Source organism: Ruditapes philippinarum, unplaced genomic scaffold (genome assembly GCF_026571515.1).
Source record: "Ruditapes philippinarum isolate M1 unplaced genomic scaffold, ASM2657151v2 ctg2007_1_1_1_1, whole genome shotgun sequence".
NCBI classification, from domain to species: Eukaryota; Metazoa; Mollusca; class Bivalvia; order Venerida; family Veneridae; genus Ruditapes; species Ruditapes philippinarum.
In genome coordinates, this window is record NW_026865173.1 from 7,581 (window position 1) to 151,759 (window position 144,179).

The window sequence follows — 144,179 nt, forward strand, 5'->3', positions numbered from 1 at the left end:
ATTGTAGAGACCGGGCACCATCACATTGATCACATGACACAAGAAATCAAGACTGCGTGCGCATCACTTACGGTTTACGGTTGGGATCTTCCGACCGTGGGTTCAACTGTACCAAACGTTTCGAGTCCGTAAAAATAAAAGTGTGAAAGATGAAATAGATTAGTGTTTGCATTTTTCATCTTAATACAAATATCTCAAATGTACATGTGTTGTGAAAAAAAGTTTGACAAACCAAGCAATTTTGTTTGATATATATTTCTTTTCTATGTACAAAATCAAAATGCTTGATGACTTAGTGACCTTCTCAAGCACTTAAGAAGAATAGTCGATAAAAGTTATCTAATGCAGATGTAAAATTTTGTTGCGTTGTCTTCACATAAAGCACAGGGTTTCCTCATGGTCCAGTACTTAGACTTCATTTCTTTCTTGTTTATATAAATGATATTTCAGAGAACCTATTAAACACTACACATATTAAAGCAGACGACACGTGTAAAATTTATGCACAACCGTCTATATCTGATCTTGAAAGAATTATTATAAATCACGATTTAGTCTCGATTACTTTTAGTAGAAATCTTTAAATGACTTAAAGTTTACTTTTAATATTCAAAACTCAGTGGGTATACATGTATTAGCCAGATTCCAGGAGGGATCATGACCATCCCTCCTCCCCCATTTTCTGGATTAACGCATGTGAGATGAGGTAGCTAAAATCATAAATTCTTTGTAACACATCTCACTTTGGGGTCAAATGCACTTTGGGGTCTAACTTGGACATGTATATATGCATTCTGAACATAACACAAACGACCGCATTTTCGGGTCATAAGAATTAAATATATAAGAATAAATTTTAGTGATATTATAAAGTACTTTATCTTGTTTATACATGTATATACGCTACTGACACAATGAGCGTTCAACATGAGTCCGCGGTACAACTCTACATAACAATCTTTCAGTTGTATACTAATTTACAAATATAAACACATAATTTATAAAAGATAATGGATAACTTTAATATATAAATATGATATGGCATGAAATCATGAATATAGTTTCTAAATGAAATCATTTTTTGGATGATGTCGTTTGGATCTGTGGGCATTCTTCTACTTTCTTGATATCGTCATACCCCTTGAGCATAAACTTCACAAATTCTGGAAAAGTAAAAAATAAAGGTTTTGTTATAATTATGACTTAAGAAAAAAAACTGTTGACTTTTTGTACTGTTGAGATATTGCTACGGTCATGTTGGCGTTGACGTTGCTGATGCCGTTGCCTTCCGACTACTTGAACGTTGATCTTTTTTAATTCTCAATGGATTGCCTTCACACATAAACGCAACAACCCTTTGGACACGACCTTCAAGTTGACCAGAATGAACTTGACCGTAACTCATCAACAAGGTCAATTGTTTATATTTTGTTTGGTTTCTGATTTCTTAATGGACTGTCTTCAAACTTTGACACATTGACCTTGACTTAAAAATGACATTGAACTTGTATATTGATTGATTTTTGCTTAAATTATGCTAATTCTGGATTTTTTTTTACAGATTTTATTCATATTGAAACAAAACAACACTTGTAACAAAGCCACCAAACAAAAACTATAGTTCCATATTTGTTCGGATTATCATCGGTATGCAAACCAGATACTTTACATTTTTATTTGTTGCCCCATTACAAACTTTGACACATTTGGAATGTAAGTTTTGTAAGGAGCATGACGCACATCTCAATAAAACATGCATTCTAATTTCTTTTGGTGCATAAAGTTCATTGTTTCTACTGACCCTTAAGGGTTATGTAAAAATACCTTATGTAAAAATACTTTGATCTTTAACCTTACCTTCAACATCAACTTGCTTGTCTCCATCAGCGTCCATCATTTTAAACAACTGGTCGGTCTCCTCGGCCGTTAACGGTTCGCCGAGAGACATCAAAGCTTTCCGGAGTTCTTTAAAATCTAAATCGCCGGTCCTGTCTCTATCAAACTTTCGGAAAGCTTCTCGTAACTCGATATTAAACACACTAGGATCTTTTAAATGTTTCTTTAACATTTCAACATATTCATCATACGTAATTTTGTCGTTATCTGTGGATAAATACAAGTACATACAATACTGAGTAAAGCTATTATTTAAGTATGTATTTCATATAATATATAGATAAACATGTACGGCATCTTGTCCATGCCATTATACTTTACATACAAAATAAGAACACCATTAGTAAACCGATCACGTGCTGTACGTTTATGGGCATCCATTTTGGATGGGAACCATCACATAAATAGGAAGCCAGCATACATCAGGGGTAGGTAACTAAGAAAAAATAAACTTATATCGGGACTTATACCATTTACTTATTGTACATAAAAAGCAGTGATAAGTGCAAACCCTAAATCGCTCGATTCGGCAGATATTGTTATTATCTCCAGGAACAAAGAACTTCCGATTCTGAGGTCAGAGCCTTTAACCAACAGTCCAAGAAACCATAGTTTATTTAAAGTTGCAATCCTATTTCGGCAAAAAGACAATGACTTTGCTGGCCCATATGGTTGATTGCGGTAGCAAGGGTATAAACATATACCGTTGCACATGGAAACATAAAATATAATAAGATTGGTAAATAAAATGATATTTATTTAATTTCTAATACTTACGATCGGAATCAAACTTTTTTAATATGTCTTCCACCTCAGCCCCCGTCGGATTATATCCTATACACCGTAGAACGTTTCCTAACTCATTCTGTGTGATAAAACCGTCGCCATTTTTGTCAAATAAATCGAACACTTCTCTTTCTCGCAACTCTGTAGAAATGGAAATACGAATAATAGACTTATTACATATACTCGTATGTATGTCCTAAAGTATGTGACTGCGCGTGCGTGTTTTCTTTCTATTTTTTCCCTTTTCCCCCCAAAAAAGTAGCAAGCCAAGTGGTGCGAGCATTTTCAAAACAAGGTAAAACATATCTGTAAAATCACATAAAAGCAGTGTATTTTCAATGATGGAAATTTATCTACAAAAAGTTTAGACTTTATGTGAGAACTATTAACTACATTGTATAGGGCGCGCCCGGCCAAGTAGTTAAGCTTGTTGACTTCAAACCTCTTGCCTCTCACCGCGAATTCGGACAGGGACTTTGGATTTTTTCATGGGAGAAAGCTATCCAGCTGACCTGTTCTCTGTCAGGTGCCTGAAATAATGCATGGAAAGTCACTTGAAGTCTTCCTCCATCAGTAACAAAAAAACAAAAACAAAACAAAAAAACAAACAACAAAAAACTGTCGCATACTGCATTCTATTTACCTTTTCAGCAATTCTGAGAAGTATCCCTTGTTATATATAAAGCGAGAAAGAAAAAAAAAACACGACAGAAGCCCATGTGACTACTAGTATCCAATATACATTTATATCATACCACAAGGCTAAACTTAATACTATTTCTCAGCTGTTTATTGATATATAGAAGTTTATAAAGTTTACCAAGAAATTGTTTCGGGTGTAGTGCATCGTCATTCATGTTTTATACTATGGTGAAATCCTGAAAATATCACGTACATACATGTAAATACATGTGTACAATCACTGTCTTTATAATTATGAATAATTATATAATTTACCCTATGGTGTTAAAGATCTCCAACGAACTACATGTATATTCGTTGAAAACTATATGCGGATTCTGCTGATTTTGGTCTGGACTTCTCTTATGGATAGATTAAGTTGTTACCAACAGTAAATCAGTTTATTTTGTTACAATGTGACAAAATAGCTCTTACGAATGCAAATATTGCGATGACAATTGTAAAGTTGGTCATATTTTGCAATAAACCAGCAAAATATAAATGTTTACATGTGTCTTAAATTTCTTATACATGTATTATTTAATTTCTTTATCAAAAATTACTAAAATATTATCATATATATGTAATTTAAGTTATAGAGGCGTGAAATTTTATAAAAAAAATACCTTTCAGTCGACTTAAAAATGCAATCCGTGTAGTAACAAGTCCTCATTAAAAAATAAATATATTCACATTAGTAAAAGCATTTATATGTTTACCGTTTAACTTTTTTTATAAAGTAATTTTGTAAGTACCGGATTAAAAAACCTATTACTACCATTTTTGAGACCGATTTTATATTTATATATATTATCCAGCTAAGTTGATATTCAACTAATCTGTTATTTAGTCATATCCTTTAATAGTTTAAAATGTGAACTAATAATAAAAACTTTCAATACATGGACTTATTGTAACTTAATGGAGCGACGTCTGAAGTGGGATTTATTTTCTTTCCGCGGATTAAAACATGACGCTGTTTTGCAGTCTTGTAATTCATATAAAGTAACGTATACCCAGGCTACAATTTAAGCTACGAGGAACTGCTTTGTTGATATTAATGAACATGATATTGATATTGTGGAATCATTTGATCAAATGAACAATAAAAATGTCAGCGGAAACTATTTAATTTGGTGTCAGAACAGAACAGAAAATACTCTTTATTTGGAAGAGATAGATTACAAAATATTAAATTCTGCAATATAATGTATGCAAATTTATTAACAAAATTATAAGCAGTGGGAAATGGTCAATACATAAAAAGAATATACATACAAACAAAGTAATTATACAATAAATATTGCTTATGGGTACAGTATTGTTATGACTAAATCTAAGCTGAACTTACATTCAAAAATAATGTTTCAATTTCTATTCTTTGTATGAATGGTGTTTTTATTATTATTTTGTTTTACCAATGTGATCCGATTCGATCGAACTGGATGGACATAGAAAATATAGATTGAAAATATAATTAAGACTAGTAGGTTTAGTATTAAAGAAAACGGAAACTAAAATAGAAGGAAAAACGAAAATAAGAGTAATAAAAAAGTACGTGCGTAGTATGAAGTTGACATTTCAATAGTCGTATCAATTATTTTACTTTAGCAATATACTCAAACCTCAGAGGGTATCTATATATTAGCCAAATTCCAGAAGGGGTCATGACCATCCCTCTCCCTCCATTTTCTGGATTAGCGCATGTGAGGTGACGATGCGAAAATCATAAATTCGTTGGTTAAAACGCACTTTGGGATCCAACTTTGACGGGTATATATGTGCATTCTTAACATCACACAAACGACCGCATTTCGGGTCATAAGAATTGAATCAATAAGAACAAACTAAAAATAAGGTACGACGTAGTCGATAACAAAAGCAGACGATTGTCTATTTCAATTTGTTATATCTTAGAATTTCTTAGAATACTAGTATATTGTATGTTTTATATTCCATTATTTGTCTCACATGATAGGGGCAAGATATATAAACTTTGCAGTTTGATCCTAAAGTGGGCTTGACCATAAAATGCTCTGTTTAACTGCAATCTGTATATGTCGGCTTAAATTAAACGTTTATTAATACGCTACTGTCAGCACCAATCCGCTGTACAACTCTCTAGTGCAATATTATTTAACAATTTATCAGTTGTATACTAATTTACAAATTTAAACAAATAATTTATAAATGATAATGGATAATTTTAATATATAAATATGATATGGCATGAAATCATGTAAACAGTTTCTAAATCAAATCACTTTTTGGATGATGACAATTGGACCTGTGAGCATTCTTCCACTTTCTTGATTTCGTCATACCCCTTGAGCATAAACATCACAAATTCTGGAAAAGTAAAAAAATAAAGGTTTTATTATAATTATGATTTAAGAAAACAAACTGTTGACTTGTTGTACTGTTGAGATATTGCTACGGTCATGTTGGCGTTGACGTTGCTGATGCCGTTGCCTTCCGACTACTTGAACGTTGATCTTTTTTTAATTCTCAATGGATTGCCTTCAGACATGAACGCAACAACCCTTTGGACACGACCTTCAAGTTGACCAGACTGATCTTGACAGTAACTCATCAATGACGTTGCGATCCAAGGTCATTTGTTTATATTTTGTTTGATTACTGATTTATTAATGGACTGTCTTCAAACTTGGACACAACAAGGTTTAAGATAATTTTAAGAATACCAAACCGAAGTTGACCTTGACTTATAAATGATCTTGAACTTGTGTTTTGCTTGACTTTTGCTGAAATTATGTTAATTCTGGAATTTATTGACGGAATTTATTCATACTGAAACAAAACAACACTTGTAGCATGAGTTGAACTTTTAAATGACATTGTCCACCAAGCAATAACTCTGGTTCCATATTATCTTAGGATTATTATCAGTATGTAGAAGATGCCAAAGAAAGCACGGCAAGGAGCATGACGCAATAAAACATGCATTCGATCGGTGTAGGGTTATGTAATGTACAAAGATATGGAAACAAAAATACTTTGATCTTTAACTATACCTTCAACATCAACTTGCTTGTCTCCATCAGCGTCCATCATTTTAAACAACTGGTCGGTCTCCTCGGCCGTTAACGGTTCGCCGAGAGACATCAAAGCTTTCCGGAGTTCTTTAAAATCTAAATCACCGGTCCTGTCTCTATCAAACTTTCGGAATGCTTCTCGTAACTCGACATTAAACGTACTAGGGTCTTTTAAATGTTTCTTTAACATTTCAACATATTCATCATACGTAATTTTGTTGTTATCTGTGGATAAAAAAATACAATTACAACTACTTACATAGAATACTGAGTCAGCTTAAAGTGCATTTCATATAAGAAAATCATTTTGTTTCAGCATTACCCTTTATGAATGAGAACATCTGATAAATGGAAGCCAAGTATAACACCAGGGCCACAATTTTGGTTTTGCACTTTTTAATGGAACGAAAATTATCCAAAAATTCACGTCTTAATTGTTGTTTTATAAACTTTAAAAAAGCTTTCGATTCAATCTATCGTAATGCTCTTTGGTATAAACTTTTCAATTTCGGACTAGATGGTAAATTGATCAGGATTTTTAGAGATATGTACTCTTCGGTGTCTTCCTGTGTTAAGCTCTGTAATACTAGTTTTGTCAGACTTTTTGATATATTGATTGGTCTAAGGCAGGGCCAAAATAATTCGCCAATATTGTTTGCTTTATTTCTGGAAGATCTAGAACAATACCTAATACATGATGATAATAATAACGATAAGGGTTTTATTTTTTATGATATTTGTACGATTATTTTACCATTTGCCGACGATGAGGTCATATTTGGAAAGTCAGTTGAAGAATTGTAATCGAATCAAAATAATTTACACTTTTATTGTGATGATGGCCTAGAGGTCAACTGAGATAAACCAATAAACCAAAACAATGATCTTTAGGAAGAGGGGAAGAATCAGAGAAAATGAAAAATGATCATACGATAATACTTTATTAGAGACTGTTGATAACTTCAACCATTTGGGTGTAGCCTTTAATTATATTTAGTCTTTTCAACGTCATATTTAGTATGCTATAGGAAAAGATTTGAAAGCCCAAATTAAATGTTTTATTTTTTAATAGTAACAAATATGATGTGGCCCCTTCCGTTTCACTTCAACTTTTTGATGCATTTTTTGCCTCAACTTAAATTTTTCTTGTGCAATATATAGTTTGACAAAATCTAAAGATACAGAAAGGATTCATTTGAAATTTTGCAAGTGATTGTTAGGCGTAAAACACAGTACATGTACTGCAGCAGTTTATTCGGAGTTAGGCCGATATTCTATTTATATTCAAAGATATGTTCAAATAATAAGATTCTGGTTACATATTCTTCATTCAAATAATAATAATAATAATAATAATAATAATAATAATAATAATAATAATAATAATAATGATAATAATAATAATATCTTTAAGTCCGCTTTTCAATCATCAATAAGTCTTCATGAAAATAGTTATGACTCCTGGGCAGCTAAGGTACATTTTATTTTAAATGAATATGGTTTCACAGATGTATGGTTGAACCCATTGCAATACAATTCAAAATAGTTTGTTGAAACATTCAAACGTAGATTAGTTGATTGTTTTATACAAAAGATAAATGCAGGCATTTAGTCTAGTCCATTATTGTCTAGTCTGTACATTTGATTTACAAATTTGAACCTGCATTTTGTCTTTTGATAACTTATTTATTAGATCCTACAGACAATTTTTTCTCGTTTTAAGTTATCTTCTTATAAATTAAAGATAGAGGCAGAGAGGTATGGTCCTAGGTCCTAATAGACATCCTCGTTCAGAAAGAAAATGCGAGTTATGTTATTTTCAAGAAATAGAGGATGAATTTCATTTCATTATCATTTGTAATTGTTATACTGCATTACGTAGGGAGTTCATTAAGGTATTTTTACAGAAGGTCGAGTATGTTTAAATTTTGCAGCTTTTGAATTCAATATATAAATCCGAATTAATTGGACTTGCTAAATACATCATCTTTGCTACTAATCGTCGATATGAACTAAATATTACCACTTAAAAACTATTTCTACCAGTATGTGCATGATAATTTTGTTCCTTAATAGCGGCAGTATAGTATATATTGTGTATTTTGAATCGTTGATTCACATAATTTTAAGTCATTTTGCAACGTATTAATAAGGTCAATGCAAACTTTGTATTGTTTAAATATGGATTTAAGAACATTCTCCATATATACTTTTTGTTTAAAAATGTTTGTTTTCAATATGATCGTACCATGACTTATGATTTATGTATTATGTGTTTTGTATTTTGACATTGTACAAATATGTATACGTCAATAAATTATATTTATCTTATATCTATTTATAAAGATAATACGGTTGCACATGGAAAGATAAAATATAATAAGATTGTTAAATAAAATGATATGCATTTAATTTCTAATACTTACGATCGGAATCAAACTTTTTTAATATGTCTTCCACCTCAGCCCCCGTCGGATTATATCCTATACACCGGAGAACGTTTCCTAACTCATTCTGAGTGATAAAACCGTCGCCATTTGTGTCAAATAAATCGAACACTTCTTTTTCTCGTAACTCTATTAGAAATATAAATACGAATATTAGATTTATTACATATAATCAAAAGTGAGTATGTGATTGTGAGTGTTGTTGTTGTTGTTTTTTCATGAACAGCAAGCAAAATGGTGCCAGCATTTTTAAAACAAGTCAAAACATATCTGTAAAAATCCCATAAAAACTGTGTATTTTTCAATGATGGAAATATATCTACAAAAAGGTAGGATTTTATTTGCGAAATATTAGCTACATTGTATGGGATTTGGGTTCTTTCGTGGGAGGAAGCTATCAAGCTGACCTGTTCTCTCTCAGGTACCTGAAATAATGCTTGGAAAGTCACCTGAAGTCTTCCTCCATCAGTACATCTGGAAAGTCGCAAATTTGTACGATTTTAGGTAATTATGTTAAAATAACACAAATGCATAGATCACTGACCTGTCTACTTCTAATTATCAGATTAGGGGATACAATAACGATTTCACCTCAACACATTTCTTGACAAAAAGCACTCCACTCAAATAACGCTCAGTGAAACTTTTTCATACACACAAATTTAATTCAATCACATCTGACTGCGTACATTTATATTACTGCTTACATCTCACGAAACTTGGTCTACCAAAGATTGATATATTGTGTGTATAGACTTTATAATCAGTATGCAATTGACAGGTAAATGAAATCAAACAATATAATGCTATTAAACATTATTGAGTAAAATACTATAGCTGACAAACTTCTATAAGACGAGGTGCTAGTGATGGAGTCCTATATGATCTGTATTATATTCACAATTGTAGAATTATTTCTTTATTTCACACCACCAGTTATTCACCTTTTTTTACAGAACATTGTTAACAAGATTAATATTCCGTTAGGATATTTCGACTAGGAAAACGAAAACGAGGCTAGTTGGAGTACAATATGGATTTGATACGGGATTGTTGTACTTACATTTATGATTTCTATTGGAACATACCATAGTGCAAACGCCGGAAGTGTATTGGTTACAACTAATAAACTATCCAATATACATTTATGTACTTACATTTCATACCACAATAGTAATCTTAGTCTTATGTATAAATGTTTAAATAGTTTACCAAGAAATTGTTCCGGGCTTAGTGTGTCGTCACTCATGTTTTAAACTATGGTTATTCCTGAAAATATCACATAAATAAACGTATAATCTCAAGATTATAGGCAAAACACATCAATCAATGCTATTGAAATTTTCCTTATATGTACTGACTAGGTAGTTAAGTTGTGTAACATATAAATCAACATATCTGCTCAATACGAAAGAGTTGAGTAGATAGAATTTTTGTGAACACTTTCGTGAGCTCTCTCCTCACTACGTAGTGAACAGTACAGACCAGGATCAGAGGGCACATATGTCCACACATGGCTCAGTTGCTACTCAGCTGGCTAAGAGTGAAATCAATATTAATTGAAAAAATTCATTTGCAAACAAATATGGCGATGGAATTCCAAAAGTCGGTCATATTTTGCAATAAACCAGCAAAATATAAATGTTTTCATGTGTCTTAAATTTATATGTATCATTATTTTTTTTATCTAAAATTACTAAATATTATGATACATTATATACATGTATAACTTTTATCTGTCTAGAGGCGTGCTTTTTATAAATAAAATAATACCTTTCACTCGACATAAAAAACAATGCAATCCGTCTAGTAACAAGTCTTCATTTAAAAAAAAGAAATTCCGATTGATGAAAACATGTATAATACTATAATTATGTTTACTGTTCACTTTTTTGTAAACTTATTGTGTAAGTAATTAAAGATCCTTTTAATAACATTTTTTCAGACCCATTTTATAAACAATATATTTATATGTATAATGTCCAGCTATGTTAATATACAACAAATCCCTTATTTACTCATATCCTTTAATACTTTAAAATGTTAACTAAAACAGTGATTGAATACATGGTCCTATTGTAGCCTAATGGAGCGAAGTCTGAAGTGGGATCAATTTTCTTTCCGCGGATCAAAACATGACTTGTAATTCATATAAAGTAACGTATACCCGTTTACAAAATACGGAGGTCTGGTTTGTTGATACTAATTAACATGAAATTGATATTGTGGAATTATTTGATCAGATGAACCATACCAAAATGTCAAAAGAAACATTTTAACAGAACAGAACAGAACAAACTCTTTATTTGGAAGAGACAGATTACAAAATATTAAATTCTGCAATAACATGAGCGCAAATTTATAAACAAGATTAAGCAGTGGGAAATGGTCAATACATAACTGGGAAAAGAAATAACACACAAACAAAGAAATTATACAATAATTATTGCTTATGGGTACAGTATTGTTATGAATAATTCTAAACTGATCTTACATTCAATTTCTATATTTGTATGAACTGTGGTTTTTTTAATTATTTTGTTTTACCAATGTGATTCGATTGAAGTAAAAGTTGTCACTGGATGAACATAGAACATTTATAGTGAAAATGTATTCTAACACTCCTCGTAGTAAAAAAAAACCGGTCTTTAACTGCCAATAAACACAAGTTAGGGACTACTTGTATATGCGGTTGTTATGTTTTCTCCCTCGATTATATAGTTTACAAAGCCCTTTAAAGCAACAATAAAAAGCATTTTTATTTATATTTTCAGTTTTTGTAATGTTTTCTTTTCAGACAATATTGAAATAATATCTCACATACACTAACGTCATAGATTTGATCCATATCAGTTAATAGATATTTTTGACAAAACGGTGCCAATCCGTAAGCAGCGTAATGACGTCATCCTAAGTATACAACGCATTCATAAACGCTGACGTCATTTCATACATATAAGAATGATAAATGGGACACTGAAGTAAACACAATACAATCCATCTCAAGACGTAAGTTTTTATTGATGAAAACTTGATAAAATAACGTTTTTTCTTATTACTTCTTTTGTTTAATAATTTCTATATCTTGGCAACAGTAGGGTGCGAAAATCGAAAAGCGTTATACGAAAATCGGCAACGGAAGTTATTTCCGCATGAAAAAAATAACATTTGTGATCTTCCTTATTTAATCGTGTTAGAATAACAATGGTCTAAGCGGCCTCAGGGGTCAATTCCTACGCATCAAAACTCTAAACCGTTCTTAAATAGCCGATAAACACTGCTAAGCGTGTCAGACTGATATTATTTCTTAAATTAAGACTGGTAGGTTTAGTATTCAAGAAAAACAGAAACTAAAACAGAAGGAAAAAGGAAAATAATAATGAAGAACATGCGTAGTATGAAATTGACAAAATAAAACACAATATAATGGCGCTTGAAAAGCATTGAACTGATGAATATACTATTTAAGTAAAATTGCGAATCATTATCAAAATAAATAAATAAATAAATAAATAAGTAAATAAATGATCAGCGTTCAAGTTGTCGGAAGGCAACTGCGTCAGCAAAGTCAACGCCAACATGACCGTAGCAATATCTCAACAGTACCACAAGTCAACAGTTTGTTTTCTTAAGTCATAATGATAACAAAATTTTCTTTTGTACTTTTCCAGAATTTGTGAAAATTATGCATCAATAAGAAACAAAACTGGTAACAATCAGAAATAGAACTGGTACTGGTAACAATAAGAACCCGAACTGGCATCAATTAGAAACAGAACCGGTAATAATCAGAAATAGGGCTGAAATTTTCCTCATAAGTTAATGCTTTCCACATCAAAATTGGTACTCAAAATTTGAAAAAAATATTTCAAGTCCTGTTATATCATAATAACACAGTGGAGGTTTTTAAAAAAAACCCAGTAGATTTAGATATTTTAAAGCTTAAAATTTTGTTTTACAACTTCTGGTTGTGTCGTTATCAGGTGAAATTATATTATAATTTAGACAAAATATTTAACATTTGTTTTACAACTTCGGATAAATTTATAGACAAAAGTTTTACATTCGTTTTACAACTTCTGATAACCGACCTAACCGATATATAGTGGTGTTTGACCTTTGTGAGATAGGACGTCCCAGTATTCCCTGTTTCCTGTTGAATGGACAAGCAATAAACTGCTCAGATTAATATATCTGATTACATCCGTGTGTCAAAGTATCTAAAGAACTTGAACATCTATGTAAGTTTGTTATACCATTTTATCCTGTCACTTGTATCAATTTCGGCCCGATAACAAGGTGCCGTATATTTTTACTGATCTACGGCACTTGATCACGTGGTATGCATGGTTTGCCGGACTACTTTTCAAGAAAAAATATAATTATTATTATAATGTTGGACTTTATGTTTGGTTCGCCTCAGAGTTCCCAATAGAAACGTTCTTTACAGGCCGTTCCAGTGGTATGAAAAAAACTGTCGGTAAATCTTCTGTGTGTAGAATAACGAATTTTGGAAACGTTGATAAAACTTTGTTTGTTTATTTTATTTCACTCAATAATTTTTCAAGCGAAATAAAAATTATTAAAAGTGAATAAATATAAAACTTAACTCGTTTGCGACATTAAAATAGCGTACTTGATTTGATTGTTTTGCACGTGCTGTTTTGCGTCACGTAAACAATACTTTAAACGTCTGTACAGCGTTAACGACTGAATAAAAGATATTGGTGTTCGAATTCATTTTCTTAGTTAGACCATTTTCTTTCATTCTAGAAAGTTTTCACAACAAAATTCGACAAAAAATTGTTTTTATTTATCACATTTTTCAAACAAAATGGCGCCCTCAATGTGAAATACACAGGGAGATAATAAGAACGGCGAGTGCATTGTTGTAGAATAATGCACGCTTCGGGCCTTCTTTGTTTATATAGAAACATTTCCGATAGTGTGATTAAAGGTAGTTTGCCTAATAAAATTCTTTAACAAAACGGTGACAGGATAAATAGAATAATAGATTGGTGCTGTGGATGGAGAAAGTTTATCTGGCTCTGCTCCGGAATTTATTGGGTTCGCCTTCGGCTCACCCAATAAATTCCCCCGCCTCGCCAGATCCACGGCACCAACCTATTATTCTCTATATAGATATACTATATTGGTGGCAGCGGTGATTCAATTCTAGCTGCGGCCTGTATTTTTAAGACGCTACCAGTCTTCGGACCCACTTTAGGTTTTTGTACCATTGTGGTTTTTAATTAGGATATATAATACCGGTATCATATTTTCTTCTTCTATTGTTGTCCTCAAAACCTAGCAATTTTTTAAAAGAAATTGCAGATGAATTTTTAAGAGTGATATTTTTATAATATTGCTTATTTTCAGGCAGAAAGAGGTGTGATATTTTTAAAGAGCGATAGTCTTTTAATATTGCTTATTATAGTTACTGTAAGGCACAATATTATAGTATTGTGTAGGTGTGTGGAATAAAATAAATTTTATTTCGGAAATTGGTTTACAGTAATGGTGGTAAGTGGTATGATTGCCTGATATTTTTAATTATTTGTAATAAAAATATTATAATACGTAAGTAATAAATATGGCAATGGCGATGTATAGGTCAGACACAAAAAGCCCCCACACAATAAATCTAAGGTTGCGATTAATTTTGCTTCTAAGGACGAGTTGGTTAAAGTTCCGGGGGATAGTAAGAGGTTTGCTGCTATTCCCTTATCTATAAGGGGGGGGGGGGGGCTGGCGGGGATATCACGTTAGATATATTGTCTGCAATATGTCGTAAAAAGTTTACGGGTGAGGAATAAGATATGATAGATTTTTCATCAAATGAAGTTTTGGAAAAATCCCCTAGAAAAGAGGAGGCTTTAGAGCATCATACTGAAGCTTCTGAAGAGGAAGGGTCCTTGGATAAGTCATTTAAGTCATTGGATCAGTCATTTACAGACTTTTCGGAACCAAATCCTGGGGCAGTAAAGCCTGATGTGGCTAGAGGGTCAGCTGGGGTGAAAAGCACTTCAGTATTTGGGCCTAGAGAAGGTAGACCTGTGATGGGAGGGGATAGCATGGGTATAATGGGCATATGTTTTACCACACCTAGGGTTCCCCAGGCTATTCCTGCTGATTTTAGGTCGATGCAGTCTCTATGCAAAGAACAGGGGACCTCATTGGGGGATAATGAGTTGGAGCCATTATCTCATTGGGGATGGGAACCAGTTTATCCTGTAACAGCCAGGGCAAGACTATCGTTAGATAAAATGCCCACGAATTTAAAATTTGATGGCAATGGCAGCTTGGAAGCTTTCATTTTTAAGTTTTCCAGGTATGCTGAGAGGTGGATAAACTGGATGCGTTGTGCTGGACGTTAGAGGGCAAAGCTTTTGATTATTATGTAATTTTACATACTAGTGGTGAAGTGCAATCGTATGCTTCTTTATACGATAAAGCCTTTCAGGGGGTGTGTGCCCAATTTATAACAAGTCATGTTATAAGTAGGCTTTGTCATGGTTTATTTGACCAACAAGCTGGGTTCCATGTTTACATGCATGATCCATCCACGGTCGAACAAGCCAAATTAGTGGTCCGTAAATACTAACAGAGCCATGAGGCCATATTTGGTAGGGGCAAACGCAGTGAAAGGTGTGAAGGAAAGAGGGTTTCTTCAGTCAGTACTGATAGTTACGAGGTTCAGTCTTATGAAGATAACTCTTCTGTGACTTGGGAAACGGTTATGGAGGCTGTTTAGGAACTTAAAGATAAGTTTGAGAAGGCTTTCACAGTTGACTAAGCTAAGGTCAAAGGTTAGCCCTAAAAGTTTATAAAATGCTTTTAGGTGTTTTAAGACTACAAGGTTAGGTCGAAATCATGTTTATTCTAGTGTGTGGTTCTTTTAATCCCCAAGGGGGGGGAAGGGAATTGGATAGAATATAATGTAGGATATCGATTTGGGGAAAGTCAGGTTGTAATCATGGTGTTTTGATCCAGGATGTCATGTAGGAAATCGACTTCAGGGGAATGCCTTGTAGTTGGAATAAGTCTTAGGGACTTAGAGCTTGCCTCTTACCAGTTAGTAATGGATGGGTAAGGGTAGCAGCAGGAAAAGCTCAGCCTCTTGCCGGTAAATGATGATGGGAGTGAGGGTAGCTGCAGATAGGCACCGCCATGGGCTAATTAAATTTTTCTGGTGGTTAATCAGAGAAGAACTACCATGGGCTAATTAAATATATCTGGTGGTTAATCAGAGAAGAACTACCATGGGATAATTAAATATATCTGGTGGTTAATCAGAGAAGAACTACCATGGGATAATTAAATTTATCTGGTGGTTAATCAGAGAAGAACTACCATGGGATAATTAAATATATCTGGTGGTTAATCAGAGAAGAACTACCATGGGATAATTAAATTTATCTGGTGGTTAATCAGAGAAGAATTACCATGGGATAATTAAATATATCTGGTGGTTAATCAGAGAAGAATTACCATGGGATAATTAAATTTATCTGGTGGTTAATCAGAGAAGAACTACCATGGGATAATTAAATTTATCTGGTGGTTAATCAGAGAAGAATTACCATGGGATAATTAAATTTATCTGGTGGTTAATCAGAGAAGAACTACCATGGGATAATTAAATATATCTGGTGGTTAATCAGAGAAGAATTACCATGGGATAATTAAATTTATCTGGTGGTTAATCAGAGAAGAACTACCATGGGATAATTAAATTTATCTGGTGGTTAATCAGAGAAGAACTACCATGGGGTAATTAAATTTATCTGGTGGTTTAGCTGATTGCATACCATAGACTGATTACTCATATAAGGTGGTTTATTGGTTTTGGGAGCCGCAAGGTCATTTTTTCGGGATGGTTGAAGGATCTATACCGGTGTAAGTTACTGCAGCACAGATCAAATCGTAATCATGGTAAAATGATGTAATGTCTGGTACCATGTGGGAAATCGATTTAGGCTAAATTGCCTTGTGGTAGGTGTCAATTAGTATATGATAGCCCATGAATTGGGGGATCCTTTATTGACCATGTAGATGTGGTGCTATTGGCAAGTAAAAGACCACTCGGGTCACTAAGGGTCTTGGGAAGCCTGCCAGGGAAGGAACCAAGACCTAGAGTCCATTCCACTGCGAAAAAGACATGGATATACGGAAGTGTACGGAATTCCGTATATCATTGATATACGTGTAAGAATACGGGAAACTTGAAATACGGAGATGTACGGGACCGTATATTATATCAGTCCGTATATGACTAGTATACGAACTCCGTACACTCGTAATATACGGGAACTTTGATGTACGAAGTCCGTATTTTACTAATATACGAAATTTTTATAACAAGTCCGTATATTACTAAAATACGAAATTCCGTATTCGTGCAAATACGGATTCTGTATATAGAAATAGCGAATAAAAGTTTACTTCTAAATAGCCTATTTTCTTGTAAGAGTAAAAAAATAGTCTGATCATATATTTGTCAGACATTTGACAATTAACACAATGCAAAATTTTCTGGAGTTATTAACGCGTCAATTGCGTACAAATAATATCGTCAGTGCACAGAACGTGTAAGACATCCACCTGTAACATGCAGACGCGCTATTCTCGCTCAATGCCGCTTGGTTTGCTTTTTAGCATACAACCGCAGATAAATAGCGAATACTTTACAATTGCGATTGACAATTAGATAGTACTGTTTTGCATTTTGCATCTATGGTGAATCATGTTATTTTGTAATTTCCTTTTCATTTATCATTATAATATTTTATAATGATAAGTCAAACATTTAATTATAATAAAATCGTGAATCTGTGAAGTTAAAATCGTGAAAGTTAAAATAATTGTGAAATCACGAAGATGAAATCGGGATTGTCCACACTGCATTTAAATTTTACGTTGATATATATCCTATAGAAATAGGCTATACATAATATAATACATGTACTTGCATATGTAAAAAAACAATGATATCTCATTCATTCATTCATTCATTGAATCAATCAACCAATCATTCATTCATTCATTTATTCATACATTCATTCATTCATTACTCTTTTATTCATATATTTCTTATTTATTTATTTATTTATTTATTTATTTATTTATTTATTTATTTATTTATTTATTTATTTATTTATTTATTTATTTATTTAATCAACCAATCATTCATTCATTTATTCATACATTCATTACTCATTTATTCATATATTTCTTATTTATTTATTTATTTAATCTTTTTTTTCAGGAAACAAAGATTTGCATTTCTGTACACAAGTTTTGAATAGAAATCTTATGAAGTTCCGAATTCCCCCAATTTTGATTCTTTTCGTGCGGTTCTCATTTTATGACATAAATTCGTGTGTAATAGCCACGTGCTGTATTGCCATTAATCGAAGAACAATACTGATAAGCCGGATATTGATCATAAAACGCAGGCAGGTATATCGAGTGTCGGTTTTCTCCGATTAGGTAAGTTAGCGCAATTGGTTGTTGAATGTCTTAACGGTATTTTTTTTTACTGTCAATTTCTAATATAATTTCATGTGTACGAAATAAAGGAATTAATTGTGATCTATACCGAGTCTCTATGTGATTTTGTTCCAAGATAATTATAAAAGACGCTCTATATCCGTAATAAATATATACAATGAAACGACATATCCTGCTGTATTCTTTCCAAAGTGCCTTTATGCAGCGTCGTTGTGTTGGTGTACTAGTCCTTTAAATCTCTGGGCTTTCACGAATTCGTCAGATTAAAACAAGACACAATTAAGATTTATCTTAAAAGTAAACTTTGAAGTACCCTGCGATATCCTAAATTAACAAAGCTCTGTAGAATTCAGATGGGATTGTCACTGGTGTAACTCTACTTACCTATGAATTGTTGATAGATGATGTCAAAATTTATCCTTCGAAATAGCATTTCTTGAAAAAATATCATCATCATCTCCCGATTCCACTCGTCTTTTGCCGTATACAGCCGTGTATCTGCTAATTCCGGTGACTTGAACATTGTATCAGGACAAGGGGGAACATGAACCGTGCTATGTAAATTAACATTTTGTTTTAACAGGGTTTAAAATAAATTATGATTTGTTAAAAGTAAATTTCTGTTTAAAAAATAAAATTTTTCGTAGGTTGATTTAACAACCTCAAGTTAAGAACACACTACTTAATATCTATTTATTGTAGTAAAATCACTTTTTAAAATTGGACTTTGAATTTTACCGTACTCCCAAATATTCTATACTAATAAAGTTTTATTTTAATTATGAAATCGCAGAAGATAATGTTGAAAGCATCTTTTATACTTTCACTTTATGTGTATTAAGTAGAGTAAGTAAGTAATCTATTTATTTTAAGTGCGGGGATACGGACAAAAGACCCCCCCCCGGACGAAGGACGAAAGCCCCCCCCCCCGCCAGGTCCATCAAACATTTTTATTGGAATCTTCGTCAGTCTTAAATCTGGAAACTTGGATGTATTTTAACAAATAAATGCATTTTTTTTTAAAGATAATTTACATTAAGATTTTAAATTTAAAGGTATTAATAAAACGTTTCTATTTTCATTATTGTATAATTCTACTTATAATTCATTGATGATATGAATGTTTTTATGTTTACTTTAATTATAGAGTGTGCAGTACAAATGTGAAATGATATTTTCAGAGAATCGCTTTCAAGTTTATCACAAGGAAATAAAAGTGAAAGGGCGCATTACTTGTCTAATTTATTTCGTATACAGCTTATAACCAAGTTCCCGCAACACTGTACGTGTAAAAAAGATAGTTAAATCAGTCTGGTCTATGGAACCTTGGGGGGGGGGGGGGGCTGTTGTTTGATGAACTGCGGGTGGTTTTTTGTCCTACCGATTTTTGATGGGGTTTGGCTTTTGTCCTATATGTTAATTTAATGGGGGGCTTTTGTTTTACCCGCTTATTGTAGTTGTAACAAAAATTGTGTTATTTATACATATTTCTTAGTGCTTCTAAAACGTCTTTTTTTATTATCATGAATCATGTTGTTATTATTATTATTATTATTATTATTATTATTATCATCATCATCATCATCATCATCATCATCATCATCATCATCATCATCATCATCATCATCATCATCATTCATCATACATCATCTCATCATAATCACAATCTCATTATAATGTTATAATGTTATTATTATTATTATCATCATCATCATCATCATCATCATCAAGTTTTATTATTATCATTCATTAATTAATATTTATTTATAATAATTTTTATCAAAAAAAAAAAAAAAATAGACCGATTGAGCATTAGAATCAAAAATTTTGCCTATGAAAAAGTATCAATGGTTATTTATTACATGTATTGCAAAGTTATCGTTTATGGATACATCGATATTTCCAATTTAAATATATGATTATTTTGGATCGAATAAAAGGCTCTAATATGCTGGGTTTCTTCCGCAGTCATAAATCTTGTAGGCATTATTTGATGCTAAAATGCTTTATTACAACAAACTAAAGGTATCATAGGATATCACTGCGTCTTAAAACAGGCCAATGAGTTTTAAAGCGTTGGTTTTGTATCACCGTGAATCCTACCAACCAATTCAAAATAGCGGCGGGCAATTTATTCGTTCTTCAAATTATCAATATTGCCAAGAATCAATAGAATAGTTGCATTTTGATTGTGAACAACAGCTTATTTCAGGGTTAAACAGATTTGTTTTTAGAAACCTTTACACGTACTGTTAATCTTGTTTTCCGCTATTCATATGGCCGCCGGAGTTAGAAATAAAAATAAAGGCAGGATGTTCCCGGATGTATCCTGAATTTTAGACGTTGGAGGTTACGAGTTTGATTTTGATTTCTTAACTGTGGTCTTGTTTAATTAATAAGTTGTATGAAAAATGCAAAAGCAAAAAATGAAAGGGATTGTTGTTAAATGCGTTAATCATAAACTTCCCTTTCAGGGTAAAAAGACTACCGACCGTTTAAAATTACGACATTTAAAAAATCAGAAAGGATGTCAAGGTATTACAGCCCCTCTGGACTATGGTAGTTACAAAGGGATTAACTCAGTGTGTGTTGACACGACCTTAATGTATGCTTGTATTGGTCGTCAACTGATTGGGACGTCTGAATAATCTTCGAGACATATCTCTAATTATCACTTAAACATCGGAAGAGTCAAAAAAGAGACACTGACCAAATTCTAATGATTCTTTTAATAGTTAATTTATGAAATGATAACCGAAAAAAATAGGTTATGTTTTATCTATTCAGTCTTAATAACGTAAAATTTATCAGATTCTATCCAGGACTATAACATATTTTAAAAGAAAATTGCTTAGTTTTTTCTGAAAAAGTTTAGGTTTATCAAATTCCTTAGATAAAATTGTTTTCTTCAGTCTTGGATAATTTATAACGAGCAAGATAAATCATCTTATGTATGGAGCTCATGGCAGTTTTCGTACTATTTTTACTCTTCATACACTAATCCCCATTATTTGATGCAAACATTAAGTCAATTTAAGACTTCCGCTAATTTCAATACTGTTTCTACACATTTTTTAAGTTCTGTTACACCATAGTTGTTAATATTTTCTTTAATTATATATAAACCTATTCATCCTTAATAAATACATGAATACAAATTCTTTAAATTCAAATAGTGAAACAAATATTTTTTGCTTTTTATTTTAAGTCATTTATACATGTTAGATCGCAATAAATAAAATGCTATATAATGTTGCTCAGAATTTTTTATTTATTATTTAATACAAAAGAATCTGACCTAGATTATACATTATCTGCTATGATTGCAATCAGTAATATTGGCCGGACAGTGTAAACGTTTAACAGTTAATTGTTAATTTCACTACCCTTTGTGGAGGCGCCGTCACGAAAAAACCAACATAATGGGTTTGTCGGACCAGCATGGATTCCATGCTGTTCCGCTCATTCGGTTTCTTCAACTGTTTAAGAGTTTTGTAAGCGAACAGCATGGATCCTGCATCACATGACTGACCTTCCGGCGTATCATTGTGCAGGCGGCTGGTCGTGGATCCAATGCTCTGTTTGCAAACCTCATCTACCATGTCTGGTTTTCCTTTCTGTGACGCGGCTCATAGGGAATTGTTATATTTTTACATTGATACGAAGCTTAAGATCTTAGGAATGCCTGTATGTCGGTATTAGTAATTTAAAAGACTCCGATGAATTATTAAAGACATCGCCAACGGAACCAGAAGTTTTTAAAACGGTTTTGTATGGTATTGTTTTAGCTTAATAAGTAAATTGCAAGATCGGTTTACTCGCATTTCAGGAAGACAAACTTCTTGGTTTTCCATTCGATATTTTGTATTCTGTCTGTCTCTGATCTTCTACACCTGTATTAATCAAGGATTACCCCCATCGACTTTTAAAACTTGTGTTGTAACATGAACTTATATGGGAGTACAATGAGTTTTCACATTTATACAGTTTGGATTTGTTTACTTGCGACCAAAAGTAAAATTTAAATATTTTTTGATTCTTATTAATAAATGAAATACTTCTTTGTCTTACGTTTTTTAAGATAAACAATATACGCATAAGGTGATATCGCATGGGTGTCAGGTTCACCTAAAACACGGCTGTTTTGATGAACTCCTCTTACCGGGTAACAAGTTATTTTAAATTTTCATTAGTACATAACAATTCAAACGCTTGGAAAAAAACTTATTGGTTGAGGTCTTTGTACATCACACATTTTTCGACATTCCATATACATTGTAGTGACTTATATTTCACATAAAGCAATTGGTTACCACGAAAACACAAAAATACATAACTACACATGCACATAAAAGTGAACACGTTCCTACAGATATTAACACTTTCGCACATCGCACCTGGTGTCACTTTATTGAAATATTTTCAATGTGCTCTTTATTCATTTTATGGCTGAAGTTATATTTATGATTTTTCAGGACAGTGTACAGTCGTGTTTAAATCTTTCTGAAATTCAGCCGTGCCCTCTTTGCAGCAATTATAGACTGAAGCAAAGTATGGTAGCAAAAGTTATATAGATGTAAGTTTCATGTAATATATACATTGTTGTGTTTTGTGAATAAAATAAGACAATTACACGGACGTACTGTCTGTAAAGAAGAGGTTTACCCAGACTCATATATTCCACTTCTGTTAACTGACGTCATGTTGTTTTATTCTTTCTCAAGGCAAAGTTTCAAAATTTCCTTAATTACACGCATTTATTTTGACATGAATAAATGTGGTTTTGTTATAAATACAAATTGGTTCTCTTTTATATCTTTTAGAATCAAATTCTTAGGCGGAATTGATGTCGACACTTTTCATAAAATTTGATGTCAATTAAAGCATATATGATATAAGCATTTTGCGCGCATTTGAAAATGCTAAAACACTTACTTGGCTATTAATATGCAAAAAAATCAAATATATAAAATATAAAGAATTAACTCGAACACACCACAATTGGTTTGATATAGATGCACTGTGCATTGCGGACTTTATTTTATTAAATTAGTTTTTCTTTTTCTTTTAAACATATTACTGTATCAAAAATATGTATTGCTTTACACGTTTAATCACTTTTATTCAACATTCTGTGCTCAATAGGTAACAACAGGGTTTTCAAAGCGGAATATAATGTAAGATTGAAATGTCTTGATTGGCAAAGTTAGTAAAGTTCATTTTTAGAATGTCATACACATTAAATTTTATCACAAGTTCGAGCCTCAACAAGTTGTCTTCTTTAATTTTACATTAGAAAAATGAATTGGGATAGAAAGGGCAGTTTTGTTATGATATTTAAAAATTTAGATATACATGCACGGGATGATAGTGATTTTTATCCTGTATAGTGTGTAGTATGTAGTAGTCATAGTTTACTTTTGCAGTGCAATAGTATTTTTTTCCGCGCAAACTTAACTATAGTTGAAACAGTCTGTGTGTACAGGTATATCATGCATTTCCGTATAAGTTTGCACCAACGTGCTAAATAGGGCTAAATATAGCTACATTTAATAACAAAATGAGAACGTTAATAGAAAATATCACAAGCATTTATAATCTTTACAATAAATGATACAAAACTTTCTTACCTGATTGATAATTATAAAGCATTTTTTTGGGGAAAAGGTGCAATCCGGAGCCTAGCTGTCTTGCATTGATATTTTACCACATCCTTACCTACTGCATTACGCTGAGAGTTGGTTAATTTGTTGATAATTTAATTTATATAGCTAGCCTGTTTGAAGATAATAAACACAATATGATAGCTGTTTTACACCTGGATAGTGGACTTGACCACCTCGTCACTTAATTATCATACTAAACGCACTAGTACTTGTGCGCACGTGAAACATATTGCGTTGATACGTAAATATTTTCACGTGTGCCACGTAAAATAGTCGCATTCGCATGTATTAACTAAAATATTTCCCTATATTATTTTATGCAATTGTCACATATGATAATACGTTATATTTTATTATCTGAATTTGATTTCATACTATCAGATTAATGCTATAGGCAATGGGAGGATATTTTGATTTATATTTTGTGAGAATAATCACTTTATTTTTAGAGATGACACACTGTAAGAGATTCTATATTCAACTTACCTAGTTAAACAGTCTTAACAATAAAAAAATAATTAATCTACACTATAGTATATTGAAAGGTATTCATTTCGTTGCTGAGATAGTTTTTGAAACAATTGAAACAAACAATAATCCAAATTTGTTATGTTCAACGCTTTTTATATAAATGAGAAGTTATAGATGGGTATTCCGCCTTTTACTTAACTGGATATCATTGTGCAAACACGGATCTACATCTGAGTACTTAGCAAATATCTGTACTTTTAAGCCCTTTTTCAAACGAATTGACTCCTACTAACGATGCTAATATACATCGTAAAACGATTCAAAAAGATTATGTCAGCACTTTTTCCCAATACAATGTTATTTTGTATCAATATATTTTTAATCAAATAAAACACTCTTTACATAGAAGTAAGATTACCATTTATCATTTATTATTACAGGTGTTGAAAATAAATATATTTCGTAAAGGTTTTATAATAAAAACATATTTATAACTTATCAATCCGTCATAGATTAATCATTTCATTTAAATCCTGTGTAATTGGTTGCTTAAAATGACATCTTTATCTCAATAATATAAAATATTTTTGAAATTTGCGTTAGAAAAAAAAATGTATATATGTATTACGCTCATAAAATGCTTGTGTATAGTCTTTTTTGAAAGTTGTGATAACTATTTCATGACACTATTTAAACAGGATTTTAAACTCTCTTTTTCAGATACACACATGCCGAAGAAGATTGTAATATCTGGAGATAACATTTCCTACGTCACGAATAGACACCGTCACACTGGTCTACGTAACATTCCTATAGATGATTGATATATTTAAGTGCTTTTAAGAACTGTGTGTTTGTATGACGAATTTCTGTGAATACGGATTTTTAGTTTTTAATGATTATTATTAAAACTTTCTGTAATAATCAATTTGTGCTATGGACTCATTTTCCTAAAATAATATGTGAATGCTAACACAAATGATATGAATATCTTTAAAATGTTTTATGGGTGTAATACAAGTGGCTCATAAAAATCATTGTTAAGATAAATAGAATCGAAATTCAAGTTGGTATAGTTTGTTCTAGATTTAAACAACATGCAATTCATAAAGGTTACGGCTTGAAAATATCGAAAAATGTACATGTTACTGTATAATTCGATCTTTAAAGAAAATGTCGCAGTGCGGATTTTCTCCACTGTGATACGTATTTCATGACTCTTTATCGCAACATACCGGTATATCGCCGTTGGGTTGCAACGCTACATTAATTTGTCCCTCGATCTGGAATAAGGCTTGCAACAAAATATGACTTTTGTAGCGAAAACATGTTTATTTTGTTTAATATATGAATACATATTGAATATATGTTTATGAAATAATAAATATTTAGGAGTGACTCGATTTGGTTTTTACTTTATTATTTGAAATACTCCAATTGTGAAGATAAAGTTCTTAAGCATATGAAGTTACAGTTCCCATTCAAAATGTGTAATAAAACATGTTCTATTGTACAAGTCTGCATTTCGGTCATGTATACGTGTCACTTATATGTAAATGCATGTTTTTGATATTATCTGTATCTTCTTTTATCAAGAAAATACAGTTCTGTATTCCCCGTGGACAACTAAAAAAATGCATTTTCCGTATATCCCCTGTATATATTGAAAATACGATTCCGTATATCCCCTGTATATGTAGAAAATACGATTCCGTATATCTTCTGTATATGTAGAAAATACGATTCCGTATATCATCTGTATATTGTGGGAAAATACGAGTCCGTATATCCTCTGTATATGTAGAATATACGGTTCCGTATATCCTCTGTATACGTAGAAAATACGAGTCCGTATATCCTCTGTATATGTAGAAAAATACGGTCCCGTATATCCTTTGTATATTTATAGTATACTAGGGATAACAACCTTTATATAGTCCGTATACGGGATTTTATTCTCCGTATACTTCAAAAGTACGAACAAATATACGTACATGTATATGGGGCAAATACGGAATTCCGTATATGCCTGATGCATATACGGACTTCCCGTATACCCGGTGTTCCCTATACGGACTCGTATACTTGGTCCGTATATTCGACGAATACATCCTGTACACGCCCGTATATGTCAAAAATACGGGACCGTACATTCCCGTATATCAGTATAATTTTCGCAGTGTTCTGGTGTTATTTACAGAAATCTGAGTCCCAGAGCTGAGATGTTCGGTACAATATAGTCACCATTAAGAGAAGGTTAGCTCCCATATAGACAAGCAAGTTGCATCTGGTCAGTTAAGTTCACTGCCATGTAGGGGTCACCAAGTACGCAGTTCCCCGTCTCTTCTAAGCTGCCTATAATGTCATTTGGTAAGTTGCTTGTAAGGCCGACAAGCAATTTATATGACAGTTTGTATGGGATCTATTTGGATGCAGGCGTCTATTAATAGTGATCATTACAAATGTTAGTACAATATTGGATTGCGTGATTGGGGGTTTCTTATCGCAGAAATAGAATGAGCATCTTGCAGAACTGAAGTAGAAATTGTCATGATGTTATCTGTTAGGTTTAGCTCTTGAAACAATGTCAGAGTTATAACAGTTATGAAAGGAAATGTGTTGTCTTTTTGGGAGGTAAGAAAATAAGACTGGAGATTTATGATTCAGTGAGGTTATTGTAATGTGGTTCACAGATTGTGGGTGAAGATTACTTCTTGTTGGTCATTGAATATAGATCTGAGTCTGGATTGTTTGTTGTCCAGATAAGGTCTTATATTGAGGATTGGGGTATAATCCTCAGGATGCTCATGCTGTTAAGCTAGTAAATGTGATAGGTATTGCGGTAGTCTCTAGACATAGGCTGCACACATATCTTTGCATCTGAGTATGAACCAGTGCATGAGTGGGTTAGAGTGTTTTGACAGTAGTAAGAGATAAGTCTTCAGTGAATCAATTAGAAGGAGGTTTCTATGTTTGTCGGTGATTGTTAGAGACTAATGTTGGTAAATTCTTCTCTGGGTGCTCCTGGTGACAATTCATTCTAATAAATTCTACAATGGGCTGCTCAGGTGATTGAGTGAGTCGTAGAATTCTGCATAGTGGGCTGCTCAGGTGATTGAGTAAGCCTTTGTGGGGCTGCTCAGCTGATCAAATCATAGCTGAGCTGCTCAGGTGATTGGTTAAAGATAATCACCTATTTGGTACATGTACTTGAGCATGGTACAGTACCAGTACTGGTAAGGATCCAGGAAGTCATTCAATAGGCTCGTATTGATTTCTGGATTAGATACTAGAAAGGTCTAATCTGGCAGCCAGCCTTTTCAAATAGGGCGGGGAGGAGTGTGGTGGTCACTGACCTAACCGATATATAGTGGTGTTTGACCTTGGTGAGATGGGACGTCCCAGTATTCCCACAGTCCACATCCTGGTTTCCTGTTGAATGGACAAGCAATAAACTGCTCAGATTAATATATTTGATTACATCCGTGTTTCAAAGTATCCAAAGAACTTGAACATCTGTGTAAGTTTGATATACCATTAAAGATTTACTATAAGTTTTACATTCGTTTTACAACTTCTGATAAATTTATAGACAAATGTTTTACATTCGCTTTACAAGTTCTGCTAAATTTATGGACAAAAGTTACAATTCCTGATAAATTTTATTTAAAGACAAACATTTTACATTTGTTTCCCAATTTTCTGATGTATTTACAGCATAAGGAGATGATAGTACGAGCAGATGGTTGCTATGAATATCACATGAATCACCAGGATACCGTCGATGCTAACATAATTATTGTATGGTTTAATATCCGTTATTTGTGTCCTTAATTAAAGTAAGCTATATAAACTTTGCAGTTGGACCCCAACGTGCGCTTGACCATAACATGCCTTGTTTCACTGCAAACTGTATATGTCGGCAATAAATAAACGTTTATATATACGCTACTCCGCTGTACAACTCTCTACTTCACAACATTTCAGTTGTATACTAATTTACAAATATAAACACATACTTTATAAAAGATAAATTATTATAAATAACTTTAATAAATAAATATGATATGGCATTAAATCACGAAAACAGTTTCTAACTCAAATCATTTTTTGGATGATGACATTTGGACCTGTGAGCATTCTTCCACTTTCTTGATTTCGTCATACCCCTTGAGCATAAACTTCACAAATTCTGGAAAAGTAAAAAAAAAATGTTTTGTTATAATTATGACTGTCGGCTTGTTGTACTGTACATGGTGAGATATTGCTACGGTCATGTCGGCGTTGACGTTGCTGACGCAGTTGCCTGCAGACAACTTTAATGTTGATCTTTTTCTTTAATTCTCAATGGACTGCCTTCACACCTGAACGCAACAACCCTTTGGACACGACCTTCAAGTTGACCATAATGAACTTGACCGTAACTCATCAACAAGGTCAATTGTTTATATTTTGTTTGATTTCTGATTTATTAATGGACTGTCTTTAAACTTGGACACAACAAGGTTTAAGATAATTTTAAGAATACCAAACTGAAGTTGACATTGACTTTTAAATGACCTTGAACTTGTGTTTTGCTTGATTTTTGCTTAAATTACGTTAATTCTGGAATTTATTGACGGCATTTATTCATATTGAAACAAGACAACATTTGTAACAAAGTCGACATGTTGGATAATTATACATGAGTGTAACTTTTAAATGACATTGTCCACCTAGTTCCATATTTGTTTAGGATTCTTATCTGTATGTAGACCAGATACTTTACATTTTTATTTGTTGCCCCAAAACTTTGACACATTTGGAATGTAAGTTTTGTAAGGAGCACGACGCACATCTCAATTAAACGTGCATTCCAAATTTCTTTTTTTTTTGGTACATAAAGTTCATTGTTTCCATTGACACTTCAGGGTTATGAAAAAATTCTATTGGTCAAAAATACTTTGATCTTTAACTATACCTTCAACATCAACTTGCTTGTCTCCATCAGCGTCCATCATTTTAAACAACTGGTTGGTCTCCTCGGCCGTTAACGGCTCCCCAAAATACATCAAAGCTTTCCGGAGTTCTTTAAAATCTAAATCACCGGTCCCGTCTCTGTCAAACATTTTGAAAGCTTCTCGTAACTCGACATCAAACGCACTAGGGTCTTTTAAATGTTTCTTTAACATATCAACATACTCATCATACGTAATTTTGTCGTTATCTGTGAATATAAAATACAAATACAAGTACATACTGAATAAAGCTAGGTATACGTATGTTTTCCATTTAATATGTGTCCTCCAGCGAAAATTACACATTTATTTCCCAACACGCCATCTTCTCTATTCCACCTTTGTAAACCGGTCACGTGCAGTATTTTGGATCACAGGCGTTCCGGTGTGGCGTGAATTTTGTCAGACCCGTGAGAAACGTAAGACTTTACGTTCTGCGCATGCGCAGGTAGTTGTCGGACGGGGCCGTGAGAAATGTAAGACTTTCTGGTACAATTGTGTGTAAACCTCGTTTAGAAGCTCATTAATTAATCCAAGTGCAGTTCTTCCTTTTATTCATGAGCATAGAGATATTTTCTACGATACCAACTTTTATTTTTCTGTGACAACGTATCGTATGGATGAAATATTGTCCAAATCAGTGGCAGACTTTCGACATCGTTCGTTCCCGATGTCGAGTTGATGGAAAATCGTGGAAAATCGAAGAGCTTTGATCGAGGTAAGCTTGTTTTGATATTTTATATTAGAATGTGGTTATTTCAAGCATCGATGAAAGTATGTTAGTTTTTATTAATGCTTACAGGTACTGTAGGCCATGTCAGTCTGTTTTAAGAAATGGGCGGTATGTAGCTCAACCTTTCGTTTCTTAATTTTGTTTTAGCCGACCAGCCAGCCGACATCTGTAGATCTAGGGGTATGGCACACTTAAGTTTACTGATATATTGTCTAATTATATGTATTTGATTTGAATAAGTGTCGGCACGGCCCTAACATACTCGGCCCCGAGTCAGCTCGGCCCTATTCCAACTCGGCACAGATCAACTCCATAGTCAAATCGGCCCATTTAAAAATTTATTAATCTGATTATCAGTGTTAATATATTGGTTTGTTTTATCACTCTCTGTTGTTGGAACCATATTATTGATATATAGAAAATATATATAGATGGTTGATGTCGGAATAGAGAAGGTTTATCCGGTGAGCGAGAAAGTGTATCTTGGCGAGCTTTAGCGAACCAAGATTCACTTTCGCAGCGAACCGGATAAACCTTCTCCATCCCGACATCAACCATGTATTTGATTTATCCTGCTTTAATCTTGTTTTTATAATAATTAGATGGTTTCATTCTTCTTTTTCCCCGATAAAATAGCATCTATATGTAGTTTTGTTTTGCTGCTAAACACGTGACGTAATCATATGACGTAATGACTGGAGATAGATAAGTTTATCTGGCAAAGCTTTATCCAGCTGATGATATAGACAGTAGCAGGATAAATGGACTTATTTGACACAAACGTTGAAAGACGTTTTCTGAAATTATTATTACATTTTTGGTAATAGAGTTTTCAATGATTTGGGATATATGAATTCATTACGATCCATCCTTGTGACATTGCAAAATACATTGCCTGTTGATAAATGCACTACATGTTTGTCATACCAATAATGGTCAAATAATCATAAAATAATCTTCCCGACCAGCACCCGTAACTATATATAATATTATATATTATTTTTGTCAAAACAAATGTGCCGAACGCCCGTGTAACCAAATAGTCCAAGAAACCATTGATTGTTTAAAGTTGCAAGCCTATTTTGGCAACTCGACATTGACGGCTGCTCGCATATATGGTTTATTCCGGTAGCAAAGGTAGTAACAAATACCATTGCACATGGAAATATCTAAGATAATAAGATAGGTTGATAAAGCAAGAGCTGTCATAGGAGACAGCGAAGCTCGACCAAGTTAATACTGAACGCAGTAGGGAAGAAAAAACTATGGAAGAAAAACCACTTCTTAAAGTAAATTCTAAGTTCAAAGGGAGATATATCTGAAAATATTGCTTCAAGAGTTATGAACCTTGTTACATAAGATATGGTTGATGATAAGAAATACGTTTTTGAAGTTTGAGGTAGATACCTTTAAAACTAAGGAATTTATAGTAAAATTAACATTTTTTAAGTAAAAAAAGCAAAGTTCATGGGGAGATAATTCTTGCAATATTGGTGCTAGAGTTATGAACCTTGTTAACCATAAAAAGTTATTGGTGATTTGAAGACTGAAAGTGATACTGAAATATTTTTCTGCACCAAGACTTTAATCTAAAATCTGGACACGGATGCCGACGCCGACGCCGGGGCGAGAAGGACAGATTTCCATATAGTTCGTATAGTCGAGCTAATGATATGTATTTAAATTTTAATACTTACGATCGGAATCAAACTTTTTTAATATGTCTTCCACCTCAGCACCCGTCGGATTATATCCTATACACCGTAGCACGTTTCCTAACTCATTCTGAGTGATAAAACCGTCGCCATTTTTGTCAAATAAATCGAACACTTCTTTTTCTCGCAACTCTATAAAAATAGAAATACAAATTGTTATAAAATAAACAGACTTATTACAAGTGATTATGTGACTGCAGGTGGTGTTTTTGTGCGATTTTTTTTTCATAAATAGCAAGCTAAATGGTGCCAGCGTTTTCAAAACTAGGCAAAACATATCTGTAAAAATCACATAAAAGCATTGTGTTGTCAATGATTTTGAGTCATAAAATGGAAATTCGTTTATAAAAAAGTTGGGACTTAATTCGAAAACTATTTACTACATTTTATGGGGCGTGTGTGGCCGAGTGGTTAAGTTCGTTGAAACCACTTACCCCCCCCCCCCACCACCGCTTAGCGTTGGTTTCCCGGACATTTAATTTTGATTCTTTATGTGAGGGGCTATCCAGGGGCTGTTTCTCTCAGGTCCGAAATAATGCGGGAAAGGGGCCCCTGAGGTTTTCCTCCATCAAAAAGCGAAGTGCCATATTGACTATTTAGACAATTATGTTAACATATTAAAAAGCAAATGTCTTTCTTACGTTATATAGTATGACTTCAAGATATTTATACATATATAAAAATGTATTATTATTCTGGTTTTATTGATCTATCAATTATGAATACGTTATATTACTCATTTGAATGATCGATCACACTTCGGGTCTGTCCGTGTAGTTTAGGAGAATTAATATGGAGTATATAACTAATATTTTGAGAAAGTCGCAATAGCTTAACGTATAGGTCGTGGCGACATCTGCAATAAAACATTTGGATAAGTCGAGGTCTGTGGTTCGATTCCTACTGTTGCCATTTGTCTTTGAACCTAGTATTTCTTTATTTTGCAGTATACTTTAATGGAAATGGCCAAGTTTTTGCAAAATTGTCTACACGTATATGAAGCAACTTAGGAACGATGTTTTGTCTCGTTTTGCTCAGTATTTAACGGCATGGAAATAACATGTATTGTTTTTATTCCGAATGAATTTTAGATATTAATTCTTGAACAATGTTGTTTTAAAAAAGAATGGACCTTACCAAAATAAGTGCAAAACATATTAAAAAACGAGCATCATAATAAACAATATTACTTCAATAAAGTTGAAAAATGAAAAGAAACAACATTGACATATGGGTTCGATCTTACAAACGTAGGCATTTTGAAAAAATAAAACTGTTTTCGTATTACGTTATAAAACCCGTCTATTCCTTTTTTCTCGCAAGAAAGTACAGGTTAAAATAATAGGATCCAAAAAAGGACAGTGATCGGAAGTAAAATATGCTTGTACTTGCAAGCCAGGATATACATATTGAATTGTTTAGGCTCGCAAGACAGGGTACAGTGATTTCGTTTATATACTGTGCTATTGCGTTATAACGCATTGTATAACTATTTCATTTTTAATCATACATATCACGGACATTACCGAAAATCTATCGAAGATTAATATATTGTGTGCATTGACCGTATAACAAGTACGCAAAAGACGGGTAAATAAAACAAACATTATTAGGCTATTAAACACAATACTAAATTATATTGGACGAGTACATGACAAACTTATATAACACAAGTGCTAGTGATCGAGTCCAATATGATCAGTATTATTCAACATTGTATAATTATTTTTTTATTTATCACCACCAATTATTTACTTTTTAAAAAGAATTTGTTACTAACATTAAGAATTCATTAGACTATTTCGACCAGGAAAACGAAAACGTGGCTAGATGGAGTACAATATGGACTTGATATGGACTTTTGGGCTTAGGAAATGGTTAAATTGGATACAATAATAATTTCTACTGGAGCATCACGTAGTGCGAACGCTGGAAGTGTATTGGTTACTACTAAAAGGTGTGAAATAAAGGTAGATATGTACAGTTATCCAATATGTACCTACATATTATACCACAACTAATACTAATTCTCAGCTATTTATTATATATAAAAGTTAATATAGTTTACCAAGAAATTGTTCCGGGCGTAGTTCGTCGTCACTCATGTTTTATTCAATGGTTAAATCCTGAAAATATCGCGTACATACATGTAAATTTACATGTATACATTCACTGTCTATTATTAATAATAATTATATATCTTTACCCTATATTATTAACAAAACCATTGATTCATCAAATTTTGGTAGAAACATTGTACATCATCATCATCACCATCATCATCATCATCATCATCATCATCAACAACAACAACATGATCATCATCACCATCGTCATCATCATCACCATAATAATCATCATCATCATCATCATCACCATACTCATCATCATCATCATCATCATCATCATCATCATCACTATACTCATCATCATTATCAGCAGCAACACATCGTCATATTTATCATCAAGATCATAATTATCATTTTGAGAACATAATCAACATAACTAGCAGTACAATATCATTATCATCTTCATCATCATCGTCATCATCATCATCATTTTATTATTATCATCATCATCATCATCATTATCATCATCATCATCAGTACATATTTATCATCATCTTATTCATCATCTTCAACATCATTATCATCATCATCAGTAGCGATCATTATCGGTACATCATCATGTTCAGCAGCAGCAGCAGCAGCAGCAGTATAATCAGCACCACTGAGAGCTATATGCTATATTCATTGTAAGCTATGTGCTATATTCATTGAGAGCTATGTGCAGCGTGACAATGCCTATCACGGACCGGACTCCTCTACTTAATTCAATCAGTCTTTTATGACAAAATAGCACTTAAGAATACAAATATGGCAATGAAATTTGAAAATTGGTGATACCTTGCAATCAACCAGCAAAATATAAATGTTTCAACGTGACTTAATTTCTTATACATGTATTATTAATTTTTTTAATCTGAAATTATTGAAATATTATAACAAATATAAGTTTTAACATTCTAGAGCAGTGCAACTTTATAAATAAAGAACGATACCTTTTACTCGAATTTCAAAACATGCAATCCATCTAGTAACAAATCCCATTCAAGAAGAAGAAAAAAGAAATTCAGATTAGTAAAAACATGTATAATATTATGTTTACAGTTAACTTTTTTTATAAACTCATTTTGTAAGTACCGGATTAAAAATCCTTTTTATAACATTATTGAGACCGATTTTATATATAATATATTTATATGTATATTCTCCAGCTATGTTCATATACAACTAATCCCTTATTTATTCATATCCTTTAATAGTTTAAAATGTTAACTTATAAAAAGATTCAATACATGGTTTGAATGTAACTTAATGGAGCGACGTCTGAAGTGGGATCTATTTTCTTCCCGCGGATTAAAACATGACGCTGTAATGCAGTAATTCATCACCTTAACCACTAGGCCACCACTTCCCTTAAATATAATACATGTATTGAATTCAACACTCAAAAATTCGTTTCATTAAATATTATTTACTTTTATTCAATCGACAAAGCATTGCTCTGTATACATCTATAATATTTATAATGAAATATCATTTATTTTGAAGTGCTGATAAAGCTATAAATCTCCAGCATGTAGATAATAAAATAATTGTTTTAATTTAGAAAAAAAAAATCATTCCAAAATGCCTGTATGAAAAAAAGGCTTTAATATAGATTTCGCATTAGACATACATGTAGGTTATTTACTTTAACTTCAAACCGCATGCCATTCCATTTTCATATTTAATATTCATATTAGCGTTCATTATTTTGAACAAAACATACATTTTCATTCAAATGACATTGCATTCCATATAAACATATATTATTTATTTCAATCCCCTAAATGAAACATTATTAACGTTAATTTTTAACTTAAATTCAAACAGCATAACATTCTATATATGTAATTTGTTTCAAACGACAATTACAGGATGTACGTGTTATCTCTTTCTTTAAAAAATGTGTAATTTTGTTGTTTGATTGCAAAATATTACACACCAATCAGTATAAAAAAATCACGGCAATACTGTACATTTGCAGCCGAAACATGCGCGTAATAAGACCTAAATTGTATTAGTCTCCCTTTATTTGTACACGAGTCATTGAAATACAAATACACTTTATTGATGTACATTTTGTAAAATCAAATTGTTTTACAAGCAGACGGTTCCATTAATCTTCTTAAATTTGTGTAATAGATTCTGCCTCACTTTGAATTTGGAACAGTCCATTCAATATTTAAGGGGTTTTAATGTCGGAAAAAACAAAAATACTGAGCTACAAACAGAATGTAGCCTGGTCAGACTGCCCGAAAGTTCAGAATGGCCTGTCTCTATGCTGGTAGTTTCTATTCCTACAGATATAGGGATAATAAAATAAATATTAAAAATTGTTAAGCAGCTTAAATGGTGGAAGAAGATCTCGGTAACCCCTCTGTGCATTACTTCATGCACAAACAATGGCTCTTGTTTAGAACCACCCACAGGAGAGCTTCCTTGTATGACACTAGTTTTGTTTATAGCAACTAGTTTTGTTTATAGCCTACTTGTAATAAAACACACTGCCGTTTTAATGAGAAGGGAGATGAAACAAGAATTGATAGATGACAATTGAAGAATCAGTTTAATAGAGTCGGTTAATGTTACTGCGCTCCCGGATAAAGACCTAGAACTCGAACAGTGGGCTTTTTTTAATTGATTCTGATTGTCAGACATATTTTTCAATCAAAATTTTACAATTGACTTTATCTTCCGCTCGATATAAAATAAATAAATTCGTTACTCTGCTTTTGCTTACATCTGAAATCACATGGTACAACTACCTCCAATCCGCAATAACTCCGGGAATATATTGAACTATCGTCGAGGTGTACCGATTTTAGCACTAGCAATATTCCTATAACGAGGGAAGTACAAATCAGACTGTTTGAGTCGAGTCCATATATGTAAGCATATACTAAACACAGTACACTAAAATACAAGAAACTTAATAAGTCTAATGTCCGTAAAAATGAAACACTATTTAAGCTATGAAAGAGTAACAAATGAAAGACTCATAACGCTCTGAAAACAACTGTAAAAACAGATCTATTGTAAATTGTTGGACACTTGTGCCATTGAAATATAACATAAACACCATTTATAAGGTTATCTGTTTTAGTTTATTTATTTACAATGACAAGTAATATTAATTCTTTATACTTAGACAAGGCGTTAGAAGACAATAACTTTAAATCACAAATAGCAAGTAAGTTAAAAGTTCACGACACAATGATAGACTGATCTGAAATTTTGCTCACAAGTTATTAATCCAGACTTACATCAAATGTTTCTCAAGTCTCAAAAAATTTTTTTTCCCAGTCCCTTCATGTAAAAAACCCAACTCATTTGAGTCCCTTAACATAGCTCTAAAAAATTACACTATTTTGATTTACTGATTATTTTTTTACAATAAATACTAAAATATACATGAATATCACTTAAACGAAAATACATTGAATTATAAAAATCTGTTAAAAAGTATATTCAACAATTAGAATAAGATTTATTGTTACATTAATTTAAAGTATTGTAAGATTCACATATTATTTTGGTACCAGTGTAAAATCACTATATCTTTACATAACATATATTTTATTCAACATAAAATTGTATACTACAATTTATAGTCATACAGTTCAGATACTGTGTGGTGTAAAGTGTTATAAGTTAGAGTAAGTTAGCCGAGACGAATTGTTGACAAGTATAAACAAAGTTTATGACATATCTAACAGAGTTCGATAAAAAATACTTATACATGTAGGAAACAAAGTGGAAAGATATTTGTTGCATTATATAACTATCCACAGTATAATATTTCTAAGATGAAATAACCGTTATATATGTACTGAGCATTTGTTGTCGTAGTCTTCCCTTTTACCAGTAATCATAAGGAAAAAGAGTGTTCTAAGCAATTACATCTGCCGCGGTCTTTCACACAAAAGGTATATCTGGAACATTTTGATTACTTCCGAACCTTTGAAGGCCTCAATGTCGACTTACAAGCTCATCTCAATGGCCCGGTAATGTGTGTTGGAAATATCTCCTTCCCCTTTTCCCCTACCCTCGCTATCCCTGCACTTCCCGGAGACAGGATTATAATTGACTGATGAATTATAGCACAAACTAAACAGTAAAAATGGTCAATGACACAAACTAAACAACTAATCCATAGAGATTTGACAACCTATATAAAACACATTGTCATACAGGCATATAACACTAAATGAACACTTAAAGTTACATTTATATCAGTATAATAAAAACGATTACTGATTAACGAATAACTAAAAACATGTAGTCTTAAAGATGGACAGTAGTCACGATACAATTGTTTGTAATATTGGGAAACATGTTGGGCACTTATTTTTGATACAATGTGTTGTGACTGTCACTTAATTCGTATATGTTTAAGAAATAATATTGTTCTTAATCAGCTTTATAACACCGCTTAAAGTTTTGATGTGAAGGAAATTAGGAATTGATCACGAAGGCATTGTAAATAACACGTGCTTAAATCAAAGAAATGAAATAAAGAATCTGATCCATCAAGTACATTTATCATCTAATTTGGCACGTGACCTTCTTTCGCAAATTTTAATAGTCTCAGTGCCTCAACACCTTTCATACCAAAATCATCTCTCAGCATGTCTTTATCTAGATCAGATAGCATGGGACCATCAATTTGCTCATTCTTAAAAGTGTTTGCGTATTTTTCTAGGTTAAGCCTTCTCAGATACTCCGTCACTTCGTCAATAGTGAGTTTCGCGACGTCATCGCGACAGTGCACTTCCCGAACTACTTTCTTCACTTCTTCTGCAACTGGTAATGGTTTATGCTCTTGTTTCGGAGTCGTCTGCATCGTAGGTGAAATCCTTGTTCTCGGGACATCGTTTTGGTAAAGTGAATGCCCAGCGTTTCCTGTTTGGGCAGTTGGCGGAATGCCAGGAATCGCTTTCCGTTCCGGAAGTGCTGGCGAAGAACCATGGCTAGAATCATGGTGCATTTGTGGTTTTGGTGCCAAAGGGGGAGGCGGATGAATATTTTTCGTTTGCGGTTGTGGTTTAAACGAAGTCAATTGGGGTGTGGTATCAGGTTCCTCATTTGACTTTAGTACAGTTTCTAGTTCTTTCTTTAACGCCTGATTTGACGGAGGCTTTATATGTTTTTCGTTTTTTCCGTGTGTCGAGTGCCCGTGTGTCGTCTTCCCGTGTCGTGCTGTGTTGTCAATTTCTTCATAGACGTTGGGGTTATCCTCATGTTGTTTATGTCCCTCGCTGTAGGCTAGATTATCAAAGGATTTCAAAGGTGACTTGTTAACAAGGCTCACAAAGTTGGAGTAAGCCGTCGGTTCTACATAGGAATAGGTGGCATCTGAGTGGATTGCACTTGGATCGTACTCGGCTATGTCTGAAAACATTAATGTACGTATGTTTTGTAAATTAAAATTACAAGTTAAATAATGATAATCATAATACGGTATTTTGTCATGTAAACTTTGAAATTTGTACACAAACTGTAAGGTGTTGTTAACTGAGAATCATTTGATTCACACCGCTGTGGGTTCGAATCCCAACACACACTTTAGATTCTTTCATGTGAGTTAACGTAGCTTACGGGAGGGTAATGGTTCTGATCATGAGAACCCTCGTGCCTGATTTAGTCCACGAAGGTGCATCAAAAGTCTTACTTTACGAGCTGAAATGTAGAAAGATGCCATGCCATGTTTTGGTTTATACAGAATTTATTTTAGTTCGCTTGTTAGGAAGCTATAAGCTTATAGATACACCTTCCTATCCGTTCCTGGAACCAACCAGTATTGACAATGAGTGTTAAGTTTCTTGCGCAAGGAAGCAACGATTTGCCCCTGACGAGTTTGAACCCATGCGGCTAGCAATCATTAGATTAACCATGCAGCCATGCCGCTACTTAAATGCGACATGCGATGTTTTACCTCATAAATATAACTCATACTATATATATTGTTTATCGGAGTATCTATCTAGTCAAACGTGACGATCATAAATTGTCGAGTTTTAAGGTGCTGAACTGTTAGAATATTTCTGAAGTTTTACAATAAATCTATCTATTGACATAATTATATACTAGTATTTGCGTATTCCTTGAAATGTAGCTTTTAAAATATTTAAGTCCATTTTATGTACATGTTCATTTGTATCAATATATATTTCTCTTTTTTTGTTCGTTTCAATCAAAGTTAGTTAGGCAGAAATAAAAAAATGACTCAAATGTAAATAGTTATTTCAGATTTCATGTATCACATTCATCAACCATGCACCTGCTGAACTTCTAAATGAACTTAAAACACCTTCCATTTTTTAACTGTCCGTCATCATTTTTAAGGGATATCAATATAAAAATATAAAGTTAGTCAGACAACAGAATAGAGCAGGGACATTTAGGCTTAATACTGGTGGCAAAACTTTCTGTTCAAGCAAGGTTACGGTAAAGTTTGATCTCTTGTTGAAGATGGAACTCTTACTTGGGTTTCCAAATTCTTGATCAAATTCTATATAAGACGCAGCACGGTCTAATTCCTGTTGGTAGCCGGACCATTTTTCCTTACTTTGACCTTTAATCCCTGTCACGATGGCAAGTCTGAGTTGTGACAGGTATAGCGGTACGTGCACAACTTCCTGGCTCATTACACCTAGAAAATTAGAAATAGAAATGTTTAATAAAACAAGATATTCCTAGTATACAAACGATTATGAGGAAACAACTCGCCATGACATATTTCTAATTTTAAAATTGTTTTTTGCAACATCTTAACACGCCAATCTTAGCATTTTCTAAATAACATTACTCTGATTTTTAGTATAAGCAGCAATATATGCCCGTAACCTTTTAAATTTCTTGTAATAATTTTGCCCTGCTATGAATTTAGAGACTCTAAAAGGGATTTTAAAATCACGATAATAACTTAGCTTCAAACAAGACCGTTTAAGGCAACCCCTCAGTCACAAGGGGGGAGCAAGATAAGACATAACAGGTTAAGGTTCAACCAGTACAGAGCACATCCGGGCAGTCACTTGGTCATAATCTTTACTGGTTGTTACTTTAGTTTTAATAAACTGACAACTGGTATTCCAATTCTATATTCGAAATAGAGAAGGGCTCATCCAGAATGTTTCCTAGTACAAGGATCAACATAAATGAACTTTGAAAAAAAACCCATTAAATTATACTCTGTGCCTGTCAAAGACGTTAATAAATACAAAGCATAGTAAGATCTTTAAACTAAAATGTATAATATACAAACCGTCGGTTATAAAATTTGACAACAGGTAAACCTCATCAAATGTTTGCACGAGTTCCATGCACGGGATATTATTGGTGCTCACTGTTTGGTTACCCACTGTAATGCTGTGGTCCTTCGGAAACTGGACGGTCAACGGGAGCGTATAATCCTTCAAGATTATATACATAGCTTTTGGCTTTCCGTCTTTAAGAAAAGATTAATAAATCATTTATTTAGATAAAATCATATATGTATAATTGTGTGATATACTTTAAACTTACATATATTGGTCATATTTAGTTGCATTTGATTGAAGTATACTCCTAACGCATTGTAGTCAATGTTTCTTTTATTATTCAAACACTTCCACTCCCTGTTTCAAGTTTTAATGCTTTTTGGATATAACGATATTCGAATGTAAAGAAATAAACCCGGAATTTCCCTGAATTTTGGTTTGAGGAAAATTTATTATATATGTTTATTATAATCATTTTGTGAAAGTAGGGTCGATTTCTTGGGTTTTGTCGGTCCAAATCTATTCCCTTCGTAATTTTTTAATTTGGAAATTTTGAATAACCACGTCAACTATAAATTAAACAATTCATATGCATGAAGACAAAAATATACAAGTGAAATATAATTAAAGTTTTATTTCAACTTAAAGTCTATTTTGTAAAGAGGTTTTGAAATAATGTAGTTTGCTCATGTTGATTTCAGAATAAGGCGCCGTCGTACACAGCAAAGGGTATGTTTAAGTCAAATCCTTTTTTTGTTGGAAAAGTTTTTGATAAAAAGAGTTACTCATTTTCCAGTTTCATTTGGTGCATATGTTACTTGCAAATATATTTTAAAATACACAAAAGTTAATTGGATTTTCCAGGCGAAAAAATATTAGACAAAAACATAATGTTTTCTTAGCAAGGTTTACAAAATAAAGGGTTCGACGAAAATCTGATCCGCCTTTCACTAATAACATTCTCAAACTGAGAAAATCTCAACCTGATTCTCAGCCCTTGAGTTGCATGTGCTCAAAAGTATGATAATGAGGAGAAATAGATTCATTTTGCTGATACTTGTACAATTTATAACCATATGTAAACATTTAAACAAGCATGCTTTGGTAACTCTATGAATAAAAACTTACTGTGTCATTTTGAGAGGAAACATATCTAAAATTTTGTATTTAATAGGTTAAAAATGATACAGGGTCGTAACTGTACCATAACGACATTATGACTGGAACGTGTCATTTGATGAGCTTTTCTACTATTACTATTAGGAATTTCTGGAAGTACATGTATGTATACTCCAAATACAGTCGCTAAATTTAACCCTAAATAAAGATGAGCTAAGGCTGAAAGCTAATTAAGATAAATCTCACATCAATAGCATCAATAGTCATAAGCCCCATCAATCAAAGTAACTATATAGCTGTGCAAAGTTAGAGTTTGGCATTAGTTAACTCTGCATACTTTCAGTCACAAGACGGCAAGATCACCCACATCCTACACACAGGAAGAAAATCTACGTTATAAATTATATAAACTAGCTCTATCTGCATTAAAACACAAACATAATTTAGTAACGCAAGTAGAACACATACATTGTAAAACGTAAGTCATAGCAACTCAACGTAGCATAAACGCAACAAAGTTTCATCATTAATATAAGAATCATTCGCTCTAAAACACGCTTACATTTCACTTTAGGTTCATGCATATGCAATAAGTAAAGAAATAAATGAAGTAGGATTTTTTTATTACAGGGTATATAAACCCTTTTGACAAATAAATAGTTCCGTGAATAGGACGGAATGGTAAGAACGTCCATAATGACAATATTTGAGAAGGTAGCAAGCTAGGTTTGACATAGCCTATTCGTGTCCGTTAATGATACTTTTAAGCTATTGTCCACGTCCCGTAGGACCGGCTTAAGCAGAAATTTAGCATTTAGACATAAAAATGCCGGAGCTATCTATAGATATTTGGCTGCAAAAGAATAAAAGTGAGACCCTGCATGTATTGCTGGAGCCAAGTGTCATATGGTATACCGTTTTTTTGTTTATTTCAGTTGAAGAAAAACGAGTGAACACAGAGTTTAATCTTTTAATGAGTAGTGTAGTGAAGCGTTTTTCTTTCTTAACAAGTCATCAAGTTGATGATAAAATGGCATTTTGCCTTCGGCTTCAATGAATTTTACATCAAATGTTACAAAATATTCCACTGTAATATGCCATTTTATCTTTGAAAATTGAATTGAACACTTAATCTAGCAAGAAATTAACACTTTCTAACGTATGTGTTGTTACAAAAGTTGTGTAGCGAAAAGACGAGTCCGACCTGTGTTTTAAATATTTTTATTCTACCTCGATTTTGAAAGCAAGTTCTTAAAACTTGTATCCATAACTTACCGTGTAACTACTCAGCACTGGTTTCATCCGAGTAAAACATAACACAATATAGGCCAAAATTTGGCTTAAAACCAACAGTTCATGCATTTGAAATTAGACATATCTAAATCATTCGGAAAATATTACAAAGGAAAATATTTATCTCTGAAAAGCTACAACCAAAGTTGTTGAATGTTTTTGAGTTGAGTTTTAAGTCACGCCCACACTGTACAGGTTACAACTTTTATAAGAGAGGAAGACTAAATTTACCTGTCCGTGTATTAATTCAGACCCGAGTAGAATACCAAATACGCCCACTGGCTTACTACAAAATAATTTGATAACTTACTCCCTTCATTAAGATATACAATGTTCATGGGGTAATTTGAACCAACAGCGGCGAGGGGTAAGAATTTAAAAGTTAGCGACCTCAACTTCTTGGCCGCGGAGGCTTCAATTTCTCTGGTTGCCATTTATCAGGCATATTTCTGTATGCATTTGCCTGGTTACACAGTGTTTTGCTTCATTTGGCATTAACCAATACAATATGGCATTTAGTGCTGCTTAATTCCTGTAAAGGATTAGAGAGAGTGAAAAAAATCCAGATTTCATGCAAGTCATGGTGAAAAATTCTTATATTCTCATTTACACATTTATGTGGCCTTCTTTCTATTTCTTAATTGTACATAATGTAATGTTTCATTTGAATTTCTATTTCTTAATTGTACATAATGTATTGTTTCATTTGAAACATAACGTATTGCTTATTTATCACTACGTCTTTTTGGGGTCGACAACCTTCACCTCTTGGTCAAGTAGGTTCCAAATTATTTGGTTGTGATTTATCAGACATGGTTCTTATGCCATATTGTATTGGTTAATGTCATATTGTATTGGTTAATGCCATATCATATTGGTAAATGCCATATTGTATTGGTTAATGCCATATTGTATTGGCTAATGCCATATCATATTGGTAAATGCAATATTGTATTGGTTAATGCCATATCATATTGGTAAATGCCATATTGTATTGGCTAATGCCATATTGTATTGGCTAATGCCATATCATATTGGTAAATGCCATATGGTATTGGTTAATGCCATATTGTATTGGCTAATGCCATATCGTATTGGTAAATGCCATATTGTATTGGTTAATGTCATATTGTATTGGTTAATGCCATATTGTATTGGTTAATGCCATATCATATTGGTAAATGCCATATTGTATTGGTTAATGTCATATTGTATTGGCTAATGCCATATCATATTGGTAAATGCCATATCGTATTGGTTAATGCCATATTGTATTGGTTAATGCCATATCATATTGGTAAATGCCATATTGTATTGGTTAATGTCATATCGTATTGGAAAATGCAATATTGTATTGGCTAATGCCATATAGTTAGATATTGTATTTTCCCCTTTTATATATCACAACGGCTTACACAGGTCAGAAACACATAAACAACAAAGGCTATTCTATATATATAATCTACGCTAGCTCTTGTATATACAAATACCTATTTCCCAGCTGTTGTTGGAAAATTGTAATGTGTTTCCTACATAATTTGATATAAGCAAAATACAATCATGTTAACATATATATCACATGTGCCGATACATACAAATACAATATATCAATGATGAAAATAATATAATTTAAGGCGCATTCTTTTAAAGCTGCACGCCTCCTGATAAAATAATGATAATCATAAATAAATAAGTTAAAAATATATCAATATTTATTATATAAGTTTTGTTAAAGCCAATTATGTCGATGTTCATCGAAACTTTACAATCATTGTTTAGTGCTGCTTAATTTCAGTAAAGGATTAGAGAGAGTGAAAAAATGCAGATTTCATGCAAGTCATGGTGCAAATTCTTATATTCTCATTTACACATTTATGTGGCCTTCTTTCTATTTCTTACATATTTTGACAAATTATAAGTATTTTATACATGTATTTTGAATTGTTCGTGCCTTTTTTGTTTACATATAATTTACTTTTTTTTTATTAAAATAGTAATAAATATGGAGGCGTGCTGCTTTAAGATGGAAGTGTTCGGTCACACTACTGACAAAGGTGTACAGTAGTGTTAATAAATATATAATTCTAAGTGTGGATTGACTCACGTTTTCCGCCTTGTTTAACGACACACAATTTTTCTTCATACGACACCGGTATGCTGATTAATCTATGGTGATTCCCGTACTGAAACTTGGCAACAACCCGCCTTTGTTTCGATATTGCATGTACACGAAGAACCTAAGACAGAAAGAAACAATCTGATTTGGAATATATCTCAACTAAGACTGTATTACTGTACAGTACTGAGGTTTTTACTGAGTCTGCATTACTTTCTGAGGCTGCATTACTTTACTGAGGCTGCATCACTTAGCTGTTGCTGCATTACTTTTTACAGATGCTGCATCCCTTTGCTGTAGATGCATTACCTTACTGAGGTTGCATTACTTTACTGAGGTTGCATTACTTAAATGAGGTTGCATTAATTTACTGAGGCTGCATTACTTTAATGAGGTTGCATTACTTAACTGAGGTTACATTACTTTACTGAGGTTGCATTACTTTACTGAGGTTGCATTACTTTACTGAGACTGCATTACTTTACTGAGGCTGCATTACTTTACTGAGACTGCATTACTTTACTGAGACTGCATTACTTTACTGAGACTGCATTACTTTACTGAGGTTGCATTACTTTACTGAGACTGCATTACTTTACTGAGACTGCATTACATTACTGAGGCTGTATTACTTTACTGAGGTTGCATTACTTTACTGAGGTTGCATAACTTTTCTAAGGTTGCATTACTCATCTGAGGCTGCATTACTTTATTGAGGCTGCATTACATTATTGAGGCTGCGTTACTTTATTGGGGCTCCCAAACAGTACTTTATTGAGGCTGCATTACTTTACTGATGTTGCATTACTTTACTGAGGCTGCATTCCTTTACTAAGGTTGCATTACTTTACTGAGGCTGCATTTCTTTACTGAGGCTCCCAAACAGTACTTTACTAAGGTTGCATTACTTAACTGAGTGGGTTTTAAGTCAGGTAATTTATCTGTTATTGCAAACGAGGCGAGATAAGAAATGTTCGTATTTATAGCACGTTTTAAATGAAAACAAACCTAACAAAACAAAGAAAAAACACTTTTGCATAATAACGGTTACTGTCAAATTTAGCATTAATACTTATTACATACACTTATGATTATACCATACAGATAATGGCCATTATAATTGTATACAAATGTAAATAGTCCAATGTATCATGATACTGAAACAATCTACCTATGTTCTTAAAGGGACTTCACTGAAACAATCTACCAATGTTCTTAAAGGGACTTCACTGAAACAATCTACCTATGTTCGTAAAGGGACTTCACTGAAACAATCTACCTATGTTCGTAAAGGGACTTCACTGAAACAATCTACCTATGTTCGTAAAGGGACTTCACTGAAACAATCTACCTATGTTTCGTGAAGGGACTTCACTGAGGTTATTTGACAACACGGGACTGCAAATAATTGTTCGCGATTTACGTACCATAGAAAAATCATTTGTGAGGTAGAAGGTACAGTGGAGAGTGTTTCCTACATTTTAACTATTAAACAATAACAACAACAACAAAATCTTCTGATTACAAGACTTGTGTCTATCTTTCGTGGAAAATTTATGACATTTCATTATTTTAAATCATTAAAAAATAATCGTACAAGTTTATATTTATATCAAAGAAGAAAATGGCTTTTTATGCTTTTATAATTACTTACTACATGTACCATTTATATCTAATTTGCATAGATGTAAAGACCTAACACTCGTACACAGGACGTCATCAAGACCGAAAGTAGTGAACGAAACGGGATTCGGACGAGTGTCTATTGAAGGTGGTGTGAAGGGAAGGTAACTTTACATCTTTAGTACGGAATGCCGTTAGGGCCATCGCCTATGAATGTGTTGATCTAAAACGCGATAGTCGATAGTACGATGGTGAAAACGCGAAATCACGAAACTACGATGGTGAAAACGCGAAAGCACGATGATGAAAACGCGATAGTACGATGATGAAAACGCGACAGTACGATCTACGATGATGAAAAAGCGATACACTATCGTGTTTTCACCATCGTACTGTCAAGTTTTCATCATCGTAGTTTCGTGATTTCGCGTTTTCATCATCGTACTGTCGAGTATCGCGTTTCAGATCAAACCATTCATAGGCGATGGCCCTAACGGCATTCCGGAATGCGATAGTACGATGATGAAAACGCGATAGTACGATGATGAAAACGCGATAGTACGATGATGAAAACACGATAGTACGATGATGAAAACACGACAGTACGATGATGAAAACGCGATAGTACGATGGTGAAAACGCGATAGTACGATGGTGAAAACACGAAATCATGAAACTACGATGGTGAAAACGCGATAGTACGATGATGAAAACGCGATAGTACGATGATGAAAACACGACAGTACGATGGTGAAAACGCGATAGTACGATAATGAAAACACGACAGTACGATGATGAAAACGCGATAGTACGATGGTGAAAACGCGATAGTACGATGATGAAAACACGACAGTACGATGATGAAAACGCGAAATTACGAAACTACGATGGTGAAAACGCGACAGTACGATGGTGAAAACACGATAGTTTATCACGTTTTCATCATCGTAGTATCGTACTGTCGCGTTTTCATCATCGTACTTTCGCGTTTTCATCATCGTGCTTTCGCGTTTTCACCATCGTAGTTTCGTGATTTCGCGTTTTCACCATCGTACTATCGACTATCGCGTTTCAGATCAACACATTCATAGGCAATGGCCCTAACGGCATTCCGTACTTTAATGAGTGTATATTCTTTATTCCAGTTGAAAATTTTATACATTATGGGATACCTGTTAAGGTGATTCCGCTTTGTCAGCCATGTTTGTTTTAACTAAAGTCTGTCAAAAGTGAAAGTAGGCCAAAATTCATATAACAACAAAGCTCTTATTGTAAAATGATGAACCATTTGAAATTACACTTCCAGGTTTATATTTTAAGGACAATTTTAATCAAAAATAAAGATCATAACAATAAGAATATTTACCTTGAATGTGCTACATTTCTGAAGACCAAAAACATTCTGTTGCATTCTGTTGTTCTTGGTCTTCAGAAATTTAGCCCATTCAAGGTAAATTTTCTTATTGTTATCATTTTTATTTTTGTTTAAAATAGTCTTTAAAACATAGAACTGTAAGTGCACTTGCAAATGGCTCATCATATAACAATGTGAGCTTGGTTGTTATATGAATTTTGGACTACTTTCACTTCGGACAGACTTTGTGAAAACAAACAAGGCCGACAAAGCGGAATCACCTTAACAATCTCTCCATTATAATGCCGAATAATTGAAGGTGAATTCAAAAACATAAATTATAAAGCAACAAAAAATCGTTGTTTATATTTTATTTAATTATCTAGAACAGGGCTGTATTCTAAATGACATTAACACAGTAATACTGTAAGATATAAATTTATATCATGGACACAAACCTGCTCTCTGTCGAAAGTGTCCTCTACTATCTCGCCACAGAATCCTTGATTCACCATCACAGTTTTCGGCAAGTCATTATTGAAGTGCTCGTAAAACTCCGCCACATTATAATCCTTTGTCTCGTGCACAAATTCCATTCCTCTAAAAAAAGAAACACGTTAAAACAGTGTCACTAATTATGATTCAATATATATGAAAAATAAACTATGCACATTCATCACGTTCGTTCAGTAGACCACCAGTTATTACGTCTCACAATGAAAGTCAAATAGTTAGCACGTGTTTCTCTTCCGGGTTATCCAACAACGTTATATACATATCATAAAACCCTCATAAATACTAGATTACCAAACATATTGAGCATGCATATCGTATAAAAATCAATCAAGCAAAATATTCGTATCAATACAATGAAGTTTATGTAATACCATCTTTGTTAAACATAGGTTTCAATTTATAACACAACAGGTAAAACGTAAACTACTAACGTCACGGCTTAATTGCTGTGTAGTAAACATTTGTAGTATATGTGCTTGATTATCATTAAATGCTGTATGGAAAATAGTTGACAGCATGTTTGGACAAATCAACCTTACATGTGTTTTTTCCCAATCTAATAAGCATTCAACCTTCAACAAATTACGACGTTAACGGTACGGTTAAATACCACTATAAATTATTACAACAAGACAACGTTACGTCATTATTATTTGGTTCTTGGAGTAACTTATTGAAATACTGTAAGTGCCGAGGATTGAATATTACTTTAGCCGGTGCCAGGGGCGGGCACCTTTCGTTATTTCTCTTGAACACAGACTCTAAGAATATTAATCCATGTCTGCCATTTTTCAACATTTTTTTTTGGCGGTGAAAAATGTAAAAAAAACAAACCTGTCACGAACTTTCGGCGTTATATTTTTTATGCGACGTGGAAGCGTTAGTTTATTTGTAGTTTTACCAGGATCACCGCCCTGCTTATGGCGTTCTTCCTCTGAATCTTGATTCGTCCCTGAAATAGTTCGACCCAATAAAGCCCGTAAATGACTTCTGTGTATTTTATCATTCAAATCCTGACCGCTGTTCGATGTATTATTAGCCATTTCAGTTTTGCAAAAAGAATATATCCAGTCCGTTTAAAAGAAAACAATACGAGAAACAAACAAATAAAATGAACAATTTTTGTGTGTCCGAGTCTGTGTTTTATTTTGTTAACATTGTTAATTAATATTTCACATAAATGTCTAACGTTTGTTGTAAATGTTCAATAAGGTACTTCCTCGTTGATAGCCTGCATGTGAGTAAATCTAACGAGATAACATTCAAATAGATAAAAATATATGACGGCAAATTAGATAAAACATATATCACATGAACACGTGAAATATTTTAACGATAAGGGTATGTGGGATTCGCATGTAATCCTGGCTTACATGAATGTTTTTATTATATAATATATCAACTTATCATGCCACAATTATTTAACGTATTTTACCGAAGTGTGACGGAAACAGCCGAGTTTTATAAATCGCAGTAGATGTTACTGGCCCTGATGATGACGACGACTACAACGACAAGAAGAAGAAGATGAAAAACAACAAGAACAAAGACGACAAGAACAACAAAAACAACAACAACAATACCACCACCACCACCAACAACAACGACGACGATTATGATAGTAAAAAAACAAATCAATAAATGAACAAATAAATAAATAAAAAATAAATAAATAAATAAAGAAAGAAAGAAAGAAAGAAAGAAAGAAAGAAAGAAAGAAAGAAATAAACTAGCATAGGGCCTTAAAAATGGTAACTTGATCCTCAAACTCGAACGGTTTAGTCAGATATGGCGGCCATTTGATACTCATGTTATATTTTGCTTTTTTGTGCATTACCATATACAAGTCAAATTAAAGAAACATAAACTGTTACAAAGTATTTTATCTAAATTTCAAATTAAAATGAAAATAATATACTCGGCTCTGTGACGTCTGAATTTGACTTATTATTGGAGAGGTAATCAGACCTCTCCATAGTGTTCAGACTGATTGCTGACGGCATCCATTTTTTGCGTATCTTATTGCAGTGAATGAATCTCATTTTAAGCGTAAAATCATTAGGAGCAGTCTACAAAAATTGTTTTAGGCATGCCCCGATTCAAAACACGGCTTAACTTAAACGAATAATTAACATCGAAGTGAACAAATCGGTACATAGAAAAATCGGAAAATATCATTAACGTTACTTAACACTACGTGCATGGATGCTTCATACCGTATCTGTATAAATCGATTATCGTATTGTTTTCTGAATAACGTTTTACTATTTCATGTTCTGATAAATAGTTACAGTGAACATTATAGCTACAATATCACCATGCACTATATACACCGCCTCCGTGATCGAGGGGTTAGAGTCGATGACTATTAATCCAGTAAACTCTCTGGCGTGGGTTCGATCCCCGGGAGATGTTTTTTTTGTTAGTTTAAGGTTGTCTAGTACTGGTGTAACTCTCCAGGAACGATGGTTAGGAAACTACCCGCCTATATGACCAAAATACTATTGGGAAAAGGCGTATAATGAAACAAACAAACATATTATATGACCGAGTGAACCGTGTATTGAACCGGTATATCTAAATAACACAAAGGATTTTTTTGGCGCAAATGGCACAAATTTTATCTCAAGTTTGATTTTCTTCTAATATTGTGTTTGGAGGCATGCAGCTTTATATACTGTTTATTCCAATAAACAGTATATAACAGTATAACAGTATATAACAGTACATTGTATTTACTGTTTATTCCAATCAAATGATATCAACATTTTTTATGTAAACTTGTTTGATTAACATACTTTATACTCGTTTTGGAAAATGTAGAGGAAATGCTTCCTTATATTTAACAAAACAGTGACCGAAAATTTGCTTATTGAACTTTACAAGAAACTTTTATTTTGAAAATACTTTTAATATATATATAATTTTTCTACATAGGGAACTGAATTTAAAATACAAATGTAAATGATATATATCATTTAATTTACATTAAGTAATTTTACATTTTTTTTGTAGAAAAATTATCCCTAATGGGCCAAGAAAAAAGTCCATTTCTCCGGCATTTAATCTTTTAAAACATTAAAAAATGAAATGTAAAACAAACTTTCATTGCAATATATATAATAAATTATATTTTGTTTAATAATTGTAATTTATAAACATTCATTGTGTCTGTTATGCAAAAATATCCCCAAATATTTTCGAATTAAACAAATTTTCCACAGCCGCAAAAAGACCTCTCGCAAGCTTCTTTTTAAAGAAGCAAACTTGTATTGTGATCAGAAGTAACTGCTGCGGGCAGTTTGCCCGACTCTACATAGAAAAATACACAAAAACTGCGCCAAACCTGCAATTTTCAGTGACATAATTTTCCTTGAGGTCCGTTTTAACCAGGATGTCATGGTCCCAGTAAACTCGAACCCACAATCTAGAGATTGTAGCTATAGGAAGACACCTTAGCCTTTAGCCGCTTCCTAAAGGACTAACAGATTTGCGTTGATTTACGGAAAAAATGTTACCTCAAAAGAAAGTAAAACCAAAATAACTTGACAGCACGTTTATTTTCTCAAATATTTGCGATCCAAATATTTAAAACCACGTTTATCGTTTAAACATCAATAAACAAAGATGATATTGTGTTAGACCATATAAACGAATTTTTCTTTAACTTCCTTTTTTAAATCGACAAATGAAAATTTTTAACCGTGTTTATGAATGGAATTATTGTGCACTTATTATATTGTGTTAGTACAAAAAAGTTCAGTAGAGCTTAAAAACACGGTAAATCTGTCACGTTTGCCACTTGTTAATCAACATTTCAATTTTCAAGGGGGTCATGCCATGCGCGCGCATCCTCAAAATTCTTATACCGCGAACACTTTTTCAACCGGTATTTTGAACAAAAACGAGTCATTTAAAGCAATCAGAATAGATTTGAATTTAATTTCTTTTGCAAAGAAGATGTTCTTACTTCTTGTTTAAATGCTCCAAATGCCTTGACACAAGTCTTCCTTTTCTTGTCAGTATTTCGCGTTGAATGCAATTTTGAATCTGGATACTGCGTTGAAATGTTACAGAAATTCCGAAATTCACAAAGCTGGAAGTTATTTAATTGTAGAACCTGTTTCATAAATACATTTAGACTTGTGTCAAGGCATTTGGAATATTAAAACTAGAATGGTATGGCCCCTTGTATTTGTTACATTCATTTTCCGAACTTGTAATTTGAACTTTTGTACAGGGTTTAGTTCATATACAAATAAAGTGCAAGGGAATTCCCTTGCACTTTATTTGTATATATATCAATGCCAGCATGCAATGCATGTATGTGAATTATAACCAGCTTATAGTTCATTCCGCCTGTTTCTTGGCGATCAATTTCATCAATCGGAACATCCTCGGCTTTTATCTATAATAACATCAGAGTTAATACGAATTGAAAGTAGTTCTACCACGTGGTTTCAGATGTGAGTGTAATCTTCAATAATGTAAAAAGAAGGTATATAATTGACATGCAAAACAACATAAAGTCTGTTTTGCTACAATTATTATTGAAAATATGCGTGACAACCATTTTTAATTTAAATATGCGCACTGATGTACAATTTTAATCAAATCCGACTTAATGTCAACAGGATTGCATTTTGTACTTTCGGTTTTTACAACCATAATAATAAATATATAAATAATGCATTGTGTTTTTTTGTATTTATGAATTCATTTGTTTAAGGTGGACGGTCACTTGATATATTGGAAATAAACTTGTCAACAACTCCCAACATTAAATTACTATTTGTTTACATGTTTAGTTTCTTAGTGTAGGTTTGACCGAATACCTTATCCTATGGAACGCCGTGACTGTCTTATGTAATCAATGTTTTTGTTATCTTGTGAAACAATGATATTATTTTGTCGTTTGAGCATGTTAACATGTGCAATTTACATCATGTCTTGTCAAAGGAACATGCTTACTTGTACAAACAGCATGTTAACTTGTCAAATTATTATGATGACATGTGGAGGCAACATGCTAACTTGTCAAAGTATCGTGATGACTTGTGCAAATGACATGGTAACTTGTCGAATTATTGTGATGACATGTGCAAACACCATGTTAACTTGTCAAAATGTAATGATGATTTGTGCAAACGACATGTTAACTTGACGAATTATTGTGATGTCATATGCAAACAGCATGTTAACTTGTCAAAGTGTCATGATGACTTGTGCAAACGCCATGTTAACTTGTCAAAGTATATTGATGACTTGTGCAAACGACATGTTAACTTGTCGAATTATCGTGATGACATGTGCAAACAGCATGTAAACTTGTCAAAGTATCAGGATGACTTGTGCAAACAGCACGTTAACATGTCAAATTACCATGATGACTTGTGAAGACAACATGTGAACTTGTCAAAAAATCGTGATGACTTGTGCAAATGACATGTTATTTTGTATCATGCTGACATGTCAAAAAGTACTGTTAACTTGTAAAAGTATTATGATAACTTGTGCAAATGCCATGCTAACATGTTAAAATTCCAAGATGACATGTGTATACAGCATGTTAACTTGTCGAATTATCGTTATGACATGTGCATACAGCATGTTAACTTGTCCAAGTATCATTTTGACTTGTGCAAACGAAATGTTAACTTGTCCAAGTATAATGATGACTTGTGAAAATGCCATGCTAACTTGTCAAAATTTCATGATGACATGTGCAAACAGTATGTTAACTTGTCAAATCATCGTGATAACATGTGCAAACAACATGCTAACTTGTCCAAGTATCATGGTGACTTGTGAAAGCGACATGTTAACTTGTCAAAATTTCATGATGACATGTGCAAACAGCATGTTAACTTGTCAAGGTATCGTGATGACTTGTGCAAACTCCATTCTAACTTGTCAATGTATCATGATGACTTGTGCAAATGCCATGTTAACTTGTCAAATTATCATGATGACTTGTGCAGACAACATGTTAATTTGTCAAAGAATCGTGATGACTTGTGCAAAACACATGTTAACTTGTTAAGGTATTATGAGCATGTCATCACGATAATTCGACAAGTTAACATGCTGTTTGCACATGTCATCATGAAATTTTGACAAGTTAACATGTCGTTTGCACAAGTCATCATGATACTTTGACAAGTTAACATGTTGTCTGCACATGTCATAATGATTATTTGACAAGTTAACATGCTGTTTGAACAAGTCAGCATTGTCTTTAGACAAGATATGATGTAAATTGCACATGTTAATATGCTTAAATGACAAAATAATATCATCATTTCACAAGATAGCAAAAACATTGATAGCATAAGACAGTCACGGCGTTCCATATTATCCGTTCTGTATATTCATACTATTGTGTTCGAGGTCCTTAAAGGGCCGAAAAGTTGCGATTGCCGTTTCATGCAACTTGCACCACGCTCATATTATGATATTGGCAGCCGTTTCAATTATGTCGACGATGTAAATATGTGACTATTTGATGCCCAAACGGACGATTACATTTTACTGACCAGGCAGAATTGCCTAACATATAATTTTCAATTTACAACGCGTAAGAACATCAGCTTGTTATGGCGGATATATTAAATTTTCACCGATGATGAATTCTTTCAGGAATTACTCTCAGAGGGAGAGAACAATATTTCATTGACGCAGTTACTGATGGTGAACAAGCAACAGCTTTTGAACTATGATAAAAATACATACAGTTTCAGACCTTTTTTTCTGGCTCAGCTGTACTGGTCATTTTGTAGCCCAACATATTATGGGCCAGGGGCAGAGTGAACTATAAATGTTATTATAAATCCATCTTACTAAATTTGTTACCTGTAGTAAAGAAGCCTGGAAATTCGGAATAAACAGACCCAGTTCTAATATTTACCGAATATTTTGATTAATCATGAACACCAATCTCTCCATCTCAATTTACAGAAAAACAACAATAATAACAACAACAACATCATCATCATCACAATCATTATCTCCAGCAGCAACGGCGTCAGCAGCAACAATAACAACAATAACACTACAATAACTACTTCGTTGCTACCGCTACCGCTACCACTACCACTACCGCTACCACAACCACTACCACTACCGCTACCGCTACACATTCATTTGGACAGTTCAAGTTAAACATGAGTGCGTTGCTACCCTAAAATTATCTATACTTTTGTCTTTTTTTTTCTCTCTCTCTAATTTTGTTATGTACACTAGTATGTTTTCTACTTAAGTTTTTATATATCTTGCTGATCATATTAAAAATTTTGTCTTGCGAATATGATATTATTCAAATGCATGTTTTTATGCATTACTGTACATTTAAATGTTATCTTTAACGGATATCTAGCATGAAAATGTTAACTGAGACACTCTATTGTGCTATTGTTCATTTCCTTTTCAACATACAATAACATCGTAATGATTTGAAAGTTATATGATGTACACTTAAACGTTAAGGTTTCTTCTCATGGTATGTCAATAAAAATGTTTAGTGTTTTCTTAATACTTATAAATATATTAGAACTATATCATCAGATGAATATTGAGCGTATCAAATCTTAGTTGAAGGATTCCCCCCAAATAAACATCTTTTTCAAAATGATACTCAGTTTCAGGCTGTCTCATATATTCTTTATGATCTTGGTATGTTTTCATATCGACCAGGTTCTACACATAAGCTATGTGATGACGTTCTAAATTTAGTAAGATTTTGTCTATGATTAAATTAAATTGCTTTTCACATTTAAAATCCTGTTTAAAAATGCTATACGTTTGCAGGCGAATAGAGTTGTTTATATCAGTATACGCATTTCTGTAAAAAGGTATCTATTATAATTCTTTGTCTGACAATAACAAAAGAGATATGTAATTGATCCATACATACGCTTAACCATGGGTTGTCAAAATGATTTTTATGCAAAAAGCCCAGTTTTTCGAGTTATATGTATTCCATGCAGGATCAACATCTTGCTTAAGCATTTAATAAACTTTTTTTAACACTCTCTATGTCGTCAAGCTTAATAAGTTTGACCCAAAACTTAATCATCTTAATTTGTCTCATCACAGGAAAAGGGTAACGGCCTTATTCTCCGTATAGCGCCGAGATCGTATAAAACTCGTCTCAAAAATTGTGTATGTATTTTTTCAACATCGCGTCCGTCATGCATTCCCCAAACTTCTGGTTAAAGATTGAGCCGACAAGTGAATCAGAAATTCTTCATTTCTGAGAAACAGACAACTCAATAATATTAAATATAGTAAAAACGTTATAAAGAGCAAATGAGGCATGTTCAGAGATATTTTTCTGAGTTCTATATTTAACAAAGTGATACCCAAAAATTGAAATGAATTCACCAGTTCAATGAGAGTGTCGTTAACATAAAAATCATGGAGTGCTTTTGTTTTCGAAGTATTTATAAGTAAGACTACAGTATGTTTTAACACTGTAAAGTCTGCGGGGATTTAGCAAACAATACTTGGTCGTCTGCGAAAAGTATCAAGAACAGCCTAATTTCATCTAAAGAGAAAATACATTCTAGCTCCGTATTAATATACCTTAAGATGTCGTTCACGAAGAACATAAACAGCAGAGGTGAACTCAGGTTCCCCTGCTTCAAACCTATATGCGATTCGAAGAAGTCGGAATAATTCGACTTATATTTAACACACGATTTTACGTCATATACATTGACTTTAAAATTCCCACAAGTCTAGAACTTATGTTTTCTATAAGCAATTTATACCATAAATATGACCTGTCTATCTTATCAAAGCATTTCACATAATCTATAAACATGCAATACAGTTTATCACCAGAGTTAAGTACTTTTGATATTACAGAATGTAAGATAAATATGCAGTCTACAATAGATTTTCCTCTCTGAAAACCATATTGGTTCTTGCAGATTTTATCATTCTCTTCTGACCACTTCGTAACTCTATTTAGTAGGATTTGGGAATATATCTTTGCCAAGATATTTAGAGGTGAAACTCTGCGGAAGTTTTGGGGGTCATTAGTATCACCCTTCTTAAAAATAGGTGTAATTACACCCTCTACCCAAAACCGTGGGTATTCTCCACCTCGGAATGTTCTATTATACAATTTATGTAGAAACGAAGAGAAAATATCGTAAGTAGATTTAAAAATCTCTGATATCCGGGAGATTTATTGTTATTTTGCGAAAAAACAGCCGTACGTATTTCTTCCTCAGAAATATCAAGGTCTAGATATCGTTTAGTACATTATCCTAAATAGTCAAATTACTGTTACTTATATTCCTTTCCGGGGATTCTCCAAATAATGACCTGAAGTGGTCATAAAGTTGCTCGACATTTAAGTTGTTAGCTTCCGCCGGTTTCTTTTTAAATGGTTTCCTTTTTTCCCAAAAAATTTTCTTGGCAAAGTTTTTGCCAATTGGTTAATTTTCTACTTTCAGCTATTTTATTTTTTTTAATCGTTTTACGTTTAATACGATTATAGCTTGTTCTCGCGCTGACGAAAAGTGTCCGATTTGCATTTGTCTTGTCTCTATTATTGCCATGTTCCTTGAAATAAGAAATAACGAGTCATATTTGGTCTGGTTCTGATTTTGTCATGATCACCAGTGAAATATAACAGAGTTTACATATCTTCTTATGTATAACTGACAGATGGACGGATATATGCGGATATATGAACAGAGCGACAGACACACACACACACATGGTACACTTTCATGTGCTCAACGCGACTTGCCAGGTTTCAAACCTATTCAATGGTAATTTGTTTATCACGGACCCTTCACCCATTTTCGATTTTAAACCACCGGTGAAGGTACCACCCTGAGAGAATAAAATGATGGTTAAATCATCGCTAAATGCCCTAGTACTGCGATTAGGACATACTCCCGGTCCAGTATGCCAATTTCCTTTTATTATAAAAGCAAAAAAGACAAAAATAAACACCAAAAAACACATTGACCCGGCAGTGCTTAGACAGACAAAAACAAGGGTAAAAACCTTTGATATCCCTCGCCATTCCAAATGGATGTAGTCATAACCGACATGTACACAATACATATTAATCAATATCATAAAAAAATTATATCTTAGATTACAATAAATAAATAAATTTGATATGAACATTAATAATTCAAACATCATTGTCAAGATATTTCAGAACAGCAATTACAACAACAACAACTTTAAATAAATAAATAAATGAATAAATAAATAAATAAATAAATAAATAAATAAATAAATAAATAAATAAATAAATAAATGAATGAATGAATGAATGAATGAATGAATGAATGAATGAATGAATGAATGAATGAATGAATGAATGTATAAATGAATAAATGAATAAATAAATGTTAAATAAATAAATAAATTAATTAATTAATTAATAAAGAAACGACAAACAAAAATATCAAAAATATAACAGCACGACAACAACAACAACAATGAAGCACCTCCATCCCAACAATAAAAGAGAACAACAAATTAAAACCAAGGCCTACAATATGTGCTTTAAGACATATAAAGTTTTAAAAGATGATTGTTTTTAACTTGTGACATATGCTAAATATTTGGCCGCAAGATCGTGCTTAATCTATATTACATGTATTAATCAACATATTATCATCCACTTTGAAAGCTGAAGAAGTCACAAGTATTACAATAGATGATAATACATGTAATATAATTATAACAAAATAGCTTGAATCTGAAACCGCGATAATTTCATGTCTTTTTAAATACTTTATAATCTTTTCAATATAGATCCTTTTACAATTTGACAAAAAGAGCATAAATCTAAGTGATCTACTTGATCATAGATTTTTATTGTGTATCTATTTGGTACATGAACGATCAATATTTATTAGAGTTACAATATAATTCATAACACTTTACGAACAAATTTTCACCTTGTACTATACTGTTTATATGTTTTCAAATCTATGCTCTCATGTTGTTTTTGCCTAATAAGTAGGACTGGATGAATTATTTAAGTCTAATCGACCGGGTGTATACTTGTTTATTAATGTATTGCATATTAGAAACAAAACCTTTTTTGTTGGGATATTTATAAGCCATTCCACCACTAACGACCCACAGGTTTCTGTCATCGCTTTGTATGAGGCACTAATGGGATTTTTAGTAGAAACATCGACGTTCTAGCTGGACAATTTTCTTCATAACGTAAAATACCTGGCGTGGTTTGAACATCCACTGATAAGTTATTCATTTCTAGCTACGTAAACCCCTTTAAACACTGAACAAATAGCACACTTATCAAATATATTTTGACTGACTGACTGACTGACTGGCTAAAGCTCACTCGCCCGACCGCCTGACCGCCCGCTTGCTGACTCAATAACCAGTCAAAAAATACAATTAATCATATTTAAAAAATAAAAATGATAAAAAAAATAAGAACAATATTACCTTAATCTTTTTTTATTTATCAATGTTCGAAAACGCTTCTTAACTGTCCGCAACTTAAAACATCACTTCCGCTGTTAAGACCTAAAGTGTGTCTACTAGGTTTTAAATTACTTACTGTCTATGTTAGTTAAGTCATAAAGTTATCATTAAGTCATGCATAAGATAGATTAACAAATAACGCGGTATTTGTTAATTTGATAAGTAAAAAAACCGGTACCCGGAAGTTTTAAAAAAATGTAAATACACACCGCTAATTATTCACATGGGACAGTGAACGTGCGGTTCAAATGCCAAATAAATCAAAATATTTATTCACGCAACCAGCATTTTAATGGATTGAATTTGAATAATGTTACAATAATCTGAACATCATATCTTGAAACTGCAGTGGTAAAAAGGACAAGTTTCCTGAGCATCCTTCAAAGTTTTTGTATCTACAGTAGAGTCTATATCTACAGTAGTGTAAGTATCTACAGTAGTGTCTGTGTCTACAGTAGTGTAAGTATCTACAGTAGTGTCTGTGTCTACAGTAGTGTCTGTATCTACAGTAGTGTCAATATCTACAGTAGTGTCTGTATCTACAGTTGTGTCTGTATCTACAGTAGTGTCTGTATCTACAGTTGTGTCTGTATCTACAGTAGTGTATGTATCTACAGTTGTGTCTGTATCTACAGTAGTGTATGTATCTACAGTAGAGTCTATATCTCCAGTAGAGTCTGTATCTACAGTAGTGTCTGTATCTACATTAGTGTCTGTATCTACAGTAGAGTATGTATCTAAAGAAGTGTATGTATCTACAGTAGTGTCTGTATCTACAGTAGAGTCTATATCTCCAGTAGAGTCTTATCTACAGTAGTGTATGTATCTACAGTAGAGTCTGTATCTACAGTAGTGTATGTATCTACAGTAGTGTCTGTATCTACAGTAGAGTATTATCTTCAGAAGTGTCTGTATCTACAGTAGAGTCTGTATCTACAGTAGTGTCTGTATCTACAGTAGTGTATGTATCTACAGTAGTGACTGTATCTACAGTAGTGTCTAAATCTACAGTAGAGTCTATATCTACAGTAGAGTCTGTATCTACAGTAGTGTATGTATCTACAGTAGTGTATGTATCTACAGTAGTGTCTGTATCTACAGTAGTGTATGTATCTACAGTAGTGTTTGTATCTACAGTAGTGTATTTATCTACAGTAGAGTCTGTTTCAACAGTAGAGTCTGTATCTACAGTAGTGTCTGTATCTACAGTAGTGTCTGTATCTACAGAAGTGTATGTATCTACAGTAGAGTCTGTATCTACAGTAGTGTCTGTATCTACAGTAGAATCTGTATCTACAGTAGTGTCTGTATCTACAGAAGTGTATGTATCTACAGTAGAGTCTGTATCTACAGTAGTGTCTGTATCTACAGTAGCGTCTGTATCTTCAGTATTGTATGTATCTACAGTAGAGTCTGTATCTACAGTAGTGTCTAAATCTACAGTAGTGTCTGTATCTACAGTAGTGCCTGTATTTACAGTAGAGTATGTATCTACAGTATTGTCTGTATCTACAGTAGTGTCTGTATCTACAGTAGTGTCTGTATCTACAGTAGTGTTTGTATCTACAGTAGTGTCTGTATCTACAGTAGTGTCTGTATCTACAATAGTGTCTAAATCTACAGTATAGTCTATATCTACAGTAGAGTCTGTATCTACAGTAGTGTATGTATCTACAGTAGTGTCTGTATATACAGTAGTGTATGTATCTACAGTAGTGTCTGTATTTACAATAGAGTATGTATCTACAGTATTGTCTGTATCTACAGTAGTGTCTGTATCTACATTAGTGTCTGTATCTACAGTAGAGTATTATCTTCAGTAGTGTCTGTATCAACAGTAGTGTATGTATCTACAGTAGTGTATGTATCTACAGTAGTGTCTGTATCTACAGTAGTGTCTGTATCTACAGTAGAGTATGTATCTAGAGTAGTGTATGTATCTACAGTAGTGTTTGTATCTACAGAAGTGTCTGTATCTACAGTCCAGTATGTATCTACAGTAGTGTATGTATCTACAATAGTGTCTGTATCTAAGTAAAGTATGTATCTACAGTAGTGTCTGTATCTACATTAGAGTATGTATCTACAGTAGAGTATGTATCTACAGTAGTGTCTGTATCTACAGTAGAGTCTGTATCTACAGAAGTGTCTGTATCTACAGTAGTGTCTGTATCTACAGTAGTGTCTGTATCTACAGCAGTGTCTGTATCTACAGAAGCGTCTGTATGTACAGTAGTGTATGTATCTACAGTAGTGTCTGTATCTAAGTAGAGTATGTATCTACAGTAGTGTCTGTATTTACAGTAGAGTATGTATCTACAGTAGTGTATGTATCTACAGTAGTGTCTGTATCTTCAGTAGCGTCTGTATCTACAGCAGTGTCTGTATTTACAGTAGTGTCTGTATCTACAGTAGAGTATGTATTTACAGTAGTGTCTGTATCTACAGTAGCGTCTGAACTACAGTAGTGTATGTATCTACAGTAGTGTCTGTACCTACATTAGAGTATGTATCTACAATAGCGTCTGTATCTACAGTAGTGTCTGTATCTACAGAAGTGTCTGTATCTACAGTAGTGTTTGTATCTACAGCAGTGTCTGTGTCTACAGTAGAGTATGTATCTACAGTAGTGTCTGTATCTACAGTAGAGTATGTATCTACAGTAGTTTCTGTATCTACAGATGTGTCTGTATCTAAAATAGAGAAAGTATCTACAGTTGTGTCTGTATATACAGTAGAGTATGTATCTTCAGTAGTGTATGTATCTACAGAAGATAATGTATCTACAGTAGTCTCTGTATCTACAGTAGTGTCTGTATCTACAGAAGTGTCTGTATCTACAGTAGTGTATGTATCTACAATAGTGTATGTATCTACAGTAGTGTCTGTATCTACAGTAGTGTCTGTATCTACAGTAGAGTATTTATCTACAGTAGTGTCTGTATCTATATTAGCGTCTGTATCTACAGTAGTGTATGTATCTAAAAAAGTTTCTGTATCTACAGTAGCGTCTGTATCTACAGTTGTGTCTTCATCTACAGTAGTGTCTGTATCTACAGTAGAGTATGTATCTACAGTAGTGTCTGTATCTACAGTAGTGTGTGTATCTACAGTAGTGTCTGTATCTACTGTAGAGTATGTATCTTCAGTAGTCTCTGTATATACAGTAGTGTCTGTATCTACAGTAGTGCCTGTATCTAAAATAGAGTAAGTATCTACAGTTGTGTCTGTATATACAGTAGTGTCTGTATCTACAGTAGTGTCTGTATCTAAAATAGAGTAAGTATCTACAGTTGTGTCTGTATATACAGTTGTGTCTGTATCTACAGTAGTGTCTGTATCTAAAATAGAGTAAGTATCTACAGTTGTGTCTGTATATACAGTAGAGTATGTATCTTCAGTAGCGTATGTATCTACAGAAAAGAATTTATCTACAGTAGTCACTGTATCTACAGTAGTGTCTGTATCTACAGAAGTGTCTGTATCTACAGTAGTGTATGTATCTACATTAGTGTATGTATCTACAGTAGTGTCTGTATCTACAGTAGTGTCTGTATCTACAGTAGAGTATGTATCTACAGTAGTGTCTGTATCTATATTAGCGTCTGTATCTACAGTAGTGTATGTATCTAAAAAGTTTCTGTATCTACAGTAGCGTCTGTATCTACAGTTGTGTCTGCATCTACAGTAGTGTCTGTATCTACAGTAGTGTCTGTATCTACTGTAGAGTATGTATCTTCAGTAGTATCTGTATATACAGTAGTGTCTGTATCTACAGTAGTGTCTGTATCTAAAATAGAGTAAGTATCTACAGTTATGTCTGTATACACAGTAGTGTATGTATCTACAGTAGTGTATGTATTTACAGTAGTGTCTGTATCTACAGTAGTGTATGTATCTACAGTAGTGTATGTATCTTCAGTAGTGTATGTATCTACAGAAGAGTATGCATCTACAGTAGTCTCTGTATATACAGTAGTGTCTAAATCTACAGAAGTGTCTGTATCTAAAATAGAGTAAGTATCTACAGTTGTGTCTGCATCTACAGTAGTGTCTGTATCTACAGTAGAGTATGTATCTACAGTAGTGTCTGTATCTACAGTAGTGTGTGTATCTACAGTAGTGTCTGTATCTAAAATAGAGTAAGTATCTTCAGTAGTCTCTGTATATACAGTTGTGTCTGTATCTACAGTAGTGTCTGTATCTAAAATAGTGTAAGTATCTACAGTTGTGTCTGTATATACAGTAGAGTATGTATCTTCAGTAGTGTATGTATCTACAGAAGAGAATGTATCTACAGTAGTCTCTGTATCTACAGTAGTGTCTGTATCTACAGAAGTGTCTGTATCTACAGTAGTGTATGTATCTACATTAGTGTATGTATCTACAGTAGTGTCTGTATCTACAGTAGTGTCTGTATCTACAGTAGAGTATGTATCTACAGTAGTGTCTGTATCTATATTAGCGTCTGTATCTACAGTAGTGTATGTATCTAAAAAAGTTTCTGTATCTACAGTAGCGTCTGTATCTACAGTTGTGTCTGCATCTACAGTAGTGTCTGTATCTACAGTAGAGTATGTATCTACAGTAGTGTCTGTATCTACAGTAGTGTCTGTATCTACTGTAGAGTATGTATCTTCAGTAGTCTCTGTATATACAGTAGTGTCTGTATCTACAGTAGTGTCTGTATTTAAAATAGAGTAAGTATCTACAGTTGTGTCTGTATATACAGTAGTGTATGTATCTACAGTAGTGTATGTATTTACAGTAGTGTCTGTATCTACAGTAGTGTATGTATCAACAGTAGTGTATGTATCTTCAGTAGTGTATGTATCTACAGAAGAGTATGCATCTACAGTAGTCTCTGTATATACAGTAGTGTCTGTATCTACAGTAGTGTCTGTATCTAAAATAGAGTAAGTATCTACAGTTGTGTCTGCATCTACAGTAGTGTCTGTATCTACAGTAGTGTATGTATCTACAGAAGAGTCTGTTTCAACAGTAGAGTCTGTATCTACAGTAGTCTCTGTATCTACAGTAGTGTCTGTATCTACAGTAGTGTCTGTATCTACAGTAGTGTATGTATCTACAGTAGTGTATGTATTTACAGTAGTGTCTGTATCTACAGTAGTATCTGTATCTACAGTAGTGTATGTATCTACAGTAGTGTATGTATCTACAGTAGAGTATGTATCTACAGTAGTGTCTGTATCTACAGTCGAGTATGTATCTACAGTAGAGTTTGTATCTACAGTAGTGTCTGTACCTACATTAGAGTATGTATCTACAGTAGAGTATGTATCTACAGTAGTGTCTGTATCTACAGTAGTGTATGTATCTACAGTAGTGTATGTATTTACAGTAGTGTCTGTATCTACAGTAGTGTCTGTATCTACAGTAGTGTATGTATCTACATTAGTGTATGTATCTACAGTAGAGTATGTATCTACAGTAGAGTATGTATCTACAGTAGTGTCTGTATCTACAGTCGAGTATGTATCTACAGTAGAGTTTGTATCTACAGTTGTGTCTGTACCTACATAAGCGTCTGTATCTGCAGTAGTGTCTGTATTTCAGTAGCATCTATATCTACAATGGGAGCTTGAAGTACTGTATTGTCTGTATATACTCTAGTGCCTGTATCTACAGTTGTGTTTGTTTCTCAGTTGCGCCTGTATCTCAAAAATGTCAGTTTTTACAGTAGTGTCATTATCCACAGTAGTGTCTGTATGCCAGGGGTGTTTGTTTCTTGGACGTATATGTATCTCAGTAGCGTATTCGCGCATCCCTGCATTGCCGCAGGTGAATATTTGCCTTAAATTATCAAGGGACATTTCTAATTGGCAGCAAAAGGGTATTTTACGGGGACTTTACCATCTAATTTTCCCCTTAGAGCGGGTCTTTAAACCAATATTATCAGCATATTAAGACTGATAAGATCGGCTTATTGGACTCAGCTTAAAAAATACTATTGAAATTTAATACTTTACGATGGTGATCTAAAATCAAAATCTAATAAAAATAATCAAGCGTATATTGATTGCATTGTTTAATGCGACATGTATGATTACATTTTGATATCATCCGTTATGTTAAACATGATTTTACTTTGAGTATGTACTTTTCGGCAGATTCCGTAATCGATTGGATTATTATTTTTTATGTTTTTGACATTGGTAGAATTAAAGTGCAATACACTATCAAATTGAAACACGCAGATCATGATTTCAAGTGTAAACCCGGAAGATAAATTTCGTTGTGTCAAGTGAGATATAAATATTTATATATCTACCGTGCAGACGAACAGTTTAACAATTAAGGGAAGTTGTGATATTTGATATCTGTGTATGGTAGAAAAAATTTCATTTTTTTTAAGTGATCACAGGTCAATAATGAATATACCGGAAGGGGAAAACGTCTGGTGAGTGGGTTTTTGTTTCATTGATTATTTTAAAAATTTAGTAATGCTATCAAATGTTACTAAATGTAACCCCGGTCTCCCCCTCCCCCACGGGCAATACGGGGGAATGGTAGTTGGGGAATCAACCGAATTTTCGTTGTCAATCAAATGCTTCACTGTCCAGTCAATGATTTTGTTTGGGGGTAACAAACATGCCGTTAATTGGATTCGATCACAAAATGCGTGTAGGTTTCATTCACCGACCATAATCTTAGCATAATCTTAATCAGAGTGAACGCTCCATGCTGGATTTGAACACAAGTTGGTGTTGGACCTCATAGACCTATAGAGGCAAATACTAAATATTAAATACATGTTACATAGAAGTAGAATAATGACAACAAATACCTATATTAGTTATGTTAGTTTTCACAAGATAGGGCAAAATAGTTTAAAGGCCAATTATGTTCAAGAAATGTTTTTTTCCTCTTAAGAACTTTACAAATTTGGTGTACTTTAATAGTTACCAAAATGTTACTTATCAAACATCTAAGGTGCTCGAAAACCAATATTTAAATGATGTAAAACTCATGCTTGTCCTTTTTTAAAGAAGTAATAATTTCTTTGTTTCTAGTTGAGGTCTCCACTGAGGCCCAGAGCCTCCTTCACGTCAGAGCTGTCTCCCAGAACAAATATTCTATAGTTTTTTATTTAACAAATGTTTTTATCTAATTTCAATCTTATTTCATTTCTAGACCTTATATCTACTTGAAACGTATTTGTCTTTAATAGATGAAAATTGGAGGAAAAATAATCTGTTTCATGACAACACTAAATTCGCGAATTGGGACACGCCGCCACAACTACCTTTCAAACACAATAAAAATATGTTATTATAACAACTTTACGTTTTCAGGAAACTTTAATGAAATCTACATGGTATAGCATTCCCTGAATTTTGATATTTGGTGTAGAGTTTACAAAATTTATAAAAAATGAAAACACTTGACACTAGATTTCAGCGACATGCACTAGCTCGGAAGTAGCGATAGAGCGATTTACCGTATACCTCCGAAAGAGGTAGCTCTATCATTTACCAGGCAGAGTCCTTTACTACATTTTTTTCGCTTTTACAGTATAAAGTATATATGCATATCTTATTTTATCCTCATTTATTTTTCATATTATATCAGCTGTGCTTCTGATCTTTTCGAGTATGACGAGACAAAGACGTTAAATCTACGAGAGTTTTTCCTGCATCACAAAGATAAGTTCCCAATGTTGATTGTTATTATAGGCGGTCACTACGGGGAGACAAAATTTGATTGTTACGATAATCTACAGGTAAAATATCCATTGTTTATAAAAGTTTATATTAAACCCACCCTAGCATATATATCAAAGTCCAATTGTGCCTTTTGTGCTTTTATTTTTATTTTTTCAAAAGCTTTTTTTAATTGTGGTGCACTTTTATTGTATTCCAAAAGTAACTCATTAGCCAATTACCTGATACATCTTTTTCATCTGTTTTTTTTTGGCAATAACTATAGTTATACACTATAAGTTTTTTGTATGAAAGTCAATATAATACTTTGTTTACATATTGCTACTTTTATGACAAATTATTTCACGTTTATCGCTACTTTCTTCAGGTAACAAGCATCTAATATTCTCTATAACCATTGTTTAATATGTATACCATTACTTGCTTTTTTAAAGAAGTAAAAATTCATTTGTTTTTCTAAGGCATAATGTGACTTTAAAATCACACTTGCATATATAAAGTATTTAACTTCTAATCTTTAATATTTGTATATTACTTACTAGAATCTTGTCGTCTGTAGTGTATACTTTCCATCGGGATTAGGAAGGTGCTTGAAACATTTTAATCCATCGCTGGATAGAAAACAACAACAACAACAAAAAAACCCAAAAAACTTTTCATTTTTAAAGGAATACTTAAAATCATCTTGTATGATAATAAAGTGTTTTAAGGAAATCAAGAATAAAACCTTCAATGTCATCCAATGAAAGTTCTGGACGGAAGTTACAGTTGTTATCAGAAAAAAATCCTCACAACAGATCGCCTCTTGTCATTCAGATCTAGTTAAGTAGATCTATGATTTAATAAGAGAAAAATAGTTCTATCATCATATAGAGCGGGCGGTTTTTAAATATTTAAAATAACGCAAATAAATGTCTCGGATTCTGATTGGGTTAATCACTTTGTGTATTTGACTCGCTTTGCCCATATGTTCGAGTCTCCAAAAGAGTGTTAGTCATTTAAGAGTTTGGATAATAGTGCAAGAAGATGTCCCAATTCCAGAAGCTTCTCCTGGTTCTTTAGCATGCCAAGTGTTTAAGCAATCATACATGTACACAGGACCTTGATTTAAAGTCTCATCCAAAAGACTGATTAGCAATTTTTGTTGGCCGGCCTGGGAATTGAAACCCCAACATCGAGATTACAAGTCTTATGCACTTTGTATAAACCGAAGCATGCACAATGTATTTCTACACCGTAGCCGGATAACTACGCGTGTGCGTTTTATTCTTTATGTCATTTTTCTTTACTTCAACAAAATAGTTAAACGTTACACCACATTTGATTTACTTTTATTTTGGTGTCACAACGGAATTCACAATCGTGTGAAACTTCACCTTCTGTATTTGAAATACTATATTTAAAATCATTATTGCTTCTTTTATACTTCAATCGTCATAAAGTAGGCCCTTGTTTGCCTAGAAATACAATCACCCTTTGTGTTCATGTTTTGACTTTTATATACATGTATATTCGCAGGTATTGCGTGTTCACTGTTATACATCTCAGCCACGTGTTGTAGCAGACGACGCTAGACTAAATCCCAGACACCAGAAAGGTTACATCACAATACCGGAAGATACCCTGATAAAATTCAGAGTCGTTAAGGGACACACAAAATGTAAATACTTACACACTTTTTAAAAAAAAACAAAAAAAAAACTTTTTACTTGCATTTAAGGATTAATTGGACTATGGTATTTTATTATTAAACAAATTAGAAATTTTTATTTCATGCTTTTCAGTGGATTACTGATTTATCCGTGAAAATTATATTTGATAATTTCACAGTGAAAATTATCAAAATATAATTTCACACTTTTCAATGACGAAACTACTTTTTTAAGATTTTCCCAATGTGGTACCTCAATTTTATTTTTGTTGACAATTCTGATGATGTCAGGCTGTTTAAAGAAAAAGCAAAGCTGAAATTGATAAATAACTTAAATGTCAAAAGTAATAAAAAGGAGAAAACTTACTTCTATTCATTCAAATTCCAATCACCAAATTTCGTCTCTTTTTTTTTGTTTCATTTTTACAGTCTGAAAAATACATTCCTTCCACATACAAAACTACTTTTGATGACATTTGGGCATATTAAAGTATCCTACGAGCAATAACTGCCGTATGCTTTATGAAAAATTGAAAAGCAATGACAGCCATCAGCTCGAAGAATAAGTAAACAACCCAGCGTTCCTGAGCCAGCTTCCAAGTTTTCCATTTTCCTAGCTGCTTTTTGAATGTTTCCACATCTGTCAACACTTATTTTTTGTCTGTTACAATCCTCAAATAAGTTTTCTTTCTTTTAAAAAGGTATATGACTAACAAATCCAAATGATATCTGTCTATATCAAACACAATTATTTCCTCCCGTGAAATACACAACTTTAAAAAATGGCTGCCGCTTACATTTAAAAAAGCCAGATCTAATATAAATTCGCAGTAAGTAACAGAAATATGGATGGATGGTTGGACTTTTTCTCCTACAAGAATTGTTTGTTTTTATTATTAAAACAAGAAATCATTCATATTTTTTTAATAAATGAATTTAACGTTGATTGCCGAATTTTCAGCTCAAGACTTCTTGTATGTATTGAGAAATTCCGAATGGAGAAAACAAATTTTACTATTAACGTTAATATTATGGAAATTTCGTTTAACTTGCTTTTAAGCATAAAATAAAAAGAAAATGTGTTTGTTTGTTGTGTAAGATGTTATTTTGTTTCATCTTGTGAACTTTAAAAACAGTATTCTCACTCGTGGCTACGCCACTCGTGAGAATACTGTTTTAAAAGCCCACTCGATGAAATAAAATTTCATCTTACACACAAACAAACAAATATCCTCTATGTTATGAAAACATATTAGCAATAGTACAAACACGCGCTATGTACAGTTTTTTTCTTTGGCTGGGCGAAAAGGAAATTTTTTTAGTTTTCGTACTCTCGTCTTTTCGACCCGTCACAACAAAACTGTTCATGGCGAGAATACGCCATCATATTAACGAGCTTTAACATCAACAACTTATCATAACAGTTTAATCCGGGCTTTATAAAATGATATACATGATAAGCACTTTCAATGAAATTATGCAGTATTTCGTGATGAAAATAAAGGTGAATGTTACACGGAAGATGAAGCCTTTTCGGGTATTTCCATCAGAGGGTCTTATCAGAGAGCTACATCAATTCAAAAGGATCATTTAAAAAAAACTTACATTAGTCACTCTAGACAGGTATTGAAATTTGCAATATTTGAGGGAAATTTCTAAATTGAAATAGTTTAACCCAGATATTACTTTACACGGTTGATGAATCGTGGAATGTAAAAAATAACAGCTGAAAAACAATTCAGTTTTTTATAACTATGTTATTTAAGAATTTTTTTCCATAATAAGAGCTTTAAAATGAAAACAAAATTGAAAGGACGCAAAGACGATTTATTTATGGGCCTAACACTGTCTGATTAACACATAAATAGTTTGAATTTTCGACTCTATGTACTTCAACTTAAGCGTGCATAGCTGTAACAACACCAACTAAATGGGCCTCAATTTAAAATTTTATTCGAAACACTACAAGTTAATAAAGAATGAATAAATTCTGTGCTAATGCCGTTATCAATTAAATGCGAAGTTTAACCTAGTGTTTGGGATTATTCTCAACCGGGGTATAGCGAGTTTGAGCCCTTCTGAGAACGTTTATTTTCATGACATCAGAATAGATTTGTTAAAGAAACAGACACGGTACAAATAAACTCCAAGGTGTACTTCGATGACTCATAGGAATTTAAACGTAGTACGTAGTTTAATATAAAACTGTGTTATTTATACTACCCGCTTAAATAAAAGATTAAGAGTAGACTGTAATGTTAGCAATGTAGTTACCACTACAATAGAATTAATTATTCTCTCTAACAAGAGCTGTCGGTAGGACAGCACGCTCGACTATTCTAAGTGCTTGATAGTAAAAGAGCCTTGATAATGTTAAATTTTTTAAGTTCACAAAAGGGCTATTTTTTTTTTAGAAATTCATGTTATAGGCCTTAGGGAGAGTCTAATTATACAGTATTGGCTTGACTATTCGGAAGGTAATGTCACAAGGGTGTTTTATTGAGTATAATAATACTAATTACCTATGAATACATAAATTTGACAGACAAGGTACAAAGGCTTGTTATTAAGATGTTTTATCAAGTAAATCACTGCTTTATTATTATGAATGCATAAAATTGTCCCAAAAAAGGCACAAACCCTTCAGTAGTTATTGAGATAACAGCTTACAAACAAAACTTTACCATGAATTTCTAAGTTGAAAAAGAGGAGAAAAATCAGCCTAAATGCAAGATAGAATTATGGATCTTTGTCAGTGACCTACAATTATGACCCTAAATGCATATGTGAAGTTTTAAATAAATATCTTTAATAAGTATTGGGATATGTAAAACTTGCATGTAAACATTAACCAAGAGACTAAGTAGAAAAGGGGATATGAATCAGCCTTAATGCAAGATAGAGTTATGGAACTTGGTCAGTGACATACAATTATGACCCTCCAATTATGACCCTAAGTGCATGTGTAAAGTTTCAAGTAAATATCTTTGAAGACCTTCAACCTTTAACCAAAATTACTAAGTTTCAAAAGGGCAAATAATTCTGCAAATATTGCAGGCAGAGTTATGCAATTTTGCAAACTGATGTACATTGTTACTACAAAAAGTCTTTTAAATTTCAATTGAATATCTCAAGCAATAATTGAGATATTTGACTTTACAAAAAAACTTTAACCAAAATTTCTAAGTTCCAAAGGGGCATAATTCTGTCAATTTTGTAGGCAGAGTTATCCAACTTGTCAATCTGATGTACCTTGTTACTATAAATAAGTATTGTAAGTTTAAATTGAATATCTCAAGCAATAATTGAGATATTTGACTTTACAAAAAACTTTAACCAAAATTTCTAAGTTAAAAAGGGGCATAATTCTGTCAATATTGTAAGCAGAGTTATCTAACTTGTCAATCTGATGTACCTTGTTACTATAAATAAGTATTGTAAGTTTCAATTGAATATCTCAAGCAATAATTGAGATATTTGACTTTACAAAAAACTTTAACCAAAATTTCTAAGTTAAAAAGGGACATAATTCTGTCAATATTGTAGGCAGAGTTATCTAACTTGTCAATCTGATGTACCTTGTTACTATAAATAAGTATTGTAAGTTTCAATTGAATATTTCAAGCAATAATTGAGATATTTGACTTTACAAAAAACTTTAACCAACGCAGACGCCGACGCGGACGCTGACGCCGACGGCGACGCCGGGGCGACTACAATAGCTCTCATATTCTTCGAATAGTCGAGCTAATAAAACGTTTACTTCCGATAGAAAAAAAGAAGGTTATTCTATATTTTACACGAAAAGTACCCGTGTCAATCATCGATATATTTTTTTAAAATGTCAGTATTGTAATATATGGAAGTATGTATGACTAAGTTATCAATGTTGAAAATAGGCGGTAAAAGTTAAGTTATTCATCTTAATTTCGTTATTTAGGAAAAAGATATTCTAGTGCCTTATTAACGTCTTTGTTAAAACAACCTGCATTTAGAAGCCTAGTCAGGTGTGCACGGACATAAATGATAAATTACTATAAACTCCTGAAAAAATGTCCACCGAGGGCTCTCGTACTTATGTTTACAAATCTTTTAATTCAAATTTCTCATGCCATGTCTTAAATCGAAACATAATGATAAAGTAAATAAGAATGTTTAACAAAATGGTGAAAAAAATAAAGGAAGATTAAATCAAGTCATGTGTGATGAACGCAACTATGGTTACATCAAGTTATCTGCTGTACAGCTGATAAACTATTTTTTATTGATACAAGTTGACTAATCGGAAAAACCCTTTGATACTAAACTGTATCAACATTTTGAGGCTCTAAATATTATATTTTTACTTTTATTTGTACGCTTGATACTTCCATTATTAATATTCTAGCAACTAGAACATTACTGTTAAGATTTCAAGTCTTGTATAAAAGACTGAATCATACAGTGGCATAGTGGGGGGGGGGGGGAAGGGGGGCATAAGAAATATTTTATCTACCACGTGCGCATGCGATAGCTACCACGCACTCACATACAAGATATTACGTGCGCGCGCGATAGCCCCTACGTTGGTCAATCATTGCGTGTGCACGTAATAGCTTGCACGTGCGCATGTGGTAGCTATCGGTAGCTATCGCGCACTCATGTAATAGTTAAAATATTTCTGATGGCCCCTTTATGCCACCGTAGAATCATGCCAAGTATTGCTGTGCTCAACTCACACGGTAAATTTACCACGAGAAATTCTATTTTTTATGTCAACATACTTTATAAATTTTAATAGCACGCTTTTGCATCTACCGAATATTTAAACATATAAGTTAGATATAAGTCTTATGACATAATATCATAACAAAATACTAAACAAGCCACAAGAGCAACAACACAAATCAAAATGCATCCACTAACAAAACCTCAATTACGTTTTATCTAGTGGGAAATCCGCAGCCACTGTCGGAACTACTGGAAGAAAACAACCAACTTCCGATTCTGGTACAGATGGCATGCGACTCCCGGTACCCTGTCAGGATCGGCACTACTAAATACCATGCTAACGATTTGGGTAACATTATGATTAAAGAAAAATACGAGGAACATTTCTTTCTGATGAATGCCATAGATACAATCGGTACGTTTGTTGCCATTGTTACAGAGTTTTTTTTATATATAGAATGATGCATATGTATATTTATATAATATATTATATCAGTTTTTTACTGTCATCTATGTAACAGTACAAAAGTTTTAGTCATATGGTACATTTTGAATTAGCAGTAAGCATATTTCACATTGGAGGTAAATAATTAGAAATGCTATGACAATATTTTCAGTAGCTAATAACTCAGGTATATTTTGAAACCAGAGTAATACTGCACCTGAAATTGAAGCATACAACTAGATTTAAATATTCATTATTATAATAAACAAACATAGATATGGATAGTTCCCGAGGTTTACAATATTTACCTCCCTTGCTAAAAATGGCACTGCCATATTGGGGGTCAATATTCTATATATTATAGTTGACAAAATCTGAAAACATCCATAAACAGCTGATTTTATGTGAAATGTCAAATTCTTTTATACATATGCAGCAATGTATTATTATAGCACAATGCGTAAAAGAAAGATTTTTTTTATCAATTTTCATTAAAATGATTTAGTTATGAAAGATTTTTATCTCATCTTAAGCATATGACCATGCATCGTCGGATACCCACGATTGATAAACATGTTACATTACATGTTAATGGTTCGGCCGTGGGTATCCGACGATGATGACCATGTATTGGGAATGACCCCCAAAATGGCTGTCAGTAGAGATAATAATTGCTATGTGAAATGACTCTATTATTTTACCCACAGACGAGGAACAATTTACCATTAGTCATGACAAAACTGGAACTATCTATTGAAATTTAAAGCAGCATGCCTCCAGATGCATACTAATTTTCATGAAAAAAAAAGAGAAAAAAAAGAGAGAAAAAAAAAGATGCATACAAATTTTCATGAAAAGAAATGAAAATGTATTTAAAAGTAAAAGTGAAAGTTTGTGTAGTGAACAAAGTAATGTACACATGTCACGGAAAAATGATGCCTCGCACCAGGTACGAAGTGGCGACTCCTGTATTACAAATCCAGTAATGCGGAGCTGGCAAATCGCAAATAAATTTCAACATGTTCACGATCTTTACTAATTGAATGGTTATTTTTTCAGAGCTAGATATGAACAAGTTAACATGTATGGCATGCTTATCTGAAGACCTAGATGCTACGCCCATTACGGGATTCAAATACGGGTCAAAGGAGGAATTTGACAAATTTTGCCGGAAACTGTCGAAGGATGTGGCGGAAAGTGGCGAGTCATATGATACTCGCCAAGGCAATAACGGTAACAATTTATATATAATAGCAGTTTCTATCAAAAATCACTTATTACTTAATATGTTGTGTTTAACTTTTTAAATATTTTGTATTAAATCGCAAAGAAGGGTGTTCTCTCAGCAAAAATTACGCGAATAAGCAGAAACGAGGATGCCTATTAACCTCACGAAGAAACATATTGCAAACAATTTTGCTTTAATATAAAAATATTCTTGTAACACAATTAAAATAGACAATAAAATTTTCATACTTAATAATTTTAGTACGGTGTCTCGTTAGGGCCATCGTGGCACACATAACTCGAGATAATGAAATCACAAAATTACGACAGTGAAAAGTCTAAATAACGAAATCCGCGATGGTGAAAACGCGAAAGTACGATAATGGCAAATGCAAAGTCAAACGTACGAGTGTGAAAAGTCAAAATAACAAAACAACGATAATGAAAACTCGACATTATTTTGTGTTCTCGCCATTGTACTTTCGACCTTTCACCATCTTAAGTCTCGTTGTTTCGTTTTTTTTTGTATTTTCACCATCGCACTTTGGACTATGCATCATCGTATTTTCAACTTTTTACCATCGTGGTTTCGTTATGTTGACTTTTCACCAATTTACTTTCGACTATTCATCATCGTATTTTCAACTTTTCACCTTCGAGTTTCGAAAGTTCTTTGATGAAGAGTAGAAACTGCGAGGATGAAAAGTCAAAAGTACAATGGTGAAAAATCGAAAGTACAATGGTGAAAAGTCGAAAGTACAATGGTGAAAAGTCGAAAGTACAATGGTGAAAAGTGACTTTCAACCATCGCAATTTCGTGTTTTCGTTGTTTCGAGTTATGTGTGTGTTGCGATTGCCCTATCGGGTAATCATACACTAGGGACTTGCCAAAATAAATATTTGTTTCAGCCCTACCATGTGATGGTCTGAAAATCACGTTCAATTGTATACGTCACACAAAAAGTTTTTATGGTAATTCCCATTTATAACACCGGACCCCCATTTATTACGGTCGATTTCCTTTTATCACCATCCAAATGTATTACATGTATCAGAATTGTATTTGTAGATTTTGGAGAACATTCTTTTGATGAAATGCGAAGACTGTTAGAGATATCTAACTGCGCAACTGGTTTATTGAGCGAGGATCAAGGTAAAGGTCATTACATATGTGTTCTATAAATAGTAACAAAATTTCATTTAATGTTCATTGATTATGATGCCATGCGATCCATATTGGCACATGTATAGTGATGCAATGTAAGTTTTAGGAATTCCATACATTTGTACTGATTATAAATATGGACCACCTGTTAAGTAGTAACAGTAGCAGGACCACGTGATAACCATAGCAAATCAGATTACAAAAAGTATGTATAGTTATTATCCTCATTATATATTCAATTTTTTTTCAAATAAAATGAATTCATTATTTAGAGGCAGAAAGTTTTGGTTTTGAGGATGACTATTACGAAGAAATGCCACCTATTGTTCCGTCAAGAGTTCCTGTTCAACCTCAAATAACGATAGAAGCAGGCCAGCCAAACATAGATAAAGCGAAAACAGAAAACACTAAACCAGCTCATAAAAACAAACCGCCTGCACGTTCTTCCCCGAAAGTTCAACGAAAAGATAAAAATACAAAATCTCCCTTTGGATTTTTCAAACGGAAACATCATAATGTTAAAGAAAATGAAGATCCATCGGCAAATGAACCTGAATTGCCAATAGAAAACACCGACACAAATGAAACTCTTAACTCAAACATCGGTCAGTTACCATCACCACCGAAAGTTCCACCACACGTTAAAAAGATTGCTGTAACTGAAAGTGACACGTATTCGTATGCAGATATAAAAGCTGGTTATGTTACGTTAGAAGCTGCTAATAGATCATACCAGAACACAAAAATAGGCAGAGCGACTGTGAAACCAATGCCGGTTGTAAGTAAAGTTGATGAGGATTCCAATTATAAAGGGATGGAAATAAAAAACAGAACCGGAGTACAATCCAATATAGATCGGTAAGTAATCTTATTGAATATCTTTATTTCTTTTTATTTTACGAATATTTACCAAAAGGTATGAAAGACATGCTTAAATATTATTTTATATGTTTCTTTCTCTATGGATTAATGCAAAGCAAGAACAAAGTGTTTGCCACTTTGCTACATCTATCTTTTGTTAACAATAAGACAGTATATTTTAATAAGTAACAGTGACACAAATTGTATTTAAGTTGACACAACAATTCAGATGGAATTGTACACTTATATAAATGCTAATTCTAAAATTTTAGACCTGAAGATGATCAAAACACGGATAATGTTTACACAGAGATGGCAGTAGAAAACGATCAACTCACAGAACAGTCCGAAGAACCGTCAGAAGAGTATGGGAGTATTGGATTTACACAAAGTTACAACAAAGGATACACGAAGCTGTCTCAAGCACCGGTTTCACCACAAACGCCGTCAGAACAAGAACATAAAGTCTTCAGTGACATAGAGAAACAAAGACCTGAGAATGTTAAGGATGATGAAGATTTGATAAGCGTCAAGGCTATGTCTATAAATGAAATTGGTGAACATCTAAAATCCTTGAAACTTGAACAATATACTGAAGTCTTTAAAGAAAATCAAATAGATGGCTTAATACTAGCTAATCTTAGTGTTGAAGATTTACAGAACGAACTTGGTCTCCGGAAAATAGAAGCCATCCGATTAAATAAGTTTGTTACAGCAGGCCATATTCCTAGATAAACACTGACGATTCAAATCCGTTTTAATTAAGTTGTAATCAATAATGTTAACCAAGGTTATTTATCATCATTACATGTGATATATGCAATAGAAAGAGCATCGAAACACGAGGCTATCTGATTTGTACGAGGGGGCGTAGCCCTCGAGTATAAATCAGATTGCCGGGTGTTTTGATGTCTTTTCTCTTTTGTATCATAGCCAAACATAAAAACGCGTTCCCTGATACCACAATATGAAACCCCACAAAAAAGTAACCAATGAACGAGCATCTGAATATGATATTTCCATCGCTATCCGTTTCTCTGTCGTCACAATATGTAAACCCCGGACAAAATGAACCAATCAATAGTGCGTGTAACTAATAGTCCTGCTGCACTCCAGTTAACGCACTGTGCATGTATATGTATACGATTTTACTCTGTCACATTTTCAACAGAAAGGTCCCCAAACTATGATACAAAAGGGATGTGTACCACGTGTTCCGATGACTGTTGTAACAAAGTTTTTGCTACTTCTCAACTGAAGCAGATTTTACAGTAATTTAATGAATCGAGTTCTTTTAAATCGGTTCAGTTTGTGAACATATTGTCACATGTTTTTGAACTGTCATAGTTTTGAAGAGTCGTCAGATACTTTTATGAGCACTAGTATTGACATGATTGTATGCTTAAAGATCCTGTAACACAATTTCTTTTTATGGTTTAATATCATAAATATGACGCTCAAATTAAGATTTATCATCAATTTGTAAGTTCCAAAAAGCATTATTTATAAAGATGTTACCGAATTTAACATTTCATGTAAATAAAGGGAGGTAATAAAAAATATTTTCTATAAAGTCTAAATCAAATTTTTCAATAAAAAATGAATGCATAAATATATTTTAATGATTACATATGAAAATGTACAAATATTTGCAGTATATATTTTACATATTCTTTTATGCTTGAAAATTGTTTTATAAGCATAATTATATACATGTACATATATATAAAATTTCAAATTAGTGTGGTATACAACCTCATTGGGGTCCGTACTCGACAGCGCAAGCTGCATTTTGTGCCCTCGCGGGCGGATGGACCCTCATTAAGCTTAAACTAGAAGTAGAAGTATACAACCTCAAATACAACATATTTTAACCTTATTTATCTTTTTTGCGAAACCCTATAAAATTGTTAAACTACGTGCATTTGGTTATCGCGGAAGGGGGATAGTGGGGGTTAATGGGAAATGGGGTTGGGTAAAGTGGAAGGGGTTGGGCAGTGGTTAAGTTGTAGGACTTGCCCTTTGGGAGTGAAATGACTCCAGTAATATCAAGGTCAGTGTTTATTCACCAGATTAAGGCATTTGTAAATATGTAGTTTAGGGGGTGGGGTAAAAGTTGAGGTATATTTTGCGATTTCATAATGGGATTGAAACATGTGCACTGTTAGTCATTTGGCAATTGCCTTAAACTGTAAAATGCTAGAACGTGCCCTTTGTATGAAGCAAGAACTGAAATCTTCCATTCCTTTTTTCATGTTTTCCATAATTTTCTTTGTTTAAGCAATATTTATTTTAGATTATTATCATCACGCTAGCAATTCATACGTCGGCATAGCAAATATGTAATCATGCTTGTTAATCATTTCACTTATCATTTTTTTCACTATTCTTTTACTTTGATTTTGGATGCAATACCATAACTTTGAATTACTTTTCATAAACGCATTTCCTACACATTGTCCAAACATACGAAACATGTATAACTTTTCCCAAAATTTATGGGCATTAATCTTAGCCTCACTGAAAGTGATAAGCTTTTGCAATCAGTATTGAGCTAGGCCAGTCTGCATATCCATATCTGCCCGTTGCTGTGCAATACTGATCAGTTTATGTATTTACCCACGCATTCGCAATGTGCGTGGGACAGAAAGACACCACATTGCACAGGAAAGAAGTAGGCGTGCTGACTAACTTTAAATTATCAGCTTGATATCACAAAAATAAAACAACGTAGACAATTCCAAAAATGGTAACTGGGCAAGACCATTAAAGAATTCAGCAGGTTACATATGAATTATTTCATACATGTATTTCACTTTTCTCTTAAATATTGAGAGCATTATATATATTTTATAATGAATTTTACATACAGACAACTCTTACAAAGATCAGAGAACGAAATCACTGTACCATTTACAGCACGCCTATAGACATTTTTACACTACGATATTTCCTTAGAAACGGAAGAAACATTGCGCGCATGCGTATTATGCGTTGCGCAAAAAGGATAAAGGGAAAATACTATTTAACAACGTCATAGACAACTTGATCTAATCTAAATTATCAACGTTTAGTTAACAATAATTTATTTTGATAGATAATTATGCATAGGTAAATATAATTCATTATGTATGTTTAGTTTCTTTGTAATAAAAATCACATTTTACTTCTGGCCACTGTATCATATATTGCAAGTCTATACAAGTCATGTTTCTTCGATCACAGGAAGTTAATGTGTTTCATCATTGTAACTTTAGAAAAAAAGACAATACTTTGTGTCAAAGTTATGTTTATCATTTATCTCATATTTCACTTTTATATTAATTGAGGATATTTTATTCAAATAAAAACTCATTGTAAATGTTAGAGCATAATCAAGATTGTCATCTGCTTTTCATTGTTATATTATTACAAAATTAAATCGATTTATTTCTATTCTCTGAAATAATTCTCTGAATAAAATATGAAATATTGTAGACTGTTTTTGTAAATGACATAAACGACTAATAAAACTCACGATATCTTTTATACGTGAATTATAATCATTATTGTCTAAAAGAGAGTAAACCGTTCGTAATGCTAATGAATGTCAGAAATACGTCATGATTGTTTACCTCTATTTTTTTATTTTCCTTCTGTTTTTGAAGTATTTCAGAAAAAAAAAAACAAGAAGAAGAAGAACAACAAAAACCCAGTTACAGTTGTTTTTATGTTTAACAATGATTGCTGGAAGCGAGATCCAAGTTACAAAACCATTCGTGCACACAATGACTCCACATTCCCTGTGACCTTGTTGGTTAATTTTATATCATCGCAGTACTAACCAAGGCCTTTCATTAACAAAGAAATGAAAGGAACAGAAAGATAGTTTGATTTTAATCTGCATGTAAACGTGACAGTTTTTGAAGTAAACAGATACGTGTTTAACACTGTCGTATTTTTTAATTTCTAATGTATAGGGTGATTTTTAGTGCGGTCTTATTGTTATGTAAAATGGCCTCATTTTTCAACGTTTATTTAGAATAAATAAAAAAAGTGATTGAATCTTTGTTAGGGTTTATCTTTATTCTAAGCTTTCATTTCAATAGGGGGGATGGAGTTCGTGGTTTAAGTTTAAGCGATACTACATGGTCATATGGCGAATTTTCAGCTTACAGGTTAAGGAAGACCTCAGCTGCCGCTACGTGCATTATTTCAGGCACGAGCGGGCTCCTAAATATAGAACCACTGATAGCTTTCTCATATAAAATAATTTAAAGTCCTTAAAAGGATTCAAACCAAAATCGCCTGGAGAAAAGTGGTTTGAATCCAACAACGTAAACAACTCGGCCAGGAGCCCGCCTGTCATTTGTTTTCTCTACAGTAAAAATATATATCAGCACGCCTTTTCTTTTTTTTGTATTATTAATATAAATACAAGTAGGGAAATTTTAACCATTATAAGCATATATAAATACTTAACTGCTTCCTTTTACACGGTATTCTTTAAAGGCCCAAGATTTTGATTTTATTAGCAGAGTTCATGTTCTAAATACATGTAGTTATTTTACATTTAAAGGCCCATAATGACCAAAAAATGATCTATTTTTTTATTTTTCAAATTAAAGCTTTTTATTTTGGGCGTATATTTACTTTATAGTTTCCAAAGAGATCTCATCGGCCAATTACCTGAACCGTCTTTATCTTCTGCTATCTTTTTGGCCATTTAATACAGTTATAGTGATTTAGTTTTTTTTGTATGGAAGACAAAATACTACATTTGTACTTTGTTTACATTTACTTTTTTATCACAAATTATTTCACATTAAGCGCTGCTTTTTTCAGGTTACAAGCCTTCACCATTATTTATACTTCCTTAAACTCAGCTATGCCCTTTCAAAAGAAGTAAAAATGTATTCGTTTTATGGGACATAATGTGCCTTTAAGAGTGCATTATTCAATTCTTTTGTTACAGGAAGAGAAATTAAAACAAAATCTCAGTCACTTTAATTACAGTGGTTAGAATAATTATGGTATATCAAAAGTACAATTTCCGTGCTTATATTCAATCCGGAAGCTATGATCTCATTCATGTGATAAGGAACGATATTTTTTTTATTTATTTTATTTTTTACATCCATCTCATTTTCACGTGACTGACATTTAACCTCCATGACAATTCAGAAGGACAATTCAGAACTAGGAAGTTTAGAAGATTTATTTTGGTTATTGATTGACGAAAACAGAAATAAAAATTTAATTTATCTTGTAAAGTTATTTTCTATAGCTTTGACCTTCAACGCTTGTGATGTGAATTTCAAAGTTGGCATCTATCATTTCAATTCATTTTTGAATGAAAATCAATGAGTCGTTTAGCACGTGAAATAATGACTTCTCATTTATCTAAATTAAGGGGAAAGAACTGTTACACGAATCAGTGAAGTATAGGAAATGTTACCCGAATTAGTTATTCAAAATCACTGTGTAGAAACTGTTATATAAAAGGAATTAGTAAATTGATATCAAAGTTAGGAGCTGTTACATCTGCCTTAGGGCAGAACTAATCAAAATCACCATGTAGAAATTGTTACAAAAATTAGTTGACAAAATATACAAGGGGAAAACTGTTACACGAATAAGTTAATAAATAATAATAATAATAATAATAACAAGAGCCATGTCAACATGGCCATCCCCCGCCGAATGTGTTTGCTCATTGGAAGAAATGTAAATGTAGTAGAGCAGAATAATTCCATTTTAAGAGGTCTTTTGGTAATGCAAACTGATGGCTATAGTGATTACAGATTTGAAACCTATGTGAATACTGATGGCTGAAAATAACAAAGAGCAATAACGGAAAAATAATGCAGGGTAGGTTATCATTCTTGTGTGCTGCATCCCTCCTCAGTAAAATATATCCACCTATGAAGTTTCAAGTTGATACCTCAAATACTTTTTGAGAAAAAAATTGAATTGAAAAATTAAGTATGAAAAATAACAAAGGAAAATAACTCAAAAATTATAAAAGGTAGAGTTATCATTCTTGTGCACTGCACACCTCCTGAGTTAGATCTATGCACCTATGAATTTTCATAATGATATCTCAAAGGCCTTTTGAGTTATGCTCTGGACAAAAATTAATTTTGAAAAATAAAAAAGGGCAATAACTAAACAATTATGCAGGGTAGAGTTATTGTTCTTGTGCACTGCACTCCTCCTCAATGAGATCCATCCACCTATGAAGTTTCAAGTTGATACCTCAAATACTTTTTGAGATAAGCTCCGGACAAAATAGTATGAAAAAGAACAAGGGCAATAACTCAAAAATCGTACAGGGAAGAGTTATCATTCTTGTGCACAGCATTCCTCCTCAATAAAATCTATCCACCTATGACATTTCATGTTGACATCTCAAACACTTTTGAGTTATGCTCCACTCAGGTGTAAAATTAAGTATGAAAAATAACAAAGGGCAATTACTCAAAAATTATGAAAGGTAGAGTTATCATTCTTGTGTACTGCACACCTCCTGAGTGAGATCTATGCACCTATGAAGTTTCATAATGATATCTCAAAGGCCTTTTGAGTTATGCTCTGGACAAAAAATTAATTTTGAAAAATAACAAAGGGCAATAACTCAAAAATTATGCAGGGTAGAGTTATCATTCTTGTGCACTGCACTCCTCCTTAATGAGATCCATCCACCTATGAAGTTTCAAGTTGATACCTCAAATACTTTTTGAGATAAGCTCTGGACAAATTAGCATGAACAAGAACAAAGGGCAATAACTCAAAAATTGTATAGGGAAGAGTTATAATTCTTGCGCACAACATTCCTCCTCAATAAGATCTATTCACCTATGACATTTCATGTTGATATCTCAAACACTTTTTGAGTTATGCTCCACTCAGGTGAAAAATTAAGTATGAAAAATAACAAAGGGTAATAACTAAAAAATTATGAAAGGTAGAGTTATCATTCTTGTGCACTGCACACCTCCTGAGTGAGATCTATGCACCTATGAAGTTTCATGTTGATATCTCATAGGCTTTTGGAGTTATGCTCTGGACAAAAATCAATTTTGAAAAATAGCAAAGGGCAATAACTCAAAAATTATGCAGGGTAGAGTTATCATTCTTGTGCACTGCACTCCTCCTCAATAAGGTCTATCTACCTATGAAGTTTCAAGTTGATAACTCAAATACTTTTAGAGATATGCTCCGGACAAAAATGTCGGACGGAAGGACGGACGGAAGATCGGACGGAAGGACGGACGGACGGAGACTATTACTATACCCCCGCCGCCTTTTCGGCGGGGGATAATTATAATAATAATATTAATAAATGCCTACGTTACACAAAATATTGAATCAAAGTCACGGGACAAACTTTATCAACAACGCTCTATGAACAGGCCACTATATATGGAGTTTCTATACCGTGAATATGTTTAATAGATACAGAAACCTCACGTCCGGGTTCTTAGCGAACAATGCTGCGATTCGCCATACCACTTAAAATCAAAGCGCAGAAGATTATAAATCAATTTGTTTGTAAAGTGTCCCAGTGTTATAAATATAGCAACACTGATATTCAATTCAATGTTTATTTGGCTTATAAAAAAAAGAAAAAGAAACTGAACTGTGATTTGAACTCCGGACCTCTCGCTTCTAAAGCGAGCGTTTAAAGGGGAGTTACAAGATAACAGAAAAAGAATACCATATCATTCTTAATTAGAGTTTGTAACCCTTATTAATTTCGATATACATGTATTACCTGTTGTTAAACACAGAAATAAATAATCATGGAGCTGAATATAAGCATGTATATCTATAAGAATAACACAATATTAAAAATCTTCGACCAATCGGGAACTTTTTTTTCGTTACGAAAATTAATGCACCTGTCATTTCATAATCTTTTCGCAGTGATCTGCCCTTAATTTTTCGGCGATAATGTACATATGAAAGTAACTGCTTCGAGGAGTTTGGACTACTTTCGGCATTTGCAAATAAGAACATCAGGGTCTGAAATTTCGCTACCATTATTTGTTTGGTAATAAAAATATAGAGAAAAAAAACATGATAGACTTAAATAATGCCAATAACTGAAAACATATTTAACATACGAGGGGAAGTCAGAAAATATCCGGCATTTTGACTCGTTCTCGAAAACCATTCAACATTTTAAACAAGAGGGCCATGATGGCCCTGAAGTCGCTCACCTGTATATAGGCCCCCCGGAGCGGGGCCAGTTTATACCCCAGGTCTTTTATTTGAACAAACTTGGTAGACACCCATTAGAAGATGTTTCATGCTAAGCATCTATAAGGTCTAGCTCGTTGGGTTTTTTAAAAGAAGATTTTTTAAGTTTTTTCTTTACACATATATTTAAAAACAATGACACCCCTGGGGCAGGGTCAGTTTTGACCCCATGGCTTTTATTTGAACAATCTTTGTAGACACTTACTAGAAGATGTTTCATACTTCATATCTACACTCTAGCTATTTGGGTTTCTTCGAAGAAGATTTTTAAGTTTTTGCTATACACATATAAGGAAAATCAATGTCCCCCGGGGCGGGGCCAATTTTGACCCCAGGGCTCTTATTTGAACAAACTTGGTAGACATCCATTAGAACATGTTTCATGCTAAATATCTTAGCTCTAGCTCTTTGGGTTCTTTAAAAGAAGATTTTTAAGTTTTTACTAAATGCATATAGGAAAAATCAATGACCCCCTTGGGCGGGGCCAATTTTGACCCCAGGGCTTTTATTTGAACAAACTTGGTAGACACCCATTAGAAGATGTTTCATGCTAAATATCTTAGCTCTAGCTGTTTGGGTTCTTTAAAAGAAGATTTTTTAAGTTTTTACTATATACATATAGGGAAAATCAATGACCCCCTGGGGCGGGGCCAATTTTGACCCCAGGGCTTTTATTTGAACAAACTTGGTAGACACTCACTAGAAGATGTTTCATGCCAAATATCTAAGCTCTAGCTCTTGGGGTTTTTTAGGAGAAGATATTTAAAGTTTTCCCTTTGGTTGCCATGGCAACCAGAGTTCTGCATGGAATTAAAATCTTTGAACAATTTTGAAAGGTGACCACCAAAGAAACATTCCTGTGAAGTTTGGATGAAATTGGCTCAGTGGTTTATGAGGAGATGTCATTTAAAGTAAAAGTTATTCTCCACCTACGTCTACGCACTTTTGCCATCTTCGTGGGAGCTTTTGTATTCCCGCTGTGAACCATGACGTAGACCTATGTTTTAGGTACTGTGTAACAGCAGATATCAAAGCCGCCCTGGTCTTATATTTCTTTCCAGCATTTTTTTCATTCTGGAAACAAATAAAAGTCACAGGGGGCGAGGTCTGGGCTATAAGGAGGGTGAGACAACACTTGCCATTTGTAAGAGTTGATAACCTCCACTGTAGCTGCGGCGGTATGGGAGGGGGCATTATCGTGAAGAAGGAGGACATTTTTCTGTGCTAACCTGGGACGCATATGCTTTTTAAGCCTCTGAAAGATGTGGCAGGGCTTTTCACCATTACAGAGCGTTGTTCCTCTAACAAAGAGTCCATGGTAGACGAATCACCTCTAATATATCAGAGGGCAAAATACTGTGTATACACAACTATCATTGAAAATAAACTGACCACGTTATTGGCGAATGAATGTAGTTTTCACCAATATATAATGTGTGTATATAGCTGCACGTGGAAAGAGAGGAGCATGAAAAGTCCGGATATTTTCTGACCGTCCCTCGTAAATATGAGGATATGTAAAATTAAACTGTATCATTAAAAGCTCAGTTCTTTACCTTCCTTACCTCCCCTTACATAACATTATATTAAATTACATTACATTACAATACATAACATTACATTTAATAAGTAAACATGTTTCGATATGTATATTAACGATATCTGGCGGCGATGTAACTCCTTATTTCAAAGCGGAAAATATAATTAACAGAATGATTTTCGGACAGATGCAATAAGATAACTAAATCATTTCATTCAGAATTTGTCTTTCCTTTACAAAATGAATCTATTTCTTTTTCAAAATAGATAGAAGTCTCATGGCGTTAATTTTGTATGTAAGACATTTGGTCTTACATGTAACATCACTTTTTAAAAGCATTCTTGGGTTCGTAGCCATCATATCTCTCAGTTTTAGAGTATTTCTTTTTGCCATACATTCTCCAATCAATTTTTCTATTGACCCGAGTCACATTAATGAGCTACAATAAATGGCTAAATTTTATAATGTTACAACTGACATAATAACATAAACAAACAATATGGCGGACTCATGTGACTAAAGTAGTTCCAATATGTCTTTTTATTATGTCACAGGTCTATTGAGAAGCATAATAGCCAAGAAGATCAGACTGATATCATTGACAATGAAAGTCAAGTCGTATCAATTTTGAGAATGCGTCAAAATATAGGACACCATGTTTATTCCCTTTAAGCTTGTTTTTATCAGAATAATATAACCGGAAAATAAAAACTGTACAATTTATTTATGATTCTTTGAAATTAATTTGAGTTGAATTTTGTAAGAAACTTACTAGATATTTTTTTTATTAATTTATCGAAATGAAAATGATTCATTAATTCATAGTTGAAACTTGTTTGCATAATTTGTAATTTCATGCACGTAAGTTTAAATGAACTACAGCTTATATTATCGGTGAATTCGGAAAACCTCGCTGATTACCTATGATCATCATCTTCATCCAAATGTGGACGGAAAGGTCCGAGAGGTTTGTATCTTATACTGTAATCAACAGTTATATTCAGAGAACATTTTCTAAAGTTACATTGTCTATATACGCTATCGTATATTCTGTAGATGTACTTAGAATTGACACACTTTCTTGGATGCATAGTCTGACATATTAAAGAACTCCACTGGGGTAAAAAAAAAATAACAATAACAAAAAACAAACAAACAAAAAACCTTCAACAAATGGCACGTGCTCACCAAATTCGAACACCTCGGCTATGATGCCGAAGTTTGACGGAAAGAGCCGAGAAGACACGATTGGTGATCACCCGCCCTAAAAGTATGACCGAAAGTTCCGTTCCGAAGGGTTCGGGAACATTACGACAGTTTAAAGTACTAACAAATTGAAACATGTCAAAATTGATATCTTTCTTATTTACATTTGTCACGATTGTTTTTGTAGTGTTCAGATAAAACATATTTTTCGCGTGACGTTTTAAACCTTTGATCAATAAAAGTATGGTAAGGCCGACATAGATTGTGTGTATTCTAGATACACCTATGTACCCGGAAGATATGAAACCCTGTTTCTATATTAACATTAAGTTACGTCATTGCCTCATAGAATTAATAAAGGATTAATCATATAGTAATCAAAGAAAATTTTCATAGGAAACCTTTTTTGGACAATATGAAAATACCGGAAGGAGAACATGTGTGGTAAGTTTGCGTTTTTCTATATTCTATACAGATTTAAGATCAACCCTGATGCATGTTTAAAACTAAGATCGGATACCGGATAGTAATAAAATATACAATAGTAAACTATTGTATTTACGATATCAGCATGAATTATAAAGGTAGTAATGCAGTTAATATTGGTTTATACGATTAATATTTGAATCTAAAGAAGCTGCACCGTATAAAGTTACGACGTAGTCAGCCTGCAACGTATATAGCTTAGGAGATACGGACAAAAGTCCCGCGGACGAAAGCTCCCCATCTAAAAATGACAAGGTGGACAAAAGCCCCCCCCCCCATGAAATTTACACGTAGGAAAAAAGCCCCCATCAAAAATACAGGTAGGACAAAAGCCCCACCCCCCAGTCCATCAAACAATTTTATTGAGAATTTCCGGAACTTGATGTATTGAGACAAGTCAAAATCGGTATGTTTAATTTAACTACGGAAGCGTCCTGGTGCCAATTCATAATGTTCTATAAAAAAATAAACTCCTACGTAGGAGATAAAAAAGCCTAATTAGGAGTTTGTAACTCCAATTTCGGCCGTTTGTACTTAGCAATGAGTGTAAAGTTTCTTGCTCAAGGAAACAACGGCTTGCGCCTAACGGGGTTTGAACCTTTGCGGCTGGCCATGCCGCCACACTTCACATTTTAATAAGTGTCTCAGGTTTCTAGAGTGTACAGTGTCTTAGGGTGAGGTGTCTGTAAGCATTGTCGATGTATCCCGAAAAATTGCTTTACAGCTATTCGAAAAAAACTTACTCGACAACAAGCATATATATCAAAATTTTAAAAGGCTTTAACGATTACGTTTTCGATACGAACTAGCTGAACAAAACGAGCAATTTATCCATTTTCGGCCGTTTCAAATGATTAAATCCTTATAGGGGACAGGGGGGTAGTGTAGTGTCTTGTTCCTGCTCCGTAAAGTTTAAGAAGATAACGGTTTGCGGAGCATTATGCATGCATATGTTTAATAATGAATTACATTGTATATCCTACTCTGAACAAAGTTTAACCCATGCATTTTGTGTACCTGTGTATAATTAATATAACTAAACGTACAGAATACATAACCATCGTTTAATATATGCAGAAAATGACAAAATTATCTCTGGCTACAGACTAAAGGTATTTACTAAAGCGGCTTGCACAATTACAACTTGACACATGAGCCGCGCCATGACAAAACCAACATAGTGGGTTTGCGACCAGCATGGATCTAGACCAGCCTGCGCATCCGCGCAGTCTGATCACGATCCATGCTATTCGAATTCAGTTTCTCTACTTGTAATAGGGTTTGTAAGCGAACAGCATGGATCCTGATTAGACTGCGCGGAAGCGCAGGCTGGCCTGGATCCATGCTGGTCGCAAATGCACTTTGTTGGTTTTGTCATGGCGCGGCTCATAAAATTTATTTTCCTTCATAATATGCTATCTTAAGTTATACTCTAGCATACATGTCCGTCGAACTCTCGTGCTTTCAGTACTTTGATATGTATCCTACGTAGGAGTTATAAAGTCCTACGTAGGCGTTTAAAAGTCCTACGTAGGAGTTATAAAGTCCTACGTAGGAGTTATAAAGTCCTAATTAGGCTTTTTTTATCTCCTACGTAGGAGTTATAAAGTCCTACGTAGGAGTTTAAAAGTCCTACGTAGGAGTTATAAACTCCTAATTAGGCTTTTTATCTCGTACGTAGGAGTTTATAAAGTCCTACGTAGGAGTTACAAACTCCTAATTAGGCTTTTTTATCTCCTTCGTAGGAGTTATAAAGTCCTACGTAGGAGTTATAAAGTCCTACGTAGGAGTTATTAAGTCCTACGTAGGACTTACAAAGACCTACGTAGGAGTTTAAAAGTCCTACGTAGGAGTTACAAACTCCTAATTAGGCTTTTTTTTATCTCCTATGTAGGAGTTTATTTTTTTATAGAACATTATGAATTGGCACCAGGACGCTTCCGTATTTAACAAATAAATGCAATATTGTTTAAAAAGATAATTTACATTAAGATTTAAATTTTAAGGTACAAAAGTTCTAATTTGATTTATTGTGTAATTCGTATATAATTCATTGATGATATGAATGTTTTTATGTTTATTATATATTGTACAGTACAAATGTAAATGAATATTTTCAGAGAATCGCTTATCAAAGCTTATCAAGGAAATAAAAGTGAAAGGTGCATACTTGTTTAGATTTATTTGAAGTATAACCAAAGTTCCCGAACATTGGTCGTGTGGAAAAAGATAGTATTCAGTCTGGTCTATAAAGCTTAGGGGGGGGGGTGTTTGATGGCCGGGGAAGGGGCTTTGTCCTACCTGTATTTTTGATGGGGGGGGGAGGGGCTTTAGTCAAATGTATAGATTTAAGGGGGGGGTAAGGGGGGGGGGGCTTTTATCCAACTTGTCATTTTCAATTGGGGTCGGGGCTTTTGTTCGGGGGGGGGGGTCTTTTGTCCTACACTCATAGCTTAATGTTATCTGTATACGTCAAACTGCTGCATATCGCCGTATAAAGACAATTTTTGCAAGATTACCAAGACGGTCTTTTCGTCCAGATTCAGACTAGGACTACTACGCCAACGACTACGACCATGGCTATGACAACGACTTTTACGACTTCAAGTCTTCGTGTTTATAGGCTCTAACTCTAATGACTACGAGTTCTGATACGACTTCAATGACGACTACCAATTCTACAAATATTACGACTACGAGAACGTCTACTACTTTTTTAAAAACATAACACCTGCGACGACAGCAAAAAGTATGACTTCGTCGATTACGAGTACAGATAATACTACGGCAACGACCACCGCTACGACTACCCAGGCAACTACGCAACGACTGTGACTACTACGACATATTTGCTATAATTCGTTACGTTCGACGATTACGATTTTTAACATGACTTCAACTTTTAAAGACTATGTAGGCAATTGAAGCCACGGCGTCGGTTACTATATCTTTTACGACTAAAAGTCTTTATTTACGACAAATCGATGACGAGTATTTCATACTTCTACGATTAGTCGTACAGTTACAACTTTGATACTACTAGAACTTCGACTTTTACGATAACGGCCACTAAGATTTCGACCACGACAAGTCCATTATTTACAAGTACGGCTAAGACTACGACTAGATGATTACGCCTACAGCTTCGACGACGATTACCACTACTAAGACTTTGACAAATGCAGGAATGGCTTCAACGACTCAGACTATGACAACAACTTTTATGATAACAAGTACGACTTTATCTTCTACAAATACAAATACGACAACGTCTACGAACACGACTACTACGATAACAGTTTTTACGACGATGCGAACGATGTCGTTGGCCATGACTACGGTGTTATCTAATTCGACGACTACAAAGGCAACTACAACTATCACGAGAATTTCGGCCGTCTATGCTGATGACTACGAAAACTACGACTACAATGACAACAACAACAGTGACGACGACGACAAAAAAAATGTATATATACGATGTAAAAGTGGTGGGCTAATGACTTAGATGTCTTCCTCTCAACTAAGGAATATTGGATTTAAGTCTTACTTGGGCCACAAAAATATTTTCTCTAACTTACCACTTAAGAGAAGCGGGGTCAATAGCGGTTAAAAGATGCTGAAAATATGAAGTTAAATAAGTTGAATAAATAATACAGCTTGAATTAATGCTTTAAGGGTATAGCAAGTAAATGTATTTGTGAAGACAATTTCGTACAATTACAGAGTACCCACGGAGAGCAGAACTTGAAATAGGTTCGAAACTACGTAATGCTGAGCAGTTTAGGATTTTCCCTACAGAAAAAAACAAACATCTTTTTGATAAAATACATTAGCTTTGGACATTCATAAGACTAGTGTTTAGTGATAATTTCAATTTATTTTACACCATATAAAATGTAAGCAATGAACTCACAGCAATTGCGCCACATGATCTCCCAATATGAATAATTATTAGATCCTATCCTATCAATTAAGCCTGCAGTCACACAAAAATCATTTTCCTTATTGTACTCGAACCAACAAAGTTTTGTTAAAATGTGACAAATTTGGTGGTGTGAAATAAAGATGTCCTTATATATTGTTATATTGGACGGACGAATACACATCTGCAAACCTATATTAGATTCGGCACATCGTCTAATTAGAAAATAGATATCAAACTTTACTGCATTATTGTAGAATAATGCATGGTTCGAGTTCAAATGCGCAGGAATATAATCACAAAGGCTGTTAGGTATGATTTGGAACGCTTTTGTACGTCGTGGTGGCGCTAGCGACAACAGGAAAAAGCGCGGGCGTGTTGTCGCGATGTCACATTGTCCCTCGGTTGAATTCGAAGGATCGGCTTATAAACCAAGCGACAGGGCGACACCGCGACAACGCACCGCACGACAACGCGCCGTTTGGCGTGCTTCGCTAGCGACCGTACGATGACATGACAGCGCGACAACGCGCCCTTTGGCGCTTTGTCGTGATGTCGCTAGCCACAAAACGAAAAGTCGATAGCAATATAGGTTGAGCTGTCGCTATCGACAACGTAACGTGCAATGTACAAAATCAGCCGCCATTTTTAGGCATGAGTGATTAGTTACAAAGCATTTGAATGATAAATCGCGCATAATTATAAAAGAAATGCAAGTAATATTAATATATGTTTCCATTCTGATATGAAAATAAAAGAGGATCGATAAAAATATGTTTAACTTAGAATTTTTCTGACGTCAGTTGGTTTCCTAACGTCATAATTGACGTCATATGACGTAAAAACATTCGTATTGAATGCTGTGCATATACATGTGTCTTGTAATAATGCGCTCGAATGACCTATCAGTGAATAATGTGAAGTGTATTTGAATATAGGTTTGATGATTTTGAACTTGTCCAAAAGAATTTAGTTTCGTACTAAATGTATTATAACCTAATAATACATGATTTCATTTTACGTGTACTGTATAAAATTAATTATTAAATATATTTGAAGGTTATATGGATCAATAAAAACTATTGTATGTTTGAAGTATACAACTGTTTAATGGCATCTTAATAATACTGCACGTCTGTAACGTCGTTTTTCATTGGATAATCGTTTCGTTTTTTTTTTATAGTTTTATATACACGGCTGCGGTAAATATATGAATATATCTTAATTTTTTCCCTTGATAAGAAAGTTTGACAGGGTATATGGCCTTAAATAAACGGTAGTTTGCAATATGACCCTCGCCTAACGCCAAGTGAAATAATTTCAAATCAACCATTTATATATGGCCATATAACCTGTCAAAAATCTTTGTTACCAATAATATTAATAAAAGCGCAATATCATAACAATAGAAGCAGATTTAGATCAGATTATAACCCCCATACAGTTCACGTTTAACGTACATGTAAAAATTTCATTGACAGTTGCGCTGCCGACATGTTTGAATATGACGAGACGAAGAAGTTGAATCTACGACAGTTCCTAACACGATATAAAGACCAGTTTCCTATGTTGATAGTGATAATAGGTGGTCATTATGGGGAGACAAAATTTGACTGTTACGACAATTTCCAGGTACGTCTAAATATAATTTAATTAAGTAACTGTTTTTTTTAAATATCAGAAGAACCAAATTATTTGTTAATTTGGACGCCTTGTCCGAAGTTTTGACGCGGATGTTATTATTTTAGTTTTCGAGTGTTGGTTGTAAATTTCTGAATGTTGTTTGACAGATTTATGCTAGCATTATCTCATGTTTGTTCTAGATTCCGTATGTATGTAGAAGCGAAATTTCAGCATTATAATTAAGGAAGATTTTGTCCTTTATTACCCTATTCATCTTTGAAAGTTTAATATTTATTCTTGAGCCAATTTGATCCGTACACAATTCCCTAGATGTCGTATGGCCATGTTTTGTACAAATTTCTTAATATAAGGAGCAGTGAGCATTTTCCGTTATCTCGCCTTAAGGCCTCGATTATTTTCTGTAAAGAAAGGCACTTGTTGTAAGGCAATGATATTAAAAAAATCACACACAAAAAAAAACAAGAACAAACAAAACAACCTGCAGTAACAAACAATACATTGGAACGTATTTGATTTGTACATAAATAGCATTTATCTTGGCTATTATCTATCACTTTGTATTTAATTGCAGACTATCTTTGCTTAAAGTCACTGTACGTTTATTAAGTAGAATATAAAATAAATGTTAGCCAGAGATATTGTGACAAACAAAAACGACAAAAGATCATTGTATTTCCCATTTAATTTACAAAATCCTAGGCTTTTATTCGGCGTTCCCATAACAGGTACTTAATCGTTACATTATATCTTACATAAATGTGTTCCTTCTAATTTTATGTTTTATTTGTCCTTCTTCATTGAACCTTTCCCATTATGTTCAAGTAAAATGCAGTATAAGAAAACGCACATAGTACGTCAGACCTCATAGTCAGACCGACCTCAGTCTTCGGCTTCGCTTCGTTAAATGTTTGCAGGCTGACTGACCGGTCACTATAATTCTGTGAGACCCTCAGTAAAGTAGTAGTTTAAGTTTGTTTATTCTCGGCGCCGGAATAACCATACGTCCGAGATTATAGAGTCCTTGTCGGTCCACTGTTGTAGTCACATTTACATGCAGAATCTTCCTGGAACCTGTTTTTTACCCGTTGGTGTTTGAAGGAGACGACAATACATTCTAAGGCATCAGCTTTATGATTGCATCTCTAACAAAAACGGCTCTTGCTAGTACCACCCTACAGAGTTAGTCACGACAGGTCAACCAATCATCTCTGGTACTTGAGATGACTTGACCTTGACCTGACGCTTGCCTTCTCCGCGACGTGCAGGGGGGATTTGGAGAAGTGTAGAGAACTTCAGTGCTGTACAATGTTTCTTTAATATGCTGATTAGCGGTTGGTACAACATGACACCCCGCATACTCATAGCCTAGAATATTACCCTTTTACATAACAAGCTTTTGTAAAACAAAAGTTTTTCTATATTTTCGGTCTAGTGTGTCATCATGGTGTCGCAAGCAAATTTCCATATAAAAGTAGGCGAAGCAAGAAAAGATATAGACGATAAAAAGGGCTCATGAGTAAACATGATGCTTATAAGAATAGAATATTTTGTATTTGATTTCCAGTGACTTATACCTTTAAGAAAATTATAAATGTGTTTAGGGAGTATGAACATCTTAATACCGCGAGTATCAGTAAAAAATTTAGTACCCGTATATCATTTATACATTTGTATTATATGTTCAATTTCTTATATATTAACTATGGATATCAATAGATTGCTCTTGGCATTAAGGTGATTTCTTTATTTTTACAGGTATTACGGTAATTTCTCTATTTTTCACGGTATTTCGGTAATTTCACTATTTTACCGGTATAACGGTAGTTTAATATCTAATAGATGATTACAATAGTTTACTATACCTAACGGAAATTTTGTCATGGTATTACAATACATGTGTAGTTTGCTATACCTAACGGAAATTTTGTCATGGTATTGCAATAGTTTGCTATACCTAACGGACATTTTGTCATGGTATTGCAATAGTTTGATATACTTAACGGAAATTTTGTCATGGTATTACAACAGTTTGTTACCTTGTTCCAGGTATTACGGATCCACTGTTACACGGCTCAGCCACGTGTCATAGCAGAAGACTCTAGACTGAATCCCAGGTACCGGAAAGGTTATATCACCATACCCGTGGATACTTCCATCAATTACAGGGTCATCAAGGGTCACACGAAACGTAATTTTTATTTTTTTATCTCAGCAAATCAAGTCATGATAACTGTACAATTTTATTCATTGTACTGTGCACAAAATAAACTAGTAAATGAACATTCTATAAAACATAACGGATTAAATTGAAAATGTATATTTGTGCTAATTTTAGCCCGAGATGATCTTAAAGCGTTTAAACGCTTTTCATTTTTAGGTTATTTTTTAAAGCTGCACGTCCTAACCTAAGTACAGCAGCAAGACATTCATATCAAATCGACTGATTCAAACGATCAATTTTAATAGTTCAAGAGCTTAGCAAAATATATAGATGTTGTTGATTGATTGAAGGTTCAATATTGAATATATTGAACTCGTTGAATAAAATAGTATATATGCCGGTGTCTGGAGATGAATGCACGCATAATTTTACTTTATTCAACGAGTTCAATAAATTGAGTTATGAAGCTACACGAATGTAATGTTCTGTTAACATATAGAACCTTTTGCAGTAAAAAAAACTCGCTTTTTAATTGGCGCCCTTGTAGTGTAACGCTAATATTTTTGCGTCTTCACACATGTTTGTATACGTATAACGCACATGACGTTACGTAAAAATATACGCACGACCGTGAAATAAGTAGATGTTAGTGTTCATTTGTGCTGTTTTAAAAAAATTAGAAACTTCGACGGGAGCGATTGCAACAGGAGAATGTTTCTAATTTGTGTAGAACAGCTACGGGTGAATACTAACAAACTTAGTGTCAAGCTTTATTTGACCTCATTATTCACTTAATTAAGTCACTACGCGGTTCTATGAAGAACTATGAAATATAGAAGGCGACTATGAACGGAATTCGATATAGTATCGACTTTTGTTCTTCTGTGAAAATTAACACACACATTTTTAAGAAATACAGCGTGTTCATTGGATGACAAATAAAGCTGGACACTAACATTTTTAAGGAGTCGCAAAAGCGTCACGGGTCCGCTTATTCTTATCTACGCATATTTATCTTCAACATCCCAATGTTTATTATTTTTATGTTGATGTCAACGACAACGTAAACGTCTTTTGACGTTATTTCACTAAAATGTAAACTAACATTTTTTACCGTGAAAACAATACGCATTTTATTTCATCAACATTTCTCAATATTTCATTTATGATCATATAATAAATGATGGTACCTCATTTAGTGTATGCGATTTGTCAGATAAGATAAAGTCTATATTTTAATCATATCTGAAACTTTTTGCATTAAAGCAGCACACTTTTGACAATGGTCGAGCTAGTATTGATAAAAGAATCGAACCTCTTTTGTCTTCATTAAAAATAAAACACATATAGTCTTATTTTTCTTCATTTCAATCAACATACATAGTTGGGAATCCCCAGCCTCTTGGAGAGCTACTTGAGCAAAATGACAGACTTCCACTGCTGGTCCAGATGGCGTGTGACCCTCAGTATCCGATCAGAGTTGGTAACAACAGACACATGGCACGAGATTTTGGACACATCATGATCAAAGAAAAATACATGGAACATTTTTACATGATGAATGCCATCGACGGCGTTGGTATGTAAGATATTGTTATTTATACCATAAATTATTAACCTTTTTACTTCTGGTTTTTCACTATGTGTTGCGAGTCTTAAGGCTGTAAATTGAACCGTTGATCAGTTCAAAACGAGGTAATTGTCCACGAACGTAATTACCGTTTTAGTCAGGCCAATCAAAGGCTTAATGGACATTTAAACATTAGACGTTATCCGTAACTCGGCAAATGTGGGGTTTTTCCCCAGATAATCTGTAGGTACAAACTAACTTTTACCGTTATAGCTTCACGGTGCACTGCCCTTCACAACAGATTAGTCAACCTGTTTCACTTATTTTCGAAGCTGTAACTGTAACTGTAAAAGTGTGTTTCCACCTACTTGATTAGCTCGGGAAACCTAAATATTCTTAAATCCGGAGTTAGTCTATTGAGAATTTTATCTTATAATTGTGAAAGTAAATCATGTAATTGACAATTTGTTGCATCAAAAATGATGGGGGTTTAGTTATAATGGTTGGCAAATCTTGTGAAAACATTTTTGCCAGTAAGGACAATTTCAAAACATGCAGTTTTTTTTTTATAACATTTCATTAATTTTCTCTCATCAAAACTGGTAACAGCAGACTGTTCCGACATTGTTTTTCCCTATTGGCAAAATAATAATCTAAATTTCAGATTTAAATATGAACAAGCTTATTTGTATGGCTTGTCTATGTGAAGATCTAGAAGCCACGCCGGTGACCGGGTTCAAATACGGATCGAAAGAAGAGTTTGACGAGTTTTGCCGGAAACTGTCGAAAGATGTAGCGGAAAGTGGCGAAGTTTATGACAGAAGCAAAGGCAATGAAGGTGCAAAATAAGTGAAATATGTCATTGCAGTTAGATGTATTCTTATCTGTAATCAAATTATAATTTCCTTTGTTTGCTTCATATTTTGTTAATAATTAAACCATTTGCATGGAGGGATAAATGTACTTTGCTAAAAATAAAATTGTCCTCTGCTATTCAAATAGTCAATACATACAAAAGAAGCGGCCTCTTACAAAAGATAAATTATATGTACTTTATATTTGAATTTTAAGTCATAAAAGTTTAAAGGCACAATATAATATGCCTCAGAAACGAATACATTTTCCTTCTTTAGAAAGGGCAGACATGAGTTTTATAATGTTTAAATAATGTTTTCAGAGCATGTTAGATGCTTATTACCTAAAATAAGTAGCGCTGAATGATAGATTATTCGTCATAAATCACTATAACTTCTAACTGTTATCATCATATGTAAAATTGGTTCAGACAAGTGTTGAGTTTTGGAAACTATAGCAAAACAACAACAATAGAAAAAAAAGCTTCTAAGAAACAAAACGAAAAGCATTTCTGGGATAAAATGAGGCTTTAAAATAGTTTTTATCTATTTTTAGATTATTCAGAGTACTCGTTCGACGAGATGCGTTATTTGTTGCAGATATCTGATAGCTCTTCGGGTCTGCTGACAGACGACATAGGTAAACAATGACATCTATCATCATATTGAACAATGAACTATTCCATAGCAACATGTTCTCATTGAGAAAGTAAAATAATAGTATGATATTAAATTGATAGATCCCTACTCTGACCATTTATTTGAATAACAATAGATTTAACCACCATCATTGACATGTGCTCTTTTGTTAACAAATAGATTGTGGTGAAATTGTTATTGTATCCACTAATCTGATAATAAGAATTAGATAGGTCAGGGATATATGCCTTAGATAAACAAGGTAGATAGTTTCGTTTCTCCATTTCTAGTAATGTCATCTCATTTTGTTTGTGCACAGCTTCGTATTCTAATGATGATGATGATGATGATGATAATAGCAATGATGATGGTCAAAAATGTTGTTGTTAATGATGAAAACCATTTTAAATGATAAAAAATAATGATATGAAGGATCATGATGATGCAAATGATAATAATAATTATTATAATATGCTTAGCAATCGTTCTCTGGTGTTCATGTTGTAGAAGCGGAAGTGTCTGATTCGGAATCTGATGATTATGAAGAAGTTCCACCCGAATTACCATCGAGAAATCCATTGCCCCCAAGGAGATCAAGAGGAAAGAAAAAAGTAATTATTTCACCAGAGTCAAATAAACAAACACCAAAATCACCAAACAGTCCAAAATCGCCAAAATCGCACCACAAAGATTCTAAAGGTCCATTTGGGTTCTTGAAAAAGAAAAATCGCCATGAAATCGAAAATAAAAGAGAAAAAGAAACGAAACAATCAAATGATGACTTTATCCCACCAACAAGTATACCAAAATCTGATAAACCGAAAGAGACAAATTTACATGACACCATAACTGCTGCTGCAAATGACAGACCCCATGTCAAGATAGCCCATGCACCTATCCCTGCTATAAGGCCGCTCCCGTCTACACAAGGTGATATAAAGGCGGAATATGTAACTTTAGCCTCGCAGCGGACTTATATCAATACTCAAGTAGGAAGAGCAACTGTCAAACCAATGCCGAAAACGACTAATGTGATCCAAGAACAAACTTACTTACCAATGGACAAAGGAGAAATTTATGAAGACGAAGAATATGAGACCTTTGCTGATATTCCTAAAATGGAAACAAAACTGTAAGTTTGATATTTTTCTCTCTGTAATATAAAAATAATGATATTTAAACTTTACATTATCACCATTATATATTGCTGAAACGGTAAGTCTTTACTCCACTCATGGCGAATGGCGATTTTACTTGATTTGTAAAATACTTTTTTACGCATGGTCTCACTACAAAAATGCATGCATCTACACGTCTCACACAATTTACCACAACCACAACTGGATACCTTAGTTTAAGACACAATAATGTTACAAATGTTTAGAAACAGACATATATAGCCTAACAGTTATTAATGCTATACTTTTATTTTTTTGGTCAAAATTTACCTTTGAAATATGTACTGCATAAACTTCATTTCAACTTGAATAGTTTCCTTTACACATTTTGCAAATAAAAGGTCATGTACATTAATTTTGTTATTAAAGATGGAATTTTTCAGGAGCTCACCATTCACAGCAAACAGCAAAGTGTCTCCGCTTGTATCTGAACTGCAACATAAAATTACCCAAAAAAGTAATCAAATACCTGAAGCTGAAGAAGATGAAGATGACAATTACGAGGTTGTTGGAGACCCGGATAATGAAGGCTACATGATTCCGCAACAACTTACTCATCAATCACCAATCACATCGCAAGGACATAACAAAAATGGTCCAAAAGACTCTAAGGCTGGTCATACTTATGCTAACGAGTTTGATGTTACGTCTCTGTCAATGAGTGAAGTCAGCGAATCACTCAATGAGTTGGGACTTGACAAGTATGCTAAAGAGTTTAAGGAAAACAAAATTGATGGCGAGATTTTAGCAAGTCTCAGTGTGGAGGATTTTACAAAGGAACTTGGCATGAAGAAATTAGAAGCAATACGCTTGCACAAGTTTGCTAAATCAGGTCATATTCCAAAATAATCCTAGAAATCCTTAAAGAAGTGCTCTGTAACATCATAAAAAATATAAAGGACTTCAAAATCATGAAATTCTGTCTTAAGAAGGCATCTTTGGACTACTAGTATTAATAATTTATTTGTTAAGATTAAAGTACTTGACGAGAAAAATCTATAAATGGACGATTACTGAAACTATATTAACACAAGTCTGCTCTCATAATACAAGTTATAGGTTAAGTTTGTTCGTATATCTGAAAAACTTCTTTCTCCTCATCGCTGTGTGTTTGAATCTCGACGCGCACTTTGGATTCTTTCATGTGGAGAAGCTATCCAGCTAGCTAACGGAACGTCGGTGGTTGTACTCGGGTGGCCGTTCGTGCCCGAAATAATGCACGGAAGGGCACCTAATGCCTTCACTAGAAAGCCGCAAAACAGAAAAAAAGAATAACACCAGTTGATACAACTGTTGATTGATATCGAATATATGAACAATGTCACTTATCACCTTTATAAATATTTTGAGAAAGCAAGAGTTCGATGAAATACATTTTTCATGTTTAATAATTCCTTATTTTAGGAAATGTAAATAATATGTTTGTGAATAAATGAAAAATCTTTTTCTTAATCTGTATCTGCAAAATGCTATTATCTGAAGAAAGCAATTTTCTTATCGTGAATGATTATTATGGATAATCTTGTATATTTACAGATTTACAGATTAAGTGTTTTTTTAAATGTCCTATTTGTTAATACACGCGCAAATTAAAAATTTCGTATTCTTTTTACTCCTCTACGAGAATAGGAATTCAGACCTTCGGAATTGAACGTGGGACTCTTTCAAAGGTTCTTTATTGAATATATGAGCTATGTCACTTTTCGCCGTCTTTCCTTGTTTATCATGTTTTTCATATTTTATAAATAGTTTATAAAACCAAGAGTTCGATGAAATACGTTTTGCATGTTAAATTTGTTCTTATTTCAGATAATTTAATGTAAATAGTACGTTTCTGTAAATAAATGCCAAACGGTTAATAGCATTGTACTTTATATCTGTATCTGTGAAATGCAATAATATGAAGAAAGCAATTTTGTTATCGTGAATGTCTATTATGTATAATCTTGTATATTTACAGATATGCAGATTAAGTGTTTTAAAATGTTAAATTCGTTAATACACGTGCAGATTAAAAATTTCGTATTCTTTTTATCTGCATTTACTCCTTTACGATAATAAGAATTCAGACCATTGCAATTAAAAGTGGGACATTAATCTGGCGCTTCCAAAGATATACAATATATAAAGCAAGGATAGAAAGTGTGTGTTTAGCCTTAAAATCTACCATATTTCAAACATGTTTCCCTTCTGATATGATGATGATAATACTGAATCAATTGGCAACGAACTTCAAACTGTTTCGAGATTGATTAATCTGTCATATTACAATAAAATAAGAGAGTACAAATGTAATATGTACAGGTTCCAGAGAATAAAACATCCATGATCAACATGTCAATAGTCTTGGTCAAATTGGTAAGGAAATACCACTGTTGCAAGCAGGCGGTTTTTGCCATGTTGAAAAAGGCATATAAGACATATTCGGACTAAGCTAAGGGTGAAAACAATGGAATCTTTAGTAGCAGACGTCTTAAACTTGCCGGAAAACACAAATATGTTGAATTAAAAGAATTCCTGTTTGGGTAAAAGTATAAAGAAAAAAATCTTAAATGAGTTTAGCGTGAAAGGAAATCATATAGGAAACAAATTGCGATTCAATTGGAAAAAAGAAAGGGGATGGGGAAGATAAAAAAGCAAGTGGTGTGTGTATTTGAGTTTATTTATACTCGTCACCGGTTGCCCATATGGACGAGTCCTCCAGAAGAGTGTTAGTCATTAAAGATTTGGGAGAATAGTGCAAGAAACAGATACAGAAAGATGCCCAAATTCCAGAAGCATCTCCTGGTTCTTTAGCGAGCCAAGTGTTTAAGCACTCATACACGGGACAATTTAATGTCTCACCCGAAAGACTGATTAGTAATTTCAGTTGGCCAGCCCGAGAATTGATCCCACAATGTCGATATAACAAGTCTCGCGCTCTAACCGATTGAGCTATTTGGGCTGGCAAGCAAGTTGTCTGAAATGTTCAGCATTTTCGATAGTTGAATTCGATAAAGGTCAGGTCAGGTCAACAATTATCGTACTCGAGGCTTATGCAAGTATGTAGCTAAATCTGGCCTGCCTTTGCCCTTAAAGCAACCATACAGTCGTGTGAAATGAATGGGTTTAGTCATATACAAGTTCAGGTTTTTAGGTCCTACTTGCTTTATTTGCATTTCTATGTTTCAAAAAAAATGTCCAATGAATATAACGCTCCATAAAAAGAAGTAACTTTAATCCAAGTCTTTTTTTTAATTGGTGTACGCCGCATACTTATTTGTATTTTTATACTTCTAGTTCGTTAACTTCCTTAACATTGATACAATTTTCGTAACAAATGTGGAACTCGATATCCGTCATAAAATGTGTCGACGAAAACCACCAAATCTGTGTTACGCATCTGGAATTTATTGAATTTCAAATTTAACAAGACTTGTAAAAGTGTGTGCAATAAAGCAAATGCATAATAAATCTACGCTTTAAAAAGTAATGTGATACATTTACACCATTGTCAATAAGTATGCAAACAACCATGGCGGAAAACACCTTATTTACGAGACATGAATTAACCAACCAAAACATTCAAAGACTTGGATTTTACCAAACATTGGCTAATATTTACTGACTTTTAGTGCATTTAAATAGAACACAAAGGAAACAGTTTTATTTCAAATATAACAGAGTTCAAGATTGTCTTTGAAGTCTGTAAATTAGGCATTTGATCCAGAATAAATTCGATATCCTTCAAAGTTTGGTATTTATAAATCTAGAAAAGGAGATATATTGAACATGCTTGTAAAAATACTCTTATAATTTATACAATAATATTTAAGTTTTAAAAGTTAAATGGACTGGGTATTTGGCCGGATTTTCAGTTATACTGGCATTTTCGATGTAACACGATAATTTTTACACGGCCATGTTAATATTATATATTTGCTTTTCAGATGCATGTACGAAATATCTATGAATCTAAGATACACAACCATGCATGTGTGTACGTGCTGATATATCATGGTCACCGTAATAAACAATAAATCAATTGAACGATTCTAACTGTCTGACACAGTATGTATTCTAACTGTCTGACACAGTATGTATTCTAACTGTCTGACACAGTATGTATTCTAACTGTCTGACACAGTATGTATTCTAACTGTCTGACACAGTATGTATTCTAACTGTCTGACACAGTATGTATTCTAACTGTCTGACACAGTATGTATTCTAACTGTCTGACACAGTATGTATCCTACGCTACCACATGTATTTCATTGAATTAAAAAAAAAAACTCAAACAAAACAAAAAAACTCACCAAGCAACCCCAGGCATGGGTGAAACTAACGGAAACGCCAGACTCCTTTACAAGAAATTAAACTGACACTTCTAAATTGAACCACTGAATTTGTTTATATCAAAAACGTGTTCCCAGAATTTATTTAATATAAGGACTTTAATTTCTTTAATTTTAAGTAATACAGAATTCATTCTTTATTTGTCAACTGGAAGTGACCGTTTGTTAACAAGAACATTTTAACATCTGTCTGTGTGTGATTTTACTCAGATACATACTAACTTCACAATCATGCTATTAAACAAACGTGCCTTTATAAATGTCAGTTTCTCAGATATACTGTGTAATTCTCTATAATGTCAAGTCATTTATCATTATTTAATAAACATACATACGACTGTTGATGGCATAATGAATTATAAGGAACATAAGTAAGATATAAGCAATATCAAACATATATCTTTTTAATTTTCTAATAGAATTGTTTCTCGCACAATGTTATTAATAAAGAAAGGACACAAAATAAAACAATGCATAACGACCAAATGCAACAATTGATTGCTGTCTTTTCATTAAGATGAACTATAGCCAGTGAAACTGCTTTGATTTCATTAATTTCTTTTGATAGAGCAAAGCAAAAAACAGCAATGCTGTATCACTAAAAAAATAAAAAGCTGTAAAGATGTAATCATAATTATAATGGGAAAAAAATTAGCACTGACAATAAAAATATAGTTACATACTTTTACTTTATTATTCCAATGTGTATTATAGTCCCGAACGTATAACAGATTGACTAAGTGATGTATTAATATTCATGTACATACACACGAAATAGAACAGTAAAGCATGAAAATCATGCTTTTTAACTTCATGTATTTCCCTTTCCCTCTCAAAAATAGTTGTTTCAAGTGCCCAATAAGTTAACAATGGAGAGAAGTAATTTTCAAGTTTTGCATGGAAAGCATGAATTAATACAACTGCCCATTATTAAGACAATAGAGAACGTGTTTTAAGTAAGAGAAACTCATGAAACTGTCAATCATGTGAGAAAATAAACAAATCTCGGCACAAAGTGTCTCGATCTGTCCATTGTCTCAAATGAGCTTTTCCTTAACTTAATTTGATTATTGACAGTTAATAGAAGGAAATTGATCAAATAGTCGCAAGAAAGAACGCCTTAAACACAAAGCCTAAAACGGAAAATTGTTAATGTTGCAGGTTCGGTTTGATGGAGCATGTCAATAGACAGTAGCGGTGAATACAAGATACCGTCCACGCCCCCAGCACCGACTGTGGTTTAAAGCCCATACACAAAACAGCAGATAAAGGGATGATAATGTTATCTTATTGTTATTTGATAATCTATTCTTTTAATTAAGAATCAGTTTAGGCCCTGTTACAAGGCCCTTTCAGTGAGGATAAACATACTGTGTAGATATTAAAGCATAATGTGATTGTGTTTAAGAGAATATGTACTATTCATTCAAATGACATTGAATTTATTAATCATAGCGTGAACGTTTACAAACGTTACTGAAAATAATTTTGAAGTAGGAAGTGTAATTTGGTAATATCTGATCCACACGTTTTATTTGATTTCAATTACACATTCAACATAAATGTATGCACACTTTAAAATTATCACGACTGACTAAGTTTCGTGAGATTAAATATAAAATGTGGAGATCTTTTTAACTAAGGTTATGTTGAGTTATTGTTGTATCGACATTTAGATTGCTTAAATAGAAAGGATGTGAACCGTCAACGGAATATAGGAAGTTTGAAACAAAAACAGTAAGATGTTTTAAACTCATTTCTATATCAATAAGGAAATAAATATACATTTCATTTATGCTGGATTCTTATATAATGTATTTTCAGTATATAAATTAAAAGTCCACCTTAAATAAGTGAAGTCATAGATACAAAAGCAAGCAATGCATTATTTATGTATTCATTATAATAGTTGTAGAAACCGAAAGTACAAAATGCCAACCTGTTGACATTTAGTCGGATTTGTTCATTATTGTACAACAGTGGGCATATTTAAATTAAAAATGATTGTCAGACATATTTTCAATCATAAAATTTGAATGTCAAATATAAACATTTGTTCTCTGTTTCTGTTACATCTGAAACCACGTGGTAGAACTACCTTCAATCCGTATTAACTCCGAGGTTATTATAGATAATAGCCGAGGACGTTCCGATTGGTTATAATGGAGATATAATGTCCTGCTGTCTACACACAACGTCTAACATTACAAATTATCTGATTGAATTGTGTGATACATTATTTATAGTTACCCATATGCTATGACATTTACAAGGACATAAAGTATCCAATTCATTAGATGTATTAAATAGATATTCATTCAGTACACCTTATATTTTAGTTCTTCATTAACTAGATTTTTGAAACATTTACTATTTTGTAATTAAATTAATTGGACGTTGTCTTTGATTTAACGGTACGTTTTCAATAGATATTTAAAATGTTTATATACGGAAGGTTTAAATTATTCGTTTTACTATTAAACACAATGTAGGACTGTATGTAAACAAATTAGAAGGCACACACTGTGTCCGCATATTATTTACAATGATTCAATACTAACTATCCTATTAAACAGGTTGATTTTGAAACATGGATAACTATGAATTTGTGTCAGAGAAGAAAGACTACAGTGTTCCGGAATTTCATGACAGATTTCATAAATGTCTGCCGAAGATCTTAGAAGTGAATCAAGGTGTGTGTAATGATAGAGACGAGGAAGCGTTTGGTAAAGGAGAGGTGAGTCATTTTTTGCTCTAGATGTGACCTACTATCAGACCCTACACCAACGTAAAGACACGCTTAGTTTGACCCGGCTGATCTATTTCACATCGATAGCTGTGCCATTGTTAATTCATTGTAAGTGAACTAATCAGGAATAAAAAAGTATTAGACAGTTTCTACTAAATATAAGTAGCATGTTTATTAAATAAAATGAGTACGATGAAGCCCAATGACGCAGTTAATACTTAAGGCAAAATATTATCCATAGGTTATATACAGAGTTTTATGAAATTAATTTGCGAGTGAACGGGGTGAAGCGAGAAATTTAGTTTCTTAAAACTCTGTATATAACCTATAACCGACTTACAGTTAGCCCCGCCCATTAAAATCGAGTGCATTATGTAAATAAGTGCGGTATAAATTTAATATACAGCACTGTATGGAAAATATTTCGGCAAAATTTAAACAAAATAGAGGACAAACTTTGGTGAACTATGCAAGAAGGTATGTTGTAGTGCTAACTCCCTTGTGATCTAAACAATAAAATTATAATATGTTGCAAAGAAATTACTATATACTTTTATGGAGAAAAGATAAAAACAAAAATTGTGTTGCAATCTCAAATGTACTTATTAAATACATGTATTTGTGTGCGTATTTGAGTTTATTTATACTCGCTACCGGTTATATGGGTGAGTCCTCCAGAAGAGTATTAGTCATTTTAGATTTTGGAGGAAAGTGCGAGATACAGATTCAGAAAGATGACCCAATTCCAAAAGCTTCTCCTGGTTCTTTAGCGTGCCAAGTGTTAAAGCACTCGTACACGGACCTCGATTTAAAGTCTCATCCTAAAGACTGATGAGTAATTTTAGTTGGCCAGCCCGGGAATCGAACCCACAATGTCGAGATCACAAGTCTCGCGCACTTACTGATTGAGCTATGCGGGCTGGCTCACATACATGTATGTATTTGTGAAGCAGTTAAATACTAAGTTGCTATGTCGATATGGAAAGTGTAGGCAAAATAAACAAGTGTTAAATAAAATTGTTATATTTTTGTCTTAATTGATATTAAATTTTATTATTAATATAATATTAATTCAAATATAATATGGCAGCATGTGCAATATTGATATTGTTCACTCTCTTTTTTTGCTGCAGGTGGTTATAATAATACATGTATTTATATCATTTAAGCATATTTTTGTGTATTCATTGTATATTAAAATTAAAGCTGAAAAGTGATGTTTATAAGTCCTTCTGGCCAAAGTCCCTCCCAAGAACGTTAAAATCCCAAATTTATAATCAAAACACCTTTTCCGTCAAGCACTTGTTTAATGAGGCGTAACAAAATAATGAGCACGCATACGCATTATTACGGTGGCACATAGGTGACATGTGGGTGTCTTTTTTTATCTCGTTCCCACGACATAATATCTCGTTCCCACGATATAATTATCTCGTTCCCACGACATAATATCTCGTTCCCACGACTTATTATCTCGTTCCCACGAGTTAATTATCTCGTTCCCACGAGATAATATCTCGTTCCCACGACTTATTATCTCGTTCCCACGAGATAATATCTCGTTCCCACGAGATAATTATCTGGTGGGAACAAGATAAATTAGCCAATGAAAATGAAATGTTTATAGGCCAACATCGTTGCTATTGGGTTTACCCTTTAACAAAGTGAATGTTTGGTCGCATAGGGATCATGTGGCTTTGATACTGCTGGATGCTGTGTGATTTCTACGGTGGCACAGAGGTGACATGTGGGTGTCTTTATTTATCTCGTTCCCACGAGATAATAAGTCGTTCCCACGAGATAATATCTCGTTCCCACGAGATAATTATCTCGTTCCCACGAGATAATAAGTCGTTCCCACGACATAATATCTCGTTCCCACGAGATAATTATCTCGTTCCCACGACATAATATCTCGTTCCCACGAGATAATAAGTCGTTCCCACGACATAATATCTCGTTCCCACGAGATAATATCTCGTTCCCACGAGTTAATTATCTTGTTCCCACGAGATAATATCTCGTTCCCACGAGATAATTTCAGCCAATCAAAACTCAGTATAGTGGAAAAATTAAAAGTTATTTCCCTTTTTTTAACAAATGCTAAAATGGACTTAAACAATCAGGCTTATATAAGAAACCTTATATCAAGATACTTTCATGAAAGATTGAATTACCGGCAAATAGTGACTGTGTTGCGAGAACAACATGGGATATTATTGTCAATAAGACATTTATATAGACTTTTAAGGTCTGAAGGACTTCAACGAAGGTCGTACTCTGATCCATCTTCAGTTATAGACTTCGTCCAGAATGAACTCCAACATTCAGGCCAGCAACACGGATACAGGATTATGCGTGAAAGATGTCTGGCAAATGGTTTATATGTTCGATCAGGCGACATAGCAACCATTCTCCGTATAATGGATCCCGAGGGTAAGAAAATAGCACACCCGTCTTTATAAATGTATAGCCACAAATAACAAAATGTCATGTAAAAACTTGAGACACAGACATGACAACAAACGTCATATTTATAAGACTTTCTTTTCTGTATCCATTATCATATATTCCTTTATGTTATTTGATGAACAAAAGCCTCTTCTGTATGAACTTCATAAACGCACTACCCAATTAAAGGAGAAATCACACAGCATCCAGCAGTATCAAAGCCACATGATCCCTATGCGACCAAACATTCACTTTGTTAAAGGGTAAACCCAATAGCAACGATGTTGGCCTATAAACATGAGAATACATACAGGAGAGAAATACTTTAAATGCGACGTGACGTGAGAATACAAACAAGAGAGAAATACTTTAAATGCCACGAGACGTGAGATTACATACAGGAGAGAAATTCTTTAACTGCGACGAGAAATGAGAATACATACAGGAGAGAAATACTTGAAATACGACAAGACATGAGAATACATACAGGATAGAAAATCTTTAACTGCAACGAGACATGGGAATACATACAGGAGAGAAATTCTTTAACTTCGACGAGACATTAGAATACATACAGGAGAGAACTTCTTTAACTGCGACGAGACATGAGAATACATTCAGGAGAGATATTCTTTAACTGCGACGAGACGTGAGAATACATATAGGAGTGAAATACTATAACTGCGAAGAGACATGAGAATACATACAGGAGAGAAATAATTTAAATGCGACGAGACGTGAGAATACATACAGGAGAGAAATTATTTAACTCCGACGAGACATGAAAATACATACACGAGAGAAATTTTTAACTGTGACGAGACATGTGAATACATACACGAGAAAAAAATACATACTGGAGAGAAATTCTTTGATTTGAAAGAAACTCCCGATATTGATAATCAGCAAATGGTTAAAAGAAGGAAAAGGGAAGTAACTTTTTGTTGCGTTTTTACAAAGACGAATGAAGCGCAAAAAGGGGAATAACCTTTTCCTGTCACATTGAAAGCTTTTCATTGGCTAATTTATCTTGTTCCCACCAGATAATTATCTCGTGGGAACGAGATATTATCTCGTGGGAACGAGATAATAAGTCGTGGGAACGAGATATTATCTCGTGGGAACGAGATAATTAACTCGTGGGAACGAGATAATAAGTCGTGGGAACGAGATATTATGTCGTGGGAACGAGATAATTATATCGTGGGAACGAGATATTATGTCGTGGGAACGAGATAAAAAAAGACACCCACATGTCACCTCTGTGCCACCGTAGATTTCTCCTTTAATTGGGTAGTGCGTTTATGAAGTTCATACAGAAGAGGCTTTTTGTTCATCAAATAACATAAAGGAATATATGATAATGGATACAGAAAAGAAAGTCTTATAAATATGACGTTTGTTGTCATGTCTGTGTCTCAAGTTTATACATGACATTTTGTTATTTGTGGCTATACATTTATAAAGACGGGTGTGCTATTTTCTTACCCTCGGGATCCATTATACGGAGAATGGTTGCTATGTCGCCTGATCGAACATATAAACCATTTGCCAGACATCTTTCACGCATAATCCTGTATCCGTGTTGCTGGCCTGAATGTTGGAGTTCATTCTGGACGAAGTCTATAACTGAAGATGGATCAGAGTACGACCTTCGTTGAAGTCCTTCAGACCTTAAAAGTCTATATAAATGTCTTATTGACAATAATATCCCATGTTGTTCTCGCAACACAGTCACTATTTGCCGGTAATTCAATCTTTCATGAAAGTATCTTGATATAAGGTTTCTAATATTAGCCTGATTGTTAAAGTCCATTTTAGCATTTGTTAAAAAAAGGGAAATAACTTTTAATTTTTCCACTATACTGAGTTTTGATTGGCTGAAATTATCTCGTGGGAACGAGATATTATCTCGTGGGAACAAGATAATTAACTCGTGGGAACGAGATATTATGTCGTGGGAACGAGATAATTATCTCGTGGGAACGAGATATTATGTCGTGGGAACGACTTATTATCTCGTGGGAACGAGATATTATGTCGTGGGAACGAGATAATTATCTCGTGGGAACGAGATATTATGTCGTGGGAACGACTTATTATCTCGTGGGAACGAGATAATTATCTCGTGGGAACGAGATATTATCTCGTGGGAACGACTTATTATCTCGTGGGAACGAGATAAATAAAGACACCCACATGTCACCTCTGTGCCACCGTACATTATGTAAACAGGCGGAGTCCATTAAATCGGCATATTTAACGTTTAAATTTAATACTTACAGTTGAGTTACAACACTGTATGGTAAATATTTCGGCAAAATTTAAACAAAATAGAGCGATTTCATTTGCAGAGAAACTTTGGCGAACTGTAAATTAAGATACAAATGTGTATAGATAGATTAACATGGACCATATTAGTCAACACGCAAATGCTATATCTGATAATGCTAACCACTTTGTTTATGATTCATAGTTCAATTTTATATAAAGGGATTTGAAAATGAAATGTTTGTAGCTTTGTATCATCATATTAATTGTTTTCTTTAAAGTGAATTGGTCTATAATGGCCACATTTACTTTTAGTATTTCTAACATTAATAAAAATAATAATACCTATCATTAATATTAAGAAAACAATATGGCCTTCAATTAAACAAGATAAAAAATCACAAATATGTACACACATATCAAAAAATATAGACAACAACCATTTAAATCGACAGACACGTGCATACATCAGATTCATTTAAATTGTATATCAAGTAAATATTTTTTCATATTTCTTTTAAAAGCATAAAGAGACGAAGACTCTTTAATGAAAATTATTTCATACTTGCATAGCATTATTTCTGAAAGTTCTTTTAACATATTTTGTATAAGATCTTACATGTATTATGTTTTTTCTAAGTGTATATGTTTTTTAAGAACACTAGGATATCTGAAATGTAGGAAGGAGTCAATCCTTGTACAGATTTAAATACTAATAATGCAGTATGATACGTGCATCTATTTTGTTTAATTTAGATAAAAGATGGCGTTTAATATCCGGTTTACACAATATTATCTTTGCTGCGTGTTTCTGCAGTTTATTCATTTTTTTTTCAAATTCAGTTTTGTTAAGTACTCAATATAATACAACAATATTTAAACGAAGGTTAAACACATTTCTTTCATTTCAGCGGATAAAACGTACGATATATGATGTAAGACTGTAATTATTTACAAACGTGCTTTATTTGAACATTCCATTTTAAGTAAATATCTAATAATTTCCGTAATTTCGTTTGACTTAGGGATGTACCTTCTATATTGATATTTAAAGAAGGTTTGGATTTTAATATCGGATCATGTATCTAATACTTGATAAAAGGATACATATTATATGTTATTTTGGTTTTGGAGTGATATATGTGGATATATTACCTGTCAAGATTTTATATCACCCGAGCCGTCAGGCGAGGGTGATATTTTATCTTGGCAGGTAATATATCCACATATATCACTCCAAAACCAAAATAATAATTTTATTACCCTTCCCCTGCCAAGTTAAGACGATTTTAAAACAAATCATTGCTACTTCAAATGAAACGTCGAAATAAGACTCCCTTTAGGGTACCCCTTCACCACAACATGACGTCACATAAATACATGACGTATTTTCTTTCGAACCTTACGAATGTTAACAAGAAAAAAGGAGTAGTCTGTTGAAATCACTTTTTTGGAATTAATATCAAGCTTTCACAAGGTCATATTTGTTTTCAATACTGATGAGAATATGTATCATTACTCTATTTAGGTAAATTTTTATCATTTGACAGTTAAAAAGTGCTTGTAAATCGGAATTTACATCGCGTAAAATCAAACCGTACGCGCATCGCCACGGCGCATGTTGTTTACAACGTTTGGTACCCAACAGGGAAATTTAGTGTGTATATTACCCGTCCGGCTCGGTAATATCAATTTCTTTCGGGTGATCAATATCCAATCAAAAAGGCGGAAAAAATCTAGAAGGGTAATAAATAATTCTCTCGTGGTCACGTATGATACTAAATACTAGCAACATAAGTATCTACTTTATATTTCAAACCTTCCATTATAGACCAATTCACTTTAATTAAAAAACCTAAGTGGAACAATCTCTTAAAGCAGCATGAATCCAGCCTGGATTTTTAAAAAGTTCAAATATGCCATATACATAAAGTGCATCGAGCCAGTCTATGTCAAATACTAACATTACTTGTGACATATTATACATGTATATCGTCAACTTTCTTTTTTTAAATTTTAATTTTTTAAGTGTTATCTACGGGCTCTTACAGGACGAAAGCAATATTTATTTGCAATTGTTGAAAAACTAGCCATGCATCATAACTGACGAAAACGATGTTACAAAAAGGAGAATCTATTTCTAAGTTTCGGTCATGTTTCGTCATCTGACATCAGGGTCCACGGTGATAAATCTAAGGTATTTGACTGATCAGAAAACCAGCACGGAATGTAAATTGACCAATGAAAATTAGAGATCTGAGACAAAACTCGGAAAATATTATAACCATGGGACCTGCACTGTATAGCTCCAGAATTCGAAGAAGTTTTATTCAAACAAGTTTAAATGATGGTATTTAAAGTAAGACTTTTTAAAATATATACTTTCTTCCGATGAAGCACAATTCTAGACTCCATCAATTTCATGTCAAAATCTAAGGCACATTTGAAGGTCAGGGAATCTATGGTTTTCTAAATCTAATATTTCTGTATATAAGGTTCTCAAATGAGCAAAACGTTTATAAAATTACCGAAACCGTATCATGTATCAGGAAGTTAAGTGTATTCGTCTTTCTACAATGTGTCCTTAAAATGTAGGCTAAAATAAATCAGATGAGATTGTATGAAAAACCACAATAAATGGTTTGACTCCATCACCTATAAATTACGAAATTACACCTTTCCCCGTGATCACAACTTTTCAAAATTAAATCAACAGCGACAAAATATATATACATGTATTTACAATTCAAACACATGGTAACATTGTAGATTTTACAAATGTATTATCGATGCAAAAAATGACAAAGTGTAAGAATTTTTTTTTTTATGTTAAAGTCATAAATAGTGACAAATTGTGTCCGATGCATCAGTGACAAAATATACATGACAATTTAATGTGTCATAATATAAATTATAAATTAAAGCCCAAATAATCTTATTTCTCAAAATTTCGTTTGTTTCGGATATCATGTGTATTAGAATATTTTTATCACATACCTGTATTGTTTTGCGACTCCGCACGGCCGTGCATATATTTTGACGTGACGTCATTTGCGTTATATAAAGCGCGCAAAATGTTAGCGTTACACTATAGGCGCAACAATGAAAAATGGTTCTGTTTCACTTCAAACGGTCTTTATTTTTGGTATGTGATCAATAGAATATTAAATTCGTGTAAGTTCATTATTGAATTTATTGAACTCGTTGAATAAAATAATATTATGCTAGCCAGAGCCTCGCATAATATAATTGTATTCAACTCGTTTTTAAACTTACACTCTTTCAATACCCTCTATGTTATTACAATACAACCTCTGCTGAGACAAGATGTTTAATGGTTACATTGAGGCTTGCTCTAGTGAGGTTACATGTATTTCGTTGTCGCACTTAAAGAAGTTTTGAAAGTTTGGGGGTAATAATAAAAAAATTAGCATTTAAAAAAAGGGGAAAAGGCCACCGGTAACTCTTAATGATATCAATGAATTTTTATCCATAAAATGAAAATACCAAAAAACATGCAGCAACTTTCCATATTTTTAAAACATTTTTGCGATTAAGAATACAAGCTGAAGAGGAAATTGCTGTCTTTGAATGTGTGTATGTATGTTTTTTTATCTCTGACTTTTCTTTGTTGTTTTTTTGTCTCCTTTCTCCTTTCTTTTTACTAAATGTTTTTGAATATACTTTACATTTTCATTTTTTAATGAATTAATATATGGTAGAAACATAGAGTGAGTTGGTGCTTGTATTTTTTAGTTTTTGAAAATAAAGGTGTGAATTGTATGTTTATGTTGTGTATGTTGTATCGTTATGTAATGTTTTTCAAATTCATGTATGAAATAAATGAAATAAAGAGCTGTAACTGATCATGTTTTTGGTAATTGTATTATAGGTGATAGTTATCGGAGGTATATTTAGACAGAAACGTGTAATAACAGAGTTACAATTCAATCAAAGAACAAGGTTAATCAGTATCCCTGAGACTTTCAACGAGAAATTGTGTTTGATCAAAGATGGAAGACGTAAGTTCATTATTTAACCCCAATTCATGCTCTTTTTAACTTCGGCGAAGTGGAAATATCTTATGTTTGCTAACATCGATATTCACTTATGTAAAGAATTACATAATGAACTTTATACCATAACCTCGGGTAGATTATGAATAAACATTTCTGTACGAAACCAGAGATTTCAGTGCCAATATAGTAAGATGATTGAGCTTCATTGGAGCCTGTGTGCTATCTCAGTTTTGTTAAAGTAGCCTCTACCTTTAGCTTTTCATTAGTGAACACTAAATTTGCAAATCCTTTTAAAGATGTGATGATATTCTAAACAAAACATTCAAGCATTTAATTTGACTGATGTACAGGTGAACAGTTTATCTTTGTGTGTGGGACCTCGTGATCGGAGTGATTAAAGCCGCCGGCTTCAAATCACTGTGGGAATGACGTTCGACTCTTTCATGTGATGAAGCTATCCGACTAATTAAAAAAAGAGAAGAAAAAAACTAGTCTAACATAGTTCACAAACGGGCAACTGAGGCCTGCCTCAAGCAATAAACATGGAATGTTGCGATATGACATTTTCAGAATCTGTGCATCATATTATAAAATTTAACATCCAACAACTATATTAGCGCGTCATTTTCATTGCGCTAGGAAGAAATTAGACACATAAAGTGACCATAGACGATTAATGTACTTAAATGATTGTTTTGTTACAGCTGGAAAGGAAGACACGCTGTTGAACATCTTAGCCCACAACCATCTTCCAATAACCGTTTGTTTTCCAAGGAATCGAACAATAAGTTTAGGGGCTAAAACTGTAAATAGCAATCGTATCCCACATTTGACCCTGACCGAAATGTTTGATGAAGTTTACTTGCTTGGAAACTACATCAATAATGGTAACACTATTTTCCATAAATATTTCTTAATATTGACTGAATAATTAACATATAAAAATGCATCTATCATGGATAGACTCAATCAGAATAAGTCTGAAGTTTTTACTAATCAATTTTGTTTACATCTGTATCTAATCTTCGCCTTTTTTCAAATACAAATCTGAATATAGATCTGTAGTGCACCTTTCACATATAAGCGGGTGATTATGATGGTTAACATTGCACTTGTTCGAGCGAGGAAATATTATGATAGTCTATGCGGACGGTAATCCAGTGAAAAACCATTTTTAAAATCATTTGAAACAATAGTCCTAAGACTAAACCACCACATGTTTTATAAAAAGTATATCTTTCATGCGGCTTTCCAAATGTCTGACGACAATTCAAAATATCGCAATCAAGTTAAAAGACAAAGCAAAAAACGAATTTATAATTAAAAATAAAACTTCAATGCCATACTGTTACGCATCATACTAAAATGATATGAAAACTTCTGATCTTTTTCGTTTCCTTAGGAGAGCTTTGTGAGAGTATCGTGACAGTTCCGCTCTACCTGTCACAGCTGCGGGTGTCAATTGTGAACAGTATTAAAGATCAACACGTGAATGTTTGGAAAACCTACAAACGCAAAATAAATGAGGAATGCTCAAAGATAAATTATAACGGGGAATTTGGAAACCAAGGTTTGCATTCTTAATGTTCAATGAAGGAAGTATTCAACACCTAACATCTTGCCTGATTAAATATCGCTAGGGTTAATTCACCACAAGTAATGTAAATGAATCGAATCTCATATGCAATATAATATCAATTTACAATTTATATTTATTATCTAAATAGCATAAAGTTCACGTGATATAATCTTGTTTTTGAATATTTCTTAATCAAGAGTGTGCCATTTATAAAAAGGGTATTGAGTATTTTGGATAAAAATACATCGACATTTTGCCTGATATTATATTATAACTATCTATGTCTTGCATTACAACAAAATAATTCATGGCGTATACAAATAAGGCAAAGACAGGACTTTTAAAATCATTCAGTTTTTAGAGTATTCCAGTTTTCAGATGGTCCGGTTTTCTGAGTTTTTACTGTAATTATTTATGTTTTTTATTTTATGAACAAGATATCGCCGAATACGATCCAAAGGCAGTGCATACTGGCAAGGCATTATCACACCTAGAACCAATGACCTACGAGAACATTGTGAATCTAGTACAGACCAATGACCAAGCATTGTTTCCAGATATGACACCAGAAGAAATTGACGATTTAGGCCTATACGAAGACGTTCCCATTGAGACCACGGGAGTGAACAATCAAGAACTATATTACAACCAACCTGAAAATAATAATGCATTAAAGAATGAACTGAAAACGGGAATAGATTCATTAATGCAAAGAACTTCATTTATACCAAATGTCGTTCCAACATACCAACCTACCAACCAAGATACACAAGAAGGAAGGAAACAAATAAACCGACCACCTATTGCACCAAAGCCTAAATTGAATAAAGATACTCAATCGAACCAGGCGGCTGCCCCAGCTCTTCCAGTAAGACCAGAATCCAAATATAGAAAGGTCAAAGCTGGGACGCACTCTGTGCCTAACAACACTTACACAAACATTCTTCCAACGAATTCCGTTGTTCCGACTGTCCAGGCTACGCAACCACATCTTCCGCGGGAGGGCTACCAAGGCTTAAAAAGTACCAGCCCTGATGAAGGCAAATATCAATCCTTGTCTCGATCAATTAGCTGCAGGGGAGACGTTGCAGGACTTTCAGTGAAAGAAGTATGCGAATATCTAAGAGCACTAAATCTATCAAAGTATGAAGCCAACTTTAAAGAGCACATGATTGACGGAGCAATGTTAGTCGAACTCGAACCTGAACTTTTCCAAGAAGAATTTGGGATGAAAAAAATAGAGGTCGTTCGACTGATGAAATTTGCAAAGGAAGGGCGGCTTCCAGTTCAAAGCAAATGACTTTTTACGTTCAATTATAGTATTGCGTAAAATTTACGAATTGAAAATATTTAGGTATCCTAAAGGTCATATCAAGTTATTTTTTTTATGAAGTAAAACATGGCAACCGTGCCAAAATCCACATCATAAAAAAAACCTTAAAATAAATGCTTTTAAGATTGTGTCATAAGGCATATGATGATATATGTAATATATGTGTTCCATGTTATAAATAATGAAAAGTATGCATATGTCATTTAATGACAATATATTACAGAATTTCTTCAGGCAATGGAAACTGTTTTCACAATCAATGTAAAAATGAAATATTTTTTCAAGACAGAGGTTTTTGGGAAACTGTTTATAAACATATGTTTATAGTTTAATAATAATATACACACAATATACAATTTCATAATTTCACAGACATAATCAAGTGTGCATACAAAAGGGTTTGGCTAAAAGTGCTAACAACATTATCGTGGGCCCTTCCCTGATATATAATTACCTCTTATTTCTCGAAATATCCAGACACGGTCAAAAACATAATTATATAGGCAGTAGTATTATAATTTTATTTGTCCAATAATTTGACCAACTTTATCTAGTGATGTTTACACTAATCCGTGAATGGCTGAATTTGTGTAATGAATTTGCCCTGCTTTGAATTTGGAACAGCCCAATCTAACAAAGTGTGAGCTAATTAAAGTATAGAGCCTGGTCAGACTCCACGAATGAGCATCAGTCGTATCACTATACTGATAGGAAAGCCGTATCACGTTCGATCCCAGCAAGTGTATGGCAGCGATGCGGTGACATAACTAATACTTTACACCAATATCAGGTGCGTTTTGTATAATAAGTAATACAAAGTGAAATCTATCACATGCATGCAAATGTTCACACATTGGTGAGGAATAATATGCGACTTTCATTAGTCAAATTTGAGAAAAAGAGGTCAAATGTAAAATGAAATGTTACATATTATTACATATGTAGATGACAATGGTTAAAAAATCATACTACTTGTAAAGATTTTGAATGTTGTAAGCCAAGAACACTGTCTTAATTTTTATTTTTTATACATTCAAACGTTAATATTTATGCATGTATATGTATCTATGTAGTTGCCTTGCCGGACTAGTTGCCGGTGGCCCTGTGTCCCTCGTTTTTTGCTTGATGCGTTCATTTAATGTCGCTCTGCGTTGATGAATGTGTTCCCATGTTTTGTTGGTACTTTTATATACATGTATGTGTAAGATTCCTATCCAAATGTTACATGTATATGTAGATAATATAATAATATTACAGTATATAGACACAGAGAATTAAAATTACTAGAAACCTTATGTGATATTCGAAAATCAAATGTTTATATACTAAGATTTAAAGAAAAAGGAGGGGATATATTTAGACGAAATCATAATTTTATTACAGTAAACGTTTACCTATCTAGGGAAATCTTTTCCCTCGTTTTTGTTGTTGGATGCGTTCATTTAATGTCGTTCTACCTTATTGATATTTTGAAGGTATGTATGTTTATGTATTTATAAAAATTCTTTTTTTATGTTATTATAGAGATTATTTAATAATTATGTATGAAACAGAGGATTAATGTTACTCAAATATTGTAATATGCAGAAACAAAATGTTGATATGCTTAGACAAAAGTTTTTATTTAAAAGAAAAGGGGAAGGAGTTAGAATTAGACGGATTTATAATTTCAGTACTGTAAACGTTTACATATCTAGGAAAATCTTTTAACTGTAGTTAAATCTTTTGATATGACTTTTGCAACACATTTGGACAGGATTTTATGGTGTTGTATAATTATGTCAGTTACACATAAACACATAGATTGCATTGATAGATTTAGTTTTACAAGACATGCTGGCCTTTCAATAAAAGAAAATGTCCTATTTGTTCTAAATTAGGAGATGAATTTCATTTCATAAATTAATTGAATATTCCTTAAAACGTTTGAATAGGAACAAAACTGATTAATGTAAATTCATTCATCTGATATAACGATATAATTTGTTTTCACTTTTTTATCTCACATTTAAGTTTCCCTACCCTTTTCAAGCTTTAAATTGTTCATTATTTGATCCATGTTTTTCAAATTAATACACCAAACTTTGAGATTCATTACATGTTAGAAATTGTATAATAAATGGACACCAATCATGCCAAAGTATTTTCGCATATACATGTATTTATTACATGCTTTTCGGTGGTTTATAGAAATATATCAGTAATATAAAATTGGTAATTTCACTGTTTGAAACAGTGAAATTACCACTTTGATAATTTCACTGTTTTGAATTTAAGCCCCTTACGTTGTTTCAGTGAAATACCAGCGTGCACAGTACTGGGTACCAACTTAATGACGTGACGTCGTAAATGACGTCACGTTGTATAATTATTTGGCGCGCTTTTCATTCAGTATTAGGTTAAATGTCTTTTTAAAACGTTTCTTTGCATGTAATAAAAAGAAAATTTGCTTAGTTTAGTGTAAGATCGAAATATACTTCACCTTGTGAACACCAAAAGTTAATATTTCACTCGTGGCTGCGCCACTCGTGAAATATACCTTTTGGTGCCCACTCGGTGAAATATATTCCGATCTTACACTGAACTAAACAAATATCCTCTATGTATATCAATGTTTAGTAAAGAATACTGTTTTTGTATTTGGACACTTATAATCCTTTAATAAATATATTTGTTAACAGATTGTATTGGACTGAATTCATATTCGCAGATAGATAGATATTATTGTAAACAAACTTTTGTTCCTTTCCGGCATGAGGACAACCCATAGTAAAATCCTATTATTCTTATATCTTTGTTAACTCTAAACATGCTTATTTTGTGTAAATGATTTACCCTGCGTTGAATTTGGTCCAGTTCATTTGAAAATAGGATTTCAGTACATAGTCTTCTAACATTAATTGATTTCAATATAAAGTACAATGACTTAGCTTCCAAACATAAAATTAAAGTCTGATCGTACAATCACAATCTTACAATTTTAGATTCAAACAGCTTGAGGTATATTATGGTTATTGTTGAGAAAAGTTCTTAATTTATAGTCTCTCAGTATCATATGTAAAATTATAGATATTTTAGAGAAAGGTTCTCAATTTATAGTCACTCAGTATTTTATGTAAAACTATGGTTAGTTTAGAGAAAGGTTCTCAATTTATAATAATTCAGTATTATATGTAAAATTATATCACTTTGAAATATTATGAAAAAAGTCAATTAGGAGATGTCTGAGATGGTCGTAATGTATCAATATATGTTAAGTGTCTCACCCTAATGATAAATGTGTTCTTTTTTTAGGTTTGCGAGCAACCCAGTTTCAATATACTAAGAGTAATAACCTTTTACTTACAGGGTCGAAAGTATCTACATAATAATGTAACGTGCACGGGCTAGCTGTTATATATAATTTTTCTTATGGCTACTTTGCCAGTTGATTGGGTACAAATGATTATACAATGATTTGTTTAAACTTTGGAATCAAGTTTAATTAACTATTGTTTTAACAGTAATGTGCTTGAAAGATAATAAGTGGTCCTTGAACTTGATATAAAATTGGGGTGACACTTTTCAGGCTATTTAATATATATAGAAAAACCACTTGGATATCGAGTTTTCAATACTTTAGTAATAACAATTACACCTAACGCAATGCTAAATTGATGCAATTGAAATACTTCGTAAATAGTGCAAGATTCCAAGTAAGTAATCTAAAATATTAATTAATTATTTCTGTGATGTTGACACTTCGGCAGCTGGACAGAGACTGACCGACTTTTTTTTTCTTTTTTTTTTAATGCGTTTATTTAAGGTCGCCGCCGGAAAGCCCATATGGGCGACCGTACACTCAAGTCGGGTCATCCTACAGCGTCCCGCCGAGATTTTTCGTCGATTTTTTTCCAGCTTTATTGATGGAGGAAGACCCCAGGTGCCCCTCCGGGCATTATTTCAGACACGAGCGGGCACCTGGGTAGAACCACCGACCTTCCGTAAGCCAGCTGGATGGCTTCCTCACATGAAAGATTTCGACCCGAGTGAGGATCGAACCTACAGTGGTGAGGGACCTGTGATCTCAAGTCAGCGACTTTAACCACTCGGCCAATTATTCTGTTTACGCTTTATCAAAAATTTGACAGAAAGACATTTGGTTGCATTGGTGTGTGTAACGAAGCAAAGTGGGACCTGGCCATTGTGTAGGAGTTTAAACAGTTTTTTTTTGGTTTTTAGTAATTCAAAAATCCTTTTTCAATTATGTATAAAAAAGAGAATACTTTGTAAATATTAGAAGAGATTTTCAGTCGCTGTAGAATATTACAAAACCTCAAAAGTTTTTTCTTCTTTCGGCTTTCATTTTTCCTGTATATGCTTTTCCATTAAATTCTTTGGTTTAAACATATCTATTCAACATAAATATTAATAATTTGCAATATAGTAAAAAAAATTTTAAAAAAGTTTTTTTTTAAAAAATACTTTTATTTTTTTTCAAATATTTGTCATTAAAAATTTTTTTCCCGATACTATTATTTTTTTAAAATTTCTGCTTTTGTTTATGTTTGTGAAACAAGTATCTTTTTGAGACCCCCTAGAAACAAAAAAAACGTCAAAATTACATGAAAATTGCAGAGCCGGTTTGATTGAGTCTGTTCATAAGGGATTAAGGAAAAGCGCACCATCCCTTACACCCCCTAACACTGGCTAAAGCGTACTCACCTTTGTATAAAACCTGTGACATTGTCTGTTACTACTGACAAAAAATCTGCATGGTGATAATCCACGCCGGTTGATTAACAATGATATTAACCAGTAAAACACACAATAGACATTATTATGGAACGCCATAGCTGCCTCATGCTATTACATTTCTTTTTATCTTGCCCAGAAAGCGTCTTATTATGTCAAATATAAGCATTGTAATGCCATTGTAATTTGTCGACTTGTCTAAACATTGACTTATTATGCGTAATAGTAGTCTTATCTCTTTAAAATGTGATGTTGATTTGTGTTAACATTGTTTAATTATTTCAACCAGTAATGTTATCATGTCAAAATGTCGTTTTGGCTTATCTGAAATGTATCATTTTATGTCAACCAGTCGCGCTATGTGGTCAAATTGTGGAGCTGTTTTGTCAAAAGACTGTCTGATCATTTGAAACAGTAGTGTTTCTCTTGTCGAAATTTGGTGTTGACTTGTAAAGCACAGCTTATTTTTTATCAAGCTGCCATGTCATTTTGTCAAAATACGGTGTTTAATGCCTTAACATTGTCTTATTGTGTCAAACAACTGTGTTTAATTTTCCAACGTACACTGGCTGAATTGTCTTGTTATATCAAATATTCGAATTATCTCGCCGAAATGGGGTGTGGACTGGGCTAAATCATGCCTTATTATGATAAACTGTATGCTATTTTGTCAAAAAAGCAGTTTTGACTGGTTAAACCTCAACCTTATAAAGTCAAAAAATTGCGATATCTTGTTGAATTGTGGTAATGACTTGTCTAAACTCTTTTCTATTATGTGAAACAGAAGTGTTATATTGTCAAAATTTGATGTTTTCTTGTTAAACACAGAAACAGTCTTATTATGTCTAATAATTGTGTAAATTTGTTCAAATTTAGTTCTGTCTTGAGAAAGCGCTGTCTGGTTTTGCTGAACTGCCCCGTTATCCTTTTTGCTTTGGTCACGTAATACTTAATTTTGACAACATCGCATCTGGACAGGACAACACGATTATCTGACATAATGAGACGGTATTTAGACATGTTAACGTCATAAACTGGCAAGTCAACTCCACTGTATTACATAATAATACTGTGTTTCAACAAGTAAACATGAAAAATGATAATTCGCCGTAAAAGGACGATGTTTATTAAAATTGACACCGAACCTTGACAAAATAAAATGACACTTTGATAAAAAGTAATTTTAGACAAGTCATCATCACGTTTAGACAAGATGATATGACTGTTTGATATAATAAGACGAATATAGACAAGTTGAATCTGCATTTGGACATAATAGCATGACAATTTGACAATTTAATAGCGTTTTTAACAGTTCATACCCATAATTTGGTAAAGATTTCCAACCATTTTTTTCACATAAAAGAGGTGTTTAGGCCAGTTAAACATTAAGTTTGGGATAAAATAGCACTTGGCGATCTGAAAAATAAAGTAAGTGTATTAAAACAGTCATAACCATATTTCGACAAGTCAACAATACTGTTTGACATATTAAAATTAAACGTTTACACAAACAAACAAGATTTATTGGCAAGTTCAACATTAGTATTTCACATAAAAAGATATTTTGTAGACATTGTAGACAAGAAAGCATATGTTTTGGTACAATAAGCAGAATAACACCACCTCATACTAAGCAAAATAACAGTTCAACAAAACAGGACAGAACTGCCAGGTCAAAAATTTAAAACGGTTGAACAAGATATCTCTTCTAGCCGGACATAATAATAGACATGAGTTTTGACAAGTTGACACCAAGTTTCGACAAGATAACACTAATGTTTCACATAATAAGACCACTTTCTACACAAATTACCATCACAGTTGGACAAGACATGCTATTTTGTACGGAAGCTTGTATGTAGCCCCCGCTATGAAGACATGAAGTCGTCTTTCTTGACTTGTTGAACAAACAAGTCGTCAAAATTACGAACGACAAGTTTATATATACAATGTCATTTTGACAAATATATGTCATCATGTCGACATACGGCATCCCGACTTTCATACATAGATGAAACTTGTCGGCTTGAAGTAACATGTATGTCGACCTCCATGTTACTTCTAGGCGACAAATATATTAATGTATGAAAGTCGGGATGCTGTATCGCGACATGATGACATATATTTTGTCAAATGACATGGTATATATAATCTTGTCGTCGTAATTTTGACGACTTGTTGTGTTATATTAGTCGAGGGAGACGACTTCATGTCTTCATAGCGGGGGTACATACAAGCTTCCGTAATTTTGACATAAAAGACATTCTTTAAACAAGATAACACCGAATTTGAACACAATGACATGGCAGTCTGACAAAATGTGACGGTGTTTAGACAAGTCAATATCACATTTGGACAATACAAAACGACAGTATAACATAATACAACAGTGTAATAAAATACCAGGATCACATTTGGACAAGATGACACAAACTTCCCGACAAGAATAACACTACTGTTCACATGATAAGACAATTTGAAGACAATCAACACACAGTTTAAAACAAGTCTGTGTTCAGACATATTGAAACTTAATTCGAAAAGCATGGCATGCATGTTAACAGTAAAGACTTTCCTTTAGGAGCGTTAACACCGGATTTGAACATGATAACATGACGTTTTGATATAATAAGACAGTATTTAGACAAGTCAGCACTACGTTTTGACAAGATAAAATGAATATTTGATCTAATAAGACTTCGTTAAGACAGGTTCTCATAAAACGTTGGCAAGCCAACACTTCTATTATATATAAAAAGACGCTTTTAGGGAAAAATAAAACGAAATGTATCAACATGAGGCAGCTATGGCGTTCAATACATTATCATCAAATGTTTTACTTTTGAGGAACAGAAATATTGACCAAAGTCTTGAAGACTTTTGGTATGCAAACATGTAGATATATCAGCTTTACTTCTGGGGCATTATTGTATCGTATAAATAAACAGTGTTACTATGATAACAAAGCGCCCAATTGGAATTGTGTTTTCTTATCCATAAGTTTACCCGCCTGTTTTGATCAATTTTCAATTTTCAATTTTTTTTTCATGTTCAGAAGATGCATTTATTCTTAATTATGTATTTCTTATAAATTATATCAATATTCCGCGACTATATAAGGCTAATTCCTCTCCGTCCCAACGTCCACATCTGTAGAAAATATCGTGCGATATCGCAATAAAATTGTGAAATAAAAGAAAATTCAATTCGATGAATATTGTTATAATTTTTATACAATGTAGTGAAATTGTTAAGGAAAATATTTGTACAATAAAAATATAGGGTCAATCATAATTTTTTTTGTTTGTTTTGGGTTTTACGTCACATCGACACAGTATAGGTCATATCGCGACGTTCGAGCTTTACTGGTGGAGGAAGACCGTGCATTATTTCAGGCACGAACGGGCACCTGAGTAGAACCACCGACGTTCCGTAAGCTAGCTGCAGGGGTGAGTAACCAGAAGCATTCGTTAGAGTTACGATCATCGTTAGGCATTGGTTAAGCTCTAGTTAGTAATTTACCCTCTAACCCGAAACGTTCGTTATACCAAAAATACTAACGAAACTGTCGTAAAATAACGACTACCTCGGAGTACACGTTAGACCTTCGTTGAAGGAAAAACAACGTCTGAAGCTCTTTCAGCAAAACTTTTTATGAGTATGTATTATTTATATCACGTATTTTCTTCCTATTTTCTTTGATAATAAGTCCTGTCCATATGATGTTACAATCTGGTAAATGTCTTAATATGTAAAGTTATTATTTATTTATTTATTTATCATTATTATTATCATTATTATCATATTATTTCTTCATAATTATTATTATTATTTTATTATTATTATTATTATTATTATTATTATTATTATTATGACTGCATTCATTTTCAAAATAAAACGTAACCGTACTCATTAAACTTAAGTGAGCATTTCTTTCGTAAATTATTTTAAGAATAAATTCCAAATATCTTTATACAAGTGATATCTTTTTAATCCGCAGACAATGGCCGCCATGCTGCTAGAGTATTTAGATAACTGATAGACTTTGGACACTTATATGTTTGAATGCTTCTAAGGAGGTTGATTAATTTCATCAACTGACATAGAGAATACAAAGTGACCTGTTAATCGCCTTAGTTATCTTATGTAATAGTATTCTTTCTTATTTATCTCAAAACAAGCTAACACTATTTGTATTACATGTTTAGCAATACATCACATTCTTTCATGTATGAAATCAAATAGATATAATATTACATTCAAGTTTCATTTTTTTAATACTTAAAAGACTTAAAAAAGTTATACTAGTTCTATATATACAAAGTGAAATTAAAGAATTCAGCATAAAGACATTCATGTACAATGAAAGAGTGTAACACAGTATATGGATATATTTTGACGTGTTTGGTTATATATGAAATTCAGCGGTTTATATTTAAAAAAAAAAACAACATTAATATCTTTCAAATATTTTAAATTAAATGGGTTAACCTCTATTTTCATGAAAAGTAGAGTTTATTAATCGAAACTTGCTTTGTTTCCCATGTAATTTTCAAGCTAGCAACATACGAAGATTTATTAAATATTTTCACCAGTGTGTAACAAAGGTTATGTAAAGAAAGTTTTACAGAAAAAGCAGTTAATTTCTTCATTTGCGCATCATTTAAATCAAAACAAAAATAATCACGTTGCTATATTAGCGTCAACATTTTTAAAAGCATCGATTAAGATATTAGCGAAGATATTTATTGCCATTGGCCAACAATCATAAAGTTTGAAACTATTTTATTACCTTATTCTTAAAAATGATTCACATTTATTAAAAAATGTATACTTTGCCTTTAAAAGGAAAAGATGATTAACATTTTCTCTTAAATTGTTTATAAATCTTTATTTATTTTTCATCACAGAGAAAATATCAAGAAGAGCAAGAATAATATAGTAATACATATAGCATTTCAATCGAGGGATTAATTCACTATATTATTTGTCTCCCAAAAAGTATTCCCCCAAAAATTTTTTTTGATTTTTATTTACTTTGCACTTTAACCACTTTACTCTTAGATTAGTGTAACACTCTATTTCCATTCACACACATACCAAAATTATTAATACATTCTTAAAGATGAGGGCTTAAATTATGTCTAGTCCTCTCCTTTTGTTTTTTGTTAACAAATCCAAAAATGTTCAGTTGTTTAATTATGTTCATTGGTAAACAGTACTTCTTGGTCTATAGGTTTTTGCCTAGATAAAACGTTGTTTTTAATGGGTTTAAAAGTAAAATACACCGTTATTGTTTTTGTATTGTATTTGTATTGGGTATTGATAAATTTGATTAATGAAAAATTATATGTCTTTTATTAAATGAACATAACAAATTCCATTTAAACATTTTTTATGTAACCCTTGTAGATTTTTTGATGATTAAATCTGTTATATAAAAATGTTAAAAATTTTAAATTACGTTTAAAAACAGTTTATCCTCAACACTTATTAATAATCAAATTTGGGTTGATTTGAAAAACGTTCTAAGTATTTTAATTACTGAAGCTCGGTACTACAATTATAACGCCAAATTAAAAATGTAAACGTACATTTATCTTCAAAAGTTTATTTTAAAAAATCAATTGAAAAATTTAGTATTTGAAATTGGGTATTGGATGAATTTTATAATCAATGTATCAATCAAAAACATTTAGTATGAGTTATGTACTATGTACAATGTCAAAATAATAATGGGTTCTGTTCTGTATTTATATCCGAAGAACTTAGAATTGCTTCTTTAGATTCGTTTTTACGGCGAAAGTATGGCATAATACAATACAGCCACGCACGCACGCACGCACGGCACGCACAACACGCACACAATACACACACACAAACAAACAAACAAACAAACAAACAACAAAACAGATTCATACAGAGTGTCAATATTTCTTTCAAGCAGCTGTGTTCACAGAATATATGGGCTGCACATTTGCACAAAATTTTTTTAAAACAAATTATAAAAACAGTTTAAAAAACAATTATTTGTACGTGCAAATGTAATCTTATGCAGGAAAAGCTAATAACAGGTGGTGCCAAAATGCTGTAATACCCTTAACGATTACACAACGATTTCGTTAATCGGAATTTTTTACTAACGATGATTAGCCGATAAACAAAACGATGCTTTCTCGGTTATGCAACAAAAAAAATCGGGTTAAAATCACTAACGTGTTGTTACGCGATCGCTAACTGCTTTCGTTAGCGTGATTTTAACGAAAAGCTTCGGTTACCACCCCCTGGATAGCCTCCTCACATGAAAGATTGATCATTCCAAAGTCCCTGTCGGGATTTCGAACCCACAGCGGTGAGGGGCAAGTGGTTTGAAGTCAGCGACCTTAACCACTCGGCCACGGACGCCCCAGGTCAATAATAAAGTTATTTTGCTAGAACTGTTTTAATATAAAAGTAAGGATGAGTACAAAAATAACCCAATAAACCACACACACACACACACACACACACACACACACACACACACACACACGCACACACACACACTAGAAAAAAACAACAACAAAAAAACAAAAAAACAAAAACAACAAAATAACAAAAAAAAAAAAAAAAAACACAACAAAAAAAACATACGATGATCTAGGTACTCCATAAACTTAAATTTTATCCTATGTATCAATAATATCATTGGGCAAGAAACTTCATTCATTCATTAATCGGTACTGGTAAGTTCCAGGAACGGTTTACAGGCTGATAGCTTCCTGCACAATCAAACTAAAACAAATTTTAAACTAAAGGAAGGCCGTCAAAATTGCACCTATTTAGAGCCCCTGGGCGGATATTCCTAGTAGGAATTGCCTCAGTATTTCATCAGATTCCATGGACTTCCTTAAAAAGTTTAAAGATTTTTTTCTTTTTCTTTAATACAGCCGGTGAGAGGCAGAAAAAAACAAAAATACGTTATTGAAATTTTGATTAAAAATTTTTTTTTTGTAAAAAGAGTATATTTAGTACTTTCAAAGTGAATCTTGCTTTTGGAATAAAATGCGACAATATTTATTCATAACAATTTGCGACCTGTTACAATTATTTAAACCAAATTGATATCTTAAAACACAAATAACTTAAGATTTTATTTGATAGGAGCCTTGATAGAAAAGTACGTGGTTTATAAATGAAAGTATCATGTAATATATGTCATTCAAGGAGCCTTTAAAAGATGTTATTGCCTCTGTTCATTCATGCGTCACCAAAATGTACCTTATGTAACCTTTTTATACATATCTTTACTTCCTCTTTATGAAATGTAAACACTATTTGGTCATGTAAACATAACTCTTTATAGCGATCGATCTGTCTGTCTGTTGGATTATGTTTTAGTCGGTAAGTTTTGTCGTTCAATTCAATTCGTTTAATTTATTATCATTATTTTATCATTTATTCAAATTACAATAATTATTCTTCAAAGAAAATTGCATTTTTATATGTTTGTAATGTATTAAAACTGTAAACAAATAATACACGACAGACGCTAGAGACAATAATTATGTAAGTGCAATATAATGCGAGTACATTAAGGATGCACATCCGGTTTGTTTTTACTAGATTCTACTTACAGCATAGTATTACTGAAAAAAAAGTAAATACTTTAATAGAAGGTTCAAAATTTAAACTAGAGCACGTGATTAAGGAGATATTTCACACAAGCATATCTTAATTTAAAAAATACAAAATATACAATTGCGAGCTTTTATTATAATGATACCTTTTGTAAAATTAATGGGATTGAACAATGAGATTAATTTCACGCTTCATATTTAAGTTGAACACATTCATAGATTAGTCATAAATTTTATTTCGTTTCAGTTTGAAAATACATGTGATATGATATGGCTATGCATGTTATAACATTTAATGCCTAATAAATATTATAACGTTATGTAGCTGAAGCTGAAACTTTGAAATATGAATCTAAGAATTTCCATATATATTTGTAACAACTTCTCCTGTCCTACAATTTCTGTTTCAGTTTATTTTCTTATGTTTGACTACTATCATATGAGGTATTTGATAATTATATATAGTAAAAATATCCAAATTATAATACATGTCTATATACTTATATAACACTTTGTTTGTGATTTTAAAGTTGTTTGAATAAACCTTTGTAAATAAACATACAGTTATTACATAAACTTTTTCTAGTTGTTGCACTTGTATGATTAAGATAAAGTAGAATATCACGAAGTATTTAGTTCTGTTTCCTTTTCATGACTTGCCCCTTACTGAACAATATGGTTATTTTAAATTTGTTTCTATAAATAATAATAATAATAATAAATAATTTAATAATAATAATAATAAATAAAATAATAATAATAATTATAAAAATAATTAATAATAATAATAATAATAAAGTAAATAATAATAAAATAATAATAATAATAATAATAAATAATAATAATAATAATAATAATAATAATAATAAAATAATAATAATAAAAAAAAACAAAAAAAAAGCAAAAAAAAAAAAACCCGAAACAAATGGCGTTCATGTTATCAGTACATGTAGAAAGGTGCATGTTTGTGGTTTTTATCGTCAATCGATCAAATATTAAACGTTATCATCGTGAAATATGTGTTGAACTAATACATACATGTAGTTTTATTTGTATAAGCAATGAGGTGTCAGGTAGTATGCTATTAAACAAATCGATCAAGTAAAAAAACTACAACTATAAGATAAGAGAAAAATAAAGATATCACAGCATTATCAAATCGATGAACATGTGAAGTTTAATAATATTTTATATTTGTATTTAATATCTTGTGTTGATATATATGGACTTTTTTGTCTTAGTGCGATATCGTATTATATGACATAGCTCAGTTATACAATACCGGAGACTATATGGTCCAGTAAATATAAACAAAGTAACTCATAGATCATGTAACATTATATAATAATGCAAGGAGTATATCATATACCACTCCAACAAAAAAACTCGCTCAGTGAAAATATTGTGGACACAATTTGAAATACGTTCAGCGGACGTTTTATCATTTTGACGAAATTGGATATGTAAATAGCGAAAATATCTTTGTTTTTAAAGGTGAGATTTTAAATCCATCAAAAACAAATCAGAAAAAAATGAATATATATGAATGAATGTATTTTTTTTTGTAAGATTTTACAACTAACGACGAACGAAACGAACGAACGAATTCACGATTGAAACCAGCAATGAAAACAAACAAAAAATTAAACAAATAAACAAAAAAGAATGATACAAACATCAAACGTTTTAATTCGTAATATACATGTATGTAGACTCAGCACGTTCTGGTCATATAAGTTTTTTTTCCGCGTTAACTAAAGTTTCATCAAATAAATTTAGGGTAATTATTTTACATATCATGATCAAATAGATTTGTATCTAATATCAATATATTCAGGTGCATTAACCAGAACAAGAAATGGAGATACAGATTATAACCGACAGTGTAGACTATAGCATTGCTGAATTCTACGAACATTTCCATGCCGACATTCCTCTAGTAGTACAGGTGAGCCAGGGATTCCAGGGACATATCATTGAAGACACGTTTGGAAAAGGGGAGGTAATTAACATTTATCGCTGTAGCAACGCTATATGTCGCAACGCCGCTATATGTCGCAACTAACGCTAAATGTCGCAACGCTGACGCTATATGTCGCAATCAACGCTATATGTCGCAATCGCCTACCGCTAAATGTCGAACTTCGCTATATGTCGCACAAAAACGATTGCCGCAAATGTCGCAACCCCCTTGACGCTAAATTCGCACTTGGTGGAAAAGTCAAATTCAGTCAGCACATACCAATTGTTTCCATTTATATTGTAACAAAACTACCTTTCATAAAAAACAATATATCGCATTAAGGTTAATCGGTAACAAAATGAAATTAAATATAAGCCGCGTTGAATTCATATCGTTACTGCGTGATGCCCTGTCTTATTACTATTTAATACAGTGAACGAAACAACAAACATCAAAATAGTTGGTAGCGGGACACACTTGAAGTCAAAGGTTAACTTTTCACTTTATCTGCTAATTGATCAAACTTCACACAAATGTTCACCGGCATAGATATGTGTCCCCATGCAGCATCAAGGTCCCTACCGCGTCAAGGTAAAGTCACACTTGAAGGTCAAAATTCTTGTCCGCTCTATATAACTTTATCATTTATTATGCGAATTTGAACAAAATTTCAAAACAACTTGTTTGTAACCCAGGCATCCGCCACCGTCGGTCTATTGAAGCATTGTCCTTTAGCACCACAAACAGTTTTCTGACAATGAAAAGCACACACGTCACAATTACATCAACTATGGTATAACAGAAAACGTGATACTTTAATATAATATATATAATTATTACAAGCGTAAAATGGCTTGCGAAACAATGTTCGATGGTAAGGCAAAAAACTGTTATTTAAAAGGCAGCTGTTTGAGTTTACCAAATTGCTTCACAGCATGTTAAAAAAAAAAAAAAAATATTTACTATGTTACACCACGAAGTTATAAATTACAATCTGTTCTTAACATTTTACTGGGTTGAATGGGAATCGTTACTATAGTATAATTATAATAGTAAAATATTTCCTAATCACACGGTTTTTTGATTGTAACGGGTCTGTGATAAAAACTTTAATGCGTTAAATATTAAAAAATAACATTTCTTCATAACGGGGAACTTGTTTTCTAGTTTTAAGGCAAAAAAATTAGATGGATAGTTTCAGATATGCATTTTGTATTTATGAGAATGTAACACATTTTTGCGTGTTTGTCCAATACAAAACAGTAACAAGATTCTATGCCGTCATCCATTTCCTGAGCTTTATTGTCAACATGTAGTTCCATGATATTTAGTCTCGATTACCTACCCCCTATACATGAAAATCTGAAATCGTCCAGTCCATTGGATGCTTACAGGACATTAGAAAAAATACTTTCTTTTCATTTGACAAAAATGAAACATAAAAATGTTTTGCAACAATGCGAGAAATTTAAAATGTGTCCCAAAGTGTTAAAATTATGTACGAGACATTTTTTATTTACTTGTGTTTTTATTGGGAACTCGCAAAATAAATCGTGTAGTGCCGCAGTAATTCATGTGTGTTATTCCCTGCGGTCTGAAGACCGCAGGGTATTTTTTTTAATGCGTTTATTTAAGGTCGCCGCCGGAAAGCCCATATGGGCGACCGTACACTCAAGTCGGGCCATCCTAGAGCGTCCCGCCGAGATTTTTTTCGTCGATTTTTTTCCCAGCTTTATTGGTTGAGGAAGACCCCAAGTGCCCCTCCGGGCATTATTTCAGGCACGAGCGGGCACCTGGGTAGAACCACCGACCTTCCGTAAGCCAGCTGGATGGCTTCCTCACATGAAAGATTTCGGCCCGAGTGAGGATCGAACCTACAGGGTATTGGTACGCGTTTAACTTTTGAGGCATGAAGGAGCACATGACATGTTTTCGGTACATGGAGGAGCATGTGATCTGTAAACCGTACATGATTGGTAAATTGACCTTTTCGAAAACCTAGCTAAATACCGTTTGCCGGTACGTTACGGATTTACCTCTAGGGAATTAGTCCGAATTACACCTAATTAACAACAAAAAACTATTACGTGATATTTCTAATTTTCTATAATTATTTTACCGTTTAAGGTGGAAAAACTTAATTGATGTGTTTGAAAATTATCAATGTTTCTTTAATATCTATCTCAAATTTTATAAACAATAAATTGTTTATACTGAAAATCTACAAAATTAAAATATTCGTAGTGGCATCTGCCATACTAAATAGAGATATTTTCTGCGTAAACTTGTGTGTTTACTTTTTATATTGTTTGCTCGGAATTATTCATAAAATGGTAGGCCTATTTAATCATTTTCTTAAAAAGAAATAATTGTTTTATGTTCGACCTTCTCCGGTCTTCAACGGTCACCAGTTTTCAAAAACCTTCTTCTATATTGATCGTTTATTCAATTGTCAACTATATTCCTGATACAAACGTTGATTTATCCCCCCCCCCACACCCCCAAAAAAATGTTGAAAATAGTTAAATGAAATATCTTTATATCATTAAAATGTTCACCGCAGGAAACCATTTTATTTGTTATTTATTTGCAATGTATCAGCCAAAGGATTCCGACCGAATTATCAACGATTTATTGCACAGACACGCAGAATTATTCCCTGCGGTGTGGAGACCGCAGGGTATTGGTACGCGCATGGAGGAGCACGTGACTTGTTTTCGGTACATGGAGAACCATGTGATCTATAAACCGTACATGATTGGTTAATTGACCTTTTCGAAAACCTAGCTAAATACCGTTTGCCGGTACGTTACGGATTTACCTCTAGGGAATTAGTCCGAATTACACCTAATTAACAACAAAAAACTATTACATACGTGATATATCTTATTTTCTATAATTATTTTACCGTTTAAGGTGGAAAAACTTGAATGATGTGTTTGAAAATTATCAACGTTTCTTTAATATCTGTCTCAAATTTTACAAACAATAAATTGTTTATACTGAAAATCTACAAAATTAAAATATTCGTAGTGGCTTCGCCATAATAAATATAGATATTTTCTGCTTGAACTTGTGTGTTTACTTTATTTTTATTTTATTTTTGCTCGAAATTATTCATTAAATGGTATGCCTATTTAATCATTTTCTAAAAAGAAATAATTCTTTTATGTTCGACCTTCTCCGGTTTTCAACGGTCACCAGTTTCCAAAGACCTTCTTCTATATCGATCGATTATTGTCAACTATATTCCTGATACAAATGTTGAAAATAGTTAAATGAAATATTTTATATCATTAAAACATTAAAAATGTTCCCCGCAGGAAACCATTTTACTTGGTTAGGTTTTGGTACATTTAATGCTATAAGCAGTGAACAATAAGCAGTAAGCCGTAAGCAGTTGACAGTAGGCAATTGACAGTAAGCAGTTGACAGTAAGCAGTAGGCAGTTAACAGTAGGCAGTTGTTAGTCAGAAGTAGACAGAAAGCAGTCAAAAACAGTTGGCTGTCGTTTATGGAATTCCATGTTATAGTGCATGCATTTATTAATTTATCAGTGAATTCCTTTAAATGTTGTTCTAAGAATAAATATGTACCTGTAAACTATTAAAGTAAATTAGGAGGCAGAAAAATACCAAGGGTCCAACCGGGTTTTGAACCACAGACCTCTTGGTCCGTAGACGGACACCTCAACCACGTAGTTAAAGGGTTAATCTAACAGCAAGGCTGATGGAAGTGGCCTATATACCTACAACCACTATACTCCTTCCCTCTTTACTTTTCAGAGCTAGCCAGCTCTCCTGAATGACACTCCCTGCTTACCGCATGAGTCGTCAAACACTTCTGACACCATTAAAGTAAATTAGGAGGCAGAAAAATACCAAGGGTCCTACCGGGTTTTGAACAACAGACCTCTTGGTCCGTAGGCGGACACCTCAACCACATCGCTAAAGGGTTTACCCAACAGCAAGGCTGTTGGAAGCGGACTATATACCACTGCACTATATTGTGTTTGACCTCCAGAACGGCAACTATTTCGGCAACTGAATAATTTTTTGACCAATATAGTTGTAATAGGTCGTCCATTTTTATTTTAATGCTATAAGCAGTGAATAATAAGTAGTAAGCCGTAAGCAGTTGACGGTAAGCAGTTGACAGTAAGCAGTAGGCAGTCAACATTTGACAATTCCATAGTATATTGATTCATTAATGTTCCCAAAGAAATATTGAGATAATATATAAAAAGTTATGAAAGTATAACAATTCTGTCATAAACCTAAATCAATACACCGCATAGTTACGAATATCGATCAACAGATCAATTGGGTACATGTATTATTTAATACTTACATGTAGTAAAGCCTATCTAGTCAGATTATGAACAGGTATAATATAATATATATATTAAGATATAGTTCCCCCTTAGCATTAACAAGCGGTTTGCTCAGTCATGTCAAATATACATGCATATCTAAATGTTTTTGTTGATGCATTTTGTGCGAAAGACATCCTCAAAGAGAAAGTTTGATCTCACACCTGGTCCGTGGTTGAGAACCAAATCCATCCCTTTTATCAAAAACCGTGTCTATGGCCATACAAGGTTTTTGCCATAGACCGCGAAATACAACTTTTGTTTGCTTACTAGGATATGTTTTCGTGTGTAAATGGTATAAACTTTAAATGTTTTAACACTTACTTTTTGTTTCAGTTCCATCTGTTACTTTCCTACTAAGTGCGACATTTAGCGTCAAGGGGTTGCGACATTTAGCGGCAATCGATTTTTGTGCGACATATAGCGGCAACGTTGCGACATTTAGCGGTAGGCGATTGCGACATATAGCGTTGATTGCGACATATAGCGTCAGCGTTGCGACATTTAGCGTTAGTTGCGACATATAGCGGCGTTGCGACATATAGCGTTGCTACAATTGCTTCCCAAATTGACGGTTTATTTTAAAGATTATAAACTTAACATATGACGTTTTACATTTCTTGGAGTTTTGACATTTTGGGCCTTTCCAGGTCATGAAGTAACGCAGGTACTTGGTGGTAAAATAAAAGATATTGATCAGTTTCATGGTCATCTTTAGATTTCTTTGTCATAAAGTAACAGTGTAATACTCATTAAATAACACGGTAAGGTTTCTTAGGTTGCTTGGTCATAAAGTAACACGTTTAGGTTGCTTGGCCATAAATTAACATGTATACTTTTTTCTTGATCATTATGTAACAAATTAAGCTCTCTTGGCCATAAAGTAAAACATTAAGTTTTCTTGGTCATAGAGTAACACAGTCATTTATTTTATGCTTTTCAGTTGATTACTGATTTATCCGTGAACATTATATTTGATAATTTCACAGTGAAAATTATCAAAATATAATTTCACACTTTTCAATGACGAAACAACTGTTTTTAAGATTTTCCCCATGTGGTACCTCAATTTTATTTTTGCTGACAATTCTGACAATGTCAGGCTGTTTAAAGAAAAGCAAAGCTGAAATTGATAAATAACTAATTATAAAATGTCAAAAGTAATAAAAAGAAGAAAACTTACTTCTATTCATTCAAATTCCAATAACCAAATATCGTCTCTAAATTTTTTGTTTCATTTTCACAGTCTGAAAAATACATTCCTTTCACATGCAAAACTGCTCTTGATGACTTTTGGGCATATTTAAGTATCCTACGAGCAATAACTGCCGTATGCTTTATGAAAATTTGAAAAGCAATGACAGTCATCAGCCCGAAGAATAAGTAAACAACCCAGCGTTCGTAATGCAGCCTTTGAACAATTCCAAGTTTTCCATGTTCCTAGCTGCTTTTTGAATGTTTTCACATCTGTCAACTGTTACAATCCTCAAATAAGTTTTCTTTTTTTTAAAAGGTGCATGAATAACAAATCCAAATGATATCTCTCTGAATCAAACACAATTATTTTTCTCCCGTGAAATACACAACTTTTAAAAAAGTGCGGCCGCTGTCATTTAACACAGCAAGGTCTGATATAAATTCGCAGTAAGTATCAGAAATATGGATGGATGGTTGGATTTTTTCTCCTACTAGAATGGTTCTTTTTTTATTATTAAAACAAGCGATCATTCATATTTTTTTAATTAAATGAATGATATCACCGTCAATTAACGTTGATTGTCGAACTTATTTTCAGCCCAAGACTTCTTGTATTTAATGAGAAATTCCGACTAAATGAGGCTCTCAATGGGGAAAGCCGATTTTAATATTTACATTAATATTGTGAAAATTTCGTTTTAACTTCTTTTTAAGCATAAACTAAAAAAAATTTGTTTGTTTGTTGTGTAAGATGACATTTTATCTCATCGAGTGGACTTTAAAAACAGTATCTTACACACAAACAAACTGATATCCTCTATTTATTTTATGCTTTTCAGTGAATTACTAATTTATCCTAGAAAAATATATTTGATAATTTCCCAGTAAAAACAATGAATCATGACGGAAAACTGTTAGGCTAATATTGAATAAGCTGGAAGCTCTTTATTTTGTGGATCATGTTACCAGTGACATAAAAACGGAAAATTCCGTTCTTTGAAAATATGAATTTAATATTTCTAGATTGGTCTACTGTAGGTATGGTTACTGTTTTGTAATGTATTATTTTGATAAAAACCTTTTTTTTCTTCAAAATCTATCTCTTTATGTAGACACTCTTGAAAATGCATTAGCATGATATTAACATATACATATACTTTGCGCTGATCTGTTTTCATGTGACGTTTAGATAACGAAAGAAGGCGTTTTAAGGTAATGCATTTTACCGATGGCAATTTGATAAACAATAATGCAATTGTATAATTGTCAAGAGTTTGTTGATCATTCCTTGCCACATGTATCCAATTAGTTGTTTCTTCACCATTATCCTTGTAATAGGACCACTGACACTGTCAAGGTTATGTGGCGACATTCCAGCTTTACCGATTGAGGTTTGTACGTCATTTCCGCTACGGACGGGCACCTGAGTAGAGCACGCGACGTTCCGCCATCTAGCTGGCTAGCAAATCATTACATGAAAGATTGCAAAGTCCTGACGGGATAAGAACCCACAGCGGTGAAGGGGCAAATGATTTGTCTTCAGCAACCTTAAGTGCACGGCCGCGGAGGTCCCACTTTTGTAATGTGTTATTTATTGTTACAGGTTTGAGTAACATAATATCGTTTTTTTTAACAGATTCTGTATATAGCTGCAATATCAAAACAGAAACGTGTTGCAGCTAAAGCTCACACTAAAGGATCTCACAGAGTGTTAAGTATACCTCAGGGATTCTCAGATAATCTTTGTATAAGAAGATTTGGAAAAGGTTAGTTTAGATATGATAATTGACTAGATACATATATGCACCTTTCCAGAAAGCTTATTGTTAACTTATTGCTTTTACATCATTTTTGAACCACGATCCTACCCCGTCCTCACCCCCTCCCCAGTATTGGGTATTTATTAAAATTGGTTAACATCCGGAAAGCCCAGTTGTAGTTCGCCCGGCTGATTCAACACTCACACCGTATTATAAATATCATAAAAGAAAAAAAGAAATCAAATGTTCGGTTCTTATAACTTCTATATTATTTCACTAATAAAGCGTTTCTCAAATCTTGTAGGGTAAACTGAATTTTCCTGTCCCATAACACAAAAGAATGATAACAGATAGGCTTGTGCAGTTGTTCTTATTTGTTTTCAGAAAAAATGAATGATACAATCTGTTTAAATTTTAAACTTAAAAATAGATATTATTACATGGCAATTAGTGCATTTTGATTCATTACATTCTATGAATATCGCTCTGTCTCGACTAATTTTTTATCGTCCTCGTATTGTGTAGAAAAGCTAGCCAGATGTGCGTTTTACAATATAAGTGAGACACTTATCAATGTTAAACCAAAGTGCAATGTAAATATTAAAATACCAGTATGAATAACACGTTAAAATCATACTAAATCATACAGTATTATTTTTTTAAATAACTTATTATTATGTATGTTTATATATTTCCATTCTCTTCTCAAATTTGGCAAAGCTGAATAATTAAATTGAAATTGAATTATTGTATCATAGTTTGAAGACTTTTCTGTTGAAAATGTTTCAGAATTTAAGTGTATACATATACATGCACAGTGCGTTAACTGGAGTGCATGGAGTGCAGGTATTAGTTACCCGCACCCCAGAGCATGCCCATTGATTGCTTCATTTTTTCCCGTGGTTCACTTATTGTTACGACAGAGATAGGGATAACGGTAGAAATATCATATTTATGGTCGTTCATGTTTCGGGGGGGGGGGGGGTCATTTTGTTACAACAGGAAACGTGATTTTATTTTTGCCTATGATACAATAGAGAAAGAACATCAAAGATCTATACACGGAGCTATGCTCCCTCGTATAAATCAGATAGCCTCTTATTTCGATGCTCTTTCTGATACATAATTCATCGTCAAAACTCTTACGGTACAACCCATGATTTTGTTAATACCGGAAATGCATTCCGTTGTGTGGGGATGGGGACTTGAGTAAATTAGTTTTGATGTGTTAGATAGGTGTTTGTCTAGAAAGTATAGGGGTGATTCTTTTATTTTTATGTATGTGGGGGTGGGTGATTCTGTTATTGTAATGTGGATTTTGCTCTACAGACGGTCTCAGGTCACAGGATATATTGTATTTACTTGTATTTTTACTTATTACAGCTGGCCATGAACAAACTATGTCAGACATTCTGAAACATAATAGACTTCCGGTGACTGTACAATATCCACCAAACGACATCATTATATTCGGCAACAAAAGATTCAACTCGTCAAATATTCCACGGCTGGAAATTGTAAAAGCATTTGAAGAAATATATTTACTTGGAAACTACTTAACAGATGGTATAAGTATTAACATCCTTAATGTTTTTATTGGGTATATTTTTTTAACAATTTGACTAAAGCTCAGATGTAGTTATTTCTTGCATGTAGATGTGATGATTACCGAATAAGTTTCGCCTTCATTGTAATTCGGATTTCCCGAGAATGTTATCTTTTAACGTTTTCAGGGTTAAAATAATGAAAGCACACT

The 144,179-nt window shown here is 33.1% G+C and overlaps 9 protein-coding genes across 16 annotated transcripts in view; 5 read left to right on the forward strand and 4 right to left on the reverse strand.

The window, feature by feature from the left end:
* The window catches only part of LOC132728115 (uncharacterized), a 3,158-nt gene extending 2,909 nt beyond the window's left edge, over positions 1–249 (forward strand). Inside the window, exon 4 of the mRNA XM_060713726.1 lies at positions 1–249. This exon is cut by the window's left edge and continues 36 nt beyond it. Within this exon, the coding sequence (XP_060569709.1) occupies positions 1–132 (132 nt within the window). The 3' untranslated portion in view covers positions 133–249.
* LOC132728114 (neo-calmodulin-like) lies at positions 74–4,389 on the reverse strand. Its single transcript, XM_060713725.1, has 5 exons — positions 3,990–4,389; positions 3,503–3,560; positions 2,674–2,823; positions 1,858–2,103; positions 74–1,163 (listed from the first exon to the last, which is right to left on the reverse strand). The coding sequence occupies exons 2-5, from the start codon at positions 3,537–3,539 to the stop codon at positions 1,075–1,077; spliced, it is 522 nt and encodes a 173-aa protein (XP_060569708.1). The 5' UTR covers positions 3,540–3,560; positions 3,990–4,389; the 3' UTR covers positions 74–1,074.
* A 1,165-nt stretch (positions 4,390–5,554) lies between these two features.
* LOC132728113 (neo-calmodulin-like) lies at positions 5,555–10,862 on the reverse strand. The gene is made up of 5 exons (XM_060713724.1): positions 10,640–10,862; positions 10,079–10,135; positions 8,846–8,995; positions 6,399–6,644; positions 5,555–5,712 (listed from the first exon to the last, which is right to left on the reverse strand). Exons 2-5 carry the CDS (start codon positions 10,113–10,115, stop codon positions 5,624–5,626), a joined length of 522 nt encoding a protein of 173 aa, XP_060569707.1. The 5' UTR covers positions 10,116–10,135; positions 10,640–10,862; the 3' UTR covers positions 5,555–5,623.
* A 16,574-nt stretch (positions 10,863–27,436) lies between these two features.
* LOC132728116 (calmodulin-A-like) lies at positions 27,437–36,666 on the reverse strand. The gene is made up of 5 exons (XM_060713727.1): positions 35,023–36,666; positions 34,030–34,087; positions 31,944–32,093; positions 29,477–29,722; positions 27,437–28,708 (listed from the first exon to the last, which is right to left on the reverse strand). The coding sequence occupies exons 2-5, from the start codon at positions 34,064–34,066 to the stop codon at positions 28,620–28,622; spliced, it is 522 nt and encodes a 173-aa protein (XP_060569710.1). The 5' UTR covers positions 34,067–34,087; positions 35,023–36,666; the 3' UTR covers positions 27,437–28,619.
* Positions 36,667–37,150: 484 nt separating this feature from the next.
* Positions 37,151–69,118, reverse strand: LOC132728121 (uncharacterized). Of its 6 annotated transcripts, none has more exons than XM_060713735.1 (8): positions 69,070–69,118; positions 50,184–50,301; positions 49,292–49,433; positions 45,845–45,977; positions 45,231–45,269; positions 41,334–41,516; positions 40,554–40,721; positions 37,151–39,460 (listed from the first exon to the last, which is right to left on the reverse strand). In XM_060713735.1, the coding sequence occupies exons 1-8, from the start codon at positions 69,101–69,103 to the stop codon at positions 38,616–38,618; spliced, it is 1,662 nt and encodes a 553-aa protein (XP_060569718.1). In that variant the 5' UTR covers positions 69,104–69,118; the 3' UTR covers positions 37,151–38,615. The 6 variants fall into 6 exon arrangements, with proteins under 6 accessions (XP_060569718.1, XP_060569719.1, XP_060569720.1 ...); XM_060713736.1 differs by lacking the exon at positions 69,070–69,118 and adding an exon at positions 60,807–60,964; XM_060713737.1 differs by lacking the exon at positions 69,070–69,118 and adding an exon at positions 52,868–52,886.
* LOC132728120 (uncharacterized) lies at positions 67,008–82,065 on the forward strand. The gene is made up of 8 exons (XM_060713730.1): positions 67,008–67,266; positions 68,439–68,589; positions 70,049–70,190; positions 75,112–75,306; positions 76,396–76,569; positions 77,633–77,716; positions 78,001–78,586; positions 78,862–82,065. Exons 1-8 carry the CDS (start codon positions 67,193–67,195, stop codon positions 79,322–79,324), a joined length of 1,869 nt encoding a protein of 622 aa, XP_060569713.1. The 5' UTR covers positions 67,008–67,192; the 3' UTR covers positions 79,325–82,065.
* A 7,600-nt stretch (positions 82,066–89,665) lies between these two features.
* On the forward strand, positions 89,666–103,693 carry LOC132728110 (uncharacterized). Of its 2 annotated transcripts, none has more exons than XM_060713722.1 (8): positions 89,666–90,023; positions 95,472–95,622; positions 97,681–97,822; positions 99,180–99,374; positions 100,030–100,203; positions 100,776–100,859; positions 101,366–101,990; positions 102,406–102,724. In XM_060713722.1, the coding sequence occupies exons 1-8, from the start codon at positions 89,995–89,997 to the stop codon at positions 102,572–102,574; spliced, it is 1,569 nt and encodes a 522-aa protein (XP_060569705.1). In that variant the 5' UTR covers positions 89,666–89,994; the 3' UTR covers positions 102,575–102,724. The 2 variants fall into 2 exon arrangements, with proteins under 2 accessions (XP_060569705.1, XP_060569704.1); XM_060713721.1 differs by having other exon boundaries at positions 89,669–90,023; positions 102,420–103,693.
* Positions 103,694–107,918: 4,225 nt separating this feature from the next.
* LOC132728122 (uncharacterized) lies at positions 107,919–123,458 on the forward strand. Of its 2 annotated transcripts, none has more exons than XM_060713738.1 (6): positions 107,919–108,110; positions 108,950–109,110; positions 117,737–117,866; positions 118,568–118,750; positions 119,266–119,433; positions 119,880–123,458. In XM_060713738.1, exons 2-6 carry the CDS (start codon positions 108,964–108,966, stop codon positions 120,740–120,742), a joined length of 1,491 nt encoding a protein of 496 aa, XP_060569721.1. In that variant the 5' UTR covers positions 107,919–108,110; positions 108,950–108,963; the 3' UTR covers positions 120,743–123,458. The 2 variants fall into 2 exon arrangements, with proteins under 2 accessions (XP_060569721.1, XP_060569722.1); XM_060713739.1 differs by lacking the exon at positions 107,919–108,110 and adding an exon at positions 108,168–108,654.
* A 9,294-nt stretch (positions 123,459–132,752) lies between these two features.
* The window catches only part of LOC132728112 (uncharacterized), a 14,893-nt gene continuing 3,466 nt past the window's right edge, over positions 132,753–144,179 (forward strand). Inside the window, exons 1-4 of the mRNA XM_060713723.1 lie at positions 132,753–132,895; positions 134,969–135,133; positions 142,300–142,429; positions 143,807–143,989. Coding sequence (XP_060569706.1) covers positions 134,990–135,133; positions 142,300–142,429; positions 143,807–143,989 — 457 coding nt within the window. The 5' untranslated portion in view covers positions 132,753–132,895; positions 134,969–134,989. The remainder of the gene's footprint in view (positions 132,896–134,968; positions 135,134–142,299; positions 142,430–143,806; positions 143,990–144,179) is intronic.

What these genes read in the sequence shown, in the direction of transcription:
- LOC132728114 (XM_060713725.1), bottom strand. Translation starts at nt 3,539, where the DNA reads ATGAATGACGATGCACTACACCCGAAACAATTTCTTG. An exon ending in ACACCCGAAACAATTTCTTG is followed by an intron (nt 2,824 to 3,502) that starts GTAAACTTTATA and finishes CCATTTCTACAG; the next exon opens with AGTTGCGAGAAAGAGAAGTG. An exon ending in CAAGCAAGTTGATGTTGAAG is followed by an intron (nt 1,164 to 1,857) that starts GTAAGGTTAAAG and finishes TTACTTTTCCAG; the next exon opens with AATTTGTGAAGTTTATGCTC.
- LOC132728113 (XM_060713724.1), bottom strand. Translation starts at nt 10,115, where the DNA reads ATGAGTGACGACACACTAAGCCCGGAACAATTTCTTG. An exon ending in AAAAAAGTTTGATTCCGATC is followed by an intron (nt 6,645 to 8,845) that starts GTAAGTATTAGA and finishes TTTTATCCACAG; the next exon opens with ATAACAACAAAATTACGTAT. An exon ending in CAAGCAAGTTGATGTTGAAG is followed by an intron (nt 5,713 to 6,398) that starts GTATAGTTAAAG and finishes TTACTTTTCCAG; the next exon opens with AATTTGTGATGTTTATGCTC.
- LOC132728116 (XM_060713727.1), bottom strand. Translation starts at nt 34,066, where the DNA reads ATGAGTGACGACGAACTACGCCCGGAACAATTTCTTG. An exon ending in AAAAAAGTTTGATTCCGATC is followed by an intron (nt 29,723 to 31,943) that starts GTAAGTATTAAA and finishes TTATATTCACAG; the next exon opens with ATAACGACAAAATTACGTAT. An exon ending in CAAGCAAGTTGATGTTGAAG is followed by an intron (nt 28,709 to 29,476) that starts GTATAGTTAAAG and finishes TTACTTTTCCAG; the next exon opens with AATTTGTGAAGTTTATGCTC.
- LOC132728121 (XM_060713731.1), bottom strand. Translation starts at nt 50,392, where the DNA reads ATGGCTAATAATACATCGAACAGCGGTCAGGATTTGAATGATAAAATA. An exon ending in GTCAAATTTTATAACCGACG is followed by an intron (nt 40,722 to 41,333) that starts GTTTGTATATTA and finishes CTAATTTTCTAG; the next exon opens with GTGTAATGAGCCAGGAAGTT. An exon ending in TCAAGAATTTGGAAACCCAA is followed by an intron (nt 39,461 to 40,553) that starts GTAAGAGTTCCA and finishes TAATGTTTTCAG; the next exon opens with ACATAGCCGAGTACGATCCA.
- LOC132728120 (XM_060713730.1), top strand. Translation starts at nt 67,193, where the DNA reads ATGGTAGAAAAAATTTCATTTTTTTTAAGTGATCACAGGTCAATAATG. An exon ending in CCGGAAGGGGAAAACGTCTG is followed by an intron (nt 67,267 to 68,438) that starts GTGAGTGGGTTT and finishes ATATTATATCAG; the next exon opens with CTGTGCTTCTGATCTTTTCG. An exon ending in ATTGTTACGATAATCTACAG is followed by an intron (nt 68,590 to 70,048) that starts GTAAAATATCCA and finishes GTATATTCGCAG; the next exon opens with GTATTGCGTGTTCACTGTTA.
- LOC132728110 (XM_060713721.1), top strand. Translation starts at nt 89,995, where the DNA reads ATGAAAATACCGGAAGGAGAACATGTGTG. An exon ending in ACTGTTACGACAATTTCCAG is followed by an intron (nt 95,623 to 97,680) that starts GTACGTCTAAAT and finishes ACCTTGTTCCAG; the next exon opens with GTATTACGGATCCACTGTTA. An exon ending in CAGAAGCAAAGGCAATGAAG is followed by an intron (nt 100,204 to 100,775) that starts GTGCAAAATAAG and finishes ATCTATTTTTAG; the next exon opens with ATTATTCAGAGTACTCGTTC.
- LOC132728122 (XM_060713738.1), top strand. Translation starts at nt 108,964, where the DNA reads ATGGATAACTATGAATTTGTGTCAGAGAAGAAAGACTACAGTGTTCCG. An exon ending in AAGCGTTTGGTAAAGGAGAG is followed by an intron (nt 109,111 to 117,736) that starts GTGAGTCATTTT and finishes ATTGTATTATAG; the next exon opens with GTGATAGTTATCGGAGGTAT. An exon ending in CGGGGAATTTGGAAACCAAG is followed by an intron (nt 119,434 to 119,879) that starts GTTTGCATTCTT and finishes TTTATGAACAAG; the next exon opens with ATATCGCCGAATACGATCCA.